The 134340-nt window shown below is 31.9% G+C and overlaps 16 protein-coding genes, 1 long non-coding RNA gene and 1 other non-coding gene across 21 annotated transcripts in view; 8 read left to right on the plus strand and 10 right to left on the minus strand.

Annotated features, from left to right (window-relative positions):
• The window catches only part of LOC122597388 (cell number regulator 10-like), a 3447-nt gene extending 1730 nt beyond the window's left edge, over nucleotides 1-1717 (plus strand). Inside the window, exons 3-4 of the mRNA XM_043769987.1 lie at nucleotides 1278-1490; nucleotides 1623-1717. Of these exons, the coding sequence (XP_043625922.1) occupies nucleotides 1278-1490; nucleotides 1623-1717 (308 nt within the window). The remainder of the gene's footprint in view (nucleotides 1-1277; nucleotides 1491-1622) is intronic.
• A 25375-nt stretch (nucleotides 1718-27092) lies between these two features.
• Nucleotides 27093-28425, plus strand: LOC122598601 (cell number regulator 2-like). Its single transcript, XM_043771190.1, has 4 exons — nucleotides 27093-27227; nucleotides 27353-27424; nucleotides 27653-27865; nucleotides 28016-28425. The coding sequence occupies exons 1-4, from the start codon at nucleotides 27173-27175 to the stop codon at nucleotides 28093-28095; spliced, it is 420 nt and encodes a 139-aa protein (XP_043627125.1). The 5' UTR covers nucleotides 27093-27172; the 3' UTR covers nucleotides 28096-28425.
• A 10-nt stretch (nucleotides 28426-28435) lies between these two features.
• LOC122598600 (cell number regulator 10-like) lies at nucleotides 28436-31144 on the plus strand. Its single transcript, XM_043771189.1, has 4 exons — nucleotides 28436-30117; nucleotides 30237-30308; nucleotides 30534-30746; nucleotides 30885-31144. Exons 1-4 carry the CDS (start codon nucleotides 30033-30035, stop codon nucleotides 30959-30961), a joined length of 447 nt encoding a protein of 148 aa, XP_043627124.1. The 5' UTR covers nucleotides 28436-30032; the 3' UTR covers nucleotides 30962-31144.
• Nucleotides 31145-32165: 1021 nt separating this feature from the next.
• On the plus strand, nucleotides 32166-34825 carry LOC122595938 (dynein light chain, cytoplasmic). Its single transcript, XM_043768415.1, has 2 exons — nucleotides 32166-32571; nucleotides 34449-34825. The coding sequence occupies exons 1-2, from the start codon at nucleotides 32326-32328 to the stop codon at nucleotides 34602-34604; spliced, it is 402 nt and encodes a 133-aa protein (XP_043624350.1). The 5' UTR covers nucleotides 32166-32325; the 3' UTR covers nucleotides 34605-34825.
• A 397-nt stretch (nucleotides 34826-35222) lies between these two features.
• LOC122595937 (F-box protein SKIP28) lies at nucleotides 35223-36402 on the plus strand. The gene is made up of 2 exons (XM_043768414.1): nucleotides 35223-35612; nucleotides 35800-36402. Exons 1-2 carry the CDS (start codon nucleotides 35259-35261, stop codon nucleotides 36301-36303), a joined length of 858 nt encoding a protein of 285 aa, XP_043624349.1. The 5' UTR covers nucleotides 35223-35258; the 3' UTR covers nucleotides 36304-36402.
• Nucleotides 36403-36446: 44 nt separating this feature from the next.
• LOC122595936 (glucan endo-1,3-beta-glucosidase 3-like) lies at nucleotides 36447-40206 on the minus strand. The gene is made up of 4 exons (XM_043768413.1): nucleotides 40011-40206; nucleotides 37078-38331; nucleotides 36951-36978; nucleotides 36447-36818 (listed from the first exon to the last, which is right to left on the minus strand). Exons 1-4 carry the CDS (start codon nucleotides 40078-40080, stop codon nucleotides 36665-36667), a joined length of 1506 nt encoding a protein of 501 aa, XP_043624348.1. The 5' UTR covers nucleotides 40081-40206; the 3' UTR covers nucleotides 36447-36664.
• An 8748-nt stretch (nucleotides 40207-48954) lies between these two features.
• LOC122596209 (protein TIFY 7-like) lies at nucleotides 48955-52210 on the minus strand. The gene is made up of 7 exons (XM_043768744.1): nucleotides 52064-52210; nucleotides 50447-50485; nucleotides 50284-50327; nucleotides 50065-50163; nucleotides 49755-49974; nucleotides 49289-49346; nucleotides 48955-49179 (listed from the first exon to the last, which is right to left on the minus strand). Exons 1-7 carry the CDS (start codon nucleotides 52113-52115, stop codon nucleotides 49080-49082), a joined length of 612 nt encoding a protein of 203 aa, XP_043624679.1. The 5' UTR covers nucleotides 52116-52210; the 3' UTR covers nucleotides 48955-49079.
• A 3281-nt stretch (nucleotides 52211-55491) lies between these two features.
• Nucleotides 55492-55943, minus strand: LOC122594872. The gene has a single exon (XM_043767174.1). The coding sequence runs from the start codon at nucleotides 55886-55888 to the stop codon at nucleotides 55493-55495; it is 396 nt and encodes a 131-aa protein (XP_043623109.1). The 5' UTR covers nucleotides 55889-55943; the 3' UTR covers nucleotide 55492.
• A 362-nt stretch (nucleotides 55944-56305) lies between these two features.
• On the minus strand, nucleotides 56306-59661 carry LOC122597796. 3 transcript variants are annotated; one of them, XR_006323460.1, is made up of 3 exons: nucleotides 59333-59657; nucleotides 57616-58571; nucleotides 56306-56469 (listed from the first exon to the last, which is right to left on the minus strand). It is a non-coding gene; the product is annotated as an uncharacterized LOC122597796 (long non-coding RNA). The 3 variants fall into 3 exon arrangements; XR_006323459.1 differs by lacking the exon at nucleotides 56306-56469 and adding an exon at nucleotides 57243-57528; XR_006323458.1 differs by lacking the exon at nucleotides 56306-56469 and having other exon boundaries at nucleotides 57243-58571; nucleotides 59333-59661.
• LOC122598712 lies at nucleotides 59366-59468 on the minus strand. The gene has a single exon (XR_006323701.1). It is a non-coding gene; the product is annotated as a U6 spliceosomal RNA (small nuclear RNA).
• Nucleotides 59662-60981: 1320 nt separating the features above from the next.
• LOC122595913 (probable peroxygenase 4) lies at nucleotides 60982-64501 on the minus strand. Its single transcript, XM_043768391.1, has 7 exons — nucleotides 64368-64501; nucleotides 64180-64275; nucleotides 63988-64073; nucleotides 62213-62310; nucleotides 61560-61685; nucleotides 61305-61463; nucleotides 60982-61214 (listed from the first exon to the last, which is right to left on the minus strand). The coding sequence occupies exons 1-7, from the start codon at nucleotides 64393-64395 to the stop codon at nucleotides 61205-61207; spliced, it is 603 nt and encodes a 200-aa protein (XP_043624326.1). The 5' UTR covers nucleotides 64396-64501; the 3' UTR covers nucleotides 60982-61204.
• Nucleotides 64502-70838: 6337 nt separating this feature from the next.
• On the plus strand, nucleotides 70839-73456 carry LOC122596432 (1-aminocyclopropane-1-carboxylate oxidase homolog 4-like). The gene is made up of 3 exons (XM_043769008.1): nucleotides 70839-71370; nucleotides 72205-72582; nucleotides 73048-73456. Exons 1-3 carry the CDS (start codon nucleotides 70915-70917, stop codon nucleotides 73309-73311), a joined length of 1098 nt encoding a protein of 365 aa, XP_043624943.1. The 5' UTR covers nucleotides 70839-70914; the 3' UTR covers nucleotides 73312-73456.
• Nucleotides 73457-74086: 630 nt separating this feature from the next.
• LOC122597390 (probable peroxygenase 4) lies at nucleotides 74087-77292 on the minus strand. The gene is made up of 6 exons (XM_043769988.1): nucleotides 77280-77292; nucleotides 77027-77119; nucleotides 75410-75495; nucleotides 75167-75264; nucleotides 74328-74453; nucleotides 74087-74243 (listed from the first exon to the last, which is right to left on the minus strand). Exons 1-6 carry the CDS (start codon nucleotides 77290-77292, stop codon nucleotides 74087-74089), a joined length of 573 nt encoding a protein of 190 aa, XP_043625923.1.
• A 1831-nt stretch (nucleotides 77293-79123) lies between these two features.
• LOC122597391 (probable peroxygenase 4) lies at nucleotides 79124-83271 on the minus strand. The gene is made up of 6 exons (XM_043769989.1): nucleotides 83259-83271; nucleotides 83112-83204; nucleotides 81794-81879; nucleotides 81422-81519; nucleotides 79382-79507; nucleotides 79124-79280 (listed from the first exon to the last, which is right to left on the minus strand). Exons 1-6 carry the CDS (start codon nucleotides 83269-83271, stop codon nucleotides 79124-79126), a joined length of 573 nt encoding a protein of 190 aa, XP_043625924.1.
• Nucleotides 83272-84898: 1627 nt separating this feature from the next.
• Nucleotides 84899-93546, plus strand: LOC122597915 (1-aminocyclopropane-1-carboxylate oxidase homolog 6-like). The gene is made up of 3 exons (XM_043770503.1): nucleotides 84899-85499; nucleotides 92438-92812; nucleotides 93172-93546. The coding sequence occupies exons 1-3, from the start codon at nucleotides 85038-85040 to the stop codon at nucleotides 93433-93435; spliced, it is 1101 nt and encodes a 366-aa protein (XP_043626438.1). The 5' UTR covers nucleotides 84899-85037; the 3' UTR covers nucleotides 93436-93546.
• A 7515-nt stretch (nucleotides 93547-101061) lies between these two features.
• LOC122597392 (1-aminocyclopropane-1-carboxylate oxidase homolog 3-like) lies at nucleotides 101062-103089 on the plus strand. The gene is made up of 3 exons (XM_043769990.1): nucleotides 101062-101514; nucleotides 102059-102436; nucleotides 102826-103089. The coding sequence occupies exons 1-3, from the start codon at nucleotides 101062-101064 to the stop codon at nucleotides 103087-103089; spliced, it is 1095 nt and encodes a 364-aa protein (XP_043625925.1).
• LOC122597972 (zinc finger protein VAR3, chloroplastic-like) lies at nucleotides 102656-106403 on the minus strand. 2 transcript variants are annotated; one of them, XM_043770567.1, is made up of 6 exons: nucleotides 105893-106403; nucleotides 105322-105439; nucleotides 104917-105245; nucleotides 104283-104420; nucleotides 103458-103556; nucleotides 102656-103366 (listed from the first exon to the last, which is right to left on the minus strand). In XM_043770567.1, exons 1-6 carry the CDS (start codon nucleotides 106291-106293, stop codon nucleotides 103201-103203), a joined length of 1251 nt encoding a protein of 416 aa, XP_043626502.1. In that variant the 5' UTR covers nucleotides 106294-106403; the 3' UTR covers nucleotides 102656-103200. The 2 variants fall into 2 exon arrangements, with proteins under 2 accessions (XP_043626502.1, XP_043626503.1); XM_043770568.1 differs by having other exon boundaries at nucleotides 103252-103366; nucleotides 103469-103556.
• Nucleotides 106404-118828: 12425 nt separating this feature from the next.
• On the minus strand, nucleotides 118829-119951 carry LOC122597393 (F-box/kelch-repeat protein At3g06240-like). The gene is made up of 2 exons (XM_043769992.1): nucleotides 119878-119951; nucleotides 118829-119570 (listed from the first exon to the last, which is right to left on the minus strand). The coding sequence occupies exons 1-2, from the start codon at nucleotides 119949-119951 to the stop codon at nucleotides 118829-118831; spliced, it is 816 nt and encodes a 271-aa protein (XP_043625927.1).
• Between the last annotated feature and the right edge of the window lie 14389 nt (nucleotides 119952-134340).

Here is a 134340-nt window from a genome sequence, read left to right on the forward strand (position 1 = left end):
AAAATATAAGTATCTACAAATTATATAATGTTGGAATGATTTACATAGTGTATTCTAAATTATTATCCCTATTTTTTCTATGTTTCAAATATTGCATATGAATTAGTTATTTTACTAGCCACATACTATCTTACATGGGTTGCTTGAGGTCTTGCTTTTGATGTAATGAAAAAATTTCCAACCATGTATTTTTAGTATATTAAAAACAGATAAAAGAAATATATAAGAAAGCCGTGTATCGGGCACGGGTATTAATACTTGTATATATATATATATATGGGAGCCTTATTTTGAGAATTCATTTTTTTGTAAGAACCTTGAGAACTCTTAAATTATGTATTAGATCACATGTTTTTTTTGTTCATTCACATGTGAAGCGTTATAAAAATACATGTTGTAGAAGAAAGTTTTTTTCAAAACCTTACATATACCCATTTGTTAACATGTGAACGAAAACGTGAGCATATTCATTCACAAGTTCACAAAAGGCTATTTTGAAAGTTTTTTAAAAAAGTTTCTTGTACAACATACTTTTTTATATCATTTCATATGTGAATGACAAAAAAAAAATATGTGAACAAATATACTATTTAATAGTTCTTATGGTTCTTATAAAAAAAATGGTTCTCAAAATAAAGAAACTATATATATAGATAGGGAAAAGTGAGTATGAGGCTGTTATGCACCCAACTTGGGTGAAAAACCCCTCACATACTAATATTTTAATATTTTAAATAAATAAATGACCCCCCATGATTTTTACCTTTTAAAAAAAGGTATGTGAGGGGTTTTTCACCCAACTTGGATGCCTAACAACCTCATATTCCCTTCCTCCATACATATATATATATATATATATATGGGTGAGATATTTTGAGACCACCTCTTATTTTAGGACCAACTAGGACCATTGATTTTTGTACACCATCATCATCTATTACGATATACAAGATTTTTTTGTAAAAACACTAAGACTTTCCGGCGACGGGCCCACCAGAAAATCATGTGCACATTGCACATGATTTTCTGGTGGGCCCGTCGCCGGAAAGTCTTAGTGTTTTTACAAAAAAGTCTTGTATATCGTAGTAGATGATGATGGTGGTGTGTAACTTACGAAAATCAATGGTCTTTTTTTAGACTTTTTTTAGTTGGTCTCAAATTATCTTTCCCTTATATATATATTTAACAAATACCATTAAAAGTTAGTTCTTGCTTAATGAAAGGCATTATTTTTGAAGAATTAATGTTTTTTATTTCTTTTTCACGTATAACAACAGCATGTGGAGTAAGCGGTGCGCTCTATTCGGTACTTTGTCTATTTACCGGATGTGAATGTATATATTCATTTATGTATCGTTCTAAAGTAAGGAAACAATGCATGTTGCCTGAGCAACCATGCAATGATTGCCTTTTACATTGTTGTTGCAATCTTTGCGCTCTTTGCCAAGAGTATCGTGAGCTTAAATACCGTGGAATCGAGCCTGCTTTTGGTAATTAGTTTTACTAATCTCCCTCATTTGATCGAAGTTAAAATCTATCAAGACGATCTATATATATGTTGTTTAGTTGTTATAAAAAGATCTAACTTAAGTTTTAAATTGTACGTGTTGCAATATATCTAGGATGGCAAGGAAATCTAGCGAACCAAACTCAGGGAGTCGTGATGGCACCAATTGGTCCAGGAGAAATCAGAGGCAGTACCAAAAAAAAATTCTAAAGGAGGCAAAATTAAAAATTACGTGAAAAGTAAATGTAAAGAGGGACAAAAAATTAAAAAACCTATAAAAAAAAATTAAAAATTCATTAAAAGTTTAAAAATACATGACAAAATTCAAATTTTGTGGAGGGGCATTTGCCCCCTTTGACCCTCCCTCTAGTACCGCCCCTGGGAGAAATGAAGCGTTAATTTTGTACCGATTAATCAAGTAATGTAAGAGTGAAGAAATAAAATATTGTGTCTATTTATCGTTCAAGTAATCAAGTCTAAACCGTGGCCCATTAGCCCATAGCCCATATTGCATTTGGACTAAAGCTATCTATAAAAAAGCAAATTATGCCTTGTATATTACAAAACTATTAATATGAATGTAATATTTTTATACTATGTTGCACCAAAACGGATACGGCAAAAGGGTACGGGAACGATACGGGAACGAGAAATGGCAAAACTAAAAAATTTAAGATACGAGAACGGCAAAGATACGGCAATTTAAAATTATAAAAAATAGAAAATATATTAAAGAAATTCCTAAATAGATATATGTTGATGTAAATTGTAAGCTCCAAAAATACTATATATATATATTAAGTGATTTAGAAAAAACTTTAATAAATATATTACTAATAATTATATTAAACATAATACAAAATTCTGAATTGGTAATGTTTAGGGATCAAATATTCATATAACTATTTTGTATAGAGTTAAAATAAAAATTATCAAAACTATTATAGCTATCTTGTAAAATATGTAATACTTTAGGGGTCAAAAACAAAACTTGATATTAAATATCTAAAACATCAAGATCTTGGTCATCGTCTTCATCAATCAGATCTTGGGCAGCCCACCTGCAAATACTTGAAACAAGGAACAAAAGAAAATTATAAAAAAAATAATACTCTACGTCAGAAAGTTACAGAAACGGCGTGGAAACTTCTTGTAAATACAGAAACGGATGAGAAACTTCTTTTGAAACGTTTCGAAATATACCGAAACGGACGGGAAACGTTTCAGGGGCGTTTCGATGTCGTATCCGTTCCTGAGGCGTTTCGAAACGGGAACGAGGACCTTTGGTATGTTTCAATACTTCATAGTTTTTATATATGAGAAAAGAGAGTATGGGGTTGTTATCCATTCAACTCGGGTGAAAAACCCTTTAGGTGCCTAACAGCCTCATATTCCCTTCCCTCTTTATATATTATTAAACGTAGATGGAATCATAAATAGTAATGGCTTATGTGGCGTGTTATTATCCGTTGACTTAATCATGAACAGTAACCGCCTACGTGGCGTGTTATTGTCCACGACACATCCCAAACCACTAACATGATTTTGCCACATTGCATACTTACTGGTTTTATGAACATTTTTTTTCTTTTGTGTTTCCAACCAATATAATGCAACTTTTTCATGGTCACATTTCGTACCATTATGTGATTTTTCTGTTGGACTTTTTAATTAACATATTGAAAACTTTCATTTAATTTTATTTTTTTTGGATTTTTGGTTTATTGCACATATAAAATATATGTATTGGTTTTCCATAAACTTTTGAAAACTTGTGGTATTAACTTTAGATAAATATATTTTTTATATGTCAATGCTTTTAGCTAACATATATAACGACAACTCATCAATAACAAAATTTAATCATAACTATTTAACACAAAAGGAAATGTGGTTTTGCCCTTAATTCAATATATTTCTGAAAAAGCCTATTAATGATATAATGATTTTATTGCAACTATTTCAATACGACAGTCGACCAAGCCCCGTTATTAGTTAAGTTTTATATTCGAGATGTGAAGAATTTTATTACCCTTTTTATCTAAAAAGAATCAAGTTGAAATTATTACTTTCACATATCAATGATTACTTGTTCTTGAGTGAAGTTTTAAAATAAAAACTAACTAATAATTATTTGTGGTCAGAATTGCTTTTGAGTAACATTTAGATGAGAATTGATTAATAATATTCAACTAATGTTGATTTTTTTTTCCAATTTTGACTTTTAATTTACACTTTTTTATTTTCCATCACAAATTTACACTTTTTACTCGAAAATTTTAATATAATAAATAAATAATAATAGCTATTATATATCCAATATAATAATAGATAATACTTATACAATAAAATAATAAATAATATATAACCAATAATATGTTCTATCATATATCTATATCTATAACTCTTATAAAACAATAGTTAACCAAACATTTTAAAGCTCTCTTGCAATCTAAAACTAATTTGAAAAATTGCCACATAAGATTTTATCCTATGTGTCAACTCCATATTTTTCTTTAAATAAACTATATATTTAGAAAACAAATGAACGTATATATGTTAAAATAAATAAATATATATATTGTAAGAATCTAAGATCTTCTCATTAGATAAAATGATATATTCTCTTTAGTTTAAAAAATCACGTCTATACCTAATGATATTTCATTATCTTTTTTATTCAACATTTATATGAGGTTCCTTTCGTTTTTTTATGGTGATTATATGAAAGTTTGCTCAGGCCGTTGGTTAGTTGGAACCTTCATCGCATTAATCATTAGTGGCAATATTTAAAGTTTATAAGTTTTTATCGCCACTAAATTATATTCATCTTATATGAGTTAAGATCTTTGTATAATATCATAACTTTTCTGAAAGAGTTATGTTAATTCTTTCGTTCATATCACTATGGAAAGTATGTACAATTTTTGGTTTAATTCTTTTATCTTTTTTTGAATTTTATGATAATGGTTAATATAATCTCTTTTTTCTTTTGTTTTTTAACAATACAATTTTTCATTGTGATGATGAGAAAAATATTATGATGGTAGACGAAGAGTTAGTTCAAAACAAGTGTATATAACAATTAGTCTAATGATTGGATAATGAATACGTTATTGTTAATTTAATTAAGTGAAACTAAATAGATTGTTCGTCCATATTTTTTTTTACGATCATTATTGATCCATTTCATTAACTTATTTGTTCACATATTAAGCGTTTCATTAAATGTTTTTTTAAGCAAGTTTAACTCAAATCTCACTTTATTGAGCACCTTTTTAAAGTAGCCGCACATCGTGCTGGTAAAAAAATTCTAGTATATATATATATACACATACATATAATTATTAATTAAAAATAAATTAAATTTAATGTAAATATATTAAGATTTTAATACTAATTGTATTATTTTTATTTCAATATATATTAAAAGACGGTTGAACTAATAACTTATTAACCAATCATATCGCTCGATTTCATCAAATTGACTCTCGCTGACATCATTAGTTTTTTACATAATTTTATTTAATTAATAAAAACAAATAACTAAAATAGTTATTAAAGATGAGATGACAAAAAAACTACAACATCTAATAACTTATCGACCAATTACAACTCTTGATTTTCCAAAGTTGACCTTTATTTTTAATTTTGATTTTAATCTACATTTTTTTTTATTTTTCATCACAAATTTACACCTTTTACCCAATAAATTTAATATAATAAATAAATAATAATAGCTAACATATATATATACATGTATATATCAAATGGAATAATAGCTAATATTTATTCAATAAAATAATAACTAGTATATATCCAATTGAATAATAACTAATATATATCCAATAATATGTTTTATCATATAAACATAAAATTAATTAATTAAAAATAAATAAATTTAATGTAAATATATTAAAATTTCTAAAAAATATGTTTTATCATATAAACATAAAATTAATTAATTAAAAATAAATAAATTTAATGTAAATATATTAAAATTTTAAAAATAAACAACTTTGATTAACATTTTTTAAAAAATATTTCAATATAAAACTTAAAATGTTAATATATATATATATATATATATTAGTTTTTATTACTCAAAATAGTATATTAAGTTTTAAACTAGAGAAAATATCGTGAATACCCAAAAATCACTTTAAATATACGAAAATACCCAACTTTTTTTTTTAGTTTTCATAAAATACCCATTAAATCGCAAATCACAAATCAGATTTGCGATTCAAACCCTAAATCGCAAATGAGAATGGCGATCTGCGATTTACGATCTGCGATTTGCGATTTTGAGATTTTTTAAATTATGCTTGATATAAACAGATCGATAGTCAGCTCCATTGCATCACCTAATGTTAGTACTTTTCTTCAAGTGGCAAAGGCAAATGATGTGTCGATGCTTTGCTTTAATGAAAAGGGAATTCTATTTTTATTCAGCTCCATTGTCCACTGTAGCAATGTCAAAATGCCTACTTGTCTTCTAGTCTAGTACAATACAAACCCATGAAACAAACCATTATTTGATGATTTGATCGATATTAATTTCGGTTATGACAAAGTGGCAATTGGCCAAGTGCACGTTCTTCATTAACCGTCTCACTAGCACAATATACAGGATGCAGACATATTCACCAAAGTTCTACAATCATCCCTATGGACCCTATTTTTTTAATTTTTCGCTACAGTTTCAATGCAGGGGCGTATTGATATTTACTACTACTACTATTATTGATATATTTAATACGAGTGATTTTGGTAGAATAATTTTCTTGTTATGATTGAATTACTTGGTTACTGAGTTTAATAATATCGATCTGTTTATATGAAACTTGTAACCCTAATTCAAACCAAAACATCGACACATCGTTTGCCTTTGCCACTTGAAGAAAAGTACTAACATTAGGTGATGTAATGGAGTTGAATATCGATCTGTTTATATCAAGCATGAACTTAAAAAATCTCAAAATTTGTGATTTGCGATTTAGACCCTGAGATTGGCGATTTAGGGTCTGAATCGCAAATCTAATTTGCGATTTACGATTTAATGGGTATTTTATGAAAACTAAAAAAAATTGGGTATTTTCGTATATTTAAAGTGATTTTTGGGTATTCATGCTATTTTCTCTTTAAACTATAATGAATTAACATTTAATATTGATAACGTCGTAAGTTTTGTGTATTATACACGGGTCTAAAATCTAGTTCATGACACTATATAAAACTTTGAAGTTTGTTTTAAATTTGACTCTTATTTATTATTGATTACTTATATGGTATGGATACTTATACCCATACTCTCAACGCGTCACGATAAAAAAAATATGAACAGAGAGGCTCTAAGTCTTAACAATCAGTTAGAAAAACCGGGGTTGAGACACGGTTATGTGTATCCGAGATTCCGAGGACTTTAGCTGGTTCCACTAAATTAAGGCTCATGAATCTGCCAGTATTGGGTCAACTATGACCATCGATTTGAGACCGATCAAAAAGTGCGTGGGTGCGTGTCAGAGACCTAGGTGGGCGGGTTGACTCTTTAGGACCGCATCATGAAAGATTAGGATCAACTACATCATGCAAGTACAATATAATCTGTTTGAGGCGGTTCCAGATCTAGCAGGTCAGATGTCGGAGCTAGTTATAGTGTTATATCCTTAATGATCCAATAATTAACTGAATACGCCCTTCATTAGGCCCAACTATCGAGTCCGAATATTATCAAAACTTTAATCCGATGCATACACTTACATGATGCAACCGAGCTGATAATAATATTATACCCTTAGTGTGTTTCATTTCATGCGTGTATACATATGGGATCCCTCGTAAGCATGTATTGCATTAGGTACTTGATCTAATGAACTTGAAAAATTGATACATACGTTCTAACATTTTTCCGGAACATTTTACTTCATGTAAATTTATATTTATGGGCCAATAGTATGGGTCTAGTCCACAGGCCCATAACACACGTGTTGACGGTGTTGTCCTAAGTTGATATGTTATATTAATAACTAGGTAACTCAGAAGCCCCAACGCGGGGCTATAGTTTTCATTTTTTTACGTTTTGTTATTTAAATGCATTATCACAAACACAACATCGTAAATATGTTTACTTCCAAATTAACAACCGCGTAAAACATAATGTTTAAAACACCTTCTAAAGAAGAAATAAAACACAAACATGTTTATTTAAGAGCAATGACGCAACACATTCAAAACTTGTCCGCTCAATCTAAGAGCATGTTTGTTTAATATTTGGTATGTTAAGCGTATCTGGTTTTGCGGTCTTTTTGTATGGTATCACACGTGACAACATACGGGTATACTATCACGTTTATATTTAAACAAAAATATGTTACCTAAATTGAGTTTATATAAAATCAAAGAAAAAAAAAAACTAAAGTATATATATAAATCAATCTTTTCAAATATAAAATTTTAGGGTTATATAGGAAAGTTTTATAAAAGTATGTATAACAATCTATAAAAATATAAAATTTCAGGGTTATATATGAAAGTTTTATGGGTTAAAAATGTAAATTCTGGAAAAAAAAAATGAATTTAAATAAATTGGGGGACAGAAGTCGAACTAAGGACCCCCTTTTACGGGGCAAGGTCTTTACCACTCAACAAAAGGTAAACTTTTGTTTATATCTTACATATGTTTTATATATGCGAAATATGTAGATAAAGACAAAAGTTACTGTTCACAACCTTTTGCTTTATTATAGTAAAGAATAATTTATAATTTGTATTTATTCTTAGGAAAATGAAGTTCTTGCTTCACTTCACATAATTTTAATTTTAATATATACTAAAGACAATTAACCTAATTTCAATTGACTAATTATAACTCTCAATTTGTCCAATTTAATTCAATTAAAACATGTCATGATATAATTTGCACTTTTCGTTTTTGATCATCAATTTACAATTTTAGTCTTTTTCATCAAATAATAATCTTATTGAGATAAATTACATAAAATATAATGTTTATCTCAAATATCCAACTAATTAAATAATAAAAAATATCTTTTTAATAAATAAGAAAACCAACTTTGTTTACAATTAGTCTTCATGCAACCATAATTATTACTTATTCAAGTTATTTATATTTATATCTTATTAAATTATCAATGACTATATATATATAAATAATATTTCAAACTGATAACAATTATACAATCCAAAACTTTCATGAAAATTAAATACCACAACAAAAACTAAAAGAAGTTTCTTTCATTGTATTGTTAAAACTCAAATATTGCAATTGTAACACCCCGAGTTAGGCTCGAAACACTACTGAAAAGATATATAGCGTATGCATGTAATTATCGTAGGACATGAACTAAATGAAATAAAGGGAATTCGGTGAATCCAACATCAACAAGCAAGTACATAATGCATAATGCAAAATAGGGGCAAATGAATCCTTGATCCATGTAAGACCAAGCCCAAGCTCTAGCACAAGCATCAATCAACCGACACATCTTGGATTCACTTGATTTCCTGAAAAGTGTACTAAACAAAGTCAACACTAGGTTGGTGAGTTCGTATGAGCAAATGACAAGGAACTAATGCAAAATCCATTCACAATATGAACAGGGGAAGTGAGCAAGGAACACACTTACAGTAATTCCTTAAAAGGCACAAGTACACAAGTTAGGTTGGCTCGTGGCACAACCAATCACACATGAATCCCTTAAACGAACTATACAATAGCCAGAGTACGTATTAGGCGTAAGGGTAAATAATGTCGATAACAATAAGCATCAACAAGTTATATGACATCAAACATGTCCATCCATGTCTCACAAATGTTCTCATGCCATCCAATTTGTCATCAAGTACGTATAGTACCCGTATAATGTCATCAAGTACTTAATGTACCCATTTATATGTCATCATGCATATCATGTCCATCAATGTTCATCAACTAACCACAAATGTCCACTAGTGACCCACAATGTCAATCCATGACCATCAATGTCCATCACACATGTATACACAAATGAGCTAATCACGGTAGTTGGAATATGCATAATAATCAAGAACAAGTAATGACGATAGCAATAAGTAGCATGCAGTTTTAAAATGTCAAACAGGTCCATCAATGTCCCACTAATGTCCTCATGTCATACAAATGTCATCAAGTACGTATAGTACCCGTATAATGTCATCAAGTGCGTGAGCACCCGTATAATGTCATCAAGTGCGTGAGCACCCGTATAATGTCATCAAGTACCTAGAGTACCCGTTTGTATGTCATCATGTCCGTCATGAATATCATTGTCCTCAATACATCACCAAACGCCATGTGCATATACTTCATACGGTATCACTTTTGAAAGGCCTTTGATGCTTATATATAGGGTCACCCACAGCCTTCCCACCACATCTCCAACCTTTCAAAGGCATTACCGTCCCCCATATATGCACGACTAACCTATAACATTTTAACATAGATATACAATAACCATACAACAAATCACATAGTTTCACATCTACAAAACTGTCTCACAACATGTAATTCCATAAATCGATCAATGTCTCCATAACAACCATGTCCATCAAGACCCTCACACGTGTATTCACATAATGAACTACATCAAGGTATCTAGAATACGCATAGAAGTAAGGACAAGTAATAATGACATCAAAAAGTATCCTAACAAGTCCTATGTCTTCATGCATGCACACATTGTCCCTCAATTGTCCTCTTGTCCTCCATAATGTCATCACCCAAGATACTCAAACATATGCACAAGTAAGTCATGTCATAATCAAGAAAATAAAGTGTATGCACAATTGAACTATGTCATAAACCAAAGCAAACATATAATTGCACACTCAAACAAGTCAATACACAAAAGTTGTACACTTTTCAGCCCGAATCTCAATTGAGTAGGGAGCTACAAAACTCACCTTGGTTTCCATGCAAAACGACAGTTAATATCGAGCTATAAATGTTCAATGATTGCCACGTATCCACAACCTAACAATGTACATCACAATACAATCAATTTCAACTTTAACAACCCTAAATGAGTTGGTCTAGTAAGTTCACGTCAAGTCACAAACCCACAAACGCTTCAATGCCTTTCCCGGGTATAAACAAGACACTTGACTTGACATTTTTAGAAATGTAGGAAAATTCAGACTAAAAGGATTTTACCATGAGAAAGTAGATTCTCTCACGATTCCAACGATAGGTCATATGACTCGATTGGACTTACGGATCAAAAGTTATAAGCGTTTGAAAACTGCCAAGGAAGAAACATGCAGGTGTTGCGCCGCAACTACATGATTGCGCCGCAATAAAAGGTGCAGAAAATCTAGTTGCGCCGCAACTAGTTGTTGCCTCGCAATGAGCCTAGATCTTCACGAGTTCAGCAAGCCAAAAACGATCCAAACACCCCCAAAACCCCATTTTTGATTTCCAAACTGATTTGTGATGATCCAAAACTCGTTTTTATGCATAAAACAAAATATTTTAACACCATTAAACATAACCCACATCATAATTTCAATCCATAACATTAAATCCTTGCTCAAATCCATTTTGACCCATTTCAAAACCCTAATTGAACCCTAATTCGTTTTTGAACCCGAAATTGACCAAGAACTCATGGGTTTGTTTTAGAAACATGATTATTAACATAAAATGATGAATTTGAGATGAGTTAACTTACCAAATCTTCTCCTAAGTGTCAAAAACCCATTTTTGAGCTATGATGGAAGGTTTCTTGCACTTTAAATTCCAAATTTTTGATATGATGCAGAAATGATGATAATGATGATGATTCTTGTATAAATCTTGCTCAAACAACACTAATTGAAGAAGAAATTTAGAGATTGAGAGAGATGAGTATGTGTGTGTGTTCTTGGGTGTGTTTAGAGAGAAATAGATGAAGATTGAGAGGGTGGTGGTGGAATGGGGGGAATAAGATTTGGGTCACGGGTTAGGGTTAGACCCATGGGTAGGATCCACATTCATTTTACTAGTTAAATGTCATCCAAATGAAAATCGATTAGCACCACTAATGACCTCGACTAACACATAAACCACAAATTTAATAATAAATTGACCCATATGAACGCATTGCACCCAATTGAACCTCAAATTGCACTTGAACTATATTGGTTAACTTAGTAGTTAGTTAAATTGTTCACAAGTCAAAGAGTCAAGGATCGCGGTTGTTACAGCAATTCTTTTAGGTTTTAAAATCCGGAAGAATAACCATCTAATAGATTGTTTGAAGTGTAATGTGACAACCAAAGAGATAATCACACATGGATTCCTATTTTTTTTCCCTACATTTTATTTGATCTTATATTACATACATCGTCGTATTATATTGTTGCAATAATATATGTTGTTTTTAAAATTATAACATATCTACCAATATATATATACTAACATTAATACACATACAAAATATAAATTGATATTATATCGTATACAATGAAAATATATCAATACCTATATTACTTTCAATAATCTTCGATAAGTATGTACCATAGCTAGATTGATCTTTTACCTTACATATCAAAAGACCAAATGAGCTAAATATCTGCCAATGATTATAATTTTAAAAACAACATATAATTATATACACATACTTGATAGAAAGGACTTCGAATTTCAGAAGAACCTAAAATTACATAATTTTTCTAACTAATACTCTAAAAAATATTCTTAATATATATATATATACTATAAAACAATTGAACTAATAACTTATTAACCAATCAAATTGCTTAATTTTATCAAATTGACTTTCGCTTATGTAATCATTGAATTTAATTATAAATTAAAAATTTCAATAATCATTATCCAAATATATTATTATATTAGTATTTATCCAAAAAATCTCATTAATTTACACTTTTTGGTTTCCATCAATAATTTACACTTTTTGGTTTCCATCAATAATTTACACTTTTTAACCCTTAATACTTAATTTATACTTAATTTAGCCTTCAACTTGAAAAGGATTTTTTAAAAAAAATAATCATTTAATTAATTAAAACAATTTCAACATATGAAATATTATGTACAAAAAATTATTTCAAAAGATGAAATATAATATATGTGTTTAATGTTTTAGAAATATATTCTTTTAAATTTGTTTTTACTTACATTTTACATTTAAATTTATATATTTAATAATTTATCTTATCTTTAAAATGCTATAAACAATCCGTGTAATCACATCTCTTGATTTTCTCAAGATTTCAATTTTGACTTTTCTTGACTTATTATTATATAAAAATAAAATATAGATTTACACATATAAATATCAATGTCGACTACATGACTAAAAATAAATATTTCTTATAAGAAAATATTATAAATTGATACCTATATAAATCACAGAACATGGGACGATCACAAAACAAAACACGATTTACAACAGAGGGTTAGTTGAATGATAAATCCAAATTAATATGGACTCCATTAAAAATTCATTCTATATCTCAATCAAAAAGGTACAAAATTTTCTTTTTTTATATATTAGTTTTGTGTATTAATGTTTAAAGTTACTATTATCACTCAAATCAAGAGTCCTAATTGTTATCAAAGACTAGGAAAACAATCCTAATTGTTATCTAAGTTATCATAGGACAAGTGATTGAAATAAACTTCTCTGTATTATGGCCCCACATCATAATTAAAAACATCTACTTGAATGTCAAGTACGATATCATAAGTATGTCTATATTTTAATTCTTAATTATCTTTCATATCAATATTACATTATTGGTGCAGCTGCTTTAAATAAATTATATAATAAAGAATGACCACGACAAACAATTCCAACAATATGTCTCAACTAATAATGAAAGTGACGAACCTGTGATTATTGTACTATTACTTGCAAAATATATCTTCAAAATTATAAGTTTTATGATATAAATGTATGAAAAATTAATATTGATAATATCATAAGCTCGTGTCCAGTGTTGGACACGGATTTAAAATCTAGTATTAACTATAGGTGTTTGGTATTATGTTTTCAAACAAAATTTTGCATTTTTTTTTTGAGAGAAGCTTGAATCTTGGAACCCTATAATTAATTGCATACAAACAAATAATAATAATAATAATAATAATAATAATAATAATAATAATAATAATAATAATAATAATAATAATAATAATATAGCAATATCCATAGGAAGTTGTAAATTAATTCGATTGAATTAAATCCTAGAGCAAACGTATATAACAATATCTATTGAGAGTAATATAGTATAAGTATTATTAAAAAAAAAGTTTTAAAAAAAATCTAACCTTTTCGTCAATCAGAAGAATCTCTAGTGTTGGCGGAGTCTTATTCTTATAGTTTCTATGTTGTATCCATGACCCAAGAGAACATACTTTCAACACGGGATTGCGTTTGGTAGGGGTTATATCCTTAATCACGGTGATCGATGCCATAGAGTATTCATAAGATTGCTATGTGCTTATGTATAAAGATATTATTCATAAGATTGAATATTCGTTATTGTGTGATGTATCATGAATACAACATATTTATTCTAATCTATATGCACGATTTTTTAACAGTTAAATATGAATGGAAAATTTATTATACATAATTATATATCTTGTATAGTTAAGTTAATAGTCTTAATGTCCGTATAATATACGGATTATATAATATATGATTATACAATTATATTTATATAGAAAATAGGGAATATGTGGCTATTAGATACTTAACTTTGGATATATATCCTTTCAAATAGTATATGAAAACCCAAGAATTGTATAACATATATTTTTTTAATTAAATGTTTAAAACTTAGCATATATCTTATCTTTTAAAAAAGTTGTGTTCCCTATTGATATATTAGTCGTTAACATTATTAACTTTTTTCTATAAATCATATATATGAAAACTTAAAACTTTACATAATAATAATAAAATATTTTGGGTAAGTAATAATAATAATAATAATAATAATAAAATATATAATGATATATATATATATATTAAATCTAAAGATTAGTATTTGATTACAATTAGATAATTATGAATTAGAAAATCTTTTTTTAGTTACACCAAAGTGACACATGTCGTGCAAGAAATGCGCCAAGTGTCGATCAAAAATCTTTTTATACTAAATCTAAAAAAAAGATTAGTATTTGACTACAATTAGGTAATTATGAATTATGATTTTTTTTTAATTACACCAAAAGTGAAACATGTTATGCAAGGAATGCACCAAGTGTCGATTAAAAAACATACACAATCTTGTTTTAGTATATTGGTAGATAGTTATAGTTATTAAGATGTGTATTATTTTAAACATTTTGGGTAATTCAGGAACTTCTATAGCTTTGGTTGAGTGTCCATTGTCCTTTTTAAAGTATTTTCTAACTAGACGGATCCCCGCATAATGCGACGGTGATGATGGTAACGATGAAGGTGTGGCGACGGCGGCAGTGACGGTGCTGGTGGCGTGGTAGTTAATGTAAATCAATTGATGCAAAAGGGGTTAATATGATTTTTAAGGGTTAGAGGATCTATGTTGTAATTTATTTTATTAAAGGTATTATAGGTAAATAGATGAAGTTGTTTACATTAGTGAATGAATAAAGAAGATGGATAATATGGTTATTTCAAAATTTTAATTACTTAAAGGAGAAAAGATATGGTATGGTATCTACCAATATATACTAACATTATACCCGTACGATGCAGCGGAACCTTCAAAAAATGACGGTTAAATGTAGCGATACCTTCTCGTTGTGTGGATATACGAATAAACCCATAGGTTGTATATATCTATATTTCATAATGAAGCAAACTCATTTTCCCCATTGAGCAGCGAGCTAGCGAGAAAGAGAGGGGTGAAGGAGCGTATGTTTTGTGAGTAAGTTAAATTTTAATTAAAGGATAAGGTAGGTATTTTAAAGGGTGTGTTATAAAAATATTAATATAAATAAGGGTATTTTATACTTATCAAGTTCTTAATTAAGTCAAATGAGAAAAATGAGTTTGCTTTATAATGGAAAATAGATATAAATAAGAGCCTTATAATTTTTTTAACTAAACTTATGTCACATATATGAATTGTTATGATATATATATATATATATATATATATATATAGGTTTTAGGTAAAATAAAACAAGTATCAAAGTAAAACAATTAAACAATAGGTTTTTCTCCAGTGATAATCACCGTGCATCATGAAAATCATCGCACATCAATTGTTCCGTGAATCTTCGTGCATCAATTTAACCATGATCTAAGGGTCAAGATTTTGTCTTATTTGTTTTACTTTAATACTCGTACTTGTTTTACATTACCCAACATATATATATATATATAGAGAGACAATCAAATAAGAACAGTTTTAAAATAAGAACGATGAGAACACTTAAAAATATCATTTTGATGCATTAAAAGTCTATAAAACTAACATAGTGCTTAACTAATTATCATTATTTAAGTGTTTAACAACACATTGATCCGTTAAAATCGAAAAAGTCATGTTTTTTGGTGGATGCATTATTTTGAAGAATATGCATACAAGATGGATGCACAAAACAAAAAACTTGATTTTCTTGATTTTGACAGGCCAATGTGTTGTTATACACTTAAATAATTATAATTAGTTAAGCACTATGTTAGTTTTATGGACTTTTAATGCATCAAAATGATGTTTTTTTAAGTGTTCTCATACTTACACATGTGTAAGTTGTACCTTACACATGTGTAAGTCGTGGTGGCGGTGGTTGCCATCGTCGGAGGATCATGGTAGTGGTCGGAGATGATGGTGGTGGTGGTGGTATAACCTACACATGTGTAAGTACAATGTAAGTTCTACTTACACATGTGTAAGTCGTGATGGCGATGGTTGCCGTCGCCGGAAGATCATGGTGGTGGTCGGAGATGATGGTATGGTGATGGTGGTGGTGGTGGTGGTGGTGGTCAGAGATGATGAAAAATGAATGATTGAGAAGTATCTCTAATAGTCCCTAAAATAAGGAGTACTTAATTTAACTTTTCCCTACTATATTATTAGAAAAATAACTCTTTATTTTTAGAAATGTTGAAACTTGTATAATATTTTCACTTAGCACCATTTAAAATATTTTCACATACATTACCCATTAATATTAATAACTAAATTACACTATTGATCTTTTATATTTTCAAAATATCTCCATTAACCATTTACATCAATTACGTGTACATCAATAATTTACACTACCGCCTCTGTCACCAATAATCACCCCACCACCACACCTTCTCCGCTACGATCACCGTCGTATTGTGTAGATAACATGCTAGTTAAAGATAATAAAATAAATATATTTAATCTAAAAAAAGTTGCGAAAGAACAAACTGGTTGGATGATCAATTTAAGAAAACTACCAGTTAGATTAATTGAGGTACGAGGGTTGGTGCCCGCATATTGCGGCGGTTAAACGGTGATGATAATACAAAACAGTGGGGGGGGGGGGGGAATTGATATGCGTGTGTGTAAGTAGGAAGGAGGGAAACAAGTGACTGTGTATTAGATCTTGGTAGAGTGTTTGTCTGATTGTATTTAGAAATATAGGATTAAAGGTAATGTGTGAATCAAAGGCAATATGAGGATATTGAAAAGTGCTTAAATTATTTAAAATAGAATTTCAATATGTTTTATAAGGATTTATAGATAAAAAAAAAAAAGAATTGCATATATCCCCAATTATATACTCAAAATTGCAAATATCTCCAATTAAAAACCTAAATAACAATTATGCCCAATTTTATTTTTTTAAATACACATATTTACCCATTTATATTTATTTCATCAAATAGATTATATATCATGACCATTATACTTTTTTTCATTTAACTTCAATTGAAACATCTTTCAGCCAATTCCACGTGACAAATTTACATAGCAAGACTCCAAATTTCTAAACAACAACAAAAAATAAAATAAAATGAAACACCAAAATAAATATACATATCGTTCAGCACTTTAAAGAAGCAATACACATATTGGTTGTCCAAAATCACTGAAGCTATTTCTGCAATTACGAGTATTATACCACCTGCAAAGTGTACATGAAATCCAAGGAACAAGTGGAACAACCACTTTAACAATAACGCAAATCAAAATGCATTGAGAACTTAACGATAATGCAAATCAAAATTCATAACTAATGAAACTACATGTTTACAGAAACATCCATTTACCAAAAGACAAAACTACTACAAACCTAAATACTTAATTTTGAAAGGTTTATCTCTAAAATCTTACTCCATGAGCTTTTTTATCTCTTCCCCTAAAAATCAAATTATAAAAATTAGAATTCTAATAACTTTCTCAAAAACCATTAACATAATGGAAAAAAATACCTCTGATCTTTTCTCAAAAAAATTGTACTTCCTAGCTAGCTCAAGTGGTTGAGCACTTGCCTTACAAGCAAGAGGTCTTGGGTTCAAGAGTTGGAAAATACATAGGAAGTCTTCCTATGAAGGCTTGGCTCGGGTATACACAGGTTCAAGTCTGAGGGGGCAGGGTTTACCCCTATTGATCGTCGTGTCTTCGGACGGATTAGTAGGGGGTTTTACAATTCCCTCATCGGGTATTTGAAATAGGCATTTATACTTCGAGGGAGCTCTCTAGCGCGGACCCGGTTAAAACAACGTATGCTAGAGCTCTCGCTGTCGAATCGCGACACGAAGTTCTCAAGCGAAATTCACCTTTCAAAAAAAAATACTAATAATTAACATGATATTCTTATATAAATTTAATAATCCCATATAAAAAAAACACTGTCAATTTGTCATTATGTATTAGCATTATTTTTCAAACTTTTGATGGAAAATTTCATCGCTCATTAGTACATGATTCAAACTTTTCATAGAAAAAAAAAAAGTCATAATGATAAGAGAAATAAGGATAGAATAATACTTTATTAAAGAAAACAAAAAAACTTACAATGGGGACGTAGGTCTGTGATTGCAAAGAAAAACACTAATTAATTGTAGAGACGTACACAGGCCGCTTTTAACTAGTTTACCCAATTAGTAGCAGGGTATAATTATCAAATCCATGCCTAAAGATAAAATTGGGTATATTTATTATTTAGATTTTTAGTTAGACATATTTGTAATTTTGAGTGTGTAATTGGGGATATATGCAATTCTCTAAAAAAAAAAAAATGTTAGGTCTTATCAACAATTTTTTATAGGTGGCAAATATATATAGGGGAAAGCTTGCATACTGTTTACTGTATTTAATTAGATACAACAAAGGTGAAAATCAAGGGGGGGGGGGGCTGTGTATTTAATCACGTTCCAAAAATTGAAGAAGATGAATGTGAGAGCAGTATATATACTGCTAACAGCATTTAGTATTTTCCTATATATATATTAATTAATTAGTTTACCTTTAATAATCTGTTGTATTATTATTAATTTTTGTACTTTGATTTATAATATCTTGCTAAATATATGTTTTCATTTTCAATTTTAATTATAATTATAATTCCCATCGTTTTAAAAAATATTAGATATAATAAGAGATATACTTTTGAATGTTAAATAAAAATATTACGGTTTTGTTTTTTTTTCAACCACCCCACGTTTTAAAATTTTGGTTGACGAGTTGACGTCATAATAATGACCACAATCCACAACCTTCGTCTTAACTAGCTATTAGAAATCCAGAAACAAATATGTGGTGGAGAAAACAACTTATAGAAGAGGCTACTAGACTACTATTCGAAGCAAGACAACAAAGAACCTGGCATCATCCCTTTTCACCACATTGTCTCCCATTACACCGTCCCAAGGGGTGATTTTGGGCAACAAAATTCCATCCGGCATGATAACTCCTCGTTATCTTTCGTTCTATATTAATACACATACCGTATAGGGGTGAGATAATTTGAGACCACCTCTTATTTTAGGACCAACTAGGACCATTGATTTTTGTACACCATCATGATCTACTACGATATACAAGACTTTTTTGTAAAAACACTAAGACTTTCCGGCGATGGATCCATAGAAAAATCATGTGTAAGTTACTTACACATGTGTAAGTCAAGACTTTCCGGCGATGGATCCATAGAAAAATCATGTGTAAGTTACTTACACATGTGTAACTTACACATGTGTAAGTGTGTAAGTTAACTTACACATGATTTTTCTGTGGGTCCGTCGCTTGAAAGTCTTAGTGTTTTTACAAAAAAGTCTTGTATATCATAGTAGATCATGATGGTGGTGTGTAACTTACGAAAATCAATGGTCCTTTTTTGGACTTTTTTTAGTTGGTCTCAAATTATTTTTCCCTCATACTGTATATACATATAGATAGAAAAATATATTAAGAACACAAAAGTTGGAAAAAACTATAAACCTATGTTTAAATTAAAATTATTAATATGCTCAACTTACACTTCATATGGTAGAAGATCCCATCTCAACCAACATTGAATATGTACAAGATCCTATCTGAGTTTATGTTTAATTTAATTAGTTTTAACTTTATGTTTTATTTAATATATGTAATTTTTTTAAAATTTATTTGAAGTTTTATTTAAAAAGAAAAAAATGTCCCAAAAGAGTTGTCTCATACTCTCATTCCATCAAAAAGAAGGAATTACTCTTTGAAGGAGATCGACATCACCACCTGACGATAGATGTCCCCATGTGGAAAGGGAAGTGATATTTGTACCATTTCTTTTGATAGATGTACTACAATTGTGCAGTGTTAACTTGTACAGTTAGCTATATAGCTTGTACATTGTGGTACATTTATAAAAATTTGTGGTACGAATATCACTTCTCATGTGGAAATGTCTCACGCCCAATAGTATTACTAATCAAGTGATCAGCAATGGAAAGTAGATGTTGAATAATTGAATACAAGAAAAGTTGCTGAGAGACTAGAAAACTTTATGTATTTTTTGGAGTAAAAGCTCATGTTTTTGCCAAGACCAAAAGCGTTGATCAAAACTTTAGAGTAAGTAAAATTACAAGATTACTTATTATGTGTCAAACAAATAATCTCTTTTTAGACTGACATTTATGGTCATTATCAAAAGTGTTAACGGGGGAATTTTGGGATTAAAACTATAGTTTTTGAAAGTTAGAGATGAAATTTGTAAATATAGAATTATGACAAAGACAATTTCTGATTAAATCTTAAAATTATATAACGCTTAAAAGAAATAAATGACTAAAATGTGCAAGCTTATAACCGTGAAAATATATAAGTCTTAACATATAATGATATCATATTTTATAACTAATATATACATACCTACATTTATAATTTATAATTAGCAAAAAAATATAAATGGTTAAATTTTTCCTATCTATTTCCTTCTATCCAATAATGGCAGAAAATGATGATCTTTAAGCAGATTTTTAAATATAAAAAACAACTAATAATTTGAACATTTATTTTGAGTCGGTAATGAATTTTCGTTTTTTAAAGTTATCGTTAATAAATTCTACTCTACAACTCAAAGTTTTGGGGGGACCGAACCCAGACACCTTAATATTTCCAACAATGACCACGACCACTTTTCGTAGATCACTTAACGCATCAGCACATGGTGGTATGAATAGTTTTTTTTCCCCTTAAATGATAATTTTGATGTGTGTTTTTATGGTATTTCTGATAGATTTGTGTGACTTTGTTATTGTTTTGGAAAAAATGATAAATTACTGAGAGTTTGTGGTGATATTATTATTTTTGCTTGAAACGTACCCCTAATTTTTTATTTTTTATTTTTTGGCTAAAATTCACCATCTATCTCCTTTCTAGAACATGAGGATATGAGCCTTTGAATATTTTTGAGGTTTTAATCTAAAAAGGTATGAGCTTTTTTATTTTTTCGAAATGGATTTAGTGATTTCATTGTTTTCTGACTTTCTCCATTATCTAATATGTAGATATGAAAATATTCTCCGAAATTAGACAAATGTGGTGAAAGACAAAAACATGGCATGCATCAATTATGTGAATGGATCTAACTTTATTTGTTGCTAAGGGTGGGGGGAGGGTTTCCCCACTCCTCCCCTTTCCTTCCTGATTTTTTTTCTCCTCCTCTCCCCTCCTCGAAACCTAGGAGCACTTCACCACCTCTTCCCTCCCCTCCCTTCCCCTCCCCACCCTTTTCTATTTAATTTCATTTCTATTTATTTTTAAAACTAACACATTTTATATTTAATAAACTAAAACTAATACAACTTAAAAACACAAATAAAACACATAATCTTATTCAAACATACGAAAACAAGTAAAACATAAAACTTAATCAACATAAACATACAACTAAGGCGCCGACCATCCGTACTGCTCACAAAGGGCGCGTTTCTGCGCCAAAACCATCTCCAACATCGGCCCGCGTAGGTGATCGTGTGGCCTGATCACGAAGTCCATATCATTCTGTCGATGCTGACTCTGGACCATCCGTGTCATCTCCTCCTCCCGTTTCTTCCTAGCCTCCTCCGCCGCCATATAGCTATCCATCATCGCCTTCTGCATCTGCATCTTCTCCTCCCGAGCTCGTTTTTTATCCTCATTGTCGCATTTCAACTCCGCGACCATCTTCAAGAACTCCTTAGATGTAGTAGAGGCGAAAGGAGCAGCCTGCTTACCCTTAGCTTTACGGCGGGGTGGCACGGGTCTAGCCTGATGTACTGGTGCATCATCCATGTCGTTCCCTCCCTCCTCTTCTTGCTCCAAGTGGTCTTCATTCAAGTCAATATTGACTGACGGCTCCCCTGATGAACGTACATGGACAGACCCTTCCGTTCTTGCCCTTTTGCTACCCGACTCCTCACAAATCCCCTCCAAAGTAAGAACCTACGACCATTTCGGTCCTCTCCTCAAAACCTGCCACGCCTCTACATGCGGAAACCCGGACTTGTTATTGTATTTCCGCATATACAATGCCACGGCCGCCTTAAACACATCCTCTTCACTTTGGCCACTCGACATCTTACTTTTCTTCACATTGTAAATACCACAAAAACCCGACACCTTATGCTTCAAATCCTTCCATTTCGACCGACACATTTCAAGGGTACGTCCCGACTCACGGTTCAAGTGTGAATCCAACTGAAACTTCACCTTCTTCCAAAACGAACCCGCCGTTTGGGCGTTTCCGACGTATGGATCCTCAAAAACGTTTAACCAAGCTTTTGCCAAACACGCCTCTTCATCCTTCCCCCAATTTCGACACTCTCTTTTACCTTTAACCGAGACTTGGGTCTCGGGTATTGCTTCCACCTCTTCCTCCTCCACGTCTTCTTCTTCTTCTTCTTCTTCATCTTGAACCTGCTGAGTCGCGAAGTGTGATGATGAACCACCCGTGAAACCCGAAAACCCGGTTTGAGTTTCATTCGCAAAACCCGAAAACCCGGTATTCGGTTGCACACTTGACGGGACAGAATCGAAAAACAATGGATCCATACTATTCAAGAAATCTTCAACACGTTGTGGCCTATACACATCTTCAGCCGTATTTTTTTGCGAAGGAGGAGGTGACATAATATCGCGATTGTTTAGCGGTGGCGCGTTTCTACGTTTTTTGGGTAGATTTGAGTAAGTGGGTTCTTTTGGTTTCTTCCCCCTATTCATTTTTGAGGGTTTAAATGGATGAATTGGTTGAAAAAAAAAAAAAGAAAGAATGGAGGATCTGTTCGGCAGAAAGAAAAGAAGAAAAAAAATGAGGAAGAAAAGAGAAAGAAAGAAAAAGTAGGGGGGCCCATGTTTTTTTTTTTTTTTTGTAACGGTCAAATACTCGGCACCCAAACCGGCACCACGGTGCCCAGTCCGCTCCCCACCCAACCGGTACCGAGGGGTCGGGGCGGTGTGCCATCCGGTACCGGCCCGATACCAGTCCGGTGGCTCTCCCACTCCGTCCACCCTAAGACAGATCTACATCAATTACAAGTTGTCTTATTGATAAACAAGTAGCTTTCTATTTGCTGTTTCCATAAGACCATAACTACTTTTTACTTATAATAACAATATATTCATTCCTCTAACAAATAATCACATATATAATTTCCTTCATCTTTAACAATCATCTATTATCACATTTTATCTTTCACAATTTTTCCATACAAACACTTATAGATCCACATCATTCATGTCATCACCCACACCAACGCTACTCTCCAACTCTCCGTGCACAAACATCCTTCACCTCAACATGGATATGTCACAAACATTTCCATTGAGATTAGTCCAAATAAGCATATTCTTTTTCTGTATAATAAAACATATTTATTCTAGTCTTTATGCACGATTTTGTAACAGTTAAATATGAATGGAAAACTTGTTATACGTCATTATTAAGATGTACATTATTTTTAACATATTGGGTAATAAGGAATTTCTATAGTTTGTCCAAACTTTTTACCTTTGAAAAATTAAAAATATCATTATCCTTTGTTCACTAATTTAAACATCGTTTTTAATATACCTATAATACCTTTAATGAAATAATTTACAGTATAAATCCACCAACGCTTAAAATAATTACAATACCATTTTTAACATCAATTACGTTTACATTCACCTCCATCGTCGCCCCCACCACCACCTTTGCCATTAGTACTCCCACCGCCGCCGCATTGCGCAGGCATAAGTCTAATATTGGAGGAAAAAACCCCTCATTTTGTGTAATGGTACAAAATAATTTTGTTTTCAGATCTGTAAATATGAAAAACAATAACTAATAACGGAATTTGAGTATTCAGTTTGAGTCGGTAATGAATTTTTTTTCTTAAAGTTATCGTAAATAAACTTTACTCTACAACTCAAAGTTTTTGGGGGTCCGAACCGAGGCACCTTGATATTTCCACAAATGACCATTGACCACTTCTCCCAGAATACTTAACGCCAAGGTTGTAAAACTCCTCCGAGTCAGCCGAGTTTCTAAAATAAACTCCTGACTCCCACCTCGCCGAGTCGAGTCCGATTCACCAGTTCTCCAACTTTGATACTGACAAGATGATGATGAATCGCAATCTTATCAACTAATCTAACGTTTAATTTTTAAGTTTGAATTATTATGTTAAACAATTATGTTTAAATTTGAAGTTTGGAATATATTTTTAAACTTTTACTACATATAACTTCAAAAATACTTATGTTTTCGTATAAAATTTTAATCCGATTTCTCTCCGAGTCGAGTCCGATTATCTAAAAACTCATGACTCCCTTCCTCGCCAAGTTGAGTCTGAGTCACGAGTTTCCCAACGTTACTTAATGCTCATCAGCACATGGTGGTATGTTTGGTTTTTCTTTCCCTTAATGATAATCTTGATCTGTATTTTTGTGGTGTTTTTGATAGATCCGTGTGACTTTGTTATTGTTTTGGAAAAAATGATAAATTACTGAGGGTTTTTAGGGATATTATTAATTTTGCTTGAAACTAACGTACCCCTATTTTTTTTTATTTTTTTTTGGCTAAAATTCACCATCTCCTTTCTTGAACATGACTACATGAGGATATGAGCCTTTGAACACTTTTGAGGTTTTTAATCTAGAAAGGTATGAACTTTTTTATTTTTTCGAAATGGATTTATCGATCTCATTGTTTTCTCCATTATCTAATATGTATGAAAATATTCCCCGAAATTAATAGACAAATGTGGTGAAAGACAAAAAAAACATGGCATACGCCATTTACGTTAAATGGGTCTAACCTTATTGTTGCTACGACGGTCTACATCAATTACAAGTTGTCTTTTTGATAAACAAGTAGCTTTCTATTTGCTGTTTTCATAAATACTTTTAATGAACAATAATAATATATCCATTCTTCTAATAAATAATTACATAAATATCTTCATTTTTAACAGTCATTTATAATGACTCCTTATCTTTCACAATCCTTCCATACAAACATTTATAAATGAACATCATCCATGTCATCACCCACACCAATACTACTCTCCGTGCACAAACATCATACACCTCAACATGGATATCTCACAAACATTTCCATTGAGATTAGACCAAATAAGCATATTCTTTTTATGGATATATATTTTTTTTGTCAATAAATAAAATGTATTTAATGTAAAAAGAATTGTAGGCATCGTCTTTGTACAAGATCAAGTTGGGCACGAAAAAAAAAAACTTTTATAAAAAATTAATTTTGATTGATGTTTTATTTGGTAACATGAATACATGAACAAAGTTTGCTGTTAGTTTATGCAATAATCCAAATATGACCTATATGAGAATTTTAATTTTAGCTATTGAACCCAATATAAGTTCGATAAAGTTCCACTTTAAAACCATACGTTTACAGAAAAAAGCTTACAAGCTAGCTTATATACACTACAAGAAAAATGTTAATTAGTGACGACTTTGTTTAGTAACGATTAAAATTTGGTCACCAATAACCTCAATTAGTTACCATTAAGAAAAAGTGGTCACTAAATTTGGCCACTAAACAAACTTAGTGGCCAAAAAATAACATTTTTTCGTCTCTAAACAAAATTAGTCACGGACCTTTAGTGACGAAGAGTGACAAAAAGTGACCACTTAAAATTTGGTCACTAATTTATCATAATGACCAAATTTTCGTTACTAATTTTGTTTAGTGACCAAATTTTGGTCATTATGATAAATTAGTTACCAAATTTTAAGTCGTCACTTTTCGTCACTAAAGGTCCGTGACTAATTTTGTTTAGGGACGAAATAATGTTATTTTTTGGCCACTAAATTTGTTTAGTGACCAAATTTAGTGACCACTTTTTCTTAATGGTAACTAAATGAAGATATTAGTGACCAAATTTTAGTCGTTACTATGTAAAGTCATCACTAATCAACATTTTTCTTGTAGTGATACATAATTAGAGTTTATTGTTTTTTTCAATGTAGGATATGGGTTTATATCCTACAACCGGTCTGCTCAACCGATTTCTCGATTACATATTACTAGTTTTAATAATAACTAAATATCGGATTTTATTATGAGTAATCATGACTACCAACAAGTTAGTTATTTCTACTTACTTTATTCTACGCAAATTGAAATAGTGAAATTTCGTTGAATAGTTCATACCTATATATAGATGTGCACAAAATATACATCAATAAGCTTGGACAAATTTAAAATTTCATAGTGAAAAGTGTTAAGAAAAAATGTTCACACTAAGTGATACAAATGTTATGTTTGTACGCACTTAAAAGCGTGAAAGTCATTTTCACGAGCAATTTCTAAGCACAAGGCAAGTGCGTAGAAATCACCACGAGAAAATATCTCTACATTTAAAAAAGCCGTACAAATATAATATTGTTTGACGTACACATTTATCAGTGTACGTGTAATTCTTTTTCTTTCACAATTTTAAGTTTGAAACTTGTAAGTTTTTTCTGCATTATTTTAATATGGATTATTAATATCCCTTTATAAGTGGCGAACAGTTTAAAAAAAGTTACGCATCTTAAAAAAATGCATATCAAAGGACAAATTTGTTGTGGTGAATTTATAATATATAGCTTCGGAATTCGATAAATTAATTTTATGAAATATATAATCCCTGCTTATAAATAGACATCCAATTCACAAGGCCACGTACAACATTTGAAATATAAACAGCCCATCCAAAACTCAGATCGAAATCACCAACACTACTCATGACTACCGCATGGTCCACTGGCCTTTGTGACTGCTTCGAAGATTCCTCTAATTGTAAGTCTAAACTTAAATTCATCAATTTGGCATCATGATCAATATATAGATGACTTTTTAATTAGTACAATACTTTTTTAATTTATATGTTGACCTTTTGTATTGTTCTTCGAAATGAACTATAGGTTGTTTGACGTGTTGCTGCCCGTGTATCACATTTGGACGAATTGCTGAGGTTGTCGACGAGGGAACTACTTGTAAGCTAGTGTGAACTAGCTAGCTAGATATCGAATTTTATTTATTAATTAATTTGGTCTGATCATATAACTTTATAGTGATTCCCTTTTGTTATTGCAAAATATGGTACTTAGTTCTAAAAGTTGCAAGAATAAATGTTAGTTGTTGCTTGATTATAAAGGCATTAATTATTTTTGAAGAATTAATTCCTTTTTAATTTTTTGGACTGATGATGGCGGTAACAACAGCATGCGGAACAAGCGGGACAATCTATTCAATACTTTGTGTATTCACCGGATGCCAATGGATATTGGGATGTATGTATCGTTCTAAACTAAGGCAAAAACACACGTTGCGTGATGAACCGTGCAACGATTGCCTTCTACATTGCTGTTGCCATTATTGCGCTCTTTGTCAAGAGTATCGCGAGCTGAAACACCGTGGATACGACCCTGCTAATGGTAATTAATTATATTTAAAGCTACCAAGTACTGTAATTATTGATTGATAATACTATACATACAATCCTTACAAAAAAGATATTTATATATCTAACTTACGTTTCAAATTCAACGTACGCGCGCCGTACGTTTTGCAACATGTTTAATTAGGATATCCACGAAATCTATCCAGCCATGGTGGAGGAGTAGTCGGGATGGCACCAACTGGTCCAGGAGAAATGAAGCGTTAATCTTGAATAATTAATTAAGTACGTAATTAATCTGCAAGGGTGAAGATTTAAAATCGATCTTGTGTTTATAATAATTATATAATAGTTCCATATTGCATTTGGATACCATGGCTATAATATGCATGTTAATATATATTGAAACTTATGATGTAATTTTAATTTACTTTTTGCTAAGATTTAATTAATGTCGGATTCTGGGTCGTTTAAAAATAATTAAAATTAAAGAAGTTTGTATTATAATAAGTACGTGTACGTAGTTTTGTAGATCGATGTGAATAATTGTATTATCGTTTTTTTATCTAAAAGGAATCAATTAAGTAGTTAAGATTATTCGTCTACCAATCATCATTTATGATCGACTTAATTAATTAGCACTAGGTAGCAGTGTGTTAATAATTGGTTGTGATATATTAATATTGTTCTTGCGTGACACTACTTCGATCGGATGATAAAATTAATTGTTTAATATAATTGTCTACGACTAGCTAGCTAGGGCTTGATGCTCGACAAGTTTGAATAGTTTTCATGCAACAGTTAATCGTCTTAGTCTTTGTATCTCCTCGATCGTGTAATAACATCGCATAAATTAACACGACTAAGTTAATCTCATCTGTATATAAAGTTCTTATGCCCATACTTTACATAACAGCTAATTAGATTTTTAATATATAGTGATTTCCAATCTTTTATTTTAAAGACTTTGAGGCTGCCAAATAATGAAATAAACTTTTTTGACGTCCGTGTATTGCCATTGAATGGTATAGGGTCCGTTCCTTCAATTTATTTTTATTTTTTTTTTTGAAATGGGAGACAAGGGGCTCTAATTAAGTCTTTGATGATCAAATAGTCGTACTAGATAATGACAAAAGGAGAGATGAAATTGGGTCGAATATCAGTGTTGGCGGCTTGGCGCTTCCCTTGTATCGTAGACTCAAAGCCACTTACGCCACAAATTATAATAATTGATGAGGTGTGTTGAGGTTAAAATTTCAGTGATTTTGGTGATAAAAATAAATCTGTGTCTTTTTTTAAGGGAACTCGAATAACTTTTAGAAAGATTTGTGTACTGTGTATATCCTTCATAACTGTGTCCGTGTATGCCGGGTACGTATTATTGAAGGGATTTCGTCTCCTAGTTTATAGAGATTTACTTACATAGGGAAGGATTATGTGTATTGTCAACGTCAGTTATCTGCACTACTCGCGCCACTTCCAATAGCCATCCCGTCATCACTACTAGCACCGTTAATTAATGCCCGAGTCTCATATCTAGTATAAACTACTACTAACTTGTAATTCCTTTATTAGAAAACATTTTGAAATGAGCATTATTTATCTGTACTGTGAATAGTTGTAACTTATTCAAGAAAATCTGCCCCAACCCATTATTGTGTATGGGCCGTAGGGCTTGATGTTGGATACTTGGATGGATTCAAATAGAAAAGGGTCCATTAATTGTAAATGATTTCGCAAAGTATTTTTGAAAGTTCATATGGATTAATTTTAGCTTGTCATTTTCGCATACGTGGAATGTATACGAGTTTATCAAAATTATAAGAGAACTGTCTTTTCTATATATTGTGAGCAATGTATATGTCTGTATTGTAGAATAGATATATTTGTATATAATTATTATGTTACCATAACTATAAACGTTCACCAAAATTATAAGACAATTTTGTAACCTATGCACTGTAACCCCAATTATGAGGAATGGAAAACAATAGATATGCATTCCACGTATGGTACTACTAATTACACTTCTGTCTCCGATTGCTATGAAATATTCAATCTCTAGCCTAGCTACTTAATTTAGGAAATTCAGAAGGGCTATGGCCCATTGCCATTGCAACCTTATAAATTCTTGTATAAATTAGCTAGGTAGCCCAACAACACTTTTCATCAATTACCCAAAAATCGGAACTCAAACTTGAATCATGTATCCTTCCACCGGCGTATCGGCTCAGTCCACGACCGAATGGTCCACTGGCCTTTGTGATTGCACCAAAGATTGGTCTACTTGTAAGTTAATCATATATCACTCGTAATTACTTTGTCATTTTTATGATATATACTGTAATTCGTAATGAAAAAGTAGTTTATTTATTATTAATTGCTTTTTGGGAACGTATTAATTACAGGTTGCTTGACATGTTGGTGTCCTTGCATTTCTTTTGGTCGAATGGCGGAGGTTATCGATAAAGGAACCACATGTAAGTACGAGTAATATATATGGCTTTATAGCAATTACATACATACATATATTTGTATTTAATTTGTGAATTATTAGAACGGGATATTATTGCTTTGTACTAATATCCGTATTAGATTATTAGGAAAAATATATTATTGTACGTTTAGGAATTGTTCAAAATCGTCTAGTTAATTTTGTATAAGATGACAAATTTAGCTACATTTTTCTGTCTAAAATTAAACAGCCTGTGTTGGAGGCGGAACTATTTATATGATACTATGTTGGTTTGCTGGATTTCAATGCCTATATTCCTGCATGTATCGTTCTAAGCTGCGGCAACAATACATGTTGCCCGAGGAACCTTGCACTGATTGCCTTGTTCATGTTTGTTGCGAGCTTTGCGCTTTCTGCCAAGAGTACAGCGAACTCAAGTACCGTGGCATTGACCCATCTCTTGGTGAACTTCTCTCTTAATCTCGATCTCTCTTGATATAATTAACATATTGATTATTAACCTCTATATATATATATATATATATGCTGTTAACTAATTAACTCCTCTGAGATTTTGCCTGTTTTGTAATTATTTATCAAGGATGGCAACAAAATGTTGCGAAGCAGAATCAAGGAGTTGTGATGCCACCGGTTGGTCCGGGTGAAATGAAACGTTAGTATGTTCGATCGATGACACAATTTGAAGATATATAGTACTTGTGATCATGCTATGCATTAGGAGTGTGAAGAATCGAGTATCATGTTTATTAATTTATTTGTTACTTTTTGTCAAGTGAAGTAAAAACAATGTGATAATTAGCCTATTGGCCAATATAATAAAACGAATAAAATTTAAAGTTACTGTGTGTTATTTATTCCAATGAAACTTTTGTATAAATTATCACGTTCGATCTATATTTTAACTTATTAAAACAATTAGCTTTTGATATTGGATGGTAACGAGAACAATTTTTTATTTTCGCATGTGGCATATTCAATCCCAATTGACGATAGAGGTATTTAGAAAATAATGATAACTTTTTGTATGTCAAAGAGTTGATAAATTAAGAATGATCTCATCCTCCTTTATGAACATTTTATTGAACTTCTTAATCTTAATTTTAATTTGATGGATTTACTTTTGCAATCTTTATTTATATGTGTAATTTTGTTTCATTAAAGTTCTGTTCGATAAAATTAGCTATGGTTGTCACACAATGAGCTTGAGATAGCTTACTATTTAAAAGTAGTTTATATGTTAATCTCCTAAAAACTAATTTGTCCAAACTAATACAACCTATAGCACATACCATATTTGATCCATTGATATTCATATGTCATATATTGTATCCTAAGGCTTAGAACTCTTAAAAGTTTTGCACCAAATATATCTACAACCCATCAGCAATACTTAAAAAGTTCAACTATAATTTCGGTTAACTAATTAGTAAACATGTTTATTTGAGCATCTATCATTGTAAATTTGTAACTTGGTTTAAACATATCTGCCCAAACCTATTATTGATTTATTGGGTTGGGGCCGTAGGGCCTGATGTTGGATGGATTCAGAGAGAAAAGAGCCCATTAGTTTATTTCCAAATAAACTGAGTGAATGGGTTATGGGTAGATGTGTATATGATTTCACCAAGTCTTTTTCAAAGTAGTTGAGATTTTATACAAGCTAGTTTTATTAAAGTTTAGAAAAATAAAAATAAAAAAAAAAAATTTGATGCCTTTTTTCTATATAATTTGTCATTTTCTATTTAATACAAGTAATAATTAAGAAAAGTTATGTGGCAAACATTATATATTTACATTATTTGACATTTATATTTAAGTTACCAAACCGTGTATGTAACAAAATTTGCCCCCCACTCCACTACATGGTAGTACCTTTCACTTTTTACTCATGACAAAACCCCAAAACCCCACATAATTCCAACTCAAAACCCCAAAAAGTTTAACTAAAAAACACTCACAAAAGTTCAACAGCTTATTATGAATTAAAGTTTTCTAAAATAAACCAAAGATATTATGAAGCAATGGAAGAAGCAGAGAAAGAGTTAGAAAGAAGAAGCAAGTTCTTGAACAATTTGATACAAAAAAAGAAAGCTAGTGATCAACAAAACCTTCATCAACAACTTAACATTAGAGTCAAAGCTTCTGATATGCCAATTGTTTTGCAAAACAAAGCTTTTAAATGTGCAAAAGATCATATTGATTCAATGTCATCTACTGGAAATGGAGTCAAGATTGACAGCAAAAAACTTGCACTCGCCCTCAAGAAGGTAATGTAACATTCTCCCTAAAATATCTTGTTTCTTTTATATTGTTTTATTCTTTTTTTAGTCTTTAACTTATGTGTGTAGTGATTTAAAAAATGGAAAAGTAATAAATATTGAGTATTGTATAATGTATATTGTTTTTAATTCTTTTTTAGTTCTTAACTCATTGAAATGTACTCTTGAAATTGTTACATAGTTTAGGTATAGTAGGCCATAGGGTATGTATATATGGATCATTTGTGGCAAAAAAAATTTAAAAAAAAAAAAAAAAACAAATTCTTTTTTTTTTTCTAGTTATCAATCTTAGGTTTATATATGGTTAGCATGTTGAACATTTACACAAAAAAAAAGTCATTTGTTAAAAATAGTTATCAACCGTTATATACACATTGTATGTTAACTTATGGGCTATGTTTAAAGAAAACTTATAGTATCAAGTAAATTCAGAATTTAATTAGTTATCATAGTATGAATCAATTTTTATTATTTGATTCTCATTCTATATTATGTCACAACAGGTCAACAGTTACCTTGAAATTAAATTATATGTGGTCACCTTATAAATGCTTTTGGTTATTTGATTTAAAGAACAGTCTATATATAGATGCACATTGTTTGAATCATATTGATATCCAAGAATGTATGTCGCAGAACATAAGTTTAACAATTGTCATTTTTATTCAAATGGTTGGAAGATGATTGTCGTAAATTAATCATCTATAAAGTCTTATACTAGTAATCTTCAAAGTCTTATACATAGAAAAAATTTTATTCTTCTTGAAAACTTTTGTATTAAAAAGAAGGGGACAAACTGAAATTTTCTAAAGCAAGTAGTCAAAATTGTTTTCTAATGGTGTCAGATTTATTTGTATATGTCTTCTTTTGTATTCTTGTTATATTCTATACAGAGTATGTACTGCCATTGTTGGTGGTGTTTCTGTGTTTTAGCCTTTTGCTCAAATTTGATTTGAGGTGGTTACCAGAATGTTTGATTGACTTTATATTCTTTGATATCTTACTTTAATCCTAGTATAATTTAACTTTTCATTACTATATATTACATATTATATGTTTAGTTATACTCATGGTTTAAGAAATATTTGACTAGGTACAAATTAGTAGAGTTGGACTTCATTTACCAGGCAATGTAATTTTGGAGTGCTTTTCAACTAATGAGCCACTTATATTAATATAAATATTGTTATTTACAAAAAAACAAATATATAGAAAATTAATATATACAACATCTATTGGTAGAACACTTTTACCTAGTTTATATATACAAATTATCAATGATATTGACTAGAGATTCCTTCTATTAGTACTGTAGTTTGCTTGTAGACAAGGTACTGTTGGATAGTGCGCAGCTTTTCATGGACATGTTCCCATCAAGTTCTTGGGCCAATAGCCCAATATAATAAAAACACTTGCCAATTTAAGTTTTTGAGAAAGGCCAATGATTTTTACATCAAATTACTTGATTTTGTATGTCATGTTCGTGTTGTATTTTGTGCATTAACAAGGTGAAATTTTGATGTGTAAATTAAAATGTTTCGTGTATGAATCATGTCTTATATCCAACTTTACTTATCGGCATTTTATTACTCATACATGGTGAGTCGATAGGTATCTAATTATGATACCGGGGCTAAGGTTTCCCCATTACCCTTTTCATTAGTTGACTAGTTGCTGGTGAACCATTGGCTACCATTGATGTTAACCAACTAATCATCCTGTTCTTGTATAGATATAATGTGATCATGTGAAACAATCTTGCACTGTGTACAAGAAGTATCATAGATTTGATAGTAATTTTGTCCTGTGTACATGTGTATATACATTTCATCCCATGAAGGTCATAGCTATTTTGCGGTTTGTAGGAATTCGACACATCATATGGACCGGCATGGCATTGCATTGTAGGAACCAGCTTTGGCTCGTATGTCACACATTCATTGGGAGGTTTCTTGTATTTTTCAATCAACAAAGTTTATGTTCTCCTTTTCAAGACTACGGTCGAGCCCATGGAACGTTAACAAGACTAATTAAGGGTTCACATTTTGTACTCCATTCCCTAAGCTATAGCATTTCATGTTTCTATATATTTGACAAATCTGTAGCGTTTAATGTTTTCTGTGTCTAAAAGAAGAAGGAAACAGAAGTTTGTAAGATGGTGGATTTTGAAGGTTTATGGTGTTGTACTTTAATGACCCTTTTGTTAATAAGTATAACATGACTGACTTTTGGCCATATGGACTATTTCTTGAAGACACTGCAAATGTATGGCATGACTAAATCGGGAAATTTGGAAATTATATATTTGTGTAATTGTGTTGTTGAATATGTTGAGGTTAATTGGTTAGTACTTGGTAGTACTAGCAGGACATTCGCATGATATAGCAAAATAAAACATATTTTGCAAACCTTTTGATTTTTAGCAGATAGATGATAGCTCAAGATATATGATCAAACTAATCACACACATCTTTTGAAAGCTCTATGTAAGATTCAAACCTAGAGTATATTGAAGGTTTAATTCGAACTTATTTACAACTTGGAGGTCTTGAAAGTCGACCTCTTAAACTTATATTAAACCTTGACCACATGTTAGTCTTATCTTGGAAAACAATTCCTTATACCTTAAGAGTTAAGACAATTATTCAAATTTGCTAACCATTTTTCAGCTAACCATGGATATGGAGATTTCACATGAAACAAACAACAAAGAAAACCAAGATTCATCAAACATGGGACAACCCCATGAATCTTTGTACCTTGTATTAGCTTATCTTCCCCTTTTTGAGCTTCTTGCCATGACACAAGTATGTAGATCCTTCAAAGATGCTTTGAACAACGATATATTGCCATGGCTAAACATTGTAGTGGATGAGAACGTGCAAAAATCCCGAGTGTCTAATGAGATTCTGATGAAGATTACTTCAAAGGCAATGGGTAGGCTTAAAAGTTTGATTCTTATTAACTGTGTCAAGATTACTGATGATGGCCTTCAAAACGTTGTAACCAATAACCCCGGTATTGACAAGGTATGATCACTTATTCACCTTCAAAATGTCTTAATTCATATGCGATTCTGTTTGAGAGCACGTAAAAATGTCTTGACAAAATGTTTACTACACGTGAAGTCATACTTCTGTTTTGATAGTTTTTAGTCTTTAATTCTTTATACATTTCAGCCTGTTTGTAATGTTAAAAAGCTTCGATATTTTGTAGCTACATGTACCTCAATGCACGAGCTTAACCCCAGAAGGAATTATCAGAGCAGTGACAACGTTAAGTCAACATAACACTACCTTAAAAACCCTAATGATAAACGGTATATCAAAAGTCACCAAAGAACACCTTCAAACACTACATTCGTTGCTAAGATCCGACAATTATTCTTCCATAGACGTGGAAATTTGTCCAAAATGTGATGAAGTAAGAATGGTACATGACTGTCCTTTGGAAACATGCGAGAGAAAGAGGACAACGGGCAGTTGTCGAGGGTGTAAGTTTTGTGTTTTGAGGTGTGAAGAGTGCAGAAAATGCGTCGGGGTTGATGATGAAGAGAGTGAGGCGGCATGTGAAGATATGTTGTGTGAAGATTGTTGGATTCATCTACCAAAATGTTGTTATTGTAACAAGCCTTATTGTACAAAGCATACTCACAAGCAATGTGTTATTCCAGGGTCCTCTGGTTTTGTATGTGAGGCTTGTTACTCAAAGATTGACTAATAGTAGATAGCACATAATTGTACTTGCACACTACTTTTTACAGTTACATGTTTCATAGTTTTAAACAACTTTAGAATGTACAACACACATTTATGGTTATTATTTGGCATTCAGGTTTTAAAGTATCATAAATGAAAGCAGAATTTAGTCAAAGAATGATAGATTAGGAATAGCAACTCTTGATTCGCTTGTTTCTAGTTCCTACAATACAATTCAACAAACGAATTAACCTCGACCCCAAACCTAAATCCTACAATTCTACGTGTTTCAAACAACATTAGTTGCCAGTTGCTACCTTTACCCTCCCCGCTTCTTGGGGATTACCAAAATCGGGTAATCATGAAGAGAATACTTAGACACTTTACAAGAATACCACGCTCAAGAATAACACCACAGCCCATCTCAGACACGAAACTGAATCATATGAGTTAAAAAGTGGCAAGCTACCTGATGAACTCGAGTTGGAAGATGGAGCCAGAGATGTACCATTTATAAACGTTCCATTACTGCCACGGCTACACAAAATATAACATAAAACCATAATGTTAATTCACGAATAAAGAATTTAGACCCCATAAAACTCGCATCTTTTATAACAAGCAAACAAATTGGGTATCTAAAAATATGGTTTGATTTGATAAAATTACCTTCCTGGAAAGATACAACTGCCATGGCCTGCAAGGGAAAAAGAAAACAGTAAATTGATGAGCGCGTACGAGAAAATTACAACTTTTACAAGTGTGTACAAAGCTTATGCATATAAACTGAACTTACTTGGGTCAGTGGTAGTGATGCTGGCCACCCCATTGAAATCACAAGTCCCTTCAGCCATACCCATCCTATGATAATATGCATCAAAAGCATATGTTGCATGTGCAGACACGGTATCTGGTTCATAACATGGTGCACCCTGAACCATAGCCGAACAGTCAACCTTCCCCGGTCCACAAGCCCAATCCAAAGCAGCCTGCAACATCTTCCGGTCCACACCTTCCCTCGCAACACAATAAGTCTGGTTCGTGGTATCATTAGCCAACATGGTTCCTGAACCCGTCAAGTGTAAAATATATATTGGTCTCCCGTTAGCGTCAAAAAGGCCCCAATTCTTCTCAGACACGGATCCAGACCTCGCATCTTCATTATAAAGCTCATAAATAAATGTACTCACTGCCACCCCCGGGTGTTTTGGGGTTCCTGTGTTGTTAATAACATGTTTGATTAGATTACTATTGTAAGTATTGGCGTTCTCAAGAGTAGCATCGGGCTCATTCGAATCCCCTTTTGAAGGCCAGCCAGATTCCGTGACAACAATCGGGATATTTGTGAAGTTTAGATACGACATTGCAAAATAAGCCGCATCCACGACTGCATCAAAAACATTAGTATAATGCAAAAGAGTGTTGGAATCAACCGCTTCTTTATTTGGTGGCAAAGGGCGGAACAAGGCATAATCTAACGGGATTGCATTGTGTGATTGCATATAATCGTCATACGGGTAGACATTAAGCATGAGGTATGATCCAGTGTCTTGGAGGAATTTCAGTAGCGGGACCATCACTGGATCCCATGTGCGGTTAAAGAAGGCTTGTGACGGTGGAAATGAGTCAAGAATGATGGAAGATGAGTGGGCGGTCGAGACCTTGATATGGGAGTCGAGCCTGGCAGCAATTAGGGCCGCTTGGATGTATCTAAGGGCAGAGACTAAGACAGGTGCGGCGTTAGGGATAGTGGTGAGGACTTCAGATCCAACTGATATGGCAGTAATGTTGGTGGCAGGGACGTGGGTGAGGACGTTACGAGCCACCCAATTGGCTGCAGTGGCATTGGACTGGCCGATTGCAAGAAGTTGTTGGTTCGGGACAGAAATAGTTACACGGATTCCACTACCCGCAAGAGCATTTAGCATGGCTTGGTCAGCATCATAAAGTCTGACATGTCGGATTTGTTGAGACTTGAGAAGGGCCACTACCTGAGTCGGGTTGGGCATGTCTGAAAGCGCGGTACCTATGTTCACACCTACAAAAGCATCTGAAAGAGAAAAAGCAAACAAAACAAGTATATATCATCAAATTATCAATAGTACTGTGTTTTTTACTGATAGATAAGTTTGACATGTCATTAAGAGTGAACTCTTCAATTTAGAAAGAAATCGCTTTGATAACAATTAACAAGTGGCTAACCTTTCAAGCCATTGTATTCTTATTTGATGAATGGTTACAAATAAACCATTGTACTCAAACAATGTAAAAGTAAGATAACACAAAGATTATACAAGAATGGCACATTGTTACCCATCCAAAAATTTTGCAAACCATATTGCTTTTTTTTGTATCACTTGTGTAATACAAGTACGCAACAAGATCCAAATACTAAGGTTTTGTTTGGTACTCATGTCTTGTTTATATGAATGGTTTTCGTATAATGGTAAAACATGCATTGAAATTAAGAAGGTTACAAGTACACAACAAAGTTCGGTCATACGCAAAAATTCCATGTTTAACACAAATTTCACATTCTGCGATGTAGTATTGTACGACTCAGTTTTGTTGTGTAAATATTACCTCCCTAAAATATCCAAATTTTCCATGAACAGAGATGGATTCCAAAATTTTATATGAAAAATGCATAACCTTGCACTTAGATCTTGTGTCAACAAAAATGACAATAATGTCCTTCAAAGTTGATCTTTATGGACCCAAATGGAATCTTTCATAGTCCTCTTATTCTCACTTTAATGTTCAAAAACAAAATCTATTATTTATGCACACAAAAAAGGTAAATAGATATATAAACAAAAGCATTTTTAGTTGTACATCAATGGTGGTATTCTGGGAAGGTCGAATAAGGTAAAGTTACAGATATGCAACAAAAAGTATATGAAACTTTAACCTCTCTTTCTCTAGAACAATAAAACTAAAAACTTCACTTTTGTAAAAAAAAATAAAAATAAAAAAAACTAAGGTTTTTCTATGGCTTATACACACAATGCCTTTCTGGGTTCATAAGTTTCTGCCCAAAGTTATGACCCCATAAACTAAAATATCTATAACAACAAAAACATACTCAATAGATGGTTGGGAAAAAGGTATCAGAAAAAAATGATTTTTGAGCATAGAACAACTCAAAAGATGCAAAAAAAAACAGGTATTTTTTTTAAGTGAAAAATTGTTGATTTTGAGAGAGTACTTGAATAGTTAAATTGTGCTGTTTTAGGAAGAGCTTAAGGTAGAATATAAAATTCAATAATGTAGAGCTACACACACGTTAGGAACTCCTAAAATTCAATAATGTAGAGATACTCAGATACACACACATTTGGAACTCAAATTTTTATTATAACTTATATTTAAAAAAAAAAAAAAAAAAAAAAAGAACAGTAAAAACAAAACTTTACTCATTTAAAATAAGAAAAACAAGTATGAACACAATGCCTTCTTGGAGTTCAACATTTTTGCTGTCTTTTGACTAGAAAAACCTTAATTAACATATTATCTAACACAACCAAACATTAGATTAAGAATATAAAATATGCAAAAGGGTAAGTTAAAAATATGTTTTTAAACATAAAAGCTACTAAAAACATGGTGATCTTTCAAGTTCAAGATGATAATTTTGGAGTAATAGAAGTACAAGAATAAGGTAACATATGCATATATTTACATATATATATGTATAAAGAGATAAAGAGAGAAAAAAGTATTGTTGACCTTGGGTAGCCATGACAGCTAGAGGAAGAAGGTGGAAGAGAAGAAGTGACATTGATTTCCAAGAAGCCATTGAAGGGTTAGGTCTACACTCTATAGTCTTGAAGAACCCAGAAAGAAAGAGAAAGAGCAGGTTGACAGAAAAGGGGTTTTTTTGAGGAAGCAAAGGGTTAAAGAGAGGGAGCCTGGTGGGGTGAGGGTGGGGGCTGGACCAAAGAGCCGAAGTGGTTTACACTTGTATTTAGTTCAAATCTTTTTAATTTTTGCAACTAGATTTAGGACAAAGGTATTTTTTTTACTATAGATCGTGCAATTTTATTTGATTATATGCTAAAGAGGAAAGTATATAAATACTTAATTTTAATAACTAAAGTGTTTAATAATTTAATTATATTTAGAAAATGTTGTATGAAGCTCTCATGGCTTCATTTAACGTTTATAAAAAAGTTATATCTTTTTATATCAAAAATTCGTCTCTAAATTTTATGGTAAGTGTAAAACTATTTAATGTATCTTTACAAAGCCTTTAAGATTTCATTCAACAAAACCATTATATCTATTACGTTTATTGGAATTTAACTAAAAAATATTACAATTACAAATAAATATATAACATTATTTGCCAACAAAAAATAAATTTCAAACTGCAGTTTATATAAAAAAAATATATAATAATAAAATAATAATAATAATAGATATCACCTTCAAATAAATGTAAATACACGCATAAAAATGTAGATATTGTACATGTTATGTATAATAAGTTTGTCTTGCTAAAAAAGTCATAATCTACCTTCTTTCAACAAAACCCTTATTACAAGGTACATGATTCTCTAAAACTGCGTTTTCATAGCCAATAATCACTTTTTCATATAAACATTTTTTTAGATTATTTGTGATTTACAAACATAATAATCAGATAATCACTTTATAATGCAATCTCAAACACCCTCTAAGCATATTGTTGATTGTTAGTACCATCATTTACAATTATTATCATATAAACCCTCATCCACAACGGCTGTGGGTTCAGCCACACGCATACACGACACTTGTTGCCACCTATTGAATTTGCTAGAAAATTTCAAAGCCGAAACGAATAGAGGAACCCTCCAAAAACTATGTTGTGTGGTGTATTACATGTATCGGGTCAATTCTACAAACTAGTTGTATTTCATTATGATAAATCACATTACCCCTGCTCTCAAAAGCGATCAGATAACTTATTTATTAGTTCATCTTAATCGCATACTTATTCAATTAATAACAAAAACTTAAAGTTCGTCATAGCAATATTCTCATCATTTGACAATAACTCACAATCACTGATGTGTGAAATCGAATCTTAAAATTTAATAACACGAATCATCTAGCGACTGACTATAACATACTTACAGACAGTGAACCTGTTTGTAGACAGTATAGTTAGCTTGGTAATCTGAGGTCGATCACAAGGACTAAAGTTAAGTAATTTGTTCAAATAAATCCGTTCAAGTAAAAATAGGTGTTTTGTGACCGAATTGTCACTTTGCAAAAGTTAGTAAAATCAGATAATAATCTCTCAAGATTAATCGAAAAGATTGTTTGTGATTGTAAACAATAATTTAAAAGCATCCATCTCGAATCTGCTCAACAACATGTTCAGATTGCACATAAATGAAGTTCAGTTTCAATTTAAGTTGATTAAATAACCGAGACTCAAATAAAGCACCAACCCCATATCCGTCAAGTTAACGACATTATCTGACTCTCTTGTTTAAACCAGTTTCATTACAAAGACCGGTACCTCAAGACATTTTTTATAACTTTCCTAATTAAATAGTGGTTTTGGTTATTAAGATAACAATTATATCTATCGATTGTACCCAACCGTTAACACATTAATTCCTATTATCAATGAACGGTTATCTACCGTGCCCGTCGTAGACCCAATTGTTTGTACCCAAACAGTCAAAATGAAATATATGTAATCAATAATTACCATTAAAAACACACATAAATCACTAATCAACTCAAGAAAAATTATTAAGAAAAAATACGCTAAGATCACGATATAACGTTAAATGAAATCGACATTGAATTATAAAAATTGTGCAATCCTTGCATATTGTCTCACTTCATCAAGATGGATAATAACATGATTAGCCACTCATATTAAATATGGAATGACAAATTAAAATAGAAGAATTCATCGTTACCGAATACAAATAAGTGAAAGCAACGAGAATGATCCCAATCGTGTTCTTGATCTTCAAAGGTGAAAGAACTGATGAAAAATCTCCTTTTTGATCTTCAAAAACGGTTGGAAAATGAAAGGTAGGTTTTTGGAATGTGTTTGCCAACTATTTATACTTCCCCTGAAAATTATTAAAAACCCGTCCTTCACTATGGCGCAGCTAAGACACTGCGTCGCAGTGTAACATTGACTGTGTGGACCATTTGACTTCTGTTGACCTTGGGCTAATTTGAACCAGAAATGACTGCGTTACAGTTCAAGACACTGCGACGCAACTTAAATCTCTGGGGCTGTGTTGCGGCGCAGTTTTGGACTGCGTCTTAGTGGACTGTTGACTTTCATTTACCAGACTCCAAATTAAGTTTCTAGCCTTGTGCAACGGTCAGTAAGCACTCATTCGCATCAAAATGTCGTTTTTTTCATAAATTATGCTCAAGTACCAGTTAATATCCTGAAACACTAAAAAAATACCATAAATGCACCAAATGTATACGAAAACAACTCGAAAACCACTTAAAAACAACTAAATACATCGTTGGAAATGGATATAAAATAAGTCATATCAATCATCGAAAACAATTCGATTAACTTGTTTATAAAAGAAGTTAAGATACCATCCAATGTTATTAGTTGCACTAATGTTATGCATGTACGTACTATGCTCGTCTGTAGAGAACATATTCAAATAAAATAAACCGAAGTCAATTAAATGACTTAACCAAAGTAGTGAAAAACCAAAACGTAATGTTTTTTACAGCTCGGATTTAAGTTGTTTGGTTTTATGCTAAACTGAAATTTTGGATGCCTTAGCCAGTTAGCTGATGGCTCTTCCGTGTTGAGTTGGTTTCATGTTTGCACTTTTTGAATTGTCCTTTAATCCATCTAACATTATTAGCATAACAATTTATTTTATTTTACTTTGGTATATATAATGTAAAATAATTAACTTACTTGTATGTAAATATGTTACATGACAGATACATTAATATTATTATTCATGATATCATTGTGTGCTTTGGAAAAAAGAAGAAGAAAGTTTTAAATCATTATGGTATATATGTATATATGGGGCACTGGTGTAATCGGTTATTTTCATCGGTTTGTTCATCGGAATATTTCGGCACATCGGCTTACCTACACCCTCACTTTTGGCAAAAACCAGCAAGGACCATCGATGAGTATTTTTGGTCTAGAGGAGTTGATCTTTTTGAACGTTGAAAGTGTGGCACTACGTGATTGTTGAACTTTGTTATAATTTTTATGTTGGAGGAGTGTGTTTGTTTTTTTTTTTTTTTTATTTTTTAAATACTTCTATATAAACTAAACACAAACACATACATTCCTATACTGATTTTCCAAGTTCAAATGATCAATTGTGATTTTATTTTTTTTATTTAAATGTGTTTGTTTGTTTTCCAAGTTCAAATGATCAATTGTGATTTTATTTAAATGTGTTTGTTTGTTTTATGTCTTTAGTAATGTAATATTTAATTTTATGTATTAATAAATTTATTTTTAAAAATATAATTGGCTAATTTTGACATTTTTTATATTACACCTTATTATTTGACCAGTATTGATTTGGCAAACATGGTAGATGACACTTGACAACTTGGCATTGGAAAGTTATCAAATTCTGGTTCTTTGAAAGTTGAAACTACACTTTTTCCCTTAATAAGGTATATAAATCGGTAATCCATAGCTAAGTATCTATAATCTATTATAAAAAAAAATAATGTTTTTTATTTTTAGTAATGTTAATATGTAACATTTTTATGTAGTCACCGTTAAAATAATTTCACATACACTACCTGTTCAACATTAATAATTAAATTACACTCTCAACCTTTTATTTTTAAAATATATCTATTAATTGTTTACATCAATTACTTTTATATCAATTATCTACACAGCTTGACACATTTTCATCATCAACAGTCGCCTACCATCACACCGTTGACGTCATGATTATTGCCGCATTGAATGGTACCGTGTTAATATTAATAAAAGGAAAATGACTAATCATTATAACAAAATAGCCTAAAAATTTCTTAATATTTAAAGAAGTTGACATGTGGTATCCACTAATTCTCTTTTTTAATCTTGCCCCCTGATTTTTTCACATATAATAATTCAATAGTTAGTAGGATATTTAAGCTATTTTGTTAATAAGATTAATCATTTTCCTCTTAAAAACTTTATAAATTTGAATGAGTCACCACTTCCTCTTGTTACAGTTAGAGAAAGTAATAAAATAATATTAAATCGGATTCACTAAGGTTTGAACCCAGCAAATATTCAAATTAATTTAGTACACACTCATTTGTTAATTTAATATTAATAATTAAAACATTAATAAAGTACTAACTGAAAAAGACAAAGGAAAGGGCGTGAGATGAGGGAAGGGGCTGACCTATTGAGTTGTCTCAAGGGTGTCAGAAACAGAGATCCGACGGCTGGGATTTAGCGCATGCTGTTTTTTTTTTTCCATTGAGTTCAGATGCAAATTCGCAATCCACCGTAAGGATAAATTTTTTAAAAGAAATATATTATTTCGTTTTGAAATTTTATATCGTTATTCGATACAGTAGATATAACATATATTGTATTAGTTAGAGAGTTCCTTCAAAATAAAAATGTCTATTTCAAATACCCAATGACGAAAAATACTACTAATTCCGTCAAAGACACAATGATTAATAAGGGTAAAACTTGTCATCTCAGACTAAAACTTGGATATACCGTATATCAAAGTCAAACTATCATAAAAAGATATACCGTATACCACCTCAAATCTTAAACACAAAACCTCATGAGAAAATATCTTTTCAGTCACTAAAGTAATAACTACTATAAAAATAAAGAAAGTGATAAATCCTTCTAATTAAATAACCTAATAATCCTCTTTAACCTAATAATCTTCTTAATTCATTAAGAGAATTATTAGGCTATTTAATTAAGAGGATTAATCATTACTTTAAAAATAATGAGGATGCCTCCTATTATTTTTGCTTATTTTTGCAATGACATTATACAAAGTGGCTATCAGTTTATATATATATATATTTTATATAAACCTATTTATTATATAATAAATAAAAATAATTATATATTATTCATAAATTATTGTAACTTAAAAGATTGATATATAAGGGAAAAAAAGGTTGAAAATAAAAAGGCCCCTTTACAACTTTTTCAAAAATAGGGGTCAAATATTAAAATAGAGAACACTATCTTTTTTTTTTAACACAAAACCTCATAAGAAAATATCTTTTTAGTCACTAAGGTAATAACCACCGTAAAAATAATGAAGGTGCCTCCTGAATCTTGATCAACTATTTTTGCAATGACATTATACAAAGTGGCTATTTGTTTTTATTTTATTTTTTTATATACACCTATTTATTATATAATAAATAAAAATAATTATATATTATTCATAAATTATTGTAACTTAAAAGATTGATATATAAGGAAAAAAAAAAGTTGATAGTAAAAAGGCCCCTTAACAACTTTTTCAAAAATAGGGGTCAAATATTAAAATAGAGAACCTTTTTAATTTTTTTTTAAGAAATTCAAATATAATTTTGTCTTATATATTAACTACTAAAATACTAGCTAAACCCGGGTATTTTAACTAAAATTTTTAAAAGCAAAAAAATTATAAAAAAAAAAATATATATAATTTTTGTTATTGACATATCATAACTTGGTTTGGAGATATTAAATTGACTAACATAATTTATATATACGAGAGTTGGTGTCCGCACGTTACGACGGTTAAACGGTGATAATAATACAAAACAATGGGGGAATCAATATGCGTGTGTGTAAATATGAAGGAGAGAAAGAAGTGATTGTGTATTAGATCTTGGTAAGGTGTTTGTCTGATTGTGTTTAGAGATATATAATTAGATATAACGTGTGAATTAGAGGCAATATGAGGATATTGAATAGATTGTTGAATTTCTAAAATATAGAGTCCAATATATTTTATAAGGAATTATAGATATATGGGTATTTATTGCATTAACAAAACATAAAAATATTTTTAAATAAAAATAAAAATTTAAAATAAGTATTTAATGAACATTTTATCTTTAAAAATATTCAATATTAAATATGACATCATAAATAAAATAAAATTTTTTGGAAAAAAAATATAAACATGCCACATAATGTTGTTTTTTAAAAATAGTTTTATAAGACAATTTTCTTTTATTATATATAAAAATTGTCAGCGTTTCGGGAGCTAAAACTCTAAAAGGCTAAATTATATGTTCATTTATTATTTATTAAATGTCAATATATCTTCATATCAATATTTATTAAATAATACTCCCTCCGTCCAAATTTAAATGTCTTATTTTGACTTGTCAAGTTTTTCTTTCATAACTTTGACCGTAAATAATTTTGTTTGTGTTATATATTACTTGATGAAAATCATATCAATGTAAAATACATTTAAAACCCTATCCAATCATATATATTACATCAAATATTATATAACACAAACAAAAATATTGACGGTCAAAGTTAAGCACAAAAGACCCAAAATGTCAAATTATGACATTTAAATTGGAACGGAGAGAGTATATATTAACTATTAGTTAGTTAACTTTAAAATATTCAGTGTCATCTATTTAGCCAAACTTTGTTGGTAGAAAAAGAAAAAACTGGAAAAAGAAATTGTAGAAACCCAATAATAAATTTATGGGCTGAAGGTTTCCTTTACAACTCCATTTATGTCAAATAAAATGCTCAGATCTCCGACGGACATAACTGGGTCATAATCACCACCACCACCGGTTCACTGCTTCACAATTTCGTCCGGTCCGACCAGCCACTATCGACTTTTTTAACCTCTATCTTTGTATAAAGTTAGAGGTGTTTAAAAGAGTTTCATATGAGTATGACGGAAGAAACTTATTTTTTGACGGATACATACAATGACAACAAATTTAAGGTATCCTTACATTTTTTTTTAAAGGTGTGGATCATTTGTTCGTAACAGGGGATTTAGTTTTCGTTGTGTTAACCGGGTCCGCGCTAGAGAGTCCCGTCAATCTCAATACCTAGTACGAGAAGAAACCCCAACTAAACCGTCCGAAGGCATGACATTTAGTTGGGATAAACTCTGCCCCTCTACATAACTCAAACCTGTTTCACTGGATGATTTTATTTGTGAAATTCCTTTAAATGTCTATCCTATGTTTCGAACTCGAGACCTTCGACATGTAACCTTTAAATGTCTATCCTATGTTTCGAACTCGAGACCTTCGACATGTAAGGCTGGTGCTTAACCCATTATCGTTACATTTCATGTAAAGTTGAATACTTTTAATTAATATAGTTATATATAGCGAAGAGTTTTATGGTTTGGGCCTTTTAGTTGCTTCACGTGTAATATAGGGTCACAGTTGCATTCTATTTACGCGGCCATTTGTGATCAATCAACAAGAGTCCATAAGAACTTTACATGGGCCGTTATTGTTAACCTGTTTTATCTTTGTTGTAGGTCACGTGAGACGGTGAGAGTGGATGTGTTCTTTTTCCTTACGAAGATTGGCTGCATGGATATTGTTTTCGTGGACAAGTTATTTATACTTTTAGCGGAGGAAGGTTGCTAAATATCCAGGCCTAATCATGTCACATGGCCCAAATACTCGAGGTTGAGTTTGTTATGAGCTTTTTAATCACATACACTAGAATGGTTCAATTGTATATTAACAATGTATAACATTTATATATATAGAAATATATATATCTGACTGGAAATCCATTACATCTGTAGGTGGAGACAATCTGAAAAGTCGAAATGATTAATCCTCCTAACTAAATAAGTCAAAATCCTCCTAATCACGAGATGATAACATGTGAAAAAATCAGGGGGCAAAATTAAGGAAAGTGAATTATTGTATAACACACGTCACATACTTATGATTTTAGGAGGATTTTTAGGCTATTCTTTAAGAGGATTTATCATTTCTCATATTTATATTAACAGTTTTTTTTGTTTTTTATAAAGAAAGCTTGAATATATATTAACATCTGTAGAGTGACCCAGTAGTTTTTTTTTTTTAACTCTTTTTTGTTTTCTGATTCCTTTTGCTGTAAGCAGACTAATTGGGTTTTAAAATGACAATGAATAGTGGTATTGATGAGAAACAACCTTAGGTGCTTAGCCATATGCTGTTTCTTTTTCGTATTCCTTCAAAGTCACCAAGTCGTGCATTATGATTTATGACGGTTCAAGTTGGGCCTATACAGCCGGAGTTCAAAACCAACACCAGATGTATTGGCTTTCTGTGGGGAATAAGCATTCAGATGTGCAGCATCTTCTTTCTCACTTAAAATCTAAAACCCACACAAATTGTTCCATTTATGCCGCTACTCATCAAAAGATATCTCAGAACTCAGAATCCATCCTGAAGGAGTGCCAGTTTCATTAGTTTTTGTCTTCTCTATACGAGTTTTAACTGGCTTATCAAATTTGAAAAGATTAACTGAGTGATGTTTTTTTTCAAGGAAAAACTAATCTATAGAACTATTTTGGATGAGTTGGCATTAGTCTCACTTCTTTACTGTTTACCAATCAAAAAGTTGAAAACAAATGAATAGAAGTACTTGTTATAATTTGCCCTGGAATAAAATGTTAATAACCTATAATAGTATATCTATATCATCTTGTATTACAGAAAAACTACAATATACGATTCAAAAGACATATAATTTGCCATGGAAACAGTTGAATACAAACAGATCTACTCGACCTTTGTTAACAAAACAAAATGACTTTAGTTGATTGGTTACAGAGAATTCCAGAAATATAACGTTTACTTCTTATCGTTGTTGCCTGCTGCACCGGTTGCAGATTTGCTGCTTGAGTCTAACGAGCTCTTGTTGAGATTGTAAGGAGCCGAAGCCATCATCACTCTGTATTGATACAAAACAGTTAACAAGAAAATGGTCATTGTGTTTTCTTATATTTGACTTTCAAGGTCAAACAATCGAGCTGGAACACAAGAGGTTCCAAAAATGATACCTTTCCCTGCGTTTCTCAAGAAAGCGGGCCAAGGATGCTCCACGCATTTGAGGAACAGCTGCATCAAAACAATCTCAGAACCGAATTTAGCTACAAAGTGTAATACTAGAAGTTGCAAAATAGGCAAGTCAGGTGAGTGATCAAAACAGGTAATTTCTTTGTATGGGTTGACTCAAAACACATCTTATTCAAATATAATCAATTTTTTTGTACAGGTTATTACTTATTAGTATGTCAAAATATGATTACTAAAAATCATATTAGGTCAATAATAACCTGAATTACTGGATAGAATGGCTTACAATGTTTTATGCATTAAAAAAACTTGGGTGACTTTTAAATTCTGACCGGTTCAACCCAAGCTATTAATTTGTCACTTGTTTGGTCCATTACGAGATAACAACATAACCTAGATCGACACATTCTTTGGTTAATAGGTCAAAGTTGCCATATCAAGTCATCATACCAGACTGCATCACTCGACGAAGTGAATTCATCACATTTGGTGAATCTGTGGCTGTTGTTGAGCCTGTGCCAGGAGAATCACCACCAGATACCGGGCTTGGGAGGGGGTTGTTCATTGGCTGGCTCACGTGAACGCCATCTCCTGCTGGGGTGGTTCTTGGTGTACCCACTTGAGCTTGAGTCTTACTCCCATTACCGGCTAATAACATAATAGCCTGAGCCTGGATACACAATAACAGGATTTAAGTTATGCACTTTTAAGATCATAGAACCAGAAACACGAGAGACACAGAAATTTAGGGTGAATGAACCTTCTCTGGGGACATATCGTTGTAAACATTCACCATACCCCTGTAAAAGATAGTTAACTGAACAGGCTCTTGTGGCACGCCGTTCTCACCCATGCTTTTCTATATAGCAAAAACCAATAAGAACAACTAGAATATTAAAACAATAATGAGCTTAGTTTACGATATAACTCTATATTTATCGTTGTAATTTGTAAAACTTTGAAAGGAGTCGACAAGAACCTGATTTTCACCGGAGTGACGATTGTGGAGGGCTTCGTAACCATCTGTAGCACGCGCAAAAGGATATAAGATGCAACAATAGTAGAATCAACAGTTTAATGTTTCCCTTGATGTTTTAACAACCTTAAAGAACATAAAACAAGATTTGAGCATAGATTTTTACTTGACAAAGACCATTGACCCGCCACGCCCTTTGATAACACTGCATATTCGAAAAATGGATAGTAAAACCCGGATTAGATTACAAGTTGAAATCAAAATATAGTTCTAAATTCATCTTTCCAGCTATGAACAAACAGTTCGGATTTACAAAGTTACGAAAGTGTAACCTTTAAGTGAAGATTTCATCATCCAAAACCAAATTTACAAGCAAACAATGAATAAAACACTCACACACTTTTAAAGCAACATAGTCCAATAAACAACACATGTTAAATAAGAAATGAAAAGAAAAAGAGAACAAATATTATAGATAACGTTTTTTTTTTTTTTTTTTATTGCTATCAATTTTTTTTACATATAATTACCATGTTCGCAAACTATTGACAGATTAGCACACATTTATTTTTTTATTGGTCCTTAAAATCAAAGGTATGTTGAATATTAATATGAAATTTTTAAGAGTTAATACTAATGATAAAATAAAAAAGATTATTCATTTATATAACCAGATATAACAAGGTGAACATTTTTGACATATGGAGTGAATTCTCATTATTAATTTATAATTGTGTGATTTTATAGGAAAAAAAACTGTCCCACTACATGTGTCATGTTTTGAATTTTCGAAGTCTTCATTTATATTTGACCTTAGATATTTTAATTTATGTTATATAATATTTCATGAAAATTATATGAATCGTTTGAATTTTAAATGTATATTTTAATGGTATAATTTTCATCAAATATTATATAACACAAATCAAAATATTTAAGGTTAAAATTTATAAAGACTTACTTTAAATATTCAAAATATAACACATTTAGTGGGACGAAGAGAGGAATTTATTGTATGATTTATTTATAAAATAAATATAATTATTTTAGGATTGAAAGTATAGACAACTTCGATAAGAAGCTTGACTGAGTCATACGAAAAATGATTTGCACGATTCAGTCAACTATAAAGTGGGGTCACTCACAAGAAAAAAAAAAGAACAAATTCTACCAATATCGAAAAAGAATAAAAGCTTCAAAATCAACCAAAAAAAAAAAAACCCTTTCAAGATTACTAACATGTTTCTTAAATTCATAAAGGGAAAAATATACGTGCATTAAACTTGTGACCAGCTCCTATTATATAAAAGATTCATGGTATGTAAGTAACATGTTAAAACTGAACGAATCGTGTTAGAAATCAACGTGACACCACAGACATCTCCACATCAGCTTGTTTACACGATTCATTCAGTTTAAACAGGTTAACCGTGCTAAAGGTTTTTTTCATATAATAGTAGTTGGTCAAAAATTACATGCACATGTACTTTTTCCATTCATAAATTATAACTAACAATTAAAAGCTTCAATATCAAGTCAATGAAAAACATTAAACCATACAAACTTATTAGCATGTATATATTTTAGAGAAAAATAAACATAAAAGTTATAAACCCAGAATCATACTTCTGAAGCTCCAAGATTACTTGAAATAAAAAGATGTGATCAAGACTTTTAAAAGTAGTTTATTACAATATTATGGTTTATGTGTATTACATCTTTTTGCAAATTAACAGAATCAGTAATAACTTAAAGAGTAAAAAAAGAAGAAAAAAGGTTGTACCTGCTTCAATGGCTTCTTCTTTAGAATTCAAACCCATGAAATCCCTTTCCATTTTGTAGCTACTTCAAATATATTACTGTAATTTTTTTGAAAATAACTGTAAAAATTTTTGAGAGAGAAAGAGAGAGAGTCTTTTAATGAATGGGTCTTGTATATATATACAGACATATATAAAGTATATAGAATAAATATCAACCGCCGTTGAATTCATTTTAGTCTCGTTTTAAATAAGATTCCGGTACACACATTTTCTTTATTATTTTATTATCATAAAAAGAAGTGGGAGTTTACCTGATGCTAAAGTTGGATGACCGGCTACGCCGGTAAATCATCACATGTGCAAATTATTTTGACGTAAAATTGCAGCTGTCGGTTGCCCGCAAATTTCGCTTACTTTTTAATTAAGTTATTTACTTATTTAGACACGCCACTATAATTCCATGTCGACGTTTCTCGTTATATTTATGTGAACGCGACATCGAGTAATAGTTCAAAATATAATACTTTCATTATTGCAGTATTCATGTGATGTAGTGAGATTAAATACTTTTTTGTTAGAAAATTTTGAATAAATTTTACTAGTAGCTGTCGCAATTTCATATTAAGATATTCTAAAGTTATTATTAATTTTACAAGTATTATTTTTGAATTAAAATCAAGGGTAAAGATTCAAACTTTAAATTTTGACCCTTAATTTTAATTTAAAAGTCAAAATTTTTTCAACTTCATTTATGAAGTTAATAATAACTTTAGAGCATTTTATTCCAAAATGAAATGATACGTGCTTCCTTTTAAAGTTGAACGAATATTTTCCAATAAATAAAAAACCGTACAAATAACAAATATTAATCAACTACCGAAGAAATATAATAAAAAAAAAACTCAGTGACCGTTTTTTTTAATGGATTTTACATTCCAATACCTCAATATATATTAACGCATGATAAATTATTATTTTTAAGTGTCTTGTATAATATTTTACTATAATTTAACCATCATTTCAAGTGACATTTATTTTTGAAGTTTTGCTAAATAAAGCTTCAAGGGTTGTAGTTAAAATGCATTAAATAATTGTACATTTAACGTAAAATTCAAGGGTGTATTTTTGATATGAAAATACAAGTTTTTTATACACATTAAGTATAGCCCTAAAAACTGCATTTAATATTTTCCAAAATTTTATTTACATAAACCGCTATGTGTAGTTATCTAACCGTGTTCTCCGGAGTTACCAATAACTAACGTATTTTTGTGCCATGTCGGAAATTATCAAAGTTATAAGAAATTGATTTTGTCTTATCATCAAAAAATTTATCTTAACAAGCTTACGTGTTTGTTTAGATCATTATGTTTGAATAGATGTTACATATGGATATAATTAACTATGAATGAATTATCTTATTAAAAATCTTGTAAAATATCTATGTCATGTAATAAATTTTCAAATTCCAATTCTTAGATGTATTTGACCATATGAAAAACTTACACGTATATGATTGTCACATATATCCGAGTACATCCAATAACCAGAATTTAAAAGGTCATTAACAAGATCTTTACATAATATAAACATTTTATCATAGTTAATTATATTCACAGGTAATAATTCTGCTAAGATGTTTTAACATTATATATATATATATGAGTTTAGAGTTTATGTGGCTGTTAGACACTCAAGTTTTGGTGTAGAACCTCTCACGTCTTGTTTTTTTAATTCATAAAAGCATGGGGGGTCAAACATTTATAGATATATTAAAAAAATAGTATATGAGGGGTTCTACACATGGACGGTTCTACAATGGGGGCAGTGTGGGCAACTGCCCCCATTCCAATTTTGGTACAATGTAATTTTTTAGAGGTATATTTGTAATTTTGTTCCTAAAAATTTAAATAATTAAAAAAAATACATACAAATGTCACCATCATTGTGATAATCCTCTTCTTTGGAAGTATGTTACTTATGTTGGAAACATTAATTTTGAGATAAATCCTCTATTGTTGTAGTAAAAATTGTATATCATTGATTTCGATATATGATACATTGTTAAATAGTATAGTTGTCTGTAAAAATGTTATTTTCCTTTCAAAGTACTATATAAAAGTAATCACAATAGTCAGGTGAAAATTTATGTAGAGGGTTAATTGTATATCATTGATTTCGATGAACTTATTTTATGTTATTTAATATAAAGCAACTTCTGGGTTACCACATGCTCCAAAATTGCAAAGACCAATGTTTATGTTAAAGATAAATGTTCCCATAACTGACACTCACCTATACTAAACTCGGTTTTCTCAACACCGATCGTTGATAATCTAACTAAACTCGATGTTAACGAAATTATTTTAGGGGTCCATTTTTTCTATTAGGTGAGGGCCAATTTTTTTAAAAAGATTTTTCTCCAGAGATGACTCTAATAAATATAATAAATCACATTTAAATTTGCCCCCTCGTACAAAATGTTCTGACTCCGTTCCTGATTTTACACCTAAGTTTGAGTATCTAACAGTCACATACTTCATTTTTTTTATATATATAGATAGATAGATAGATATGATAAATTACTTACAATTTTGAACAAATTGAAAAACCTTGTTGATTTCTTGTTAAAGTAGTAAATAAGTTATCCATTTAGAGTTGAAATGACTTTCATTCGTACAGTCGTATGCTAGAAACTATTATTTTAAGAAATAAAACATGGATAGGTGACTCGATTTTCCAACCAGTATCCACTTGTATCTATTTTACAATATAAAAATAAAAACGTGATGTAAAATGAAGTGAGACATTTTATGAATTAAGATTATCTAAAGTTAATTAAACTTTATTGGTAAAGTTGTAGATCCTAACTATTGATTTAAAATTAAAGGTCAAGATTTAAAGATGAATTTTGAATCTTGACATTTGATTTCAATCCAAAGGTCAAGATGCTTCCAACTTTACCAATAAAATTGAAAGTTGAAAGCAACTTTAGGGGATCTCAATCTTTATTTTATAGACGTGCAATAAAATTAATCAAATGGACGTTTGTGTATATGATATTAAAACGAAAATAAGGAAAGACATGTGATTATTATTATAAAACATATGTTGGATGTAAACTGTTGTCCTGCTCTAATCCTGCTATAAATCGAGAATCATGTTTATTATTATAAGAAATATGGATGTAAAATGTTCCATGAATATGATTCCAGATAATTGTTTTGGCTTATTAGTAGCCTAGTAGGATATGATAAAATGTTACTCGTATATTTTAAACCTGAAACATGTAACTGTGACAAAATCCTATTCAGAAATACCAAAAGAATGTCTCGATTAAATTTCGTGTACACAAAACCGAATGTAATAATTCAAAAGAAACACATCATATCTAGAAATAGTACTTAGATCAAAAGGCCTTTCGAATAATTTCAGGTCCAAAATATCGATCAGTCCTTATTTTTCAACCTTTCGATTCTGGCGTTCAACTGCTCAATTGTGACATACATATGAGTCACCGAATATAAAAGCCAATAAAAAACAATAGCAGTAACGATCAACAAAATGTTACGTTGGCTTTTCATGATCGATTTTTGTTGTCTCAACAGCTCTGTTGGTGTACATGAATCGGTCGATTCACAATCAATCCGATTCTCATATTTCCAATAGATATCCATAAACAAAAACAAAGAGAACGGGACAACGGATAGGAATGGTTTTAAAAGGTTACTAATTACCGCGATTAATCCCTTTCGAAGGGGACCAAGGCCCGGGAGGGTTAGAAGCATAACCATGATTACTTCTGCGCCTGTAGCGTACCCAAGCATAACCCATTCTAACGCCATTATATTGTTGATGAACAATTTTGTATATATTGGAAAGAAAATGAATTATGTAAATATATATTCGGTTTGTCTATGTGTTTATTAGGTTATTGTGAAATGTCGAACATGGATATAAAAATAGTCGTTTGTTATGACACGTGAGGGTACACGTGTCACTTTATTAGAGGATTAAGGAAGATCCAATTATGGAAAGTCGTTTTGGAGGACATGGGAATGAAATATACTGGACACTAAAAATGCATTTTCAAAATGTTTTGCATTATGTTATAAACATGTCGATCATAAATCTAAGATATATTTATAATACATTAAACATAATGAAATTCAAACTAAACAATCATCTAGAATCTAACTTATTATATACATACAAGAATTTAAACAATGCACACATACAAACATACACATCTAAACATCATAGATATTATTAGCTTTAGTTACAGAACCCCCATATTCATATACTAGAACTTTTATAACTCCATACGATCTGACTGATTAGTACTCCTCGTCATTGAGAATCAACACTTGAATCATTCTTACGGATAAACGAGGAGTCTAGGATCATTCTCAAAACTCCGTACCATCTGACAGATTAGTACCAACCGTTAGTGCATCGATGACATACATTGACACACATCAAACTACTTAAATCCAATATCAATGCCCACCCTATATTCAAAAAGAAAATACTCGTATACAACACTGGCTCTGATACAACATTGTGACATTTTGGCATAATATCCAACTAGGGAAGCATAGTACGTACTGGTACATTAGAATATATATTAGATTGTTTTTTTTTTAGTTAAATTGTTGATATCAGCCTTAATATTGTTTTTTTTTTTAGTTAAATTGTTGATATCAGCCTTTATGGCTCGGATTATTTGAGAGTTGGGTACGTGGTATAGACCGTATAGTAATAGATGTGGGCTGCTAGACTAATCAAAGCTGCAAGCCTGCTACTGCAAGAGTTTAAGAACGGGGAAAACATCTCAAGATCTCAAAGACTACTCAAACACAGAAACCAAAAGGCATTGCACTTCTCATAGGGTTTTTGTGTGATTTCTGAAATGTGATTGTACTTGTTTATAGTTTATTACATTTTTCAAACATAATAATCTAACCTTTTTTTTATGTGTTTGGTTAAATTAGAAAATTAAATGTTTATTTGTTTGTTTTACACTAAATTAATTAAACACTTGTTTTAAGCACCTTCGCAATTTTTAACACCCTACAAACGGCCCAAGCTCATTTGTTCATCTCTGCGATATCACCTATGAAGCACTTAACCGATGCTTTGAAACACATTCATATAAGAAGAAAAAAAGTTGAGGTTGTTTAACTCAAAAAGAAAACGAAAAAAAGGGTAACTGAACAATATTATTTTAAAATTCATCATACACTTGAATAAGTTGAATTACAAAGTTACAAAGACATCATATACAACAGGGCTTTAGCAGCATTTTAAATTCTAACCGGTGGGGATCAATACATGGATCGTTGTTAAAAGCATATTCAATAATATACATATCCACAATCTTGTTACAGTGAATCCAGGTTCCAGATTGCCATTAGCCAATTATCTATCACTTAGGTGCCTTAAAAAAAGTAATTTAGAACCATAGCTGATATGATTCTTCATTCTGATTACATAACACATGAAAAGGCTTATATTCAGAATGGTGACTCTATTTCTTATTCTATCATGTAAGTAGTAGCTTATTACTTACAGATTGCCCTCAGTCTTTGACGATCACTTGATGCACACCATTTTGGTCTTGTAGTTATCAAACCTCAAAGATGAATAGAGTACTCAAAGCTTAAGTTTAAAAATGTTATCCAAAAGCAAATTCTGAGTAAACCCAATATGCGCTTCCTATACATAGATATCTAATGATAAAAGCAATTATAGAAGCGAAACTTATTAGGAAAACTAGGAATTACCGCACATAAAATCTGCAACCAAACAAGGTAACTCGAATGAGTAACTACGGAAGACCTCAAGGGAATCAAGATATTACCCAAATCATGGTAACTTGAACCTACCGGCCCATTCATTCCCATTTTGATCTGTTTTATAAACTGACATGCTTTTAACAATACCCATTTTACCCATTACCCAACCCCACCTGACCCTCTCATGTTGCCGCCATGAAACATATAAGGTCGTGGGCTATTCATATTGCTACATATGATCAAGCCATAGCCTGCCAAATGATATGCTAAAGATACACACCACAAGCACAAACATATACTGACGTTCCAAGAACATGTAACAACTCTTGATTATCTACTTTCTTTTCGTTTTATCACCCACAAAACTTTTAAAAAGATCAGGTATCAGTCCAAAAAGATGAACAAAAGAAACTATGAAAGGGTATTACAGTACATAGCAAATAAATTGCAAAGGAATGAATTCCGTCATCAAAGATAGTTAAAGCATAAAAACAGAGATCCTATCCGATAATCAACATTACCTCTTATTCCATGTACATTACCATTAAGTAGAACCTTTTCAACATAATATCAACACCGAAAAATCTTACACTCCAATCTAATTGCCATTGTTTTGAGCCATCTCCTTTATTACAATAACTCTCTTTCATGTTGCTCTGGCTAAGACCAACATTATGCGGATCACAGACCATAACCCGAAGGCATTCTTAAACTAACCACCCTTTCCTTCCTGTCAAATGACACCAATCAGCAACAAATTACAAAAAAAAGAAAAGAAGAAGAAGCTTTTGGGCAAATAAAAGTGATGTTTAAAATGTGCAACATGTTCGATAATAGTAATTGTGTTTCTTTTATAAAAATTGGAAACATAAGCTCATTTGCTAGGATATAAGCCACAAAAACTTGCCTTACTAATAACAAGTCATAATTTATTTTATTTTTTAAAAATAAAACTAGACGAATACCCACGCAATGCGGCAGTGTAGGCGGCGTGTCGGTGGTGGCGACTTGTAGTGGCAACGGCGGTGAGTAAGATAGATATTTGATGTAAAATAATTCGTGTGATTTAAGGAGTTAATGAAGGTAATTCAGTAGATAAAAGATGTATGTTATAAATGTATTATAAAGGAGTATAGATATAGATAAATTTAAGGTAGACCAAACTCCCCCTGGTAATCAAACTCTTCAAAAATGTTTTCAAAGTTACAAAATCAAAGAACATCAGAAAGAGATAGATATAAAACAACTGAATGATTGGTACTAATGAATGATGACTAGGCTCAACTGGGACAATAGGTCAGAACACACATAAACGGATAAACCTTAACTAATGCAGAACTACATACCTAATGACACAAAATCCTAATTCATAACCAAAAACCTAAATGATGTGATTATGGTTTCTGTTATAACACAAAAGCATAATTAATTATTAAATCAACAAATACCAATTAATTAAAAAAAGAAAAGAAAGCGTAATCAAATCAAAACCTGGGCATGAATGAGATCGGATCGGAGGAAAAAAAAAATTTGGACCATTTCTCGATTTGTGCGTGTCATCCTTGCGCAGGGGCCATGCTAATCTTCTCTGTATCGTTCCAATTTTATCGGATGTCCCCGAAGGGACGATATGTGTTCTTACCTTGCGCCTTATAAACCAACTAAAACAGTCTTTTCTGGTCGATGTGGGACGAGGTAATAGTTGTTCCTATAAATTATACTCTAACCAAACTATAGTATGTAGTACAAATATTGTAATTGTAAAACTCTAACATGGAACAGGATGACGATGACTAAGGTAAATGTCTTGTCACGGGGAGTTGCTATAATAGGGCTCTCTAGATTTGAAATGAACTCAATGGGATGTTTAGGGCGTGTCTAGTTGGAGAAAATGTTTTTAAGTTTTTCATTTTTAGTTTTCTAGAAAATGAAAAGGTTTTTCATTTTTAAAAAACCCTTAAAAATTTTGAAAACGCGTTCAAAATAAAAGATGGAGTTTTCATTTTTCCATTTTAGAAACTAGAAAACATGTTCAAATTCACTTGTTTTCTAATTTTAGGTTTAGAAAATAGAAAAGTGAAAACAAAAACTGAAAAAAACAGTTTTCTAATTTTAGTGCAAAAGTTGGAAAAGAGAATTTTCATTTTTTAGGAAAACTTTTCTAAAAAATTACAATTTGAACGCGTTTCCTGTTCATAATGTTTTCTTGGAAAATGAAAATGGAAAACAAGGGAATTTTCTTGAACTAAACGCACCTTTTTTTTTTGAACGGCTTTATTTTTACTTTTATAGAGGCTTATAATTTTAACTTATAACTAACACATTGAAGCCTTTTGTTTTATGTTTTAGTTTAATTACTTTCTGGATTTCCTCATCCTTATGATACATAACCCTTTTTTGATCGGACAAACAAAACATATAATATCATGTACATTAACAAAACAATCATCCCATAAAAAATAAACATCGAGAGGGCACCAAATATATATAGGTTGCTATAACATCAAGAGATGCGCTCATGTGGACACATGTTGTGATTGTCCATGAAGCGTGAAGATAAAATTTCAATCTTTGTTGACCTCCCAGCAGTCGACATCTATAAGGTGACCGATGGCACTAACTCTTTCCGCTTACTTATAAGGATTTGTAGAGTACAAAAACGATAGTGGTCGACATGACTACATTGTCCTGCAGGTGGAGGCAAAATAATGGGGGACCTCGATCAATAGTGATTTGTAGTTGTATGTGTGGTCATTTGAATGGGCCTCCTTCATCTAAGTATGCATTGTGATAAAACGTTTATTCTTAGACTATGAGGAGTGTAGACACAGGGAATGCCCCCACCCATTAATTAGTTGACAAGTGGCTTTTTGATGAAAGGGAATTGGAACGGGCAAAACAGTTTTATAATCGGGTTCAAGGGCGTTTCACGGACGTTCCGGTACACTTTTGAACATGGAAATGTCTGATAAGAGGCTACTCCGCTTAATCTTATGTTATATCACACAAGCAACATAAAATGTCAAACTAAACAAACACTCATTTACACTTTACACTTTTAGCATTCATACAGTACTAATATAACATGCACACTCTACAACCCACAAATACACATACCAACGTAGAGATGGACCAAGGAATTGCAACTTTAACTTATTTTTTTTAGTATGAAAATAAATAAAAAAATATTTATAAAACGAAATCATGGAAATTCACTCTATCAACCCAACAAACAAACCGGTACGTACATCATCAAGAAAGAAAAAGAAACGAAACAAAAAACAAGTCACTATATATAGACAGTCGACCATTGATGAATAATCATAAATCGGTTCACTCGACACTTCCATCTTTTGCTTCTCTTTATTTATCGCTGCCAAAAATAAGGAAAAGAAATTATTAATAACCTAAACAATTTTGAAAGTATTTAACCGATCATCTAATTAATGCCTAGCATATTTACGTGTGTTTCTTCTTCTTTGCCGATTTTATCTTTTGTTCCTCTGCCATTTTTTGAAACAAGCTTCCATCGTAAACAGATCTAATAGTTTCTTTCTTCAATAGTCCATCTTTGTCCTTGGCAAGGTAATACAATATCTTCCATTCGGAAAGGCCTCCGATCCTACACAATGAATTGTGTCAACCCATTTACATACCATATTTGTTAAATAATCTTTGTGAATGATAATGATCTATAAATAGATTTGTGTGTTGTTACCATCCTCCGTAGTCCTTGGGCTCGCGGTTTCCTTTGACAAATTCATCAAGTTCTTCTGATGTCAAGCCATCTTTATTTGTCCTTGCATGCTTGCGGAATATCTCCTCAAACTTGGCAGTAACAAACCTTATACGCAAAACAAAGTTGAAAATTTGATGGGCCGATTCAAGCATAAATAACTAAACAAAAATCACTGATTAATTACTGTTAATATTTCGCTCACATTTATTTATTTTTTTTTTTTTTTTTGAAAGGTGTGAATTACTCGCGAATGTCTCCTATCACCAAGAGATCTGGATCAGGCCCACAATAGGTGGAATTTAAAGACCTATGACTACCCTCAAAAATGCCTAGGTAGGACTTGAACCTGAAACCTCTTGTGACGACAGACCTCCTTTAATTTCCACTAGCTTATTTGGTGAATGATGATGGTTTGTCACTTATGGGATGAGGGAAGAAACTTTTTCTTCTATATACTTATTTAGTCATTACAGTTCTCATGTATTATTCGTTTGAATCAATATGATACTTCTTTGTCTTTAGTCTTTACCCAATATTGTACGTGTCCATTCAAACAATGAAAGGCATACACGATGTATACCGTTTGATAGTTAACTTCTTTTTAGCGGAAGAGAATGAAAAGCAGTACGTACCTTCCATGAGAATCGTAGACCCCAGAGTCACTGCCATGTTTCGCCATATTTATGTTTTGTATTTCGATTGGGAAAAGTAGGTTAGGCAACTTCTTCCCCTGTTCCACCAGACACATTGATGTTGTTAATTAGTTGCTTATACTTTTAATCTTGCTCTTACTTAACGTATGAGTATCAAACCATAAAGTCATGCATTAAAAGATATAAAAGATGTTAGCTTTCTATAGTGAAAGGGAATATACCTACTCTTTGATTAACCAAATATGATATTATAATCCATTTGTTGTTTTAGCTTTTTAAGACCACTTAATCTCAAATCATAAATATTGACATTTGGCATGGCACAAAGTTTATTTGACAATTATATATAACCAAAAATGAATTATAATTATAATTATCATAAAAAGAAAAAGTTAAGAAAGCTTAAAGTTCTCATTATAAAGATGTGTTAAAAAGTTGCAGCTTATATAAAGTAATACCCCTGTAGTAAAGAAAATTTCATAACAAGAAACAAACCCCCCTAAATCTTGGAATCATATCTATGAGGTGTTTGAGAATTGAGAAAGCTTCCTAAAACATTTAGGGTGCGTTTGGTTGCAAAAAACACCTCTTATTTTCCATTTTTATTTTCCATGAAACGCGTTTTAATCATAGTTTTCTAAGAATACTTTCTAAGAAAACTCAAAACAATGTTTTTCCACTTTTATATGGAAAACATCTTTTTCTTGTTTTTCATTTTCATTTTCCATTCCCCTCACATAACATGTTTTTCCAGTTTTTTAATTAGAACGTGTTTTAAAATTTTTTATTTGTTTTCTAGAAAATAAAATCCATTTTTATTTTCTAAATAATTAGAAATGAAAAATTTGAGAAAACATTTTCTGCAACTAAACGCAAATACGCAACAACAAATAACCAACTGTAGCAAAAATGCAACGCAGGAGACAACGTCATGACTTGCAATAATCAGATTAACACTTGTTTAAATGATTTAGGATCGTCTTAAGTTGTAATCTCTCGTGTTGATTACGTTGAATGACTGAAAATGCTACAAACATGTTAACCGGGGTCTACTGTCATCTAAAATAAGGGGTCCACTATTCTTTCCTTCACATAAATTCTTATCTTGACTCTTGAGACTACTTTGAGAGGATCACATTCTGGTTTTTGAGTGTTTAACAATGTAATGTGTTCCAAATCAGATAAGCAATCTAGGCATATTAAGCAACCTCCAAACTTAATCATCAAGCACAAGCGATTCATATTTTCGTATATCCAAACACTTAATATATATTGTTTGCTAGTTTGAATGATCAAAATGTAATCGCCTAAACTATTGTTCGTATACCCCAAATATTTAAAGCAAATTGTAGCATTCTAAAGCTCGAATCGATTGACTAGTCCAATACCTTCAAATTTACAGCTTAAAATTACAGTGGAAGGTAACCCCCAAACTTTTAACAGTCACAATCTTTTAGTAACATTAATAAGTACTATCAAACAGCCCTATATTCAGCAGCATCCTCAATTTAATATTAGCTAACAATATCTACCAATAAAAAACAACCTGATATCCAATAATCAAATAATATAACCTAGACTAGAACGTGTGTCCTCTGCATACATCTCTAATAAAAGAATTACGAGTATTTTATTTTGTATAACAAAACTCGTATCAACCATGCATGTACTCATTAAACACATTAAAAACAAGATACAATAGACATATATATAGATAGATATATTTTGTATTAAAAAAGATACAATAGACATACCGGGCGAGTTTTGCCACTAAGTCCCATATTGATGAATAGGGCAGCAACCGAAGATAACACAATACCACTCCCAATCGCTCGAAACCCTGATAATTATATATGTAAAATAATAGAACACCGATTTCATCAGTGATTTGTACACCGCTAAACTTTATACATTGTGTAGATATAAAAGGAATTAAAGTAATTAACCTTGAAAAGTTTCCCAAGGATAAATCACACCATCATTGTTACGATCAAAAAACTCGACATGTTTTCGTAACACGTTTTCTTCACTATCAATTGTTGCTGCATTCATTTGTAAACAAAAACTAAATTAAATAAAAACTAAAATTGGAATAAATAAAACAAAAGATGCACAGAAACAATTTATACAATACCTTGAATATCAGTTTTTTCTGAAGCCATTAATTAGATGATGCTTTGCTTAATGGTAACGCCTATATATCAAAGTGATAGATAACAGATCGAATAAAATGCGTTGTGTAAAGATGATAAAAATCTGTAAAGCGGTTTTGGAGGGATCCGAAGAGAAGGGTATATATATAGAGGGTGGGATTTATAGTGGGTTTTAAAGTTTTTATTCATTTATGTATTTTATCTTTTTTAATTAATTATGAAAAAGAAAATGTGAAAATGGGGTTTGTTGATACTTTTTCGAGAGGTGTTGATTTAACGTAAAGAGAGAAAACCCAATTGAAGAAAATTGTGTGAAGTATGGCAAAAGACACATGTCACATAATCCTTTTCAAGTGCTTTCGGTTTCATATGGTATGATTTAACATGTTTGTCAAAAAGATGTTCCGTTTGTCGAGTGTTTGATAGGCCATGACCCCTTTTTAGAGAATTCCGCTCCTGTCTAGTAGGACTTGTAGCTCCGCAACCCACCAGGTGGGGTTTTAATTTTATCCTTCCATTTTTGAGCATAGTTATAGCGGCCATGGACCTCATGAAATGTACCTTGTGGGATTATTTCGTTTGGTTATATAGGAAATCATCATTTTGTTAAAAATCACATAATAATATTTACATACTTTGGCAGCCCACTACCATAAGCTATAGAATTGGAATAGTTTATCTTTTTAATAGGTATATATCATTCATAATGTCGAAATATTACCTTTTCAGTATTTGATAAGTAATTGTTTAAACCCGATCTCTTCACATTCAAACTGAGTCAGGAGCGAAAACCAATCAAACTCAGAAAAATCTGTCAAAGAAAAACTCATCTAAACTTCTCTTAAGCACTTCAGAATTATTACTTTATTAGGGGCCATACTTACGATGTGCAAGACTTGAACCCCTCCTTGAAGAAAAGCCTTTAATGAATTGGAATAGTGAACCACACAATTTTGTGGTAGCAGGATGATGTGTGTAGTGAAGATCTACAAATCATTTGGAAATTTGGAAGGGTATTAGATTTGGACCTCTAGAGACAAGGGTGTAATGCCAATTTATCAAGCTTTTGACAAGTTTTTAACCAATAAAATTATGCCATGTGGATTTACCAATAACTAGCCAAAACTTGCTAATAAATTGTCAATAGTTATGGTGTAGTATGCCAAATTTGCCAATTTTTGCCAAAAACAAAAAAACAAGACAAAAACAAAAAGAATTTTGTACCATGTATTATTTGCCAATCCTTGACATAATCAGCCAAAACCGGCCGATGTCACTTGCCAAACTTGTCATTTAAAGTTGCCAATTCACATGTTAAAGCCTTGCCAATTTGCCAAAATTTGCCAATAATACTTGCGGATGGTTTTTGCCAAGTAGAGCTTTGCCCCTTATAAACATAAAAGCGGTAATCTAAAGCTTTTTCAAAGATTACCTTTTATTATTACATTTACAGATTAAGTTATAACTTTTTATAGTATTTTTTAATTTTTATTGACAAATATACCCAAAAAACTTCTAGAAAGCTATAAGGATACGGTTTTTTTTGTTTAAGAAGATTTTAAGGTGACACTTTGTTTTTCTTAGCAGCAATTTTTCAACTTTTTTCAAACAAATTTTGTTTTTTCATTACTTTTCTTCTTTTTTTTCTTTTAAATAAAAATTTTATACAAACCAAGTTTATAAACATTGATAATATTTCCTTTCATTTATATTATTTTTTTCCCACTATTTTTGAAAGAATCGAACTCGACTCGACCATTTTTTTTACTTTTAAAGCAGTTGATTATGTTTTACCAGTATGCTTTTTAAAACCAATGTGTCAATAGCTCAGTGGTATCCGTCACTCATGATGCTTAGGGCCCATTGGGAAAGTCTTAAATGATGATGGTTCGATCCTTAGGATGCCTATATCTTGTGGAAATTAAGTGAAGGTGTTTCACCGTTCCAAAGCTTTTATGAAATGGTATAAGTGGATATCCAAGTTAAGGGACATCGGGGTAGGATCCTTTCCTTCAACGCCATGTCCCCATGTATGCTTTTTAAGGCAGTTTATATTGGGCTATCAATTGATTTTTGGGCTTTCACTTGCTTGGCTGTTGTATTGTCCAACTGATTTTTGGGCTGCTGCTTTATTTTTGGTAATCATGCATTACATTTAAATCTACATGAGTCATGACTCATGACTACACAGTAGCATTGTAGGAATATGAACTTCATAATATTAAAATTAAAGATAATCAACTCGGGTTCAACTCAGGTTAATTGATAAACGTTTGCAAATAAATTAAATGATACCAGGATAGCTTTAAAATCTGTTGTCATATTAAAATGTATAATAACAACGTTAAATAAATTGAAAAGTTGTGATAAATTATTATGTAAAAAACAAAACTAAACGGAAACAATAGTATTGTAGTTGTGGACACACGTTTAAACACATTCGGTTGGTAAAAACAAAAACAAAAACGTTATCTAGAAAAAAAAACACCATAGTTTTCGGTCTATTATAACGAAAAAATAGGGTGATTAAAATCTTACATAATAATGTGGACATTTAAAAAAAATCTATATTAATGATGCATATTTAAGAAAAAGATATATTCAATTTTAAATAAAAAAGTATGATGATGTCATAATTAAATTAAAAGGATGTATAGTAATACAATTTTTAAAAAATCTTATGTAATCACAATCCTCTTTTATTACGCAAGATTTGTACAATTTTTTGCATTAGCATTTTTTTAATATCGGGAAACTATTAACATCTAAATAAATATTTATAAACTTTTTAACAACAATTATAATACCATATTCATTATTAAGGGAAAATGTTAATAATGTTATTAAAATGACTTATTTGTATAAAAATAAAGTATGCGGGCTAAACATGTTATTGGCCAATTCTTTGGTCAATGATGATGTTATCAAGATAATCTAACCGTGAAACATAAAAGTTAAAACTTAATCAATGGCTCATATATATAATATATTATAAAGCAAATTCTCCATATATAACATTTTTAAGTTTCAACATTTACTTTCCCAAAATGTCCCCTATCTATTTTATTTTATCTAAAATAACTATAACATCCTTTTGCTCTTCTTAAATATCAACCAATTATTTTTTTCTCTCTCCTCCATAAATCATTTATTCCTCCAATTCATTCAAAATCTTTTATCTCAAAAACCGTACATCGATAAATTATAAAAATTATATGGGTGTTTTTAAAATTTCATGCTTTTTCATTAGATATGTCATTCGATATACTTTTGACTATCATACTCTATGATATATCAACTCCTTTGACATATCACACTCTAGGACCTAACTATCACCTTCATCATCTCACCGCTATAACGTGTAGATACTTACTCCTATCTTTTTAATTTTGAATTAAAGGTTTTGTTTTAATATATATTAAAAGATTAGATTAGCTAAATATTACATTTAAAACTGCACTACATCATCAGTAGGCATCATCACATTTCACAGTGTGAACTTCACACTTCAAAGTTTACAATTCATGTACTACATAAGTTGCTAAAAATACATCCAAAAGGTACATGAACAACATTACTTCAAGTGTGGGTTGTCAAGTGCAAACTTTTCTTGCTTAAAAAGTTATGTAATTTATTTTTTTTTTCTTTCCAACAAAATATTTTGACACCCCTTTTGAAGTGGGTCCAACGTGAAGGCAACTTGTAAATAGAAGACAACGATTCAATGAGCTCTATCATAGCCAAGTGTCTAATTATAAAAAACGGATAACTCGGCTAACACAAATAAGTTTAGAATCGCCCTCCAAATTTTATCATGGTTATACTCCCATGGTGGATATGATTGAGACATTGTTGTAGCCTTAAAATTTGAAAAATTCAATAAAAAGAAAAAGCATCAATGGAAGACTTTTTGGTATTGAATTTTGAAAAAAGAAGAGTTTTTTTTCTTTTGACAATGTCACTGTATGTTAAGGTCATCTTCAATGCCAAAAATGCCATCCAAAATGTTGACCAAGCATATAAGAATTTCAATATGTTTCGCTTAAAGCTTTGAAATGTCACTTAGTTTTTTACCAAAGTTGGCCAACATATTGAAGGCATATTGACAGTGTGTGTATGTGTAAATATAGTGTTTTTTAATTTAATATGGGTGATGATGTGATACGAAGATATTGATGTTTCAGTATGTTAGGTTGTGGCGGCAAAATAAGTGCAGTATGTTAGCCGAAGGAGTTAGCCGAGGTAGCCAATATGCTTGTGGATATTGATGTTGTCATTGAAGATAGCCTTAAGTATATTATACCTATAAATAAACTGTGTATTATGTAATATCTAGTTATATATCTATATTCCCAAAAACCAACTGGGTTGAATCAGTGATTGGAGCCCTTGCCTCTGGTGACAGAGGTCATGGGTTCGATCCTCATACCCAACAACGCTAGAGGTCCTTTTATACCTTTGGTAGAACCTGGAAGCAGTCTCTCTAACTTTGGTAGGGATAAGAATGTCTACATCTCAACCTCCCCCATACACCGTCAAAAACGGTATATTTGGGACCTAAAACCCGTAGAAGACGATATTGGGAGTTACTTTATATCTATATTCCCAAAATTGCATTTCCCATACGCATGTTTGAGTCTAAGGCCAACACATGTTTAGCTTTAGCCCAATTAGCCACTTAAGCCCATATTTTTATTAGCTTTAACCCAGTTAGCCACTTAAGTCCATATATTCAATGTATGTCACAATTCGGGTTTTGACCCAGCTCATCCCGAACTCAAAAAAATCTAAACCGTGACCCGGCCCATTTGGTATTATGGCGGGTCGGTTAGGGTTAAAAATGGGTAACGAGTTTTCAGGCTAAAAGCTAATGGCCTGTCTAGTCGTAGCTATTGACAAAGTCCTAACTCAAGTTTGAATCTATGTCTTTCCAGTTTATTTTTCCAAAGAAATTATGTAGTTAACAAATATTTTTTCTTAAAATCCAATTTTTTATTATCGGTTAAAGACCAGGTGTGTAACATTTGTTTGGATATAAAGAAAATTTCAAATTTGCAGACACCAAAAAAAAAAAAAAAAAAATTTATATTTTGTGGTACATCATATTTGGTTTCTAACAAAAGGATTTGTTGATTTAAAGATAGGGTAAGACACTTTTTATTTATTTATTAATAGACTTAATAATTAATATTTTAATCCATTCAGTCAAATTTTTTTTTTTTTACGTAATGAACAAAAATAACTGTCAATTAACTATTTTTTACTTAATACATACAGACGTTGTTTATACATTCAGCCACTTAATACATTCGACATTTAATGACAAAAAAAGGCCCTAAGTTATATATAAAAAGGGTTTTCGGTTTATTAGTCAGAGAGTTTTCTTTCAAGGAGCTTTTTTAGAGGTCGTGAGTTCGGATCCGGGTATCGTGCGATACTATATTCAAGACATGGAAGAACAACCCTTTTAGATCTTCATCTTAGATATGAACCCGGATAGACTTCACCAATACGCAGGTCATTCTGGTCTTTTATAAAAAAATATGAAAACAATGATTAATTTTTTTAAATATTAGCATAAAAATCCTCCTAAAGTTATATAAATATGACAAGTGGATTCCATTAATCTTTTTCATAATCTCACCATTTAATTTTCCACATGTCATCGTCCTATTAATTATGAAAATTTTTAGGCTAATGATTAATCATAACCCAAGTTATATATACATACTACTAATCATTTGTAAGGACGGTGTGTGAGGGGGAGTACTGTAGCTAAAAGTACTCCCCTCATTGCATAAGGTACAACTCTCTGTTGCACGACCAAAATAATTAATGGTTGTAACGGCCGTTAGATGTTGGTTGACTAACTAATGACAGTTACAAAAGGATATTTAAGAAAATTTGTTTTCAACTTTAAGTTTTATAAGTTTTGCCACCAAAATATTGCTTTATTTACTCTTTGTTATATAACTTTTTTTTTTTTAAGCTTTTTTCTATCAAATGTTTATATCTTTCTTATTTTTAACACTCAACTTTTACATATTAAACTTTCGCCATAGAAATATTTTATTACATTTCCCATTTTACTTTTTGCCACATAACTCTAGTTTTTTTTTACTTTTTCCAAACAAACTTTGTTTTTAAGTTTAAATTTCTTAACTTCTGTACTTTTTTCCAAATAACTTTGCTTTTTTTAAGTTTCATTCTGAAAGTTTTCTTTTATTCGTTTTTTACCACATAATTTCTGGTTTCTAAATTTTGTTAACAAAGTTTCATTTTATTTAACTTTGACCGCAATATTTATCTCTTAACTTTTATCACGAGAATATTATTTTCCGGCATATTATTTTTTAACTTTTGTAAAGAAATGTATTGTTTTTCAACAAACACAACCCATGACAATAGAAACAAACATGACGTGGTATTAAATTGTCAAACAAATAGCGTACAAGTTAGAAACTATCGAAGCTACCAAAACTCCAAAAAGCCACAAGACAATCACAATTGTCATACACCAAACCAACCATGACAACAATTCCAACACACCACGACTCATATGATCGTCTAACACAACTAAAACAATTCGATGAATCAAAACTTGGTGTAAAAGGATTACTAGATTCCGGTGTTACAACAATCCCATCATTCTTTCATCAACCTCCAGAAAATCTACCTGTCAAAAAACCAAAAAACACAAAACCCAGAATAACTATTCCTGTAATAGACTTATCTAAAGACAGATCAACAGTTGTTGACGAAGTTAGACAGTCAGCTTCAAATCTTGGGTTTTTTCAGATTGTTAATCATGGGGTTGGTGTTGAAATGATTGATAAGTTGATTGATAGTATGAAGAGTTTTTTTGAGTCAAGTAATGAGTATAAGATGAAGTTTTATCATAGGGAAGCTGGAAAAGGTGCTGCTTATTCTACAAATTTTGATTTGTATCAGTCTAAAGCTGCTAGTTGGAGAGACACTCTTCAGGTTTGTTGATGATCAAATGTTTAACTGGGCTAAAGCTGGCCGGTTGTTTATTTGTTGGTTGGTGGGTTATGATTCGTGTTGGGTTCGGGTTGATGGGTTGGTCAAGTGTCAAATTTTTAGATAAGTTTTAAGGAAATGAAAGATTACATAGAAATCATTTCTTGATTTGGTTTAACTCTATATTAGTAGTAGAAAATCATTTCTAAATATAGCCAAGTGGATCATTTTGTTATCAACAAGCCATCATAATAAGCTAAAGTATTAGTATAGGCTTTAGTTAACAAGTGTGTTTTCTGGCCTTGTATATGTGTTATATGTACGTAAAAGTATGCACTTCCAAACGCCCTTGGTTGACCGTTTTACTTGATTGTGTTGACACCCATGTAACCCAAATAACCCGTTTAATTGTTAAATGGGTTGGCCGTTAAACAAGGTGTAATCTAGTTTTAAACGGGTTAGGTCTGTCTTATAAGAACTCATATAGATGCAACCCTGATTTGGTTTTTTTTTTTTCCTTTTCCAGTCGGGTTCGTATCCTATATGGATTTGACATGCCGAGTTTTAGAGTACATTTGTACTTAAGTTTGATATAATTAGTCCGTGCTACTTGTTGCAAAGAAGTAGCAAAGATGTGCTAACATCTTACGAGCTAGCAGTCACTATTTTTACAAAAATATCGAAAAGATCTCATATTATAAAAAGTAGACAGTTTTAGTTAATTGTTTGAAATTGCACCATATTTACAATCTCTTACAATATCTTTTCGTATTGTTGGATATATATATTACTTGTACTGCTGTACAAATAATTGGATGTTTTTGGACCGATGTGCAGGTGAGGATGTCACCTGTGGAGCCAGACTGGGAGGCAGTGCCGGAGATGTGTAGGGAGGCACTGAAAAATTGGGATAAGGCGGTGGTGGGGTTAGGGGAAGACCTGATGTCGATTTTGTTGGAAGGATTGGGAGTAAAGAATGACAGATTGAAGGAGTTGACATGTTTGGAAGGAAGGGTATATGCATCCCATTACTACCCTAAGTGTCCGCAGCCTGAGCTCACCGTGGGGCTAAATTCTCACACTGACCCAGGGGTGTTGACCGTGCTAGTGCAGAATGAGATTGGCGGGATGTTGCAGGTCAAATGTGGCGAAGACTGGGCTGATGTTGAGCCAACTCCTGGTGCCATTGTTATCAACATAGGTGATCTGCTTCAGGTACCTTAATGTTCTCTATGTAATGTCGGCTGAATTACTTATGAATAGTTTAGTTCTGTATGTTTCATCTCTACCTGGTCAAACAGGTAAAATAAATGGTTAAAAGAAAGTATGTTTTGAAGGGTCAACTAACTAAATTTGGTCCGATTGATGTTCTGGACAATCATATTGTTGTTGCTGATAAAAAGCTATAACCTTTTTATGTTTGCTCAATGCCAACTTTGGTCAAAATTCACTTTACAAAAAAAGTAAAAACAAAATTATGAGTTTAAATGGTATAAAATTTGTAATTATCGTTGACTCACTAGGTATTCAGGTCATATAATATACACCTAACTGACCTTAGTTTAATCCAGACAAAGATTGCCCATTTTGTATGTTACCCAAGTTGACTAACCCGCCAATTTCACTTCTCCTGGTAACACATATATATATTACATAAGTCGTGTTATTCTATTTTTACAGATGCTGTCTAATGATGAATATAGAAGTGTTGAGCACAGAGTATTGGCAAACTCTGTTGAAGGCGCACGGGTCTCCACTGCGGTTTTTTTCAATCCAAGCAACCGAGAGAAAAATTTTGGACCATTACCAGAGCTCGTATCTGCTGAGAAACCTGCAGTTTACCAGGAATTCTCTTATGCAGACTACATGAAAAGGTTTTTCACCAAGGAGCTTGATGGAAAGACGTTAACGAATTTCTACAAAATTGGTAACACAAATGCCTGATTTGTATATATGGCTATCTATATGCTAAATATGTTAGTGTGTGGATTCTTATAGATCAAAATACATTAATACAGTGATACAATTCTTATAGCAACACACTCATCGTAATTTGAAGAATTGCAAAACCTCATGTTTAATCTTGGTATCTCTACTTTCATCTAACAAAATTCATCTTAATCAATAGTTCGCACATATCAACTGATTATACCGCAGATGTAAGATAAGCTTACTGTGGCGGCAACACCCACAAAACACATGAGCCAACAAAAGAGACTTTTGGGAAGTAAGTTCTTGGGTTCAAGTTTTGCCTCCAACATGCGTCACCGTGTTATCACTGTGTTAGGCGAGTTAGTTGCCTGGAGCTATTCCTTATGGGGTGGACAATGATTTGTTCCACATAAGCATCCAGGGTCATGGGTGTACTTTAATCTAAATAGTGTAGTACCAACACATTCTTTCGGTAAGCAAAGTTAATTTAACATTGAAATTGAAACTTGTTAACAAACAGAAATCAGCATGAATACCAAATTAAGCAGACAATCACTTACAAATTTAAGTATTACATAAATACACTGTATTTATATACCACAAATATTAATGAAACCATACATGTATGTATGTATGTATGTATGTACATCAGACAATCGTAAAATCCAATAATCACCCTGTACTTCTCTTTACTTGTCGCTGCAAAGAAAAAACAGAGGTACATTGGCAATTTAGCATAGTTAAACTTTTTTTTTTAAACCTTTCATCAATTAAAAAGGTGTAGAGCTTACTTGTGTTTCTTCTTGGACGAATTAGTCTTTTCCTCTTCCAGTTTCTCGAAAAAACTTCCATCGTAAACAGATCTAATGGTCTCTTTCTGCAATAATCCGTCTTTGTCCTTGCCAATGCGATACAAGATATTCCATTCGGCAATTCCTCCAATCCTACAAAACACAAGTTACCATTTCATATGCATTTGTTCAAGAATCAACATGAACATTGACCCAAAAATGTTCGACTTTTCTTACCAATTTCCGTAGTCCTTGGGCTCTCGGTTTCCTTTTATAAATTCATGCAGCTCGTCTTTTGTCAAGGCATCGGAAGTTGTATGCGCATACTTGCTGAATATCTCCTCAAACTTGGAAGGAACAAACCTTCACACAAATTGTAAGCAAATTTTTATATTGGATTTGGACATGGATACATAAGGATGCAGGGTTTGTGTTCGTAATTATAGAGACAGGTGCATTATAATTTATTGTTTATCTCGTTAAAATTGGTACAAGATGTATATACGTGACATTGAAAACGAATAATTAACGTGACACTGGTTATATAGAGTTATAACTTATATGGAAAAAAGTTGTGTGATCTAGTGATGAAGAGATAATCAAATAATGATAAAAGCATAAAATGAATGTTTGACACATATAAGTTTAATACGTGTACTGTTATCTAGTGAAGAGGTAACCAATTAATTAATGATAATAGGATAAAATGAAAGTTTAGTTGAAGACATTCTTAAAAATAAAAAACTAGTAACTTTACAAAAGGGAGATAAGTAAGCTATGTCTCAAAACAAATATATTAACCACTTATCCAACCTTACTAGTTTGTCAGAAACATACAAGTTTAATACATTTCTATATGCTAGTTTGTCAGAAACATACAAGTCTAATACATTTCTATATACGTGCGCGTCTTTTTAATTTTTTTTTCCCTTTCTATATCAATGACTCGATCGTCATTTGTAAACAATGAACTAACCTTTTATAATAGCAAAAAAACTGCTACTACTTCTACTTTACTTAAATTCATATATTCATTTATTTAAAAAAAAATGTAATAGAAGGTGAGAAGATTATACATTCCGTCAGTGTCGTAGACCCCAGAATCACTGCTATGTTTTCCCATGTTGATGTTTTGGACCTCAATCGGGAATAGTAAATTTGGAAACTTCTTCCCCTGTACGTTAATTAATTAAGTCACAATAATAATTAAGGAATTAATTAACAAGTACATTTTAGTAGATGATAGATCGATCACGCACGTGATCATCAGTTTTATAAATCAGAAAAAGTGATGATTTAGTAGATGCATATATACGTACCGGGCGAGTTTTTCCACTAAGACTGATATGGCTGAAGACTACTCCAACTAAGGAAAACAAAATACCACTTCCAATTGCTCGAAACCCTATAGATGTTTATATACCAAATAACACACGTGTTTATTTTTAGCAAATTAAGAATCACAAAAATGTTCATTTGTGAGTATGAACATAAAGAATTTTTCCCAGTATATTAGGAACAACAGCGTAATCGGTATATTTTCATCGGAGTTTTTTATTTTTATTTTTTTCCATAAATTGACACATTGGTTCCTGCTCCTATCACTGATCGAAATTTGTTGCCAAAACTTATCAATTAACACATTTTGATACAAAACCATTGCCTCTTGTATAACCCTTTTGACTATACTTAAGGGTTAATTATTCAACAAGACAAAGCCTCTATAAAGTTTATTTTTCAAAAATAGAGTAACGTAAATAAGATAAATTAAATTGCCACATAAAATGATCATTGAGAGCTATATATATATATATATATATATAAATATTAAAACAATAGTTAACCGAGCGATTTTAGAGTCTCTTCAACTAAAAGAATTATTCACACATTGTCACATATGATTTTATTCTATGTGTCATCTCCATACATATTTTTGACATATATATATAAATTTATATAAATATAAATATAAATATATTTAACAAATTTTAAATATTGGTAAGATATTCAAATCTATTCACTATAATTAATAATTATATTGACATATCTTGAGTTTATATTTCGTGAACTTTAGTAAAGTAAATCATGGTAAATGGCCTTTTAATAATAACTAAGATATATAAACATCGAAGAATTTTTTAGATGAACATGGAAGATGCATCTATGATATTAAGATTAAATATTTTATATTTTTGCTCACATATCTATGTTTACACAAATATATAAGTTTTTATATTACTTTCTTAATTATTCAAATTGTATGTAATCAGGTTTTTATACTTTATATATTTTTCATGCAAAATAGTTTACTATATTTGTATGAATTGGTTGTATATATAAAATATAGACATCAAAAACCATGCTTCTTGGATGTTTTTAGGAGCATTGACATATAGTTGGAGCTTCAATGTGTTTATATAAAGTTGTGTTCTCATACACAATTCTTTTTTAAGAGAAGAAGATGTCGATTTTAACATAAATAATGGATATTAACAATAAATAGACATAAAAGATGGAGATACCTGATGAATATATATATTTTTTGAAGCATCACTTTAAAAAAAAATGGATACACTCATTTTTGCGAGTAATTGATGTGAAATTTTTTCTTTATAATTTTTTTTTTTAGCTATTGTTCTATTCCTTTACATTGTAAATTGTAAAAGTAAGGCTCAATAGCTATAAAAATAAACAACACGTTCAAACTATATATTAAAAATTTTAAAAAATCAATTCAACAGCCACGCATCGCGTGGGTAAAAAACCTTGTATATATATATATATGTACGTTTAGCGATTTTCAAACATAAAACGTACTAGAAAGACAAGATTGGTACGTACGGTTACGCATATTTGGTTAAATATATATCATGCAATATTACATAGATAAAAACTGATGACGGAAATTTAATTAGAGGTAAATCGAAGGAACCAACCTTGAAAAGTTTCCCAAGGATAAATCACACCATCTTTGTTACGATCAAAGAATGAAACATGTTTTTGCAACACATTTTGACCACTCGTGTTCGCTGCAGAAATTTACGTATCACAATCAAACAACATTATATCGTTTTATATAATTAATAATTGAACTTGCTAGCTAGCTACAAAAACAAAGTTAATACTACAAATTATTATTATTAAGAAAAGATTATGCGTTTTAGACTGATATATCCATAATTATAATACCTTCAAGCTCCATTAGTTACTCCTTAACTAAATGCCTGTAAATTAATTTATTTGATCACGATAATATATGTGTTAATTTAATTTGTGTAAGAACGAAAGTTTAATTTGCGAAGACATGGAAAACACTTAAACAGGTTTTATAAAGGATTTTATGCATGGAGACGTAAAATTGAAGTCGTTGCCGGCCACCTCTACTTGGCATGGATTTAGCGTAAATTAAAGGCCCTATTAATTAGTTCAAAGAACGCTGGCACCAACGTACTCGAATGTGTTAAGTATAACAAAAGAGACATGCTTATTTAATTAGATTTTATGTAATCGTGTGATCTTTGAACACAAATATAAAGTTATATCTTTCGTATTCAAGAATAGAATGTACATTATATGTGTTGTCTAATATATAAATAAAAACATATATAATAATCATACTCAAATCTTTGTTAATTATTTTTTTTATGAAGAGTACTTTTTTTTGTTAATTAATAACTAAAATAAATGAAATAAATTAATATTTTATATGCATTCAACTCTAACCAAAACAATTTTATTTGTTTAAATCTTTCTTTCAAATTTGTAATTATCTACATCAAAATCAAAATTATTGATATATATATATATATATATATATTTCAAATTTGTAATTATCTACATCAAAATCAAAATTATTGCTATTGCAATTATTGTTAGGATTTTTTTGTTAGTTAACTAATTATGCTTATTGCTTATTTAAGCTTTCTAACTCTTAATATCATCGTGTATGTTTGAAAAAAACTAGATATATAGATATGTTGTATACGGTTATATTTAATTATTGAAATAAATAATTTGAAATTAAAGGAAAAAGAACTACGAGTATAAGTATAATAAAAATAAAAATGATATTTAATATAAGCCTATTTCTTTTAGGCAAATGATTGCCAGCTCGCTGGCTTGATGCACCCAGGTTTCCCCTAGTCGGGGTTCGAGATTTGTTAAATGCATTTCTTGACCCATGTTAAAATCCTTTCCAACTTATTGGATGATAAGGGTTGCCTATGTATTTTGGGTTTATTCTTGGGTAGCCGACTCAGTTTTGATGTAGTGAGATCCAGTTGAGACAACTGACTACTCATGCTTAGTAGGTCTTTACCATGTTAGGAGTGGAGTGTGTCGGCATTTGAATAATGCGCACCTGTTTAAAAAGTAAGCTTATTTTTTTTTATATCTTATTACATTATAAAACATTTGTTCCTTTAAAATTTTTCAACTAAGTAGTTGATAACTCTAAAATACTTATTATTTTGTTCACTAATTCACTTAAATTACCTATAATACCCTTAATAAAATTATATATGACATACATCTCTCAACATTTAATCTAACTATGGGACTCTCTTTACATCAATTACTTTTACATTAATACCTACATCGCTAGAACCACTGCCGCAGTCACCACCACCTATTTGACGTCGTCGTCACATCGCCACATCGCGCAGACATTTGTTTAGTATCATAATATCAGCCTATTTCTTTTTATATTCTTAGCTTATGAAAACGAGTTTAAAAAAGCTAATAAGCCTAAGCTTATAAGCATACCCAAACACTAAAAGAGTAAATGTACTGGCTCATTTTGTTACCAATAAGCCAATAAGCCGTTCCAAACAAAAAAAAGAAGCCAATAAGCCTTCAAACTAAGCTAAAACAAAACATCCACTAAGAGTATTTCAAGTCTTTTCTTCTTTTTACTTTTGAGACTAGTTGTAAGCAAATAATTAAAAATCTGTACATCCTCTGGTATAGCCAAATATAATTAGTAACAAGTGTTTCGGCCCTTAAACCTTTAATTAGAAAAGTGCATAGTTTAATTAGTTGTGTTTCTTCTTGGACGAATAAGTGGTTTCCTCTTCCAATTTCTCGAACAAACTTCCATCGTAAACAGCTCTAATGGTCTCCTTCTTCAATAATCCGTCTTTGTCTTTGCCAATGCGATACAAGATCTTCCATTCCGCAAGTCCTCCAATCCTACGAAACACAAGTAATTACCATTTCCTATGTTTGTTCAAGAATATTCAACATGAACAACATATGATCCAAAAATGTTCAAGTTTTCTATATATACGTACCATCCTCCATAGTCCTTGGGCTCTCGGTTTCCTTTTATGAACTCATTCAGTTCGTCTTTTGTCAAGGCATCAGAATTTGTATGCGCGTACTTGCTGAAGATCTCCTCAAATTTGGAAGGAACAAACCTTTAATCACACAAATTATGAGCAAATTTTATATTGGATTCGAACATGTACGTCACATCGATATACAGGGCTTGTGTTCATTATATTATGTAAATATCTAACAAGCAGTACTACTTCCTCGCTACATGTCAGTGATAGGATTTGAAACTACTCTTTAACTGTCGTCTCATAATCAAGCCAGCCCAACAAATAAGCATATATATAGTTCCTAATACATTATGCCAAAAAAGGCTTTTCTTCGTCGTCCTTTTGGTAATACTATTTGTTCCGTACCAATAAACTAAAACAAGATTGTAGACTTCTTAAAACGACACGTGACGTAATCTTTGTACGACATGTGTACTTTTGAATTAAAATACATTTTTAATAATTAAAACTTTTAATTAATCAATAAAAAGAAATAGATACCTAATATAGCTAAAATTCTTATATTAAAAAGTTTATTATGGTGTTGTTTGAAAGACATCACTTGGTTAGGTGTTGTAATAAGTTTTAATATTTATTTAGTTACCTAAATATATAATCAAAATTTTATTTTTTTAACTATTATATCTTTAAGTTACCTTAAATAGTTAATATCGAATATAAAAGGGAAATGCTAAATGCAGCCCTAAGGCTGTATTTAACGTGCATAAAAACTTATACTTTCCACATTAAAAGCTCACCCCCTGAATTTTATGGTAAATGTACTAATAATTTATGCACCTTAAATACAGTCAGGGCTGTATTTAGCAAACCCCAATGATAAGGGGTTTTTAGGGGCTTTTAAGGTGTTAAAAGCCCTTAGTTTTTAAAAATAAGTTCCTTTGAAAATTATAGCTCTGTTTGGTAATACATAAAAAATTAAAAGTCTCAGCCCCAAAAAACTCTTAAAAGCTCCAAAAGGTCTTTAAAATAAAAACTCGTATAAATAGAGTTGAAAAAAAAGCCCCAGCCCATAGCCCCAACCTCAAGCTCCAGCCCCTAGCTCTTAACTATAGCCCCAGCTCCAAGCTTTTGTGCCAAAAACTTTTGCCTGTATCTACCACTTTTTATATATCATATTTCCATCAATTAAATTTGTTAATCGTTCAAATAATACTAAAACTCTATTCAACAATTAAAAAATTTAATTAAATAATATATTTATATAGATAATTAAAAGTTTTTTGTGAATATATAAATATTTATGAGTCAAACCATGCATCACGCACAAATATTAGTACTAGTATATATATATATATATATATATATATATATAAAAGCTAGTTTCTTTATTATAGAGACATATGCATTAAAATTTATATTCTTTATTTCGTTTTCTTATCATGCTTATCCAACTTTAAAATTTGTTAACGGATGTATCATGTATGTGATATCCAAAAAAAGGATGTTATGAATATGGACTTCCTTATGGTTGGGCCCAAGTTATGGTTTATTTACAAGTGACCGTTCAATATATTTAGGGATTAGTTTTTTCGAATGTAAGAAATTTTGAACGAATGTCTATAATAAGAAATAACTAAAGTTATGTGTATTGTATGTAAACAACTTTGAAATAATGTTTATTGTATGTAAGAATTTCTTTTCAACCAATTAAAATCTGACTAGTGGCACCTGTATATGGTTGCCACGTATGTTTTCTTACATACAATAAACATTTTTTCAAGTTGCTTACATACAATACACATAACTTTAGTTTTTTCCTACTATAGACATTCGGTCAAAGATAGTTACATTCTAGGAAACTAATCTCATATATTTATTGATTATTTACGAAATACGGATTTTATTATGCACACCATAATTTGTGTCCAAAGGCACACCGTTAAAAATCCATTCATCACTCATTTGTTACTAGCAAAAACTTCTACTTTCCTTAAATATATTCATTTGATTAAAAATGTAATGTAATAGAAGGGGAGAAAAATATACATTCCATTAGTGTCGTAGACCCCTGAATCACTTCCATGCTTTCCCAAATTCATGTTTTCGATCTCAATCGGGAATAGTAAATTTGGAAACTTCTTCCCCTGTATATATTTAGGCTACAATAAGAAAACATGTATATTACAAACGTTTGCGATGGGCTACCTTATGGGTTGATACTTGTGGGCTCTGTCATATTGCTACAATTAGAAAGTATGTATATGTTTCGAACAATTTTTTGGTAGAGGATCGATCAAACGTTTTGCTTGAGTGATCCATAATTAAATTTATAAACATACAAACGTTCGTGACCTCAATAAACTTCTAGTTTCGGGCTGTTATGTTAACATGTAGACGATAGATATCGGATGTGCATACCGGGCGAGTTTTTCCACTAAGACTGAGATGGATGAAGACTACGGCAACCGAGGATAACATAATACCACTTCCAATTGCTCGAAAACCTAGTATTAATGTATGTACCATGGAACGTGTGTTCATTATTATATACTAGCAAAAAATCATAAAATATCGTTTGTGAGAACATTTTGCCAACTATAGCAACTCTTATGACTATAGTTAACTTTACAACTACTTAAGGGTTACCTTCTCTTTATTTAAATTTCATAGATCGATTTTTAGAGGGTTTTTTTTAAATATTTTTATTTGTGTTATATGATACTTTATTTAGAATATATAATTGAATTGAGTTTTAAATTTACTTTCCATTGATATGATTTTCATTAAATATTACATATCATAAAAAGATATTTCCAGTTAAAGTCGGAAAAAAAAACTTTAACAAATTTAGTCAACAAAATGAAGTCTTAGTTATGTATCATGTTTCAAAAGTAAAGTACCAAAATAAAATAAAATTACCATAAACTGATCATTGACAGCTATAAAACTACTAAAGAGAAAATTGTTCGTAAGAAACTTTTGTACGGGACGGAAAATTTTTAGAGGTATTTGATGTTTTTTGAGATTTTTCAAAGAATTGTAAAGTTAGCAAGACTAATGTTGACGGTTGAGAATACCGGCCTTGTCGAAGTTAGCAAACTCCGGTCTTAATATACATCGCTCGTCTTTTTATTCTTAATGGCTTAAGGTGATCCTCTTTATTACATAAATAATACTGACAAAATGAGTAGATCATTGTATTAAATAAAATTAAATAAATGTTGAATGAAGTCTTATGTCAAAAGTGTGACATGAAATAAATAAAGACTTTGAATAAATATAATGACAACCCACTTTGAATTCAATAATAAAAATCAATTCTTACCTATACATATGCAAGTAACAAAGATGGTGTGATTTACCCTTGCTACTATACATATTTCATACTTTGACAAACTATTTACTCTCTTTGAATCCAAGTGACCCTAACACCGTCCTTAGAAAGAAAAAAATGAAGCCCGATTTCTACAATACCAGTCTTACACCCACCTGGTCAAATTAACGAACCACGTATATCAAAAATGGTCTTATAGAGGCCGGACTTGGTTGATTTAGACAAGACTGATGTACACCGGTCTTTATAGATTTATCAATTTTTTTGACCGAAATTCTTAAAAAGATCATGCTTCTAAAAATTTACATCTGTACAGAAAATTCTCGTTCATAATGATAGTGCATCATATGCTATTAACATTGTCTGACAACGGAAATTTAGAAGTATATCAAATGAACCAACCTTGAAAAGTTTCCCAAGGGTAAATCACACCATCTTTGTTACGATCAAAGAACGAAGCATGCTTTTGCAAAACGTTTTGACCACTCGTGTTCTCTGCATTCCATCATTTAGAGTTTAGACTGATTTTATACATTTATTATATAATACCCTTAAGCGCCATTAATTAGTTACACCTAAATTAAATGCCCGTAAATAATTTTAATCACGATATTGATCAAATTATGTTTGTATGTAAAAAGTTTTGTAAAGGTCCTATTATTTCAACAAAAATCGGCATAAATGTAGTAATATTGTACTACAATGTGTTAGGTACGTATAACAACAGACATGTCAGTTATTTAATTTAATATTGAACTAGATTACTTATATAACTTTATTTTTTTGAACACAATTTCTTTCAAAAACAGCAACGTCTACCCCTCCAAAGGATTAAACAAGCTCCTTCAAAGCTTGAGAATTGATCTATATATATACTCGTACTTTTTAAAAAAAGAAAAATCAATTTAAAATAAAAGTTTAAAGGTTCAATAGAAGTTTCAGAAAGTAACTTTCTAATAACAAGTTATAACTATCAACTTAGCCAAAATTTGAAAAGATCAAACCAAATTATTGTTAAAGATAAAAATTTAAAAAAAACTTAACGATTAAAATGTGAAACTTAATAAATGTCGATAACTGAACCATTTAAACTCTTGTAAGTACATAGTATATAGATACATAGTTTAAATATATTTAAAAACACTTATTGGAAACAGCTATATGCCTATATCCATGTTAATTTCGATCCAACATATATAAATAAAAAATGTTAAAAAAGGTTTACCTTTTGAAAAGCTAGTTCCACCTGATTTTATAGGCATCAGAAAAGATGATACGTGTCTTATAATATGGACCAGATCGAGGCGATAGAGAGTCCAAAATGGCCAAGTGAACCTTTTTAACTTCGGAAGTGTTTTGTCCTGTTACGTGTCTTAGAACGATATGGTTTGAGCTCAAATGCGTGGACCCATGTAAAAATCGAGTGGCGCACCAAGTGGGACTTGAACCTACAATAGTTTGATTCATCATATGGAAAAGTATAAGTAGGAGGATTCCCAAGTTTTTCAGTCAAGTCAGGAGAATCTTGACCATTAGATGAAAATCAAAGGCCAAGATTCAATGATACTTATTTAATTTTAGTCCTTGTTTTTCAATTCAGGGTTAAGATCCTCCCAACTTGACTAGGTGGGGAAATTCGAAGGAATCTCATTCCAAAGTATAATGTCAAAACTAGAAGTTAATGATCTTGATGGATTTTCACCTTCTTGATATGATTTCAAAGATGTTCGAATGAAGTCATTTCGAATTAATTCTTGCTTGGCATTACCAAGTGACGGGTGGTAAAGCTATTTCCGGTTACATATATTAAGGGAAAAACTCATACTTATTTTGTGATCCCCATACCATGCATACATATGAGATTGTGGTTTATGCATACTTATCTTGTGATCAAATTACTCGGTATGATGATATGGACTGAACCAATAATGAGATTGATACATAAGGTGTGTTTGGTGCACCAATAATAATGAGTTTTCTTCCAACCTTTTTTACTATCATAGAAAGATCTTGTTGTGTAAATAATTAGTGTATTTTTAGGTTTGTATATTAGTAATTTGGTCCCAATTATCTTGCTAGATGACTCATTATTAATAATAATATTTCTGTCGTTATATAAAATATAACTTCTAACTTCAACAACTACTTTGTCAAACACATTATACTAAGTTAGCTACAAACTAACTTTCTGAAATTTGATAGATAAAAATTAAACTTTTACATGTAGATTTTAGGAACTAGTACCAACACCACAAGTCACAAAACAACCACAACAATTATCATCAAAACCAAGTTCAAAAAAAGAATTATAATCACAACCAACCAAACATGACAACAAGCCCAACAAAACACGACGAAAACTCATATGATCGACTAACAGAACTAAAACAATTCGATGAATCAAAACTAGGTGTAAAAGGTTTACTAGATTCGGGCATCACCACTATCCCACGTTTCTTTCATCAACCTCCAGAAAATCTACCTTTTCTTAAACCAAAAATCACAAAGTCAAAATCAACTGTTCCTGTCATTGACTTATCCCTAGAGAGGTCAACGGTTGTTGACCAAATCCGGAAGTCAGCTTCCACAGTTGGGTTTTTTCAGATAGTTAATCATGGCGTTCCTGTCAAAGTAATAGAAAGTGTGATTAATGATATGGAGAAATTTTATGAAGAAAGTAATGAATATAAGATGAAGTTTTATCATAGGGATGCTGCAAAAGGTGCTGCTTATTCTACCAACTTTGACTTGTTTCAGTCTCAAGGTGCCAGTTGGAGAGACACTCTTCAGGTTAATTATAGACTTATTGTTTTCACAAAATCAATATATATGGACTTATTGTTTAGACCAGAAGTATTATAGTTTGACATCTTACAAGTCAAAGTAAATACAAATACCCTGCATAATAGGTACAGTCATCTTTTAATGTGCTCAAAAATGGGATTAGTTTCTAACAAGTGCAATTCGTTAAAAAGTTTTAAAAAACGGAGGCATGATGAATACATACACACTTACTACGTACATGTGCCCTTAGAACTTTGAGGGGCCTAAATGATCCTCAGTTTTAGTAGCTTTATACTTGAGACAACAGATGTAACAAGTATATATATCTGGTGATCAGTAAGGGTTTTGTTGAAATATATAGTCTTAACCAAGTTTTTATGTTCAGGGACTTATGTTGTCATGTTTAGAAAGTTATTTTGCAGGTTATGTATTTTGGACTAAAAGAGACAAGAACTGAAGTAGAGGGTGCAGCTGATCATTCAAAGGAAGTGCTTATATAAACAAGTTTTGTGGCTGCATAAAAGTTTTCTTCTGACGAAACACACATATATACATTCATATATACATATATTTCTGAAAATCAATTTCCTTTGATTCAATAATATTTTTTAGGTAAAATCTTCTTTATGTAATAGAACTATTATCATTTAAGATAATAGAAGAACCATACCAGAATAGCTATGATGGTTTGTGGTTGTTTTGATTAAAGATCAAGTATTTCTGTATTTGATTATTGAATTGAGATTCAATATTTGAAGATTATGTTTTTGCTATAATTTTATCATGGTATCAGAGCCAGGTTCCAATTTGTAATCAGTTTTTGGATCAATTTTGTATTCTCAGATCGGATCTTGATTTTAGGGTTTCGATAAAATTTGGGGATATTATATTAGGGATTGATTTTTGGTAACGGCATATGATCAATTGATCACCGTTTGTTGTAGATCTAAGTTTTTGATTTTCAAAAGGGTTTTTTGAAGAGTTTATTCAATTATTGCTGGTAATCGAAGTTCCTCTTCTTGTGTTGCAGATTTTCGATCCTACTACGTTTATTGACTAAGCGAATCATAAACTAGTAGGGTTCCATCATCTGAGCCTTCCTATAGCACTGTTTGCACTCTCTTTTCCTATCTCTCTATTATATCTGTGTTTTTTGTTTAAAAATTGTTTTAAAAAAAAAAAGGTCTTTTCTCTTGTGTGAAGTGGTTATTTGAATTTGTTACTTGTGTGACTGTTAATTGAGATTAACTTGTTTGCTTCCTTCTTGTTACTAATTAATTGAGATTAATTGGTTGAAGTATTGTTTTACTTGCTAAGATGGATGATGATAATGTTGGCTATGGTTCTGGTTATGAGTCTGATGATTCTAGATTGAGTGATAATGTGACTAGGATAAGTAAGCTTGATGTAAGTCATCCTTTACATTTGCATCCTAATGATTCTGCTTCTTTGACTGTTGTGTCCATTAAACTTAAAGGTACTGAGAATTATTCTGTGTGGTCTTGTGCAATGTTGCTTGCTCTAGAAGGAAAAAATAAAACTGGTTTTATTGATGGCACATGTAGAAGATCTAATACTGATGAAGTTCTAGGTAGGCAATGGGATAGAGTTAATGCAATTGTATTAGGATGGATTCTTAATTCTATATCTGAAGAATTATTTCTTGGTCAAATTTTCTCAAAAAGAGCTTCACATGTTTGGAAAGAGTTAAAAGAAACTTATGATAAGGTTGATGGATCTGTGACTTTTAATTTACATCATAGAATTAATTCTTTGTCTCAAAATGGTGCTACACTTGCTGAATATTATCATAAGTTGAATGCTTTGTGGAAACAGTTTGATGCTCTAGTTAAATTGCCAAGGTGTACTTGTCATGCTGCTGAAGATTTTAAAAAACATAATCAACTAATAAAATTAATGCAGTTCTTAATGGGATTAGATGATTCTTATATGCAAGTTAGAAGTAATATTTTGACAAAAGAACCTCTGCCTGATGTTAGGAGTGCTTATGCTATTATTTCTAGTGAAGAGTCACATAGAATTGTTGCTTCTAATAATGTAGGTAGTTCTTCTCAAAGAGGTCAAAATTCTGTGTTTGCTTCTAACATGCCTAATAAGAATAATTTTCAAAAATTTTCTAATACTGGTAGACCTGGGAATGTGATAAGATTTAATGAAAATAATAGAAAACCAGGAAATGCTACTGTTGTTTGTGATCATTGTGGTTTTAATGGTCATACCATTGATAAGTGTTTTAAGATTATTGGCTATCCTACTGATTTTGGTAAAAAAAGGTTTAATCAAAGTTTTAAAGGGAAGAATGTGTCTAATAACTCTGTGGGAAAATCTTCTATTTCTCCTGCTGGAACCTCTTCTGGTTCTGCTTCTTCTTCTACTGCTATGTTTTCTGATGAACAGATTGCTACTCTGGTTTCTCTGATTAAAAGTAACTCAGATTCTACAAAAAGTATTCATGCCAATATGGCAGGTACTGTTTTTAATAATAGTAAAGTTTTCAATCAGAATTTTGAAAGATTTTTTTGCTCCAACAGTTTTATGCACAAAAGGTTGGTTACAAAAGGGAAAATTGTTGATTCAGGGGCTAACCAGCATATGACATATTTTGAGATGTTGTTAACTAATGTAATTGATATTTCTCATCTAAAAATTAAAGTATCACATCCTAATGGTACTGAAACTTATATTACTAAGATTGGGAATATGATTTTAACCAGTTATCTCACTTTATTTGATGTGTTTGTTGTGCCTGAATATTGTGTAACCTTAATTTCTGTGCATAAAGTTGCTAGAGATAGTAAATTGATGATTGCTTTTGATGAGATGCGTTGTTATATCCTTAACCAGGCTTTGAGGGCAGGGAGAATTCTGGGGATTGGTAAACAGATTGATGGTTTATATTACTTTAATGAAAAAGAAGGTAATTGTGTTAATAATTGCAATTCTATTGTTTCTAGTTGTTTGTCTAAATTTACTTGGCATTGTAGATTAGGTCATCCTGTAGATCAAGTTTTAGTTGTGTTAAAAGATAAGATAAAAGTTGACACTTCAAATGATTTTTCTGTTTGTGATGTTTGTCAAAAGGCAAAACAAGTTAGAGAACCTTTTCCATTAAGTGATCATAAAAGTAAAAAGCTGGGTGATCTGATACATTTAGATGTATGGGGTCCATATAAAGTTACTAGTAGAGAAGGTTTTAGGTTTTTTCTAACTATTGTTGATGATTTCACTAGAGCTACTTGGGTTTATTTACTTAAAAACAAATCTGAAGTGTATGATTCTGTGCTTATTTTTTACAATTTACTTAAAAATCAGTTTGCTAAAAAGGTTAAAGTTTTTAGAAGTGACAATGGAAAAGAATTTGTTAATCAAAAGTTTGGTGAGTTTTGTGAAAAACAAGGAATCTTGCATCAAACTACAATACATTATACTCCTCAACAAAATGGAATTGTTGAAAGAAAGCATAGACATTTACTTAATGTTGCTAGATCCCTTCTTTTTCAAGGGGGGATTCCTTTGAATATGTGGACTGATTGTATTCTAACTGCTACTTATTTGATTAACAGATTGCCATCTTCTGTGCTAAATGGAAAGTCTCCTTATGAGTTAGTTTATAATAGTAGTCCTTCTCTTGAACACTTAAGGTCATTTGGATGTCTTGCTTATGCTACTATTTTAAATAATTTAGACAAGTTTAGTAAAAGGTCTGAAAAATGTGTTTTACTTGGTTATTCAAATGTGAAAAAAGGTTATAAATTGTTTGGTTTAGAAAGCAAACAGATTATTTACTCTAGAGATGTTAAATTTTTTGAAGATATTTTTCCTTTTAAAGATAATAAAGATTTAGATACAAACAAACCTGTTTTTGATTCTGATCTTAATCATGAAAATTTTTTCAATAGTGATAAGCTTGACATTTCTTTTGATCTACCCAATGATGAAGAGAGGAGGAATGATAGTCCAAATAGGCATGGCAGCCTCTCTTCACATTCTGGTAGTACTTTAGAATCACAGAATGGAAATAATGACCATTTTCATGATTCTAATGAAGCTGCTAATGTTGAAGAGAACAGTGCAGCCTATGAGGAAAATAATAATGAGTTTGAGGGTAATGAGAATCCTCAAATTAATGAGGATAATCATGAGATAGGTCAAAATAATGAATTTTTACCAAGAAGATCAGAAAGAACTTCAATTTTTCCAAATAAATATCATGATTATATTGTTGGTAGTTCTGTTTCAAATAAGAGTGTGAGATATGGTATTGAAAATTATATTAGTTATTCTGATTTATCTCTTGAGTATAATTGTTTTGCTGCTCAGTTGAGTAAAAATGTGGAACCAAAAACCTTTTATGAGGCTTCTAAACAACAATGTTGGAATGATGCAATGAATTCTGAAATGGAAGCTTTATATAGAAATGATACTTGGACTTTAGTTGATTTACCTCAAAATAGAGAGCCAATAGGTTGTAAATGGGTATATAAAATCAAATACAAATCTAGTGGAGAAATAGAGAGGTATAAGGCTAGATTAGTTGCTAAAGGGTATAATCAAAAGGTTGGTGTTGATTATGAGGAGACTTTTTCACCAGTTGTGAAAATTGTTACTATTAGATGCTTGATTACTCTTGCTGTTCAAAATAATTGGTCTCTTTTCCAGTTAGACATCAATAATGCATTTTTGTATGGTGATCTTGTTGAGGATGTGTATATGTCTCTTCCTCCTGGCTATTTTTCTCCTTCTGATAAAAGGGTTTGTAAACTCAACAAGTCCTTGTATGGTTTAAAACAGGCTCCTAGGCAATGGAATGCAAAATTAACTAGTGCCTTGATAGAAAATAATTTTGTTCAAAGTATTAGTGATTATTCTCTATATACCAAATCTGTTGATGGTATTTTTATTGCTATTTTGGTTTATGTTGATGATATTATTATTACTGGAAATAACTTGGAGGAAATTGAGAAGTTTAAAAGCTTCTTGAAAACTAAGTTTTTGATAAAAGACTTAGGTAAATTGAAGTATTTCTTGGGAATTGAAATTCTTGAGAATTCTAATGGGGTTGTCTTGACTCAAAGAAAGTATTGCTTAGATCTTGTTTCTGAGTTTGGTCTTCTTGCTAGTAAGCCTGTCACTACTCCAATGCAACCAAATGTTGCATTGAGTGATAATCCTACTGATAAAGATCCTTTACTTACCAACATAACTGAATACCAGAAATTAGTTGGTAAATTGATTTATTTGACTACTACAAGGCCTGATATATCATATACTGTGCATTGTTTGAGTCAATTCATGCATTCTCCTCTCAAGTCTCATTTGCAGACTGCTTTAAAACTATTAAGGTACCTTAAAGGTTGCCCCGGTAAAGGTATTTTTATTTCAAAGTCCTCCTCTCTTTCTGTTGAAGCATATGCTGATGCAGATTGGGCTAGATGTGTTGTTAGTAGGAGGTGTGTTTCTGGGTATTGTGTTTTCTTTTGTGGTTCTTTAGTCTCTTGGAAAAGTAAAAAGCAAAACACAATTTCAAAATCCTCAGCAGAAGCTGAGTATAGAGCTTTAGCCTCAGTTACTTCAGAAGTTATTTGGATTCAAAAAATTTTAAGAGATTTAGGATGTAGCATCCCTGGTCCTGTTAAAATATTTTGTGATAGTGATGCTGCAATCAAAATTGCAGCTAATCCAGTGTTCCATGAGAGAACAAAACACCTAGAGATTGATTTGCATTTTGTAAGAGAAAAGATTTTAAAAGGTGTTATATGTACTCAAAAAATTGGTTCTGCAAATCAAATTGCAGACATCTTAACAAAGGCACTGGATACAAAGCAACATAATTTTTTATGTTCCAAACTAAAACTTGTAAACCTTTTCCAAGTTAAGACTAAAGGGGGGTGTTGAAATATATAGTCTTAACCAAGTTTTTATGTTCAGGGACTTATGTTGTCATGTTTAGAAAGTTATTTTGCAGGTTATGTATTTTGGACTAAAAGAGACAAGAACTGAAGTAGAGGGTGCAGCTGATCATTCAAAGGAAGTGCTTATATAAACAAGTTTTGTGGCTGCATAAAAGTTTTCTTCTGACGAAACACACATATATACATTCATATATACATATATTTCTGAAAATCAATTTCCTTTGATTCAATAATATTTTTTAGGTAAAATCTTCTTTATGTAATAGAACTATTATCATTTAAGATAATAGAAGAACCATACCAGAATAGCTATGATGGTTTGTGGTTGTTTTGATTAAAGATCAAGTATTTCTGTATTTGATTATTGAATTGAGATTCAATATTTGAAGATTATGTTTTTGCTATAATTTTATCAGGTTTCATAGTATCAATTTTGGTCAAATACGTATCCTATATGTAGCTGAATGTTAAGTTTAGTTATAAGAGATGATATCTGGCAGGTGGTATGTCGTTTTTATTTTTATTTTGTTCGCTGGGTCTCCACGAATTAGGAATGGTTGTATGTTTACACGGGTACCAGCTAAAAATTTAATTCGTAGAACATGAAGTTTATTAGTATGATACAATAGTTAAAGGTGTGAATTAAAAATGATAATCAAGTTCAGAACATGAAAGGAACAGTGTGATATTGCCAATTTCAGTGTCTGACTGTCTGGTAACTTTTTCACCCTTTTTAGCGGCCTCCCCGGGTGCTTATAGAGGGAAAGATGAACGGAAGCCTCCCGGTGAAAAAAACAGTGTGAAAATACCATAATGCATAGCCTGTGATGTAGAGATTTAAGTCTGACACGTTAAAATATTTAAGGACAAGCTTTTTATCATTAAGTTAGTTTATGGATACAATCCGTGTGATCATACTAGTTTAACGATCCAGAAGTAATGTGCTATTGTGTAGCCAATCTTCCTATATCATGAGTTCATGACACTATCAACTACTTTATCGTTGTGCAGGTGAGGATGGGACCGTTGGACCCAGCATGGGATTTAGTACCGGAGATATGTAGGGCGGCGTTGGCGGATTGGGACAAGGCAGTGGCGGTGCTAGCAGAACAGCTGATGTCACTTTTATGTGAAGGATTGGGAATAAAAAGTGAAAAGTTAAAAGAGCTATTGTGTTTGGAAGGGAGATTATGCATATCCCATTACTACCCTCACTGTCCACAACCAGAGCTCACGATGGGGATAACATCTCACACGGACCCAGGGGTCCTAACAATGCTTGTGCAGAATGACGTTGGTGGGTTACAGGTTAAGTGTGGTGAAGATTGGGTTGACGTTGAGGTGGTTCCGGGTGCCATAGTTATCAACATTGGTGATATGCTTCAGGTACTATAGATTATGCTATCTATTAGAAAGTCGAAAGGGTTAGGTTGGATTGGGTCGGGTTGGGTCTGGTCAGGTCAGGTTGTCTGCCAACCTTTTTGTTCCTTCTACTTGATTTTTGTAAACAAATAATGTATCAAAATAAAATTTTAATTTAATCAGATAATTAAAGAGATTAAGAAGTTGTAAATGTACATTTGAATATGGTTTGGGTCACTTCTAAGTTCTAACCCATTTGATAGCAACCAAATAATAACTAAACAAGTCGATTTTACCACTTCTACATCTCCGTCACAAAGTATATATCATTTGATTGACTTCTGTTATAAATATGACATGAGTTGTATTATCCAATTTCGCAGATAATGTCTAATGATGAGTACAAAAGTGTTGAGCATAGAGTATTAGCAAACAATGTTGAGCGTGCGCGTATTTCTGTTGTAGTTTTTTTCAATCCTAGCATACGAGAGAAAACATATGGACCATTCCCGGAGCTCATATCTGCTAAGAAACCTGCGATTTACCAGGAACTTGTACTTGAAGAATACATGAAAAGGTTTTTCGCAAAGGGGATTGATGGAAGAACATTAACCAATGTCTATAGAATCCACAACACTAATGGATGATGCTGTGTTAATATTTACATACATAAAATCAATCACATCTGTTTTGTTTCATTTCATTTCACATAGAATTCGTGCTCTGATACAAAAATGACAAAAACAAAGTTGCTTTTATTTTTCATCCGTGTCATTTAGGCTCTGCTTTTATTTAGGGATAACTGCAGAAAATAGAAAGCACCTTTCGACCAATTCACGAAAATAGCAGTTACCTTTAAAAGTTTTGTTATTTAGAAATGAACTTTTATTTATTACCGGAAATAACAACATTTGACACGTGGACATGGTGACGTGGACATTTTTGATTACGTGACATTTTTTAATGACGTGACATTATATTTTATTTATTTACTATTTCATTTTTACCAGTCATGTCATTTTCCCCCAAAATGGCTTCGTTTCAGTTTCGGTTCCGGCAAGTTATTTTTTCTCGTCATTATACTCTGAAGCTAATTTCACCTTCTTTTCATTTATTTTTGTTGTGTCTCTTCCATTTTCAAGCATTGAGAAGTTGTGTAAGAAGATCATAAAGGAGACATAGATCTATATCTTCTTCGTCTATCTCAAGTTTTAAAATCTCTAAAACTAGATGTCAAAACTCCTTTGTTTTCGTCGGAGAGAGATCATGCGGATGTTCAGGTGAGACGAGAGTTTCATAGGCCATATTTGGTTCGTTTAAGAAGAGTTTGTCCGCACATGAGATAGATCCAGATGGCGAAGGTCCAGAGGTTTTCTCAAACTTGAACAAACTGTCGACAGTTTCTAAGTTAGTTGAAGAAATCGAAGAAAAAACCATCTCCACATCCAACACCGACGAGGTGTTCTAGTAATCCGACTATAAATTAAAGTTCATTGTTAAAAGTTAACTTTTAAAGGTCATTGCTATTTTCGTATTGTTTGAAAGGTCCATTCTATTTTCTGTGTTATAAAGAATGACACGTCATTAAAAATGCCACATAATCAAAAAATATCCACGTCACCTTGTCCACGTGTCAAATGTTGCTATTTTCAGTAATAAATGAAAGTTCATTTCTAAAAAACAAAACTTTTAAAGGTCACTGTTATTTTCGTGAATTGGTTGAAAGGTGCTTTCTATTTTCTGCAGTTATCCCTTTTATTTACTAACAAAGTTAATCACGCATTCTTCGTTGCATAGTATGTATATATTAGTTGATCAAATCCTGTTGTGCTTAAATATGACATAAGTCTTATCATTCAATTTCTATGATTAAAACTTTGAATTAAGCAGCTTACACAACAAAACAAGTTTATTACAATAAAACTTTATTAAACTATATATGCCGTATATAGTTAAAAAGAAAAAAACAAGTTTGCCGTACTGATATACTCGTTATACACAATGCAAACGATGTTAGTTGGAATTTGCTAATATTAACATGTTTATGATATGCGAATCTCTCGTATATTACAATTAGGGTTTTCTAGGCTATGCCTACTAGGCACAGGTTTTGACCATTAATTGCCATCACTTTTCTATTTATAACTAATGTTCATTATTAATATGATACGGTAATCTTCTTTATTCCAATACTATCCTTTCCCTAATTAATTTGATAATTTATTTAGTGGCATGTTCTCAAATATTAGTGTGATTGAATATGTAAACTCAAAATCTTCGACAACTCTTAATTTATTTATTTTTATCAATAAAATGTAGTCATGACATATATATCATTCGAAGATCTTCTCGTTACTTTTCGTTCTAACCATTATTATATGAACATCAATTTTCTAAGACACATAAAATATTAGATATATTATCTAATAAAAGAAGGATAAAAAACTAACACATTTTCAATTCAAATTGAATTATTAACAAATTACAATTAAAACTTCAAAGAAAAAACAGGATTAAAATTTTTGATGTTCTAACATAGCTTTCTTTTTTTTACCATCACGTATTGAGGCAACATCATTATTGCGGAGCTTTTCTTTTTCTTGACATGTGCTAATATTATGATCAACACCCTTACAAAGTCGATAAGTTCGTACTTGCTTTGCTAATTCTTTTCCACCTTTCATCCTCTTTTCTTTGGGGTGTCGTTTCGTTTTTGAGATAGGAGGACATTTCACAATATCTCCTACATTTGTTGTCATTCAATCATTGCTCATAGATGCAAAGTTCATAAACGATATTTCTCATGATGGAAAAATTTCTTTCTTACTCCGTCACGGAAGCCAATTATAAGTAAGGGGAATACTTAAACAATTATATGAACCATGACACTTAAAATGTGTCGACATAATATCCCAACAAACTCGAAATTCTTGCAACTACACTTAGCAACTTTACCATCCCAAACCACCTCATACTTCTTACTCTATCTCTTTATGATGTTTGACAATAAAATTTGTATGTGTGTCTTCATGAACTATATATTGAATTGCTCGTGCAAACTCTTCTTGAAATTTTTTAAAAGCAAACTAGATAAAAAATACTTAAAAATCTTTAAATAATATTTCATATTACACTTTGTAGTTATCGATACATAAAATCACAATCAGAGGAGATCGATATAACCAAATGGGATGAAATATTATTGTGCAATATTTTACATCACTAAAAAATATCAAAAAAAAATCAAAGGACATAATTGGAATAAAAAAAATACTAGAACTCATTGATTGTAAAATCACTTGTAAACATATAACGTATGACAATTAATGGTCAAAACTTGTGCCAGACACATCCTAGAAAAATCCTTACAATTATTATTATTTTTTTATCTTTTATTTTTCGCATGTAACATATAACAAAAAGAATAAATTGTTTGCATGAAGAGAGGAGTATATATATATATATATATATATACTAGGTCTTTTACCCGCGCGATGCGCGAAATGTTATAAATTATTGTGTGATGTAAAATTAATTCATTTAAAGTTCACATGACTTGATAAGTGAAAATTCTATTTCTTAGCCACACTTAAATTGTTTTTAAAAAAATAATAAATAATTGGTAGATCAATGGGAACAAGTTGATCTCATGTACCGCATTTGTATTTGCGAAACCTTATCTTGAGTTTTTTTTGCATCGATAGTCAGCTTTCATTTTCATAATTGCCTTTGGCCAAAATTAAATCGGGATCTTTTAGACACAGGCTCTAAATGAAATCACGGTGGGCAACTCTAAGTGAGTTGGTTATCTTAACCAAACTTAACAATTCTTAATTTGTACCTAATTTGTTGCCCTTATTAGAAGTAAAATATCAAGAAATAATGATTAGTGTCCTCTTTTCACAATAATCATGACCTAAACTAATAAGGTAGAATATAACCAAAAATATATGAGCTGGTAAACAATATAATGTTTAACAAAAATCGAAAACAAAATTTTGATATATTTAATAAGAACATAGTCCAATTGATATCAATACAAATTAAAGACTTGCTTTGTAATAAAGATCGATCAATAGCTATACAACTCATGAAAGAAAATGACGAAATAACATGTACACTAATTAAAAAGAACATTAATGATCGAGAGATCAAATACAGAGAAACACAAAAACCATATAATCTAATCTTTAACATTAACAGTGTAACATCCCAAACTTTTTATTTAACGGTTGACTTGAGTTGTTAAGTCAACGTAACGTGTCCGTTACGTCCATGTTAAATTTAGAGCTTATATGTAGTTAATGTGTTATGCGTGTGAGACTTGAATGTCTTATTGATTGACGTAGTAATGTGTTCAAGATGTAGTTATATGCCTTTAGAGGTGTTCAAAGTGTTTATTGAGTTGTATATAGTTCACATAGGTGTTTAGGGCTAATAATGTGACGTTTGGAAGCTTAGGGACGAGTTTTGACATAGGGTGAAAGTCAAAAACGGGATTAGGTCAAAGAGCAGGTCTTTAGCTTCTAATATCCTTTTCTCTTTGAGCCCTAACCATTCCCCATTGCCATAATCAATTCCTTGTTCGATTTCATCTTCGTTTGGTTGATTCGAGAGTGTTTTGATCAAGTTTTTGTATCCTCTTTATAATCTCCAGGTATCCCAGGTATAATAACATTGATTTCATGTCCTTTCAATCCCTTGATTCGATTCATAACTAATCTAGGTCTTTAGAGGGTTGATTGGAGTAAAAAACGTGAGTTTTAATCAATTCGGTAACCTAAAATGATTGTTGTTGTGTTGCAAATTAATTGGATGTTAAGGGTTGTTTTCATGACATCATTAGAGTCTTAAAATGATGAATTTTGAGGGTTAAAAGTCGTTCATAAGGTTTGGGGTCGTTTGGGGTGTGTTTGGTTAAGTTTTGGAGGTTAAACAATGAGGTTTGTGCAGAAACGGGGCTAGCTGCGGCGCAACTGGAAACCAGTGACACATAGCTGCGACGCAACTAGGTAGTTGCGACGCAATAGCGACGGAATTTTCAAATGGTCATAACTTTTGAACCGTAACTCCGTTTTTGACAAATAAGATATCCACGGAATCGTGAGAGAGTCTACTTTCTAATGGAAATGTTTTTGAAAGATTATTGTAATGTCAAGTTTCCAGAAAGGTTAATTTAGTGAGTGTATCCCGAGTTTCGTCGAGTTATGTAAGCTTTAAAGTATTAATCGAATGTCCGATGCATCAAGCATTGTCATGAGTAATGTTTATAGGTATTTAGACGTGAGTCATGACCTTAAGTGAGTGGGTATTTATTAGCTCATTATGTCGTTTAATGATTATAGGTAGTCGGAATACTTGCAAAGCTCGGTAACTTACGTTATCATTTCTTGTGCACTCCATTGAGGTAAGATACACTACTTTGACACGCTGAGGGTTCAACAAAAACATAGTTTTCATAAATAACTTCCCCTAATGATATCTTGGTTGCTTATGGGTATTCGGGATTATACGGGAGGTGATATGGGCTATGTAGATGCATATAAAAGCCTGAAATGCTACCCCAATGATACGTATTGCTATGAGATGTTATGTATGCTTAATAGATGATATGATATGAAATGATGTACGATCTAAGATGATAAATGTTATGCAATGTTGTAATGATATACGATATGCAATGATATATGACGATGTACGTGATGTAACAATGTATGCGATGTGATGATATGAAATGAAACGCTATGAAATGTGATGTATGATGATGATATGTGAAATGTGCATGATTACATGGCTTGTTCATCTAGTTCACTAGACTTGTTAAGTTGCCATGACACGTGCACGTTTAAGGGCCCAAACGTAATGATGTATATGTGATGATTGTTTAGGTTGTGTAAACACCTAAACTATATGTGATGTGAAATCGAGCTCGTAAATTTGATGTGAAAGTGTTAAGCTTAACCCGTACTTGCCCTTGCCCGGTGAGTGCGTATATGGTTGCTTGGGTGGCTCCTTGCAACATAATTACGTGGTTTGAGTACCTCCGGGTGGCGTGATTAACCACCAATGTCTTTGAATGGTGGTTCATCTAGTCGGGTGCACTACTGATGCACTACTGAATGGTGGTTCATCTAGTCGGGTGCGACTTATGTCACACTTAACGAGGTGCATATGTTATACGAGACGCGTGACTTTTGTCACGATTATAAAGATGTTCAAATGTGATATGTGATGATGCAAAAGATGACTAGGCACATTTAGGATGACCCATCCTAATATAAATGATGTTGATGATATGATATGTAAGTGTGATGATATGTTTGAGGATTTGTGCCTTAACGACTTAATATGACTTTTATATAATGTTTTAAATGGACAAATGTTTCATAACTTATGTGTTATCTTACTTAGCTAATTCGTTAGCTAACACTTGCTCTTTTAAAATGTGTTGTGCCCTCAGGTCCAACAATAGTGAGCAGGTAGATGTGAGAAGATGTGAGGCATGGGTAGATGATCTTGAAGCTGGTTATAGTTTACCCATAGTGGTTGCTCGCTCTAGACATTTGCTTTATGTTTAGATAGTAATGACTTGTATTGATAATGTGTTCGGTTGTTTAATGTTGGGCAACCGATGGATTTCCATTTAGACTTATTTTGATGATATGGCTAGTAACACCATTTAATGAATAAACCAACAGATTTTACTGGTTTGGACTTTTAAAGTTAATTCCGCTTCTTTTAACGCCGTTAGGCAAAGGTTTTTGGAAATCCTTGTTTTTAATTGTTGGGTGTTACAAACAGACAATTCCAAAACATTCATCCTTTTACAATTGACTGAAAAATATAATTCAAAGGGATTAATCACTCAAAACAGGGGAACTTAATCATTCAAAACATTCATCATTTTGAGTATGCCTTTAACGAAGAAAAACAAAACAACTTATGGTGATTTATATTTTAATTTTTTATGCTGATCATAGAATAAACCTTGATTGAAGATTGAGTTGAAAAAATTGATGGGAGAGTGTTTGAGCATTACAATCAATAGTTAAGGTTGGTTTAATATATAAAAATGGGAGTGGCTTTGAAGGTTAAAAGAAAATTAGGGATCATTGGAAAACAAATGGTTTGTGTGAAAAAGTTGTTTAAATCGGTTGAATTAAATGGCTGGGTTTGTTAAGGTCCGCGTGTTTTTAAGATGTGTATTTTATTCTTATTTTATAAAAAAATAAGGTTGGTTTAATATATAAAAAATAAAAGATCAATATTGTTAAAAAAAATTATGAAGATGCCACATGGATAAAATCCTCCGTAGCAATTTTTTAAAATAACTTTAAATTTGCAAAAGGCTTTAAAAGACTTGATTAACTACTCTTTTAATAATTATATATATATATATATATATATATTTTTATCACAAACTATTCAAATACTACTCTTAAATTAGACAAATGCTTAGATTGAAATCAAGGACTTTTAAAAATACTCCAAATACCCTTCATCCATCCACTCGATAAATGTGAAGAACGGTACTAAAATCCGAATGACAACATCCAAAGTAGAAACATCCGTTTAGCAATGGACCACAACTCTATTGGTTTGAAAAACATCAAGTAAAATAACTCTTAATGCTGTAATCTTCGGGTTATGGGTCTCGAGAGCAAAACTCTATTGGCTTGAAGAGAATACTATTATTATGCCAATATCAATTACTCGTAACTTACAAAATGTCAAAAAGTTATGTCTTATTTTAACTTTCAAAATTTTATTATATTATTCAATGTGTTATATAATAGTTAATGAAATTTATATCATTAAAAAACACATTAACATCCCCTCCATATATATATATATATTTTATATTAAGTATTATATAATATATAATCAAAGATAATTATGAGCAAAGTTTTTTTTTTTTTTTTAAAAAAAACTTTATCAAAATAGGGCATCTGGGACAGATATATATATAATTCTTTAGTCTTTTTAAGACTAATTCTCGTGTATTAATTGTTGCATTATGTGCAATGTGCTTTACCATAAGAACAAAACATTTTGCATGAGGAGAATATACATCGTCATTTTTCTTAAGATTATGTCATGCCGGCCTATTATACATCATTGTCATATTTTCCTTGCTTTCTATGAAGAACGTACATACCTATCCGACAATGTCAATTAGCATATATATGTTGAGATTACTATTGTTAGAACTCCAAACTTAGCCATACCACCACAACCGTAGTCTTCTCCAACGCATTACTATAGTCACGTTCATGGCCTCAATTACAACAGAGGGTAACTATGATCGTATAATAGAAGTAAAACAATTTGATGAATCAAAAATCGGTGTAAAAGGATTAGTAGATTCGGGTGTTAAAACTATCCCACGCTTCTTCCATCAACCACCAGAGAATCTCCCTGGTCCAAATCTTAAGGACCGACCCTTGATGACCATACCAGTCATCGACTTGTCTAGAGAAAGGTCAACTGTCGTTGAAGAAGTAAAGCGATACTCTTCCTCACTCGGGTTTTTTCAGGTCATTAATCACAGTGTTCCATTACCAGTTATTGATAATGTGGTTAATGATATGAAGAAGTTTTATGAGCAACCTATGGAGTATAAAATGCAATATTACCATAGAGATGCACAGAAGAAAGGAGCAGCATATTATACCAATTTTGATTTGTATCAGTCTCAAGGTGCGAGCTGGAGGGACACATTTCAGGTAAGAACCTTGAGAATCTTGTGGTATGTTTAGTCCAATGGTTTTGCTTTCGTAATCAAGAAATGGGTGTCGAAATGATCCCATTTCAAGGAAAGTCTTGCAATTTGGCAAAATCTCATCGAGATTTGCCCTCAGACTTCCCTGCTAGTTGTTCTTTTTATGTTTTATCTACCGAATCATATAATTTCATGCGAAATTCTTGCATAAAAACTAAAAATGTAAAAAAAGGCATCAAAAAAATACCTTTTCGTGTTTTTTTATTAACGCCAAAATCACAAGTAAATGCATGCAAGAATCCTGCAAAAAAATATTATCTTACAAGGAATAAGCCATTATAAATTGCAAGCATGGAAAGTTGAGGCTGGACATCATAAGCTAGTTAGGCCTTGCAATTTGTTCGGTTAGATTGTGGAATATTGGTAAGAGTTGGTTCTTAGGCAAAATATTGAATTGGTTTTTTGCCCCTCAAGTTATTCTCTTACTTTATTGCATACATTTTGTTGATGTCCCGCCCGTTTATAATTGGATGTTCATATTCCTACAGGTGAGATTGTCACCCACAGAGCCAGAATGGGATGCAGTTCCTGGGATGTGTAAGGCACCACTGCTGGATTGGGACAAGGCAGTTGTGGGATTAGCAAAACAGCTGATGTCAATTTTATCTGAAGGTTTAGGATTAAAGAGTGACAAGTTGAATGAGATGTTGTGTTACGAGCACAGGTTATGTGCATCCCATTATTATCCCCCGTGTCCGGAGCCAGAGCTCACAATAGGTATAGGTTCACACACAGACCCATGTGTGATAACATTGCTGGTGCAGAATGAGATTGGCAATTTATTGCAAGTCAAGTGCGGTGAAGATTGGGCTTATGTTGAGGCAGTTCCTGGTGCCATTGTCATCAACATAGGTGACCTGCTTCAGGTACTTTGATGTAGAGCTAACAAAATGGGCATATTATATGAAAGGACAAAACGGATCGAATCGGGTTGGCCAAAAACGTAGGTCTTAATGATTTATTTAAATATGATTGCATAAAATATATTTTTTACAGACAAATTGATTCTTCTAACAAAATAATGAGATATGCATTATAAATACACTTAAGGAGACTTAGGACCCATTGACCCATATATGTTCTAGTTAATTTAAATTTAGCAACTTGACCCGTTAATAAAATAAACATACCAGGATTCATAAGTAAATGGGCAGAAATTGCTACGTTTACTTCTATGTCATGTGAGTCTCCTAAACAAGATCTAAAATTGTATATAATCATCATATAAGGTGTGCTATTGAATATCATACCACAGGTATTATCTAATGATGAATACAAAAGTGTGGAGCATAGAGTATTGGCAAACCCTACTGATGGTGCACGTGTTTCTGTTGCTACTTTTTTCAATCCAACCAACGTACAGATGATACTAGGACCATTCCCGGAGCTAATATCTGCGGAGACACCGGCAGCTTTCAAGGAATTTTTGTTTGCAGACTACCTCGGAAGGTTTTACACAAGGGAGCTTGATGGAAAGACATTAGTCAATTTCTACAGAGCTGATAACACGAAAACTTGAACTCATATGATTACTTTTATGCAAATTATGACATGTATTTGTTAAACACAGTGATACAGTATTCACAAAAACCAAGTTGTAAGCTTCAGTGAAAAGAAGTAATGCAGAACCTTATATTTCATCTTGTTCTCTATTCATTTCATGGTCAATCCAACCACCACCTGTTTCATTGTTGTAATTGTAGTACGCCTCATAGCTTGAAATATTTAATGCTTTTGGGCGTTTATGATCGCATTTCAAGCATACAATGTTTCTTTTAAAGTTTATGTAGTTGCATCTGCAAAAAGAAGCAACAATCTTACGTGAATCCAAAGCCACGGAAAGAAAGGGGTGAAATAAGTATTACAGGAATCTGGAAGGGAACTCACGAATCACACACCCATTCCCCAGGATTGGTTTGCCTCTTCGGTGGATTCGTTTGGCACTGTAAACACCTTGAATTCTTGGCATAATTTAGAAGGCTGCATCTGTCATAATTGCAAAGTACAAGAGTTAACTAATTAGAGGTGTCCATTTCGACACGCTAACTAAAACTGGATCAAATTAGGCAATGAAGAAATATATTGTTGACACGTTGGCCCTACCCAGCCCATTTAAAGCTGCAGTTATACGTTACCTGTTTTGACCCTAACCGATTTTTTCACCCTAACCGATTTTTTCACCCATAGCCAAACTACTTAAATTCTGCCAACTCTACTGATATTATACACCAAAGACAGATGTGAATTCAGTTTGACAGCTCTTTATTCAAAATAATAATATGAAAAAAACAAGTCAAAAATCAATATCGATATTTCTGCTTTTCAAAATTCAACCTCATTAAAGCCACATAGTCGGGAATGCATTTCTTTGAACCAGTTTATAAGCAGTGGAAGATACCAAGATCAAACACATGACTTGTAGCTGTATATTACGAACTATGCAAAGTAACTTTGTTTTGTGGTTATGTAGACTTTTGTGAAACACTTTTTTTATCTGCTTTTCAATTTCTTTATCAAGAAATGCAGAAGCAGATAGCAAAGGCTTTGCCAAAGGGTGGAGATATGTATACCAACTTTTATAGACATACGGCAATTTATGTTTAATAACACCAAATGTACAAACTGGTGGTATGGTAAAAGAAGCAATGTATTGTACATATCCCCACCATTTGCCAAAAGGGAACACAGTTTAAGATCTTGAGGATATGATACCTCATACACAGCCAATCTCCCTTCTTCAACTGAACTTGAACCGGATCCTGTTTGTTCCTTGATCTTTGAAGTCTTTCAAGGAATGGGCCATTACAGCGCATGCAATTGACATTTCCAGCAAGGTTCAAAAACATGCATCTGCCAGTTTTTTATTCATCAAAAATCTGGACATCAACTATGTCGGACTATTTTACGTAACCACAGCAAGAATACCGAACAATAGATCAATTGAGGTGGGAAGATGGGCGGACCGGATAACTGGTCAAACAGGGTTTGGGTTGAAAGTTTGAAATATGCATTCATAAGTAATAAACTAATACGAGTAATATAAACTCTAGATTGACTGGGTGATCATGCAATTACTTTTTTTGTCCAATCTTTTTATATATAATTGATGCTATCATTTCGATTACGGAAACCATACTATAGTAGCACACCCTAAATTTTTGAAGATAAGTAATTAAGAGGTTAAGCATAATATTAATTTTTCCCAGCTTTGAACTCAATTGACATTTAGACTCATTTTCTTTTTAGTAAAACCTAACAAATTAAGTATTTAATCCATTCATGAATAAATTGGTCAAAAATTCCAACTCTTAATGAAAAGCAAATAAAAAAGGCATTCTTGAATTACCTGGGGCAATTCCAATCGCCTTGGGTTGTAGGAATGGATGATTGGTGTTCTTGTTGTAGTCTTCGACTTCGCTGGACAGAAGAGACCTGTTTTGAAGAATCATAATCGACTTCTTTCTTGCTATATTTAACCATATCTTTAATCAAACTTCTTATTGCTTCTTCGAGCCTTTTGTTCATTATCCGATTGTCATCCTCTGACGCAGTGATATGATCAAGACCATACGCGAGCACAACACGCATGACATCAACAGTATGGCCACCGTCATCTTCACGTGCCTTTACATACGCTCTATCACAGTTTCCCCTCAAAGTGCAGGAGCTACAGACCTGCTAACACATTCGTTATTCAATACAAACTAACCAGAGTTTTTCATCATACATTCAAAATAAGAGTCGTATATACATTTCCTTCATCAATGCCCATCTGTGCCCTTAGCCGTTTCCCAGAGTTCACAACTTTCCTATCTATACAGGGACAGCCAGATCCTGCAACTGTCTTTATGTCTTTAGCAGAGAAGTAACTGAACAAAAATCCACAATACGTATATATCAATATACATCACTGAGTCGTGAGGCTATCTATCCTTACGAATATATTACAAATGGTTCTCGTTGCTCCTGTATCTCAACCGCAACTAATCTTGTTACAAATGCATATATTGCATAAATAAGCAAATTAAACTATCAATTGTTTCAATCAAATTATACTACTTTCAAGATTCTACTGCAATTGTAAACATAAGTTTCATATCCATTTCAAGTTTACATCTTTGTAACTAACATAAATACCCAATACCCTCTTTATATCGTTTACTTTTAGCTCGCCACATGAAACGTGAAACGGGCCAATCTATGAAATGGGTCATTTTCAGATAGCATGATCAATAAACAAACTAAAAAAACATTTCACACAGTAATTTCATCAAACACCTGGTCTGCATAAAACCAAAACCCAATAAAAAACCCTACATTACCTCATAAGATCAGGCCGATCACGGGCAAAGTTAAGACAACAAGTCCGAATTCGGTTACAATCTTTCCCATCAACCAACCCATTGTTTCGAAACGGATTCGCCACACCATCAAAGTACCCAAATTTCATCAATTTGTTCATCAACAGAACCCACTCTGGCCAACGATGCGAAACCTGAGCATCCGAAGACCCGTTTTCAACCGGGTGTTCAGTTTTCGGTGGATATCGAGTTGGATAATAATTGTTAATATTGGGGTTTGATGATTGTATGTTTTCGCATTCATCCAAAATGAAATCTATTGCTGGGTTTGAGATTTGGGGTTTGTTGTGTGTGTGAATGTGAGAAATTGATTTGGGGTTTTTGGGTAACGATTTTAGGGTTTTGGTTAATTGTTTAAGCATTTGTTAATTTTGTTAGTATTTGATTGTTAGGAGCAAAATCAGGTTGGCGGGAAAAAATGAAGTTCACCTAGGAATATTTTGTTGAATATTTTAGAAAAATAAATGAGAAATCTGATCCTAGATGGCGTCAAACGAAGAAATATTGAATTTGAATACATTTATTTTTCTTAAACTTTCATATATAAGTTGTATAAACCATCTAAATTAATTAACTTATATCATTTTTATCGTATTTAAAGTTTTGTAATTCATATTTTTATTTAAAGAATTGAGTTTGATTTTTAAGGAGGACAAATTTTTTAAGTTTTTCCGTCAAATACTTGTAATGATCTATATATAGTCAACATTTTGTTGTTTAAGGTACGTACAGGAATTTACCATTATACAATAAATTTTCATGATTTCGTGTCCCGATTAAATGCTCAAATAGAAAATTCATATTGTTGTTTTATTTTATATTAAATCTTCATATAAAAATTAATCATACAATATATGGACAATAGTTGTACAAATATATATAGATAAAGATAAGTAAAGAGTTAACGTAAAAGAGTCGACATCATTTGATTCTATATCGGCGATAGTATAGAACTTTTCGTTAGTTTATGCATAAATGCCAAAAGGTTATTCTTCCAAGCACAAAACTTTGAATTGGTCTGCTCATATACTAGAAACAGTACTCTATCTAGAAAAATACACACACCAAATGACATGTATGAAATTATTAAAATATAAAATCTAACAAAAGTAAACAAATTCCAAATTTCCACGTTTTAGAATAGAAGAAGAAGATGCTTTGACGCATGACACGTCACATTATTTGACAAAGCGTTGAACACATCAACATTCGCATGTCACTTAAATCGGTTCAAGTCTATCGACAACACCATCTTTGAACAAATGTAAGTCGGACAATGCGTAATAATCATCGACAATAAACTAGTTAGCATATTGATATTAGATTAAACGTTTTGTTTCAAGTACCTATTTTTACCATAATTGACAATACTTGATTAGTGAGGATATGATCTAATAGAATTTGTTAGTAATTGGCCGGTGTTAAGACCTTAAGTTTACACGTTAGGCAGTCTTTCGAAATGAATGTAAAGTTTAACTGGTACTCTTATTAGATAGTCGTAAGGTTAAAACAATTCAAGTTGCATTAGGTACCCTAGAGATACTCACGATTTTCCCTTTGTCGTAAAACTAAAACAAACGCTAGCTAGGACAAAAGAGAGGATTGTCAATTATATCTCCGGCATCATATCAACGTCATATCATTTATTCATATATTATGGAGTATGGACATATCATCATCACTCTATGTCACTCTTACTCAAATTCATGGGTGTAGAAATGATACAAATTTAAAAGGGAAAATTACCTAAATGGTCAATTTTAAATATGTATATCTAATTTTGGACACCTAAAAAAAAATTATTTATTTAGTCACATATTTCTTACCATCTAACACTCTTAGGGGGGTTTGTGTTTGCGTTTCCACAATAGATTATGCATTTAAAAACTGCGTTTTGAAAAAGCATGTCCCTACCTGTTTTTTCAAAACTGCGTTTTCTCTCTAATTAAACGCAGATAATCACTTATTTTGTCAAACACATTTTTTGATTATTTGCGTTATACAAACCCAATAATCAAATAATCAGTTTAAAACTCAATCACAAACACCCCCTACTAAGAATTAATGATATCCAATCAAAACATGACAAAAAGTCATTAAAATAGTTCCACAATGTCGTACAAACTTTGACTTAAATATTTGTTAGTATAAATACTTATTTAGTTTCTTCTACTCATATTCTATATTTTCTATACATAAAAGATATATTTTATATACATTAGTACTTTTTTAGATAAAATGGTTGATTAATTGATTAATATTTATTATTGTCTCATTTTTTTCTACATATATTTTAACTTGCTTGTAAAAAGTTTTCGTTTATTTTTGTTTTAGTTTCATTTCTACCAAATATATTTCCACAAATGAGTTATTTCAAAGAAATAAACACAAATAAAGTTTTTATTATTTGTGATGACACAATAAGAAGTTTAAAATAAATTAAAGTTTTAGATTCTTTAAAGAAATCATAAAATGTTTAAAAAATAATTTTATTTTTTTATTCATTTTAAACCTTTTAAACTTGTTTTCTTATCAAAACAAACAAAAAAAATACCTTAATTATATTTATCACTTTCGAATAATTCATTTTTGGATATGTATTTTTGATTTAAATAAAACCGAAATTGAAATAAATCATAGCTCTCTATGTATAAATGAAAATATATATGCATATAAAAAGGACACTAACAATTACTAATCAATATATGGACTTGCATGTTTTGATTACGTAGATTATTCGATCAAATATAATAATTTGTAAAAAAATGTATTTAAAAAGTATACAAGAGAATAAAAAAACTTAGTTAAAAAAGTAAAAGATAAATACAATAAAACCAAACAAGAATGGAGAAAAAAGTTTATATATAAAAAAACACATTATATATTTTTATTAATAGGATAATATAACAAATTAGTACATGTATGACTCCAACAAAAACACTTGTTAACATTTAATTGACTATTAACATTTCTTACTAATAAGGGTAGGTGGTAAGAATCTTATGACTATTGTGGTAAAAATTTTTATAGGTGTCTATATATGGACATAATCTCTTAAATATGACTATCGTAGTAATTTTCCCAATTTAGAAAACCTTTTAACATTTCAATGCTTTTCAACAATGCATGAATAACAAAAAGCGGTAGATTGATAGGAACTGTTTGATCCCATGTACCGAATTGGTACCCACATAACCCCCAGCAGGGATAGTGTCAAGGTAATTCAACCACTTAAAAATATAGTAAAGATAATAATGTAATTGGATTACGTATTTTTTATGTATCGGCTAGTTGTTTCTTATATTTTTGTCAATAAAACTTTTCGGTAGTGGGACTTCCACCGCTACCCATGCTCTCGGATTGACTGTGCTGGTGACGTGATCAATTTTTACCGAACGATGAAGAGGCATGTCGCTAAGTCTAATTATCACTGCTGTTCAAAAAAAGTAAAAATAAAAATAAATAATAAATAAATAAATTTAATGGCAATGAGAATAGATAAAAGTGTACTCTTTTGAACACTGTGGTCTGTGGCCCAGGTCTCCTAAAGGAGTCAAAAGTCATATTTTAGCTAGTTTCGGGAACAGTAGTAGAAGGCAGGGGCCTTTGAATTACTCCGTATTTAGATTAGTATTTGACTTTTGACAATCTTATGGTTCTCGTATATCACACTTGTAATTTGTGAGAATTTGTTTAATCTTTCTTTACCTTCAAAATTTTTTAATAGCTTTAAGAATTGATATTAATATAAATATTGCAAAAAAATCAGAACATAAGGCAAAACATTACAATTACAATATAAAGACAAGCATTTTAACACAATAAACATTTTCAAATACATAGATGCAAATTTGTAATATGCTTCTTAGTGCAATTTATTAGATATATATGATTCATAGACATAAATTAAAATTGGACATTTGGACCACTAACATTACGACCAATCAAACCAGTGACACCAAAAATAAACCTTAAAAGTTTGGTGAACCATACCTAGAAATCGAATAACACATGGTAGTAGTTGGATAGGTATTCAACAAATTAGATTGGGCTGCTTCCAACCAAATATTCAAACAGTCAAATTAGGCCTTTCCTTTGAAAATGATTTGACTATGAACGTGAATATGAATACGACTATAATATGTAACGAAACTATAAATTGTGATTATTTTTCTATGGTCTTAAACAATAATCTAATTAAGTAATTATCTAAAGCATAGAATTATTCAAGAAGTTAGGATAAGTACATACATATCTTCCATTTCTTAACTTGAAAGACCGTTCAAAACAGCCATCCCTTCCCTTATCCTTAAAAAAAGAAATCCACTAAATTCAAATAGATAAAAACTAATTTAGATTTCTTATTGCTTTGACTAATAAAATAATAATTATAAAGACTCGTGTCCTATTTTTCTCCCTCTATATTTCCACGCATAAATACCCCCATATATCGAAACAGAACAATATATACATTAAACGTATAAAATCGTGAGAGCCAAAAATACACAAAGAAAAAACATGGAAGCCTATAGCAACAACAGCAACAATGATGAACAAGAAGAAAGTGTTTCTAGTATGGTTCCTATTCATATTCAAGTGAAAAAGATAAAACAAGAGATAGAGAAGACAACACATCTTGTTGGTATCGAGCAGTCGATGGAGATCAAATCGGTGTTACGAGAGTTTTCTAAGTCTCAAAAGCGTTGTCGCTCGCCTTTGGGAATTTCTGACCGGCCTATAGGAAGTTGGTAGATCTTAAAAAATGATTATATCATCATTGATATATATGTGGGTGAAAAGATCGATCGATGCATAATTATATATGCATATGATAGGGGATCTTTTTTCTGTTTTATTATGTGGTTCTTAATTAGTGGGATCTAATTAATTTATATCATGGTATGTAGATGTACATATGATTTTTTGATTGGTGGAATATATTAAACATGTTAACCAAGAAGAAGTATTCTTACATCTCCTCCATTTATATTTAGTTTTGACAAAATATATTTATAATTACTTTTAAGAAGCAAAAAAGAATTAAATATTTAAAAAGAAAAATTCAAAGAAGAAACCGATTAAAAAAAAAACGTCAAGAGAAAACTCTAAAAGCCACAAAGAAATAAAATACTAATAGAATAAAACTAAAAGATAAAAAATGCAAATAAACTAAAAAAAAATATCAAAAAGGTATATGTAAAACAAATATGTTCAAACACATAAATATTACAGAAGTCATAAAAAAAAATATACAAAACATATATATAAAAAAAAAAAAAAAAAAAAAAAACTATACCAAAAGTTGACAAACAAATGTTAAAAAACAAAATATTAAGTAAGTAAAAGTTAATTTATTTAATTTATACTATATTATAAAGCAAATTTCCCCTATCTAAATTTTAAGTTTCAACATTTACTTTCTCGCTCATTTTATATATTTTATATTTATTTAAAATAACTATATTATTCTTTCCCTCTTCTCAAATATCAACCAATCATATTTTTTCTCTCTCCTCCATAAATCATTTATTCCTCTAATTCATTCAAAGTCTTTTATCTCGAAAACCATAAATCGATAAATTATAAAAATTATATGGGTGTTCATACAATTTCGTGCTCTTTCATTAGAGATGTCATTCGATATACTTTCGACTAATTTTTAAATATGAGGGCGGAGTCCGTACGGCTAAGACATTTGGCTATGACTCTCTATAACCTATCACACTCTATGGCCTATCACCCTACCATCTCACCGTCGCAACGCGCGGGTACTTGCTCTCTTTTTTTATAAAGTATAAAACTTTTATGGTTTAAAAGGAAGTACAATAGAATATAGGAGGGAGCAGAAAACCAAAAAAACATATAGCAAGCGGAAATAAGATAAATAATGAAGTAAAATGTAAAATTCTGAATCCTTCAAAAACTAAACCAAAATAAAAAGAAAGAAAACAAAGGTGGGGAGTTTAGAACCCCAACCCTAGATATAGAAAGCGAGAATTAAACAAGTTCCCACTAAGAGTCACTTTGTTCACATTTTGACAAATTTTATATTTATCATAAAAACGCATAAAAAAACAAACTTGTCACTGTTCATAACTTTCGGCATTAATGAAATTACAATATGTTAGATATTTTATTTCGTGCAATTAACCTGACATTTACATAACAAGCACACATATAATCACAAATTTGATTTGCTCATCATACAACCTCTCTCTTTATATATATATATATTCCAATAACAATATGTACCAAATCAAAAACAGTATTAGGAAAACGAAAAAAAATAGAAAAATTTATGGAAAAATTTAAAAAAGCAGGCAAAATATTAAAATTCATAAAAAACATTAAGGTTTATAACAAAAATTAAATTTCCTTAATACCGCCAATGATAACAATCATATTTTAATGATAATTAATTTTGAATTGATGCTCCACTCATTACACAATGAAAAGTAGGGATGTGCATGGCTTAAAACCCGACCTGAACCGGGATGACCCGTGACCTGCGAGAGCATGAAAAATGAAACCGTGATCCGGCCCGTGAAGGTTAGGGTCGGTTCGGGTCGGCTTGGGTTTGGGTGGGTCACGAGTTTCCTTCACAATTTTTCTTTTTTTGGCTTCATCCGACCTCACCCGTTCAACCTGTGACCAGTGAATGCACTAAAAATGTGACCCGTGACCAAGCCCGTTAGGGTTTCGGGCGGGTCAATTCAGGTCGGTTCCAGGTTAAACGCGGATTTCCAAGTCTTTTGTTAAACCCAAAGGAAAAGTGACTTAATATATCTCCAAATATGGGCCAATATATCCAATATGGATACTATTAGAACATTCTTAAAAGAAAGTGAAATAAGTGGTGAAAATAGTCATGCCCAAAACTAATTTAGACCCGACTCAAAACTAAACCTGAACCGAGTTTGGTCAACGTGATAAAAAAAACAGATTTGACCAGATATTGACCCGTATGAAATCGGTTTTGGTCAAAGGTAGACCAGTTTATTCTACTTCTCTAGTAGTATTTTTTTTTTTATCACAAGCAACACTAATGCAATGATAATATTTTTTAGTTTTTTTTTTTTTTTTTTGCATTCTCTTTCACTTTTTTTCCCCTTTTTCATTCCTTACTTTGAAACAAGCACACCCTAAATATTAAGAGCTTAGAATATGATTAGAGTTAAGACTTCCAAGTAATGAGTAAGCTACAAATCCTAAAAACCACCTGAACCAAAGACAACTATTAAAACCATGTTTCATTATTGCGGACATCGTATTCCATTTTTGTTGTCTATTGGAATGTTTATAAGTGATATTAGGTTTTGTAAGGAAAAAAATTTTGTTTAGTAATTATGATGATGTTTAATTATCTAGACGTATAGTGAAAGTCAAGATGGTGATGAATTTTCAAGTGTTTGAGTAATTGATTTAATTGTTATTTGAAGTGAAAATAATTGATTTAGAAGTGCAAAGGGTTAAAGGGATGGAAATGGGTGATTTAAGCATTGAATAAACATAAATAGGCACGTGGAGGACTAACGACATCTTTTAACAGCCATCGTTAGTTTATACCAAATTTGCAAAATGTTTTGAAAAAAAGATCAACAATGCTAGTAAACCTGAAAAGGGATCAAGCCTGCAAAACTACACACAAACCAACAGCCCACAGGGACCAAAACTGCAGTTAACTCTAAAATAAAATAAAATAGTCCCACACATGTTCTTCCAAATGAAAAAACACAAGCTCATGGTCTTCTTCCATATAAGAAAGTCATAACCCATTCTATACACACATGACACATCAAAAGATAATTACAGGAAAACAATAATCAATTCAATACGCCCAGAGATACTAGCGCAGTGGCCACCAATTCGGTCGCCAACAACATTAACTGGTGATCGAATTAAGTGGTCACAGAAGGTTTGGTAGGTGCTACCCAAACAAGACTCTCGACATATGATATAAATTTGACTTTGTCATCATGATTTCGAGGCAAAAAATCTTTGAAATATTTAACCTTGGCTGCAACCGGATCGTATAGAGCCAAACGTTCACAGATGAAGGTTTGGAAAAGGAACTCGTTGTTTAACGTAAACCCGTATCCATATGAGTAACCAGTAAATCCTGAGAAGACGCGGTTTTTCACCCACGATTCAGCCACACCATGCTCATATAGGATATCTATTTTTAGTTATTATCTTGGATCAATATTCTATTTAATTAGTGGCTATCTTCTCCTTATTAATAGGAGCTATGTATGGGATGTATTGGTGTGATCCCTCTATTTAGTCTTTGTAATTCTTTCATATCGAGTATGAGAAATCACCAGATCTTCTTCTCCTTGCAATTTTATATGGCATCAGAGCCAAAAACAACCATAGTTTAAACCAATGGCAGGAGACGACGATCAAACCAAAAACAAAACGGTGAAGGTCCTAGCGGTGGTTCTAGCAGTGGAATCACATATGAGTCACCCTACTACCTTCATCCTTCCGACTACCCCAAACAACTTCACGTAAATGAAGTCCTCACAGACAACAACTTTGCCGATTGGAACCAAGAGATGACAAACTTCTTATTTGCAAAAAACAAAATGGAATTTGTCGATGGGACGATCAAGAAACCTGAGAAAACTGAGAAAAACTACATGCTGTGGATGCGTGTTGATGCTATGATAAAGGGATGGTTGACAACAGCCATGGAGAAAAATATACGCAACAGTGTCAAGTATGCAGGAACAGCATCAGAGATTTGGGCAGACCTGAATGAACGTTTCGGTAAAGAGAGCGCTCCTCGGGCGTATGAATTGAAACAGAAAATTGCTTCTACTCGACAAAACGGCGCTTCCGTGTCAACATATTTCACCCAACTACGGTCCATATGGGATGAAGCTCAATCCATACATCCTTTTCCACGTTGTTCTTGTGACAAGTGTGAATGTGATGTGGGCAAGAAGATCAATGAACATCAAGAGAAGGAACGTCTTTATGAATTTTTAATGGGGTTAGATTCAGAATTCACTGTTATTAAGACTCAAATTCTGGCAACCAAACCAGTTCCCTCACTAGGCACTGCGTATCACTTAGTGGCGGAAGACGAGAGGCAGAGAAGTATTTCGAGTGAAGGAAGGATACAACCAGAGCCCGCTGCATTCAAAGTTGGACAGAAACGAGATTTCTTAGCTGGACGAAACAAAGAAAAGGAAGGCTCGAGGACTACAAAGGATGGAATTGAGCGATGCACTCAATGTAAAAAGGAGGGTCATAAACGTGAAGGTTGCTTCGAGATAATCGGGTATCCTGAATGGTGGCCTGGGAAGAAAAAGGACAAGGTGAAGCCCAAAGCTGCGTTTGTGGACAGTGAATCGAGCCCTATTCCTGGCTTAACAAGTGAAGACTACCAACTCCTACTGAAACATTTTGTTGAAACAGGTAAAAGTGGAGATACAAAACCCGTTGCAAATATGGCTCATAAAGAAGACGAAAATGGTGAGTGGATTGTTGATTCGGGTTGCACCGAATACATTACTTACTTATCTAACATTCTTTTGAACAAAAGGGACACTCCATTTGAGCCTCCTGTTGTCATTCCAAATGGAGCCTCCATTCCGGTTAAAGGAAAAGGAGACTATGTTCTTCCAAGAGGAGCAAAAGTCAATGGGGTTCTTTATGTTCCAGATTTCAAATTCAATCTTCTTTCTGTCAGTCGCCTCACTCGCGATCTTCAATGTTCCATATCATTCTTTCCTGATTTTTGTATCATGCAGGGCTTACAAAGGAGGAACTTGATTGGTGCGGGTAAATGCCGAAGGGGACTGTACCGAATGAAGATGATTCAAGAAAGAAAGGCGATGACTACTACAGTTGAAACGTGGCACAAAAGACTTGGGCATGCTTCAAAAGGAAAGCTGAATAAGATGGATTTTCTCAAAAGTAGTATTGTTGATTTGGGTAATTCCTGTGATTCTTGTGCTAGAGCAAAACATACTAGATTACCTTTTCCTTCCAGTTTTATTAAAACTAGTGCTACTTTCGATTTAATTCATTGTGATATTTGGGGAGGTTATCGAATCCCATCATATACGGGTGCCAATTATTTCCTTACAATAGTAGATGATTTTAGTAGGGCGGTATGGGTATTTCTTCTCAAATATAAAAGCCAGGCTAGCCAATGTCTTAAGGATTTTCATAAAATGATTGAGGTGCAATTTGAGAAACAAATAAAAAGGGTTAGAAGTGACAATGGTGGAGAGTTTACCTCCAACGATATGTTAGATTTTTATAATCGAAAGGGAATTTTACTTGAAACCTCGTGTCCTCATACCCCTCAACAAAATGGTGTCGTAGAAAGAAAACACAGACACCTTCTTGAGACGGCTCGTGCATTAAGGTTCGAAGCGAATCTTCCTAAAAAATTTTGGGGGGAATGTATTTTGACCGCGGCTTATGTTATTAACCGTCTTCCATCCAAGATCATTAAAAACAAAACTCCTTTTGAGTTAATTTGGAATAAAAAACCTGAATATGATTCTCTAAGAGTCTTTGGTTGTCTTGTTTATTTTAAAAATACCGACACAAAAGGAGACAAGTTCGAAGAAAGGGGGAAACCGGGGGTTTTTCTTGGTTATCCACCTAGAACCAAAGGTTATAAAATTTTTGACTTACAAACCAGGAAATTGATTGTTAGTAGAGACGTCAACTTTCATGAAGATAATTTTCCTTTTAAGAATCTTCAAGGAAATAATGAAAGTATAACAGAAGAACCAGGAATATGTCACGACTGTCACTGTGAACCATTTTTGACTCATACTGAATCGCGAAATCCACAAATGGATTATAATGATGCTGAGCCCAGTAGTGACTCAATCGGCGGACATGAAAGCCCAGATTGCATTGAGTTGGATTTGATAAATTATGAAACTCAGTTCAATGATGATGGGGCTGAAACAAATGAGTTCCATGAAGCTACAGAACCCCAGATAGAAGAAAGACCAGCTCGAAATAAGACTCAACCATCGAGATTCAAGGATTTTGTGGTACAAGTCCCACCTTCGGTCAACCACCCCGCACCAACATCAAATCAAGTTGCCTCCACGGTTTGCTATCCAATCTCTAGCTTTGTTTCTTATGAAAAATTTTCAACTAATCATAAGGCTTTCTTAACTGCTATCACTAATAATGATGAGCCAAAATCGTTCAAACAAGCCTCACAGGATGTTCATTGGCGTGAGGCGATGCAAAAGGAGATTAAAGCCCTAGAGAAAAATGGAACTTGGACTTTGGAAAATCTACCTGAAGGAAGAGAGCAATAGACTCCAAATGGATTTATAAGGTCAAGTTCAAACCGAATGGTGAAGTTGAAAGGTACAAGGCGCGTCTAGTTGCAAAAGGGTTCACTCAAATGGAAGGCGTTGATTATCATGATACATTTGCACCCGTAGCCAAGCTAGTAACCGTGCGAACTCTACTAGCAGTTGCCGTCAAACGAGACTGGATCATTCACCAACTCGATGTTAATAACGCCTTCTTGCATGGAGATCTCGACGAGGAAGTCTATATGAAAATTCCTCAGGGCTTCTCTAACACCAACAAAAATCGAGTTTGTCGTTTAAGAAAATCTTTATACGGGTTGAAGCAAGCTTCACGAAATTGGTACCACAAGTTCACTACTTTTCTCCAGAGTTTGAATTTCCGACAATCCAAAGCAGATCACTCTTTATTCCTTTATGAGATTAATAGTATCACTTTGGTGGTTCTAATTTATGTGGACGATGTCGTTATTACAGGCAATTGCCTCGACAAGATACAAGAAGTCAAAGAAAAGCTCGACAAGGAATTTAGTATTAAAGACCTTGGGACACTTAAATACTTCCTCGGGATCGAAGTGACCAGAACAAATGATGGTTTGGTTCTAAGCCAACGAAAGTATACCTTGGATATTCTAAAGGATAGTGGGAAATTGGGTTGCAAGCCGAGTGCATTTCCCATTGAACAAGGCCTGAAATTAGACAAGGGAGAGAAAGAACCAAGTGTTGATGCAAATCAATATCGACGCTTAGTGGGTCGACTATTATATCTTCAAGCCACACGACCGGATATTGCGTACTCAGTCAACATCTTGAGCCAGTTTGTGGCTGATCCAAGAAGTAGTCATTTGGAGGCGGCAAATCGAGTTCTTAGATACTTGAAAGCTACACCAGGACAAGGTATTTTACTCTCTCGTGCAGGCGATACCACTTTAACAGCTTACTGTGATTCGGATTGGTTGGGTTGCCCATATACTCGACGCTCACGTACCGGCTATGTTCTACTACTAGGTGGTAGTCCCATTTCTTGGAAGACAAAGAAGCAATCACTGGTCTCACGTTCATCAGCCGAAGCAGAATACAGAGCTATGGCTTCCACGGTTAGTGAAGTCATCTGGGTTCGTTGGTTGCTTAGTGAACTTCAACTTCACATCTCGTCACCTACACCTCTCTTCTGTGATAATCAGGCAGCCCGTCATATAGCAAATAACCCGGTATTCCACGAAAGAACTAAGCATGTCGAGATGGATTGTTACTTTGTACGTGAAAGAGTTGAATCCAAGGAGGTCATTCCAATGGCAGTCGCTAGCAAACTGCAACTGGCCGACTTACTCACAAAGGGTCTTGCAGCAAACCAACTTCAATTTCTTCTTGGCAAGATTGGCATTGCAAATTTACATGCTTCATCTTGAGGGGGAATATAGGATATCTATTTTTAGTTATTATCTTGGATCAATATTCTATTTAATTAGTGGCTATCTTCTCCTTATTAATAGGAGCTATGTATGGGATGTATTGGTGTGATCCCTCTATTTAGTCTTTGTAATTCTTTCATATCGAGTATGAGAAATCACCAGATCTTCTTCTCCTTGCAATTTTATAGCTCATCCATTACCCACACCTCAAGTGCCTCGTTAACTAAACTTAATGCCATTACACAAAGCTTTCCAGCCAAAACCCCTAAGGTAATATTCTTACTCTCATAACAATCAATCATAGCATCTGGAAGAGGTATCTCACTGAACGTCTCCAAACTCAAATCAAATGCCACTATCGTTTCATAGCGTAATCCCCAAGGTAAGGAAACGCCTATAGGAGGAGTCACGTCACAAAGCCAGTGAAGATAGCCAGCATACCCATCCATACAATCTGCATCTTTATGATCAAGCACTTCAACATCCAACGAAAACTTTTGAGTGATTAAATTCCACGAACCTTTTTTGGTACTATACACCTCTACTTGGAGGTAATCTGGAAAGTATGGTCTGTTGATATGTAGATTGAAACAGGTCGTAAACAAAACAAGTTTGTGATCATCAGATTTAGGATCAAACCCAAACCGGAAAAAGATATCAACTTGCGACCAGGTCTCAAAATGTGGTGGCGGGGTGCGTGAAGTATATGGCGGGAGAGTCATTAGAGCCGATAGAGACGGATTCCAAATATGAATGACATAATCATTTTGCCATGATGAAAATCGGCGAGAAAAACATATTAAACCGTTAACAGAGCCAATAACAGTACATTTAGATGGGAAATCAGGATAGGGTAACTTAATGAAACTAGTGGTGAGATCTATACCGGGAGATCTAGAAGGATTCACACTAAATCCATCATTTCTGAAGAAGACCAACAGAATTTCATCATTATTGTTTGAACGTTGATGACCGAGATGAGTTTTAATGAAGTGGGGTTCGGATAAAAGAGCATTCCAAGCTTTAGAGACACGCCTCAGCTGAGTAAGCTGTTTGGCCGGTAACCGGTGAGTATGTTGGCTAAAACATCGTCTGGCATATTAGTCCAAGTCCTCGTGTCCTCTTGTGGAAACTGAGCAATAGATAATTTCTCAGTCGCTTGAATCATGTCCTGAAAAAAGAAAAAGAAATTTTAAATGATACATCTACAATATTATATATCACAGTTTACATTAAAGCAGGATGGATTAGCTGTCCTTCAACTCCCAATGAATTGTGTTTTAGACTTGCATTATTTTGATCCATTATTACACTACTACACTTAAATTAAAAAAAACTAAATAACAATGAAAGATATAACTTCCTTTTAATAAAAGCATAGTATATATTAACTCTACCACTAATCAGAAAGCAACATGAATATGAATATACAGTATAAACATTTATGATAATATATACAACCAATATATTGCAAATAAAAAACTTGCATCGCACATGAGTATTGAGAGACTACAAGTCATGAAACTCAATAAGCTTAACTGTCTAATATTAAGTGATGACGTATAGCACTATAGACCGGAATAACCAGCTTCTAGTCCAACTAGCTAGAGCCCCGGCCCAAGCCTCCAAGTCAAAATTAAATTCGGAATCTAGCCTAACACACAAAAGATAACCCGTGATCAGGTGAAGAGACTTCTAATGCACAAATCGGCCACTATAAATACCAAGCTCAGGTAAGCACTTATTGCACTTGAACTACTTCACATTATAGGTAATCGAAAGGGAGGCCCTTCTCCTTTCTTGATAACACCTATGGGCATGGGCAGAACTATATTGAATATGAATGTTTGTATAGAAACCTATGTGTAAAATCTAGTTTAACATTTAGAAACAAGAAAATACTAATAATTAAACTTCTACACACATGCAGTGTACCTTATTGTGTATATTATACCTATCAGTAAGTCCAAGATCGTTCATAGAGACTATTTATCTAGAAACTAAGTAATTTTAATGTTATTTCTATTGAGATGGTTTCATGATCGTCACTTTGAAGATTTGATTCGAAATATTTGATTTAACTAAATACGAAGAAAAGAAATTCGGTATTATCGGGGCAAAGGTTTGTCCGAAAACGAAAGTGGAAACTGATTTGATTTTCCACAAGTTCCGGTCACATTTAAATTAAGTTCAAATTCTAATATGTTGGAAATAACAATCGAGACTCAAACATACTAGTTTCGTTGCAATGGTGAGTACCACTTGATTCACTTTTATAATTTCCCTATTCAGTTAGTTTGTTTGATTATTTAAATAACAATTATATCTACCGAATTGCTAATTCATTAACACGTTTGATCCTATTATTATCTAAACCTTATACAATCAAAGTTATATAGACACATAAATTATACCACTAAAAACATGGATATATAACAAACCATTCAACAATAAATGTCAATGATTTTAATATTAACATCACTAGAAAACTTTAAATGAATTTCACTTAAATTAAAATTTATGCAACCGTCACATATTGTTTCACTTCTAAGTAAATGACAATCATTATAAAATTCATTATATAAACAAATAATAATAATAATAATAATAATAATATAAAAAAAAAGAGATAAGAATCAAACGGAGTGCCTGCAGTTGATGTAATCGCCTACTGTTGGTGTTCACGAAATCCTCGAATGCGGAAAGCCTTTCTAAGGCTGCGCTCTACGAACTCCACCAAGAAAACAAACAAGGTTTTTCTTTGTTAGTCTTTTACGGCTCCACACTATACGAACAACACCACCTGACAACTTCAATTCGTACAACCCTTCTCTCAATAGATAGTTTTATAATTATATATATATGTACTTGTTTTCTTGACGTGGGGCCCACTTTCGACGAGAGAGGCGGTTGATTGTTTTTTGTTTACTTCCAAAATAGCCTCTTTTTTATTTTTTTAGTATAGCCTCTTTTTTATTTTTTTAGTTTATTTGGTTAAGCTACACAAACCAAAAACACATTTATTTATTCTTAATATATACTTTTCTTAGAATTCTGGAAAAGAAAGAGCAAGAGAGAAAGAGCGTACGAAGAACTGTATAAGGAAACTAGACTCTAAGGAAGACAAAAACGATATATTCATAATTGCTAAAGCTAGGGAGAGAAAACGTAGGGATTTAAGAGACGTCATCTATATTAAGGATGAAAGCGGACGGAGCATTGTGAAGGTGGAAGACATTAGGAAAAGATGGGAAGAGTACTTCGCCAACCTGTTTAATAGGAGAGAGTCGGGGCGAAGTGAAGGAGGAATCGATCACGGTACTCACTCAGACATATGCTACGACGACGACGATACTCCGAGGATCAGCCAAGAGGAAGTAAGGTTCGCCCTAAAGAAGATGGGGAGAAACAAAGCAACAGGTCCAGACCAAATTCCTATCGAGGCATGGAGATGCTTGGGAGATGTAGGGATAAGCCTGCTGACAAGCCTTTTCAACAAGATTTGGACAAGTGCAAAAATGCCAGAAGAATGGAGACTTAGCGAGGTCATACCTATCTATAAGAACAAGGGGGACGTGCAGAGTTGTAGCAACTATAGGGGCATTAAACTCCTATGTCATACCATGAAGCTATGGGAGAGAGTGATAGAGAAGAGGCTTAGAAGGGTTACAAAGGTGGCAAAGAACCAATTCAGTTTTATGCCAGGTAGGTCGACGATGGAGGCTATTCACATCACCAGAAGCCTTATGGAGAAGTATAGGTAGAGCCGACAATTTTTGACACGGACCTGTTAGCACGACACGACCTGGTTTTTTCGTGTTTGGCCTTAACGTGTTTCGTGTCTTAACAGGTCCGGACCTGTTAAGACACGATATGACCCGATAAGACACGATAAGTCAAGTAGTATATATATGGACATGTTAAAGACACGTTTAAGACATGTTAAAGACATGTTAAAGACCTGTTAAAGACACGTTAAGGACACGTTAAGACACGATAAGACATGATAAAACACGTTAAGACACGATAAGATACGTTATCAGGTCCCTTATCGTGTAAGTTTTAACAAGTCTCTTAACAAGTCTCTTAACAGGTCCCTTATCGTGTAACCTGTTAAAAATCGTGTCGTGTTCGTGTTTGAAAAAACTGACACAATTAGCTATCGTGTCGTGTTTGTGTTTAACCCTATCGTGTTCGTGTCTTATCGTGTCGTGTCGGACACGATATGTCAGCTCTAAGTATAGGGAAAGACAAAAAACGCTACACTGTGCCTTCCTAGATTTGGAAAAGGCATACGATAGTGTACCACGACAGCTGATTTGGAGGACGCTACAAGCGAAAGGGGTTACCGGGAGATACATTAGGGTTATTAGGGATATGTACGATAGGGCGAGGACTAGTGTTCGAACCCCTGTGGGGAACACAGATCTTTTCTCAGTCGATATGAGCCTACACAAGGGTTCGGCACAATTAAGATCTAAGCAATGTATAGCTTAATATACTTTACAAACAACAATTACTATATCATTAATGGCGAGCCTTATGAACAGTGCCACGTGCCACGTGGCGCTGTTCTATTGGTCTCGCCAATATCCTGCGTTTTCTCCAGATTTTGCCATATCGGATTCCGTTAAGGTTATTTTTTGTTCGGTTTTTCTTGGTTTCATACATAGTTTTTTTTGCTTTTGTGTTTTCTTTCTATTGGTCCACCTATACCCCGCGTTTTTTTGCTATATCGGATCCCGTTAAGGTTATTTTTCTTTCCGTTTTTGTTGGTTTATTACATAGTTTTTTTGTTTTTGTGTTTTCTTTCTATTGGTTCATCGTATACCCCCCATCACTATTTAGATTTTGTCATTTTGGATCCCGTTTGGGGTTTTCTCTTGGTGTTCATCATAGTTTTTTGGCTTTTGTGTTCTGAATTAATATATTGGAAACTTTTACACAATATTTAATTTTTCCTTTGTTATTTCTATTTTCGTTAATGTTATTTATCTTTTGGTTTTTCTTGGTTTTTTGATACCTTTTTTTTTGCTTATATGATCTCTTTTATTGGTTCATCATATACCCCGCATCACTATTTAGATTCTGACATTACGGATCCCATTTTGAGTTTTTTCTTTCGTTTTTTTTTGGCATGGTTATCAATAGTCACCATGCTTATTAAAACTTGACACGTCGCATCGGCTATAAAGTGACACATCGCACGTTTCCTATAGTTTGGATTTTGCCACATTGCATCCTGTTCGGATTTTTTCACGTCTTTTTCTTTTTTAGTTTTGTTTTTCCTTTTCGGATTTTTTATTACGGGCTACTTCTTTTGTTTTTTTCACACTTTCTAATTGTCATTCAACCTTATTGTGATACACCCCGTACCACTACTTGCATTTTGCTATATCGCATCCACCTGATATCTGAATTAATATATTAATATTTTTGTCATATCACATCCCGTTCAGGTTTCTACTACGGGTTATGTTTTGTTTTCTTGCATACTTTTAAACAAACATATTAATGACAAAATTATTTTTATTAAGCTGTCAAAAATTCACGGCATATATACTAAAATAACGAACCGTTTCAACAAAGGAATTGAGACCCCGCAACGCATGGTCCAAAATTTTCTAGTTATCATTAATTCTAAAATATATGCTTTGTGATATACACACAAAATTCGATTTGATTGTAGATGCCGTCATGCCGAGACTTACAAAAACAAAAGCCAAATTCTATAAATGTCAGGGTATAAGTGTGGGTTTATATCTTTACCCTAAATAAATTAAAATCAACTAGTACAAAATTATGTTCTTAATTTCACATACCGTGTTCTTTCTTTTATTTTTTATTTATTTATTTATTTTCAAAATCTCATTCTTCACTTGGCGACTCAGTTTTGGTTCAAGTACTCAAACATCAAATAATGATAGGTCAATGGATCTTAATTATAAGCTATTCAAACTATTTGCAATAAAGTCTTACTAATTAATAAAATATGCATATAGAGTTAAGAGTTCTATTTAACTCAACTTCAACCTCATATTGAAACACAAGATTTGTTGTAAAACAAGTCTAGCTCACATAAATGATATAAACTGTCTTCGTTATCTTCATCAATTAATGGGGTATTATCTAGTTGTGTCAACTGGCAATACCAACATATAATCTTAGATAAAATTGAACTTATAAACCATGAACTTATAAAATAGAATCATAAACCAAGCAAGTTAATGTGTTTGGAAAACGTTTTCAATGGTGTTAGGTTTGTAAAATAAATCCAGCCATTAATTAGCAATCTTAGAACATCATTTAATAAATCCAGCCATGATCCTTTTTAATATCTTGAATTAGCTTAATTAAATTCACGCATGATGTAATAACGATTTAAAATCATACCTCTTCAGATTGAGTTTTTATCAATGGAAATTGATTTTATCATCCATGCTATCATACTATGTATATGTCCTCTAACTTCCAAATTTTTTTTCACAAATCTACTGACTTTAAACTAATTTTATTCAGCCAAGGAAAAGTTGGTTCTAAAATCAATACTTTTCGGGTAGACTCAAATTAGTGGAGGAACAATAGTTACTGTGATTCTTTTAATCCAAAATCTATAACAAAATAAATCATGGTCGTTACTAACAATATACAATAAAGGCTCGTGTAAACATAGTAACATTATGTTCCATTAAATTACTAACCCAATCAAATTGTTATATTTCATCAAATTGATTTTTGCTTATATTATTATTTAGATTAACTATAAATTAAAAGTATTAATAATCATTATCCAAATATATTATTATATTAGTATTTTTATTAATTTGTAGAAAAAATCTTATTAATTTACACTTTTTTGTTTTTCATCAATAATTTACACTTTTTAGGCCTCAATATTTACCATATATTTATTTTTAGCAATCAACTTTAGAGAATTTTTTAATATTTATAATTATTTAATTAATTAAAAAAATTTTAACATATGAAATATTCTCTACGAAAAATTATTTCAAAACCTAATGACTTTTAACAAAATATTAGATTAGATTTTTATAAATTATAAATATTAATATTTAGTTTAATTTTTAATATAAACACAATTTGAATTTTAGATATATATCCCAAACATAATAAAAGATGACGATATATAACATCATTATCCTAAACACAATAGGAATCACAGAACATGAGACGATCACAGAACAAAACACGATTTTCAACAGAGCGTTACTTGAATACTAAATCCAAATCAATATGTACTCCATTCAAGATTCATTCTATCTCTCAATAAAAAATATATATAATTTTATCTTTTTTTTATATATATTAATTTTGCGTATTAATGTTTAAAGTTACAGTTGTCACTCAAATCAAGAGTCCTAATTGTTATCAAAGAATATAAAAACAATTATAATTGTTATCTAATTATCATAGGACAGATGGTTAAAAATAAACTTATGTGTGTTATGGGCCCGCATCGTGATCAAATACATATACTGGAATGTCATGTATATGTTCACAAGTATGTTTATATTTTAATTCTTAATTATCTTTCATAATAATATCACATCATGAGTACAACTGGTTTCAAAATATTTTATAATAGAGAAATTATTATAGCATGTGCCTTGTGTAATCATTACGGCAAACAATTCCATCAATATATATCAGCTAATAATGACAGTGACGAACTTATGATTATTGTACTATAACTTGCAAAATATAACACTTAAAACCGTATATCTTCAAAATTATAAGCTTTTATGACTTAAATGTATGAATATCTAACGTTGATAATATCGTAAATCCCGTGTCAAGTGTTAGACACGGGTCTAAAAACTAGTTAAATTACTAACTTTGGATTAAATATTAACAATCAATTTAAGCATACGAATTGAACTTTGAGTAACCGTCGATAATAAAAGTATACGTCAATCTAATTGAAGAGTAAAAGAGGTACCTTAGGAGAATGAATCGGTATCTCATTAATCTCATGAATATATGTATATATATTATAACAATAGATTTTCCTTTAAGAAAACAATCCTCTAATAAAATATAAGATTTTTAAATATCTAGTAAATAGATATGGACATCCATTCCATATTTATCTATAACAATATGAAATATATTTGGGGACTAACTTTAGTTATGTAACACAAAACAATAACTTTTGAGCGAAAAGAATAGGAACGGTCATTAAGCACATTAATAAATACGAATAATTAAATTATTAGTATTAGTAAAAAATAAGAAGAAAAATATTTAGAAAAAAAACAATATACATTTCATTAGTAAGAGTATTAATATGTTGTTATGCCACAATATACTTTTGCTGTATAACATTTTTTTTTAATTATTTGTGTTTTTCAAACACAATAAGTAGATAATTTCTTTTAAACAACACTTCCTAAAGAAGAGATTACTATTCGTATTAACTATATAACATTTATTTTGAGTGTTGTATATCTTTACTTTTTTATAAAAGCTCTAACCCCTCCCATATTTGGAAATATTACGAATAGTTAGATTGGAAATGATCCAAATGCCTTTAGGCTATTCGGAGTGAAGGGATAAACACCCGACGCCGCCCTCTTGCCACCTGCTACACCGCCCCGAGGGGCGGCAAATGCCAAAAAAAAAGTTTTGCTGATGAATATTGATCGCCCTCCCCCTCACAATTTTCAAAAACTTTTTAGCCGTTAACGGCTCTTTTTGACCACCACCCCCCCCCCCTTTTTTTTTAAAAAATTTTCATATATAAATATACATACTTCTCCTTCATTTTATAAACAATAACCCTCTCTTCCTATATTTCTCTCCATATATTATACACACTTTTTTGATATTTTCTACTCCAAATTCAAATGGCCCGAGCTTGGACCCGGTCCGAAGAAATAAGTTTGGCAAGAGCTTGGGTCGAGGTGGCAGAGGACTCGTTGTGCAAGAATTATCAGAAGGAACGTATGTTCTGGTCGAAAGTGACCCAACTTTTCCTCGCTTATGAAAACCAACCATCCACATACCGAGATTCAGATGCAGTGGCCGCTAAATGGCACCGCATGCGCACAAACATTCACGTATTCGATATGATGTTCATGCGTGTGAACCGTGGTCGCGACAATGAACACGATGCAATGGTTGCAAGTACTTTGGCCGAGTACAATGTGTATCTCGAAACGATTTTCATCACATGGAGGAGTGGGAATTGGTACGAAGCAATACGAATTTTAGAAACATTTAAACATTTAGTTGTGTTGTGTGTATTCTATGTTTTATTGTGTGATGTTTGGAATAATATTTAGTTGTTGATTGTTTTTTATTTGAAATAAAGTGTTTGATGTGTTTTTTATATTTTAGTATATGTTTTTTATAAATAAAACTTATAAAACAAAAAATAATAATAATAATAATAAAATAAGTGGAGGGTACCTTTTGAAGGAAGCCCCACTCAAAGAAAAAGGAGGGCTCCTTTTGAAGGGAGTCTCCGCCACGTGTCAGATGTCGCCCCTATGTAGGAAGCTTCCTTTGCCCCCCCCCCCCCCCCCAACTCCTCAAAGTCTTAATGAAGCCCCTTTAGTCTTAATGAAGCCCCTTTTGGAAAGAGTTTTTTTGAAAAGTACTTAATTTGCACTTATCGAACTAACTTAGACTCTAATCTCTTATCTTATTAATTTACAACCTAAATAATTTTTTTTGAACGAGTTAGTAGTTATTAGTTAGCAGTTACCATTCGAGAAACCACATTGACATCTAGTTGGGCAATTTGTGTAGCTCAACCACACATGTCTGGGATGAAACTCAGGACTCTCGCAGCCCCCTTAATAATCCACTCTTACAAATGTAGAAATTGAGGTTCGAAACCTGATGGATTTCCATCTTCCAATATAATTTCACCAACACGTTTACATCAATTACATTTTCATCAACACACACTACACTGCCGCCACAACCAATAATAGTCGCTGCCGCCACCATTTTGTCATGCTATTACCATTGTCGCATTACGCAAATACCGTATCGGTATGTCTCTAAATATACATAGATATTAAACCATCTCCAACCAAGGCCTACTTTTATCTCATATTTTAGGTTTAAAGTGTCACTTAATTAAACATAGCATTGAAATAATTATGTATCAGTTTTTACCTCTAGTTATTTATAACTCGACTTTTATAACTTAACTTTTAACCGGAAAATACCTAAAAAAAACTCTTAAAAAACTGGATTTTCTAGGTTGAAAATACAAAACCGGTGATTTGACACTTTAAAAATAAAAACGTACTTATTGTACAGTACTATATTGAAATTGAAAATTGGATTGTCTAATTATCAAGAGATTAAATATTGATGTGTGGAATGCATTATCTAGATCTGAAAACCTTTGGTGCGAAATATAGAAAGTGTCAAAACTTTTGGGTCTCATTGTACATATTCAAACTTTTAAACCGCCTTGCAGAGGTAATTTAAACACAGAATTTCAAATGTAACTCAACACACACTCGCGCAAATCAAAAATATCTCTCTCTCTCTCTCTCTCACACACACACACAAAAAAATGTCTATAATCGGAATAGATTTCACTTCTACTGAAAGTGTAGTTTGTCTATGGCGTGATAATGAAGCTCAATTAGTAGAATCTCTACCTTCAGCCTTTGGTTTCAATGAAACGGAAGGAATTCAAGTACAGACTGACGCAGAGATTTTGTTCGGAAAAGTATTGCGTAACATCATTTTAGGTAATTTTAACCAATTTATTCATTTTTTTAGTTTCTTTTGATGATTGATACATGTCATAAATTCTTATATATGAATTTTAAAGGTATTTGTATAATCAGGTATTTGTATTTTGCTGTTTGTTTGAAATCGGATATTGATATGTTGAATAGTAGCGATAGGATGAAAATTAGTCTACTCCTGTTCATTAACTAATTATATGATGAATTTTAACCGATTTATTGTCTGAAATCGGATATTGATATGTTGAATAGCGGCGATAGGACGATAATTAGTCTAATCCTGTCATTACCTCATTATATAATGATTTTTATCCGATTTATTCATTTTTTTACTTATTGTTGATGAATGATGATTGATACATATCGAAAAATCTGATATATGAATTTTAAAGGTATTTGTATAATCAAGTGTCTTTGTATTTTACTGTTTGTTTGAAATCAGATATTGATATGTTGAATAGTGGCGATAGGATGAAAATTAGTCTAATCCTGGTATTACGTAATTATATTATGAATTTTAACCGATTTATTGTTTGAAATCGGATATTGATATGTTGAATAACGGCGATAGGACAATAATTAGTCTAATCTTGTCATTACCTCATGATATAATGATTTTTATCCGATTTATTCATTTTTTTACTTATTGTTGATGAATGATGATTGATACATATCGAAAAATCTGATATATGAATTTTAAAGGTATTTGTATAATCAAGTGTCTTTGTATTTTGCTGTTTGTTTGAAATCAGATATTGATATGTTGAATAGTGGCGATAGGATGAAAATTAGTCTAATCCTGGTATTACGTAATTATATTATGAATTTTAACCGATTTATTGTTTGAAATCGGATATTGATATGTTGAATAACGGCGATAGGACAATAATTAATCTAATCCTGTCATTACCTCATGATATAATGATTTTTATCCGATTTATTCATTTTTTTTAGTTATTGTTGATGAATGATTGATACATATCGAAATATCTGATATATGAACTTTAAAGGTATTTGTATAATCAAGTGTCTTTGTATATTGTTGTTTGTTTGAAATCGGATATTGATATGTTGAATAGTGGCGATAGGATGAAAATTAGTCTAATCCTGGTATTACCTAATTTTATTATGAATTTTAACCGATTTATTCATTTTTTAGTTATTTTTGATGTTTAATACATATCATAAAATCTGGTATATGAATTTTAAAGGTATTTGTATAGTCAGGTGTCTTTGTACTTTGCTGTTTGTTTGAAATCGGATATTAATATGTTGAATAGTGGCCATAGGACGAAAATTAGTCTAGCAGCCAAGTGGTGTCTTAGTGAGGATTTTTCTTATGACTAGGTGGTGTTGAAAAAGCAATACAAATGGTCACAACTTCTTGGAAACATAGAATGATATGGTGCTGCTGAAAAAATGGCTTACATAAGATTGTTGAAACTTTTTTTTATTAGGAAGTAATGAGAAAATAGGCAACTCGTTTGCGATATGAAGGTCTATGAGATCACTAATGGTGGTATTTGTACAGTCAGGTGTCTTTGTACTTTGCTGTTTGATTGAAATCGGATATTGATATGTTGAATAGTGGCCATAGGACGAAAATTAGTCTAGCGGCCAATTGGTGTCTTTGTGAGGATTTTTCGTATGAGTAGGTGGTGTTAAAAACAGCAATACAAAAAGTCAAAACTTCTTGGAAACATAGAATGATATGAAGGTCTATGAGATCACTAATGGTGGTTAGTGTGTGACTGGGATCTTGATTGATGATACCGCATCTTCATCACTATCATCATAACTTCTCTGTATGAAGATATATGAAAATTTGACATGAATTAAATTGCATGACTGTATACATGAAAAACACATAGCACTTATATAGTCTAAATGTACTTGATATATAAGAATAGATCTTGGGCTGAAATGGTGTATTTACTGTTGTAGAAGGCTTTTTTCTGAATTAAGATCTTGTATTCGTGTGCTAAAAGTTTATGCTGAAGTTCTTCTTGCGCCATGCATATGTATCTAGTTTATAAAGTATATCGTATGTGTATCTATCAATATTTATGGTAAATTTTGCTAGTGGCGCGACATATAGCCTCACATACTCTAATTTAGGATTTTGCTACAAATGCTAAGATTACTGCCATGGTAATTTAAATCATAAGTATACTTTTGACAGGAGCTGAAAAGAAATGTGCCGTGGTAGCAATCCCAACAAGTATGGACAGCCTCAGCCAACAGAGTATCTTGAAAGCCGCAGCTAAGGCGGGTCTGCACAATACGAAATTGATAACCAGGACAACTGCATCTGCGACAGCATATTACCTTGAGATTGATACGGATTTTGAGGATCTCTATCTCAACCGATCCTTACGCTTAAATGCTGTTGGAAGACCTGTGAACATTGTGGTATTTGATTTTGGAGGCAGGGGAGTAACCGTTGCAGTATTTGGCTTTCATGGGGAAAATTCCAAACTTCTGTCCAATAAACTTGCAAAAGAATGTGAGAGAGCATTAATCAAAATGGAGACATCAAGATCCGCAACGATTCAAGTAGACAGCTACATAAAAGTCGTGAACAGGAAAGATCTTAAGTCAATTACCAAGGATGCTGTGGAAAGTTGTTTAAGAGCTTTAAATACAGCTTTAGTGAATGCTGGGATCGGCAAGGAAGATGTGCAGAACTATATTCTAACGGGGCCTGGAGGCAAGAATGTGTTTATAAAAGAGGCCATGAGAAATTTCTTCAACAAGCCACCAAGCGTATTCTCAAGGGATGAAGTAGCAAAGGGAGCTTGTATACAGGCGCTCAATTATGCAGCAACCTTGGGTTATTACGTCTTCGAAGGTGGATGGTCCCATGCTAAAGCAGATGGGTGTTTCGTTAAAAAAGCCATGTTCATCTCAGTTTGGAACGGAGGAAAATTCCAACATGAGTTATCTTGTGAGGAGAAGAAAGAGTTATCAGCAGTTATCAGTAATCAGAAGGAGAAGAAGGAAGAGTTACCAGCAGTTATCACTCATCAGAAGGAGGAGAAGAAAGAGTTATCAGCAGTTATCACTAATCAGAAGGAGGAGAAGGAAGAGTTACCAGCAGTTATCACTCATCAGAAGGAGGAGAAGAAAGAGTTATCAGCAGTTATCACTAATCAGAAGGAAGAGAAGGAAGAGTTACCAGCAGTTATCACTCATCAGAAGGAGGAGAAGAAAGAGTTATCAGCAGTTATCACTAATCAGAAGGAAGAGAAGGAAGAGTTACCAGCAGTTATCACTCATCAGAAGGAGGAGAAGAAAGAGTTATCAGCAGTTATCACTAATCAGAAGGAAGAGAAGGAAGAGTTACCAGCAGTTATCACTCATCAGAAGGAGGAGAAGAAAGAGTTATCAGCAGTTATCACTAATCAGAAGGAGGAGAAGAAAGAGTAAAGAAAAGGTAAACTTTCTTCATACAGGGTTTATCTTACATGACGATAAACATATATACATACATAATAATAGGAAGTAATAATTGAATTGTTGATGGTGATGCTTTCATCATTGAACAATATGATCCTGTTTCGATATTAAGGTGAATGTGATTGTGTTTTCTATGTGAATGTGATTGTGTGTGTTATACTATGTGGATGTTTAATCCATTAATTACTACGAATGGTTTGAGATCAATCGTTTTGGTATGCCCAAAGTAATGGCAATTAATTAATTCATTACTCGTTAAACGTTTACCAATTAATTTTACTTTTGGAATCACCGTGCTATATTTATTGTAGACTAAAACGAAAAGGTAGTGGAAATGTCAAAAACAATATATTACTTACTACGAGTATACTATCTTATAACAATCACAACATAGAGGATGATCGTATTAGATAATTCTAAGAGTTATTATTATTTATATAAATATAAATACATAATGTACGTTTCATTATGTCTTTTAATGATTCGGCATGTCCATGTGTTGGCTACTAACTTTTAAATATCACAAACACCTTCCCCTTGTTGCCAACATGGCACCATATCAATTACAATTAATTGACATGTACGTATCAGCAAGTCATGTATTCGGATCAGAATGACGTACATTTGACTAGCCAAAGCAAGTAGGGACGAATTAAGCCGATCCACTGGACAACAATTTCAGAAGAAGTTGCCTAGAGGCACAAGATTGAGGTAGGAAAACCCAAAGGGTCAGGTCAATTGCAAGATGCATAGCATGTCAAAACCAGTACTCTTTATGCCCATAGCCCATAAGCTGGGTTGTTGGCTAATGGCTAGCCTGCAAATCACATTTTGTCCAAAATATCATTTATTTAAAAAGATACTTCAAAATGTAAACTCTGATTATATGTTTCAGTAGTAAAAATAATAAAGTGAGTAAAACTTTATTAGTTTTATCAAAATTACATCAGCAACTTTCATCCATTTGAGTACCATCTCCTATTTAACCAAACTATTTATTTGATCCTTTAGAATCTGACATATATTCAAATTTTAATGAGCCAAAATTACCACGAGCCTCACTGTCATTAATTTAGTGGCTTAAACACATGTGAATTGGTCATTATTATAATCAAAATTCAAAACCAAATTCAAGGTTTTGAGAGGCTTGCATATATATAGTCAATATGAGTTGGTCATTTTACATCTCTACTAATACCCAAGTGGGGTGAGGGTACCCTTATTAGCGTTGCTTTAAAAGCACTATACAAGCTTGAAGTGTTTTCAGTGGACCTAATATAAGCCAAAAACAGGGTATCAATATGGAGACTCAAGTCATGGAGAGAATGAGATCATGACTTATGAAAGACTTTTATAAGTCAGACTCTATTGTGTTGTGTTGGATAGACTCTATTTCCCGCAATATTTTTCCTGTACACGTTACCAATAGTCCAATACATAATGGTGCTCTTCAAAAGTGTATATATCTGGGGGTCCTGTACTTGCACATTGGACAA

This window comes from Erigeron canadensis, chromosome 4, assembly GCF_010389155.1.
Source record: "Erigeron canadensis isolate Cc75 chromosome 4, C_canadensis_v1, whole genome shotgun sequence".
Taxonomy (NCBI): domain Eukaryota; kingdom Viridiplantae; phylum Streptophyta; class Magnoliopsida; order Asterales; family Asteraceae; genus Erigeron; species Erigeron canadensis.

What these genes read in the sequence shown, in the direction of transcription:
- LOC122598601 (XM_043771190.1), top strand. Translation starts at nt 27,173, where the DNA reads ATGACTACCGCATGGTCCACTGGCCTTTGTGACTGCTTCGAAGATTCC. An exon ending in TGTCGACGAGGGAACTACTT is followed by an intron (nt 27,425 to 27,652) that starts GTAAGCTAGTGT and finishes CGGTAACAACAG; the next exon opens with CATGCGGAACAAGCGGGACA. An exon ending in TGGATACGACCCTGCTAATG is followed by an intron (nt 27,866 to 28,015) that starts GTAATTAATTAT and finishes ATGTTTAATTAG; the next exon opens with GATATCCACGAAATCTATCC.
- LOC122598600 (XM_043771189.1), top strand. Translation starts at nt 30,033, where the DNA reads ATGTATCCTTCCACCGGCGTATCGGCTCAGTCCACGACCGAATGGTCC. An exon ending in CACCAAAGATTGGTCTACTT is followed by an intron (nt 30,118 to 30,236) that starts GTAAGTTAATCA and finishes TATTAATTACAG; the next exon opens with GTTGCTTGACATGTTGGTGT. An exon ending in TGGCATTGACCCATCTCTTG is followed by an intron (nt 30,747 to 30,884) that starts GTGAACTTCTCT and finishes TTATTTATCAAG; the next exon opens with GATGGCAACAAAATGTTGCG.
- LOC122595938 (XM_043768415.1), top strand. Translation starts at nt 32,326, where the DNA reads ATGGAAGAAGCAGAGAAAGAGTTAGAAAGAAGAAGCAAGTTCTTGAAC. An exon ending in TTGCACTCGCCCTCAAGAAG is followed by an intron (nt 32,572 to 34,448) that starts GTAATGTAACAT and finishes TGCGGTTTGTAG; the next exon opens with GAATTCGACACATCATATGG.
- LOC122595937 (XM_043768414.1), top strand. Translation starts at nt 35,259, where the DNA reads ATGGATATGGAGATTTCACATGAAACAAACAACAAAGAAAACCAAGAT. An exon ending in ATAACCCCGGTATTGACAAG is followed by an intron (nt 35,613 to 35,799) that starts GTATGATCACTT and finishes GATATTTTGTAG; the next exon opens with CTACATGTACCTCAATGCAC.
- LOC122595936 (XM_043768413.1), bottom strand. Translation starts at nt 40,080, where the DNA reads ATGGCTTCTTGGAAATCAATGTCACTTCTTCTCTTCCACCTTCTTCCT. An exon ending in AGCTGTCATGGCTACCCAAG is followed by an intron (nt 38,332 to 40,010) that starts GTCAACAATACT and finishes TTTCTCTTTCAG; the next exon opens with ATGCTTTTGTAGGTGTGAAC. An exon ending in AGTTGTATCTTTCCAGGAAG is followed by an intron (nt 36,819 to 36,950) that starts GTAATTTTATCA and finishes TATTTTGTGTAG; the next exon opens with CCGTGGCAGTAATGGAACGT.
- LOC122596209 (XM_043768744.1), bottom strand. Translation starts at nt 52,115, where the DNA reads ATGGAAAGGGATTTCATGGGTTTGAATTCTAAAGAAGAAGCCATTGAA. An exon ending in GGGTCAATGGTCTTTGTCAA is followed by an intron (nt 50,328 to 50,446) that starts GTAAAAATCTAT and finishes CGCGTGCTACAG; the next exon opens with ATGGTTACGAAGCCCTCCAC. An exon ending in GTCACTCCGGTGAAAATCAG is followed by an intron (nt 50,164 to 50,283) that starts GTTCTTGTCGAC and finishes TTTGCTATATAG; the next exon opens with AAAAGCATGGGTGAGAACGG.
- LOC122594872 (XM_043767174.1), bottom strand. Translation starts at nt 55,888, where the DNA reads ATGGCGTTAGAATGGGTTATGCTTGGGTACGCTACAGGCGCAGAAGTA.
- LOC122595913 (XM_043768391.1), bottom strand. Translation starts at nt 64,395, where the DNA reads ATGGCTTCAGAAAAAACTGATATTCAAG. An exon ending in AGAAAAAACTGATATTCAAG is followed by an intron (nt 64,276 to 64,367) that starts GTATTGTATAAA and finishes AAATGAATGCAG; the next exon opens with CAACAATTGATAGTGAAGAA. An exon ending in CCCAAGGACTACGGAGGATG is followed by an intron (nt 61,464 to 61,559) that starts GTAACAACACAC and finishes TTCATTGTGTAG; the next exon opens with GATCGGAGGCCTTTCCGAAT.
- LOC122596432 (XM_043769008.1), top strand. Translation starts at nt 70,915, where the DNA reads ATGACAACAATTCCAACACACCACGACTCATATGATCGTCTAACACAA. An exon ending in GTTGGAGAGACACTCTTCAG is followed by an intron (nt 71,371 to 72,204) that starts GTTTGTTGATGA and finishes ACCGATGTGCAG; the next exon opens with GTGAGGATGTCACCTGTGGA. An exon ending in ACATAGGTGATCTGCTTCAG is followed by an intron (nt 72,583 to 73,047) that starts GTACCTTAATGT and finishes CTATTTTTACAG; the next exon opens with ATGCTGTCTAATGATGAATA.
- LOC122597390 (XM_043769988.1), bottom strand. An exon ending in GTCTACGACACTGACGGAAT is followed by an intron (nt 74,454 to 75,166) that starts GTATAATCTTCT and finishes ATTTGTGTGAAG; the next exon opens with GTTTGTTCCTTCCAAGTTTG. An exon ending in CCCAAGGACTACGGAAATTG is followed by an intron (nt 74,244 to 74,327) that starts GTAAGAAAAGTC and finishes TGTGTTTTGTAG; the next exon opens with GATTGGAGGAATTGCCGAAT.
- LOC122597391 (XM_043769989.1), bottom strand. An exon ending in TTAGTGGAAAAACTCGCCCG is followed by an intron (nt 81,520 to 81,793) that starts GTATGCACATCC and finishes AAATATATACAG; the next exon opens with GGGAAGAAGTTTCCAAATTT. An exon ending in CCCAAGGACTATGGAGGATG is followed by an intron (nt 79,281 to 79,381) that starts GTACGTATATAT and finishes TGTGTTTCGTAG; the next exon opens with GATTGGAGGACTTGCGGAAT.
- LOC122597915 (XM_043770503.1), top strand. Translation starts at nt 85,038, where the DNA reads ATGACAACAAGCCCAACAAAACACGACGAAAACTCATATGATCGACTA. An exon ending in GTTGGAGAGACACTCTTCAG is followed by an intron (nt 85,500 to 92,437) that starts GTTAATTATAGA and finishes ATCGTTGTGCAG; the next exon opens with GTGAGGATGGGACCGTTGGA. An exon ending in ACATTGGTGATATGCTTCAG is followed by an intron (nt 92,813 to 93,171) that starts GTACTATAGATT and finishes CCAATTTCGCAG; the next exon opens with ATAATGTCTAATGATGAGTA.
- LOC122597392 (XM_043769990.1), top strand. Translation starts at nt 101,062, where the DNA reads ATGGCCTCAATTACAACAGAGGGTAACTATGATCGTATAATAGAAGTA. An exon ending in GCTGGAGGGACACATTTCAG is followed by an intron (nt 101,515 to 102,058) that starts GTAAGAACCTTG and finishes ATATTCCTACAG; the next exon opens with GTGAGATTGTCACCCACAGA. An exon ending in ACATAGGTGACCTGCTTCAG is followed by an intron (nt 102,437 to 102,825) that starts GTACTTTGATGT and finishes ATCATACCACAG; the next exon opens with GTATTATCTAATGATGAATA.
- LOC122597972 (XM_043770567.1), bottom strand. Translation starts at nt 106,293, where the DNA reads ATGCTTAAACAATTAACCAAAACCCTAAAATCGTTACCCAAAAACCCC. An exon ending in TGGGCATTGATGAAGGAAAT is followed by an intron (nt 105,246 to 105,321) that starts GTATATACGACT and finishes ATGTGTTAGCAG; the next exon opens with GTCTGTAGCTCCTGCACTTT. An exon ending in GGCGATTGGAATTGCCCCAG is followed by an intron (nt 104,421 to 104,916) that starts GTAATTCAAGAA and finishes AAAAACTGGCAG; the next exon opens with ATGCATGTTTTTGAACCTTG.
- LOC122597393 (XM_043769992.1), bottom strand. Translation starts at nt 119,951, where the DNA reads ATGGATCAAAATAATGCAAGTCTAAAACACAATTCATTGGGAGTTGAA. An exon ending in CTAATCCATCCTGCTTTAAT is followed by an intron (nt 119,571 to 119,877) that starts GTAAACTGTGAT and finishes GGTCTTCTTCAG; the next exon opens with AAATGATGGATTTAGTGTGA.